This window comes from Urocitellus parryii, chromosome 2 (genome assembly GCF_045843805.1).
Source record: "Urocitellus parryii isolate mUroPar1 chromosome 2, mUroPar1.hap1, whole genome shotgun sequence".
NCBI classification, from domain to species: domain Eukaryota; kingdom Metazoa; phylum Chordata; class Mammalia; order Rodentia; family Sciuridae; genus Urocitellus; species Urocitellus parryii.
The window spans coordinates 225183668-225327382 of NC_135532.1; the positions used below are offsets into that span (position 1 = coordinate 225183668).

Here is a 143715-nt window from a genome sequence, read left to right on the forward strand (position 1 = left end):
CTCGAGCATATGTGTCTCTGGAACATTTTGACCTGTTCGAGCTTTCTGATAGGGGACGGTGGCGTAACCCAAGGACGCAATTACTACTCTTCCCTCCTTGCTTTTGAGTAATTTCCCTCAGTAATTTTCCTGGATGAAGAACCTTGGTGTCCTGTGTATTTCTTAACCTCGCCGCCCCTCGCTGGACTCGGCCCCGTTAGCCGGACGCGGCATCTGGAGGTCCCCACCGGGATCCGGAAATCAGGGGTAAGCGGACAAGGCTCACCTTCTAAGGTAGAAGGGGGAGGATTGGTTCAAAGATAATTCAAAAGAGACAGGGTACGTACCATGGGTAACTCAACAGCGAAACTTAGTCTGGCCAGCGAGGTTAAAGAGCTGTTAAACAAACAAGGGACAAGAATAAAAACCAAGACAGCAACCGAATTTGTTGAAACTATAGCCCGGGCTTGTCCTTGGTTTCTGACAGGAGGCTTTCTCAATAACAGTGATTGGGATTTGGTGAAGGAGGACCTCCAAAAGTTGTTGAGAGACCAAGGTCCGGATAGAGTCCCGATTGCTACTTTCTCTCTATGGAGATTGGTTAAGGATGCTCTTTTAACTGACAAAGTAAAAATTAAGGAACAGCTTGCCGAGTGCGAGCAAGCCCTCAGTGAGGTTCAGGAAGAGCAGATGGCTGCGTCTCTGAAGGATGAAGGTCCCTTGCAAGACTTAAATGGTAAAGCAAAGAGGTGCCTTCAGGTCCCCGCTTCAGAAAAGGGTGATGAGGATCTTAGTTCTCTCTCCGAGGAGGAAGAGGAACTGGAAAGGGAGATAGAGGAACTAGAGAGTCGATTGAGGAAGTCAAGATTTAAAACACCTACGGCTCCAATCGCTGTCGCGCTCCCTCCCTATAATCCCAGTTGGGACGAGGGCAACCCCAGAAGGCGCGGGGGTGTTCAGTGGCAGCCTAAGACGGCCCAAATTTTTCCGGTGATTGAAAACTTGGATGCCAATGGACAACCGGCCAGAGCGCATGTTCCTTTAGCCTTTAAGGATATTAAACAACTAAAGGAGGCAGTTACTAATTATGGACCCCATGCCCCCTGCACATTGACTCTCTTCGAGTCTTTCTCTGCCAATCAGCTGACACCTAGTGACTGACAGCTTTGCAGGGCTGTGTTGTCCGGAGGGGATTTTTTGCTGTGGAAAAGTGAAAATCAAGAGAGGTGTCGCGAGCTAGCCCAAGTCAATCAGGACGCCGGCTTCCCACAGCGTAACATAGAAATGTTAACAGGCTTGGGACAATATGCTATCATAAATCAGCAAATTAATTATGATCCTGGGGTCTATGCTCAGATAGCCACAGCAGCCGTTCAGGCCTGGAAGACTCTACCTGTTTCAAATGCTGAAACAAAATTTTCAAAAATTGCTCAAGGACCCTCTGAGCCTTACTCTGATTTCATAGCCCTATTGATGCAGATAGCAGGAAAAATATTCCCTAATTTGGAACAAGCCATTCCGGTCATTAAGCAATTGGCTTTTGAAAATGCAAACTCCTATTGCCAAAATGCCATCAAATCTTCCAGAGCAAAGAGCGCAGACGACATGATTCGAGCTTGTAAGGATATTGATGGAGCTCATATTACCGGACAGGTCTTGGCCGCTGCCCTCAAAACGGGATTGTCAGGGTTTAATGGTAAAGGGGCCTGACCCAAAGGCTGCTTCCGATGCGGGAAAGAGGGACATATTAAGCGAAATTGTCCCGAAGGGGATAGACAGGGTCGGGAAGGCACGCCTGGCCCCTGTCCCCGATGTGGCAAGGGGAATCATTGGAGCAGCGAGTGTCGTTCCAAGTTTGATGCTCAGGGACGCCCACTGCAGCCAGGAAACGGGAACAGGGGCCTGCCCTGGGCCCCAGAAGCCAAGGTGTACGGAGCAATCCAGGGATGGAATGGTGCCCCGGGGAGTGGGCAACTTCGTCACCTCCCACGGACCAATCCCTTTCTATCTGTAGACTCCCCAGGGGAACGCCAGGAAGTGCAGGATTGGACCTCAGTTCCACCTCCCGAGCAGTACTGACTCCGCCGATGGGTCCCCAGACCCTGCCGACTGGAGCCTTTGGCCCTTTGCCGGAGGGAACTGTGGGACTGATACTGGGAAGGGGCAGCATTCTACATAAAGGGCTCAGAATTCTTACAGGTGTGGTTGATGGTGATTACCTCGGGGAGTTAAAAATTGTTGCCAAGGCTACCCAAGGGATTGTTATTATTCCTCCAGGAAAACGCATAGCACAATTATTGCTGCTGTCGGCGGCATCCCTACCCAGCCGCGCTCTACAGGCAGCCCGGGGTAATGGCAGTTTTGGTTCCACCGGCACCCCTCAAACCTTTTGGGTAGCACACTTGGACTCCCGACCACAGTTAACCATTAAAATACAGGATAAAATATTCAAGGGGATATTAGATACAGGGGCTTATATCTCTGTTATCTCTAAGAGACAATGGCCATCTGCTTGGCCTCTCCAAGATCCCTCAGCTGTATTACAGGGGATAGGGCAGACGAGACCAGAAAAAAAGCGCCTCCTTTCTAATATGGAGAGATGAGGAAGGACATAGTGGTTATTTTCAGCCTTATGTAGTGGCTGGACTCCCCACAAACCTTTGGGGAAGGGACCTACTTCAACAAATGGGAGCTCTCATCACCACTCAGACCTTAAAAGGGAATAATAAATTTGTTAATGACATGATGTTAGATATGGGATGGCTTCCCAGAAAAGGACTGGGGAAAAGACATGAGGGAAGGGCAATGCCTGTGGACCCTACAGAAGAAATTACCAGAAGTGGAGGAGATCGTAGGGGGCTAGGAAATTTATCCTAGGGGCCACTGAAATGCGGCCACATCGTCTATCTATTACTTGGTTATCAGATGACCCTGTGTGGATAGAACAGTGGCCCCTAACTAAGGACAAATTGCCGGCCGCGACCCTTCTGGTTCAGGAACAGCTTAGGGTGGGGCATGTAGTGCCTTCCACTTCCCCCTGGAACACTCCTATTTTTGTCATAAGAAAAGGGTCTGGAAAATGGAGGCTCCTCCAGGACCTGCGGGCTATTAATAGTACCATGCAGACCATGGGACCTTTACAGCCAGGACTACCCTTCCCCACGGCTATCCCTAAAGATCGGCATCTTATTATTTTGGACCTAAAAGATTGCTTCTTTTCTATTCCCCTGGCCCCCCAGGATCGCAAACGTTTTGCTTTCTCTTTACCTTCAATAAATTTTAGGGAACCCTATCAGCAGTTTGAATGGACTGTCTTACCTCAGGGAATGGCTAATAGCCCTACTATGTGTCAGTACTTTATAGCAAAAATTCTGCAACCCTTTAGGCAACAATTCCCAAACTTTTACCTCATCCATTATATGGATGATATATTGTTGGCAGGCCCTGATAGGAAAGCACTTTTCCGGTCTTATGAAGTCCTCCAGTCCCTGTTAAAGGGGGCCGGACTGATTATAGCCCCAGAAAAGGTGCAGATTCAGTATCCTTATAACTACCTAGGATATACTATTAACAAGGTAGGGATCACTCCCCAGAGGCCTCAATTTCAGGTGAACCAGCTCAAAACCCTGTACCAATGGCAGACATTTCTGGGGGAAATCCAATGGCTACGGCCTTCCCTCCATGTCCCTACTGGTGAACTTAAACCCCTGTATGACCTTTTGAGAGGAGACCCCTCACCCACCTCCCCGCGAAAACCTACCCCAAAAGCCTTGAAGGCACTTAGATTGATAGAGACAGCCTTACAAGAGATGCAGGTAATGCAGGTGGACTACTCCCAGTCCTTGTTATTCATTGTTCTGCCGTCAAAACTCACCCGACTGGAGTCTTTTGGCAGACTGGTCCTGTTTATTGGGTTCACTTACCTGCATCCCCCTCCCGGGTCTTGATACCTTTCCATGATCTGGTAATACAATTAGTTTGGAAAGCAAAATATCTAGGAGATGCCTTGTTTGGGAAAACCTTTGATGTTCTCATATTACCCTATAATCAAGACATTCTTTCTAAATTAAGACAAGAACATGATCTCTGGTGTCTCTTCTTCTGTAGTTCCATGGGACAGGTTGATAATCACTACCCTAAAAGCAGGCTCCTTGAAAGTCTAAAAACATGTCCAATAATTTTCCCAAAGATCCTAAAAAAGGATCCTCTCCTGGGGGCACAAACCATCTTGACTGACGGGACCAAAAATGGGTTTGCTGTTGTTTCACATGGGACCCAAGTCATCCGCAAGAGAGTGGCCGATTGTTCAGCCCAAAAAGCGGAGGTTGCAGCCTTAATATTGGCCTTAGACCTATAGCTCGGTGCCCCTTAATGTTTTCACAGACAGTCTCTATATCGCCAGGCTCGCCTCCGCAATTGAGACGGCATCTTATATTGGAAAACAATCCACTATCATGGACCAACTACAGACAGTACAGCTTCTTATATGGGCTAGGGCAGACCCCCTCTTTATAGGTCACATTAGAAGTCATTCCGGACTTCCAGGTCCTCTGGCAGCGGACAACGCCATGGCAGATGGTGCCACACATGCCACTAACCTTGTATATACAATAACTGAGTATGATAAGGCCCTACAGCTTCATAATAAATTTCACCTAAACGCACAAACTTTGCGCTTCCACTCAGGATGTTCCCGGGATCAAGCTTTAAAAATTGTCTCCCTATGCCCTACTTGTGCACCTTTTATCCATTCCCCTTCTCTGGGAGTCAACCCAAGGGGCCTTCAGCCAAATGACATCTGGCAAACTGATGTAACTCATATTCCTAGTTTTGGAAAACTGTCTTTTGTGCATGTCACTATAGACACATTTTCTGAGTTTATCTCTGCTACTTTACATTCAGGAGAAAAGGCTAAGGATGTGATACAGCACTATGTAAAAACCTTTTCCTTTATGGGAACCCCTCGATGTATAAAAACAGATAATGGCCCAGCTTATACTAGTCAAACCTTCCAAAAATTTTGCTCACAGTGGGATATTATACACAAAACAAGAATCCCATATAACCCCCAAGGACAGGCCATTGTTGAATGGGCCCATGAACATCTTAAAACCTATTTGCAAAAAACTAAAGAGGGGGAGATATATCAGAGTTGTCAGGGACCACATGTACTATTAAATATAACTCTATTCACTTTAAATTTTTTGCTCATTGACACCGAAGGCCGTACAGCGGCGCAGCATCACTTTTCCCCTCCCACCATACAAAAAGCACAGATAAGATGGAAGGATCTGGCTACAGGAAAGTGGCAACCCCCTGCTCCACTCTTGGCTAGAGTGAGAGGAGCTGTGTCTTCCCTCCAGGGAAGGGTCCCGGAACGCTGCATGAGACCAGTGGACGCAGACTCGGGAAGGAGCGACGACCCTGGGACTTCAGATTCGGCCATTTTCGCTTCTCCAAAGGAGTGACAGAATGAGTTTTGCGTGTTGGATCTTCCTTATAACAGTCCTGGTATGCAGGCCTGTGGATGCAGGAATGGGTCCCCCAACAGGTAATATCTACCAGCATCTTTTTGGAACCCCCTGTGAGTGCAGGGGAGGGAATTGGAATCAGGTCCCCAGTAGCTGGATCCAGACTGCCGATTGTGTAACAAGGGTAGCCGCATCAACAAATTGGGGGATTTCACCACCCTAAGTGGGTATGCATCAACAAACCAAAGATTAACTCCCCTGGTCCCGAAAAAACCCTCAGTAACTGCTCCACAACTTGCACTTATACCTCAGCAGTTCATGTCTCTTGCTATGAGACGGCCTCAATTTGTGTACACAAGGGACGACAGTATTTTGAGGCCAGATTGACCAAGACCCGGTCGGGGGAGGGGGTGGGAGTAACTTTTCACTTCACTCCGTTTCTTTTTGGCCAAGGGGGAGTTGAATCTAAACTTCGGTTGGCTGGGTGCCAGGGTGAGGTTGGTAAGTCCTCCTGTTGGCCCACTGCAGCCCCTACAGGGATCTCTGACAGGGGGCGGGGGGAACCTACTGATTCTGTTAAACATCTTCAAATCATCAGGCTTTTGAAACCGCAGACTCCTGAGCTCATATACCACCCCTTGGTGCTGCCTAAGTCACAGCTCCAGGATCTGGATGCTAACACGTTAGATATCTTAAGGACCACCTTTTCCTTGCTTAACGACTCCAATCCCACACTTGCTAATGATTGCTGGCTCTGCATGACAACAGGGGTGGCTATACCCATAGCGGTCCCTATTAATGTCACCATGCATAGTGATGATACTTGCCAGCCCCGACTGTCTTTCAAGGTCCAGCCCATGGGTGTCTTTACAATATGCCTTCTGGGTATGATGCAAAACAATACCTACGATGTGGATGTTGGAGTGACCTCCTTTGGGAACTGCTCAACGGTGAAGAATTATTCCTCACCCACTCCAGCCCTCTGTCCCCCTAATGGAACTGTTTTTATGTGTGGGGGAAATTCTGCCTTCCCTCGACTCCCTGCAAATTGGACAGGTGTCTGCGTTCTCACCCTGCTCCTCCCTGACATAACCATTGTCCCTGGGGATGAGCCCCTGCCCATCCCCAGCCTAAAGACTCTAGTGAGAAGACACAGGCGAGCTATACAGGCTCTACCACTACTCGCCACACTGGGGATAATGGCTGCTGTGGGCACAGGCACAGCTGGACTGGGTGCAGCATACATTCTTATCGCTGTCTATCTCAGCAGCTTATAGATGATGTGCAGACCCTATCTGGCACTATTAGGGACCTACAAGACCAGATTGATTCTTTGGCAGAAGTGGTCCTCCAAAATAGGCGAGGCCTAGACTTACTGACTACCAATCAGGGGGAAATCTGTTTAGCCTTAGAAGAAAGGTGCTGCTTCTATGCCAATAAATCGGGCATAGTTCGCACTAAAATCAAGGAGCTTCAAGAAGACCTAGAGAAAAGGAGAAAAGAATTATTCCAGAACCCTCTTTGGACTGGGATGAATGGGTTCCTGCCCTACCTTCTTCCTCTCCTGGGGCCCTTACTGGGTCTTCTTTTGATTGCAACCTTGGGACCTTGTGTTGCAAATAGGATAACTCAATTCATTAAGGACCAGATTAACATTTTAACCTCCAAGCCAATACAGGTTCACTACCAACGCCTGGAGATGGACAACTCCGCCCACGAGGTGTACTTACCACCCATCCAGAGATGAGATGTAACTGGACAGGAGCTAATACCCGAGCCCTCCTATGTGTGCCTGCTTTTGCCCAGGTCCCTAATCACCCTGCCGACTTGGTGCTATCATCCCAGACCCTTACATTCAGAAAGCTCCCTGGTCATAGCTATCCCACTGGCAAAGATGATGACTGGGATCCACAGTTGTGTCCTGCTGGCCATGACATCCTAACTGAAAAGTGTCCATTTACATAGGACAAGAGCTGATCTTGCAGTACCCAGTGATGGGCAACTTCCACGCTTGCACTGCAACCTAAGCCAGGGGAATGGGGCCTCCCCAGAGACGGGTAAGCAGTGCAGGGGTGGTAGACAGGGGCTACTTGATTCCCTTTGACATGCAAAAAACAAAAAAGGGGGACTTGCTGGTAGCAGGCCTGCCCTGGCCCCTGGGGATTCAACCCCCAGTCTTTTGTTATGCATGTCAATGTGGCCAGCTCACAAGGCCGTGACTCGGGCTTGCAGTTTCCTGTTTATCTGCCTCAAGCATATGTTTATCTGCCTCGAGCATATGAACATTTTGACCTGTTTGAGCTTTCTGATAGGGGACGGGTGTCGTAACCCAAGGACGCAATTACTACTCTTCCCTCCTTGCTTTTGAGTAATTCCCCGCAGCTGTTAAAAAAGATATATAAGGGGAACAAATTTGGTAATAAAGGCGCGCACGCTTCCTCCTGGATGAAGAATCTTGGTGTCCTGTGTATTTCTTAACCTCGCCGCCCCTTGCCGGACTTGGCCCCCTTAGCCGTGGCAGAAATCTTCAGCAGAGGAGGAGCATGTCTAAAAAGGGGATGCAGGAGTGACTCTTAGAGTGGTTTTGATTTGCATTTCTCTGATTGCTAGAGATGTTGAACAATTTTCCATATATTTGTTGATCGATTGTATTTCTTCTTCTGTGGAGTGTCTGTTCAGTTCCTTAGCCCATTCATTGATTAGGTTATTTGGTTTTTTTGGTGTTAAGTTTTTTGAATTCTTTATATATTCTAGAGATTAATGCTTTATCAGAGGTTCATGTGGTAAAGATTTTCTCCCAATCTGTAGGCTCTCTCCTCAAGTTACTAATTGTTTCCTTTGTTGAGAAGAAGCTTTTTAATTTGAATCCATCCCATTTACATCTCACTCCTGTCAAAATGGCAATCCTCAAGAATATAGGCAACAGTAAGTGTTCGTGAGGATGTGGGGAAAAGGCACACCCATACACTACCGGTGGGACTGCAAATTGGGGCAACCACTATGGAAAGCAGTATGGAGAGTCCTCAGAACACTGGAATGGAACCACCATTTGACCCAGCCATCCCACTCTTAGGTTTATGCCCAAAGGACTTAAAATCAGCACACTGCAGTGATGCAGCCACATCAATGTTTACAGCAGCTCAATTCACAATAGCTAGACTGTGGAACCAACCCAGGTGTCCCTCAACAGATGAATGGATGAAGAAAGTGTATAGATTGTGGGAGGCTGGCACATCATGTGACCAGCATTTTCCCCTCCTGATGGTTGAGGCACTGTCCGTCATCCTCCTGATGATCTGGCTTCTCTTAAGTTGCTGAAGATGGTAGCCCTGATCTTGAGGGTAGTAAAAATGCAGGTAGGTGCACCTTCCTGCATCCCCAAGGGTCGAGCTACGCTCACTGTTCCTTTGTGATATTACCCCTTGCCCTGTTTGAGATAGAACGTTCCATAGAAACTCCCTTTGTGTGTCCCCTTCTCTTGCTCTGCCCTTGAGTGTGGCCTTCCTAGATGTCAGTCCAATCTGCTGACAGTGGACATCATGAAGCTAGACTTAGCCCCCTGAATCCTGACCCCTGGCCTCATTTGAACGGCTTCTCCTCAATAACAGGGGTCAGCACACGCTTGCTCTCTTTCTACAGACCCTTAAGGTCAGAGGAGCCATCACAGCACCCCCAAAGAAAAAGGCATTTCTGTCTTTTGTGTGGTTATTTCATGCAGCCCAGTTCCCCTGGGGTGACCCTGAGTGTTTTAGTCATGAGCAATGCAACAATATATACTCAGTGAAATATTACTCAGCTTTAAAGAAGAATGAAATTGAGGCTGGGATTGTGGCTCAGCAGTAGAGCGCTCACCTAGCATGGGCAGGACCCGGGTTCAATCCTCAGCACCACATAAAAATAAAGCATTGTGTTGTGTCCATCTACAACTAAAAAATAAATTTTAAATTTTTTTTTAAAAAAAGAAAGAAGAGTGAAATCATGGCATTTGCCAGTAAATGGTTGGAGTTGGAGAATATCATGCTAAGCAAAATAAGTCAATCCCACTCTAAGTTCCTTACTTAGCACCTGGATGGCCATTTTAAGTGACAGTTGCCATTTTAAGAAAAATTTTGCTTTCCCACCCAAAGGCCTTTCTGAGAAAGGCTCACCACTCCCTCATACCAACCCAACCCTTCACCCCCAGCACTAGGACCTGTCCGTCTCTAATCCTTGAGCCTGCCCCATAATAGTTCTGAACCTCGAGCCTGTTCTGCCTCTCTCGTCTATGGAGAGATGGCCTTGATTTGTCAGCTCTGACAAATAAACTCCAGTGTGCGTTTCTCCTGGTCTCTGACCTTCATTTCTTGCTGACCCTTATCCTTGCTTTCCTTTCACCCACAAAACCAAAGGTCGAGTGTTTTTTCTAACACTAGAGAATAGTGTTACCTTAGATTAGGTAGAGGGAAGTGATGGGAGGGGAGGGGAGGGGAGGGGATGTGGGGATAGGAAAGACGTAGAACAAAACAGACATGATTACTGTGTGTATGTGACTGCAGGACCAGTATGATTCTGCAACATGCACACTCAGAAAAATGAGAAATTATATCCCATCTATGTATGATTTATCAAAGTGCATAAATGCATTCTACTGTCATGGATAACTAATTTTTAAAAATTAAAAATAAAAAAAAAGTGCCGCAGTCTGGCTGGGAACAAAATAACTGAGCCGCCACAAGGTACTTGTAGGTTCAAACAGGAACTCTTTTATTGCCCGAACTCCCTCGCACACCACCCATGCACGTGGCCCTTCCAGGAACACCCCCAACCAGAAATCCCTCCTCGGGAACTTCACCCACCAACACGAACTCCCCAAGAATCCCCCTAGGAATCCCTGCAAGAACTCCAAAGTAGCGGGCACCCCAGGCGGACATCAGGGGTCTATATACAACTGAATACTCAGCTTAACTTAACCATTATTATCTCAATGGCTCTGGAGTCACCTCTCAACCACTCCCTTCTGGCAAAAATGCCATGCATCATCCCAACTTGGCTGTGGCCTCAACAAAAAAGGAATACAGCCTGGCAATGTGGCATGCCTAAGGGAGGGGAGGCTGAGGCAGGGGATTGTAACAGGGGTTCACGTGATGCTTTGACTTTATCCCTTGTCACTTTGTAAGGGGGGGGTCCGGCGGAACGTCGGAGGGAGAGACCACACAAGAGACTTACTCCATGCAATTGGCAAAAGGGGATTTATTGGGGATCCATTCCAGCGCGCTGGGACTCTGTGCCCACTCAAGAAGGGAGCGCAGCTCAGAGCCCCGAGCAGAGGTTCAAACAGAGCTTAAGTACACTTTTTGGGGAGGGCGGGAGGCTTTGCATACATCAGAACAAATCATCATGAGGCGCAGGGAAATTGAACAACAACTCTGAAACGTGATTGGCACATTCATTGGCGGGCGAGGGTGATTGGTCATTCGTAAGCGGGTTACACATTCAAACTGATTGGTCCAGGCCCTGTGACGAACTGCACAGGGCCCTAGGCTAAATGGCCAGTAGGGCGTTGTCTTAACTATCTCAGCCCCACCAATGGAGTCAGCTGAGTGGTGCTCAAACCCCGTAGTTGATAAATGGGATCCTGAGACAGGACCTCAAAGATTAGCATGCCCTGTACTTGAACAGGTAGGAGGGCAGCGAATTCACCGTGCTTTAGATTTTAAAACAGTGAAGCAGTTAAAGGAGGCTGTAACAACCTATGGTCCCCAAGCTCCCTTCACGGTAAGCATGGTCGAGTCCATTACCAACTTGGACATGACACCAGCAGATTGGGCTAGCATGTGTAAATCTGTGCTAAATGGAGGACAATATTTGTTATGGAAGGTTGCCAATGAGGAATTTTGCACGGAGACAGCTAGGCGAAATGCAGCAGCCGATTACCCTCAAAGAAATCTAGATATGTTGTTAGGAAAAGGACCTTATGAGGGTCAACGCAACAAATTGAATATGATCCTGCTACATATGCACAAATTGCTGCAGACGCCTTTAGGGCATGGAAGACTTTACAAGGACATGGAGATTTACAAGGTCAGCTATCTAAGGTAATACAGAAAGCTAATGAACCATACGCTGACTTTGTAGATAGGCTTATTCAAACAGCTGCCAAAATTTTTGAGGATACAGAACAAGCAATGCCATTAATAAAACAACTGGCTTATGACCAAGTGAATCATTGGTGCAGAGATATCATTAGACCATGGAAACATGAAGATTTAAACACATATATTAAATTATGTAGAGACATTAATGAAGAAGGGAAAGTCTTGGCAGGTGCAGTACAACAGACTTTAGATGCCAGGCCAAAAACATGTTATAATTGTGAACATACAGGACAATTTAAAAGGAGTTGCCCCATAGGAGGAGGGTTTAACAAAGCTAGGTATCAAAGGAATAGAATACCGGGTATTTGCCCATGATGCCGTAGAGGGAGACATTGGGCTAATGAATGCCTTTCTCAAACCACCATAGAAGGGACTCCCTTATCAAAAAAAGGACAAGGATCAGGTATTTACCCATGATATCGTGGAGAAATGCATCAGGCTTCATTGCCAAAAAACGGACTGGGGGGCCCAATGCTCAGGGGCCCACAACCACAAATATACGGGGCAGTGGAGGAACCCAGCAACACCATCAGGGTGGTGCCCAGGACACATTGTCCATTAAATCCCTCATCAGACAAACCAGAGGGAGCGCAGGGTTGGACATCTGCACCTCCGCCACAGCAGTACTAACTCCAGAGATGGGAGTTCAAATCATTCCTACAGGAGTTAAAGGACCTCTTCCCCAAGGAACAGTAGGCTTATTATTGGGATGTAGTTCATCTACATTAAAAGGACTTATGATAAGTCCTGGGGTAATTGATCCCAATTATGTAGGTGAAATAAAAATTATAGCTAGTTCTCCAAGAGCTATATCAGTAATTTCACCTGGAGATAGAACAGCACAGTTGTTAATAATACCCAGCCTACATAATAAATTCTCTAGTCATAGTGTAGAAAGAGGTTCCAAGGGATTAGGCTCCACAGGTGTAGATTGGGCTATGCTGTCTTTAAATTTAGATTCTCACCCAATGCTAAAACTAAATATTCAAGGACATGAATTTAATGGGCTACTGGACACAGGTGCTGACCTTAGCATCATATTTCTTCAAGAATGGCCAAAACATTGGCCATTACAACAAGCCACTCAAACACTTCGAGGTCTAGGAGTGGCGACTAATCCCCATAGAAGTGCAAAGATATTAGATTGGAAGGATCTTGAAGGATGTGAAGGAACTATACAGCCATATGTATTGGATCATCTTCCGATTAATTTATGGGGACGAGATGTCCTAGATCAACTAGGTTTGACATTAACAAATAACATCAATCCTAATGCGCCCACTAATAGGGCTAGACAAGGTTTTAGGAAAGAAAAAAAGATTAGGAGAACAAGAACAAGGTATAGCAGCACCAATTCAAATAGATCAAGGAACAGACAGACATGGGTTGGATTTTCAGAAAGGGCCACTGAGACAATAAAAATTACTTGGAAATCAGAAAGACCAGTGTGGGTTCCTCAGTGGCCCCTGACTAAAGAAAAGATACAAGCAGCCCATGATCTGGTAAAACAACAATTAGTGGAAGCACATATACAACCTTCCATATCTCCCCATAATACTCCCATTTTTGTCATCAAAAAGAAATCTGGTAAATGGAGATTATTGCAAGATTTAAGAGCCATTAATAATGAGATGGTTATTATGGGACCTGCTCAATCTGGGATTCCTCAATTGTCTGCTTTACCAAAAACCTGGCATGTTTTAGCTATAGATATTAAAGATTGTTTTTTTTTCTATTCCAATTCATCCAGAGTATAGTCCACGTTTTGCATTTACTATCCCTGCATTAAATCATGAAGGTCCTGATCAGAGATATAAATAGAAAGTACTCCCTCAAGGGATGGCTAATAGTCCAACTATGTGTCAAATCTATGTTAACGAAGCAATCCAGCCACTTAGAAATCAAAATCCTGAACTAAAAATATTTCACTATATGGATGATGTATTATTAGCACCTAAAGATAAAAACACATTTCTTGAATGTTATGCCACACTTACAAACTTGTAAAAAAATTATAATCTAGAGATAGGAATAGATAAAGTACAATTAAATTTTCCAATTAATTATTTAGGAGTTCTATTATCCTCAACCATGGTCCATCCACGAAAAATTCAAATACGAGTAGATCAACTCAAATCACTTAACGACTTTCAAAAGTTGTTAGGAGACATAAATTGGATAAGACCTTATCTAGGCATACCAACAGGAGAGTTGGGACCTTTATTTGATATTCTAAAAGGTCCATCAGATCCAAATTCACCCGAATGTTAACGCCTAAAGCTAGAAAGGCATTAAAAATTATTGAAACATATATGGAAAATATGCATCTGGATAGAATTGATATAAGTTTGCCTTTATTATTTATTGTACTACCAACAAAAATATTCCTACAGGAGTATTTTGGCAAGAAGGTCCATTATTATGGATACATTTATCTTATTCTCCTAACATTATTCTTACTAGGTATCCTGAGGCCGTAGGACAATTAATACTCAAAGGAATAAGAGCAGCAAAGAGAGTGTTTGGAATTTCTCCCAATAAAATTATTACTCCATATACTATGGATCAAATTGATGAGTTAGCTAATGAGTTAAATACTTGGGCAATAATCATGTGTAAATCTAATGTTTCATTTGATAATCATTTACCATCTAATCCTTTGTTGTCTTTTTGGTCTAAACATCCTGTAGTTTTTCCTAAAATGACAAGAAAAACACATATCATGAATGCTCCAAATATATTCACTGATGGGTCAAATAATGGTACAGCAGCAATAGTTACACCTGATCAAACTTTTACATTTTTAGTACCCAAACAATCAGCTCAAAAGGTAGAGCTTAATGCAGTTTTACAAGATTTTGTGATGTTTAAAGATTCGATATTTAATTTATTTTCTGATAGTCAACATATAGTTAATGCTATTATATCCCTTGAAGATGCTGGTAGGATTTCCCCTTCCTCTACTGTTTTCTCTTTGTTTTCCACTATACAAAGTCTAATCTGGGACAGAAAAGATCCATTCTTTATAGGACATATCAGAGCACATACAGGATTGCCTGGAGCCCTTAGTTTGGGCAATGATTTAGCAGATAAAACTACACATGACATACATATTTTCTCTACACTAGAAGAAGCTACAAATTTTCATAAAAGGTTTCATGTTAATGCTAATACTTTAGAAAAGCATTTTAAAATAACTAAGGAACAAGCCAGACATATAATAAAACAATGTCAAAATTGTGTGACCTTTTTACCACAAGTCAATCTTGGAGTCAATCCTAGAGGACTGATACCTAACCATATTTGGCAGATGGACGTCACACACTTACCAGAATTTGGAAAATTAAAATATTTACATATTACAGTTGATACTTCTTCTGGATTTTTGATGCGCTCCCTTCATGCCAGAGAAAAAACTAAAGATGTTATACCTCATTGCTTACAAAATTTTGCCACTGTGGGCGTTCCTAAACAGTTAAAAACAGATAATGGTCCTGGTTATACCTCTACCTCTTTTAAACAATTTTGCTCATCATTTGGCATTACTCATATAACAGGAATCGCATACAATCCACAGGGACAAGGCATAGTTGAAAGAGCTCATCAAACTATTAAAATGTACTTATTAAAGCAAAAAGAGGGAATTGGAAAGGGGTATATATCCCCCAAAGATAAACTTAAAATAACCCTTTTTACTCTAAACTTTCTAAATTTGGATTCATCAGGACTTAGTGCTGCAGAAAGACATATGTATCCAAAAAATGTACATAAGCCTAAGGTACTTTTGAAAGATATTCCAACAGGACAATAGAAAGGTCCTGACCCAGTGATTGTCTGGAGTCGGGGCTCCGTTTTTGTTTTTTAACAGGGAGAACAGCAGCCGATTTGGATTCCAAAGAGATTAACTAAAGCAATTTCTACAGAAAAAGAAGATGATTTGGCTCAAATCCATAACAGCTGATATCCAGAGCTCCAGCTTGGCTATTCTTACATCTCCGACAGTGATTAACCAGGGTGATTTTTTCAATATCTATTTTATTATTGCATTTTCCCCACACCATAAAGTTCTATTTTATTTTTGAGCTCATGCAAACCTAGGTTAATGTTTTTCTGATCAGTTTTATTTTTTGACTGTGGAGTTTTTAAGCATTGCAATGGAGATTTCACCTAGGTAAAGCTACAAGGCCTTTATTATTGTCTTATGAGTTGTACGTTTGTATGCACATTTGTGTTTTGTGTTGTATGTCTGTGTGTGCGTATGTCCATTGATCATATATGAGGAGCGCTCATGAAAAAAATGGATCCGAATTATTATTTTTTTTATTCACGTTATTTAAATGGTTTAATTTAAATTAGTTAAACAGCTGTTAATGATTGTTTTAAAGGTGGTTAACAGATCTGTTTGTTTACTAATTTAAATTAGGTAAACAGCTGCTAAGGATTGTTTTTAAAGATGGTTAACAGATCTGTTTGTTTACTTTCACCTTTCCTTTTCATTATATTTAATAATTCTGTTCAGGATAATGTCTCTTTAGCATCATTGCCAGAATTTCCATCTCCATCCCAGTGCTGGTGAAGACTAAGATAAAACCAAAATACAGCTTCTATGATAGCTATCACAGTAAACTGTATAAACTGATGCATCAATCAATATAACTCAACAAGTAATGCTCAATCAAGGACTCGATTTACTTTGGGATGAAATGGACATATTGATAGACTCCTCCGATTTGAACTGCTTGCAGAACTTACCTGGACTATATATCAGTTGTATGCATTGTGAACTATCTTCTGGTGCAGCGAATTGTGGTAGTGCTGGCATATCTTTGCTGATGTGTCACCAGTGATGCAATTTTTCCAAAGGAGCTGTCATTTGGCTTGGTGCTGTGGCATTTCTGTATCCTCCTCCCTTCTACTAGTGATGGTCTAAAATTTGGGGGCCAACAGAGGTGAGGCAAGAACCTCACCCCCCCACTGTTGCATAGGCCTATCCACAAGTATGGCTGTATGCTGGACCGGTAGTCAGTGACGGGTATGATCCAATGCAGTGGTACCAACCTAATACAGGAGGCTGATGCCTAGAGGTCACTTTTTCCCATGACGGGTAAGAACCATATGTTGAATTGGACAACCTACCAGGCATGGTCCTTAAGCCACATTGCTTGTTGTTTAATTAATCAGAAGGGAGGAGATGCTGAGGGCCATTGCCAAGTAGGAATGACACATCGAAATTTCCTTGCCAGTGTACCCCATGTTGCTTAGAGGAAGGACTCGTGGAAATGGACTTGCCTTGGACATTTGCTGTGACATTGCATGTGTGTTTGAGAAAGGTGACCCTGCTCAAAGACCAGGGTGGATCCAGGTTTAGGGTGTATCCTGCAGGTTTTAGGAAGTATCCCGCTCCTTGGGTTTAGGACAATTTGGGTTCAGGGCGTTCCCAGTTTAAGATAATCTGGGTTTAGGGCAGCTCAAGGTTTAAGGTTATTCCTGCCGGGAATAGGGCGTATCCTGCTGCCTGAGTTCCCGTTGAGTTCTCATGGGATTGAGAAGGTATTTGGGATTCTAAGCCTGGTGGAGTACATGAATTTGCGGCAGAACTTGGATTTCCCCAGAATGTGTGTAGAGGCAGGTGTGAGTTCGGGAATAAATAATTGCTGTTTGAATCTACAAAGCTGTGAGTGGCTCGCTATCTTGTGCCCAGCCAGACTGCGGCAGTCTAACACTGTAAAATAATAATTAAAAAAAAAACATAACTGAGACTGAAACCCCAGAAGTGGGAGAAGCAGGAGAGAGAAAGCAAGGCCTGGGCCTTGTCCGGCTCACAGCGAGAACCTAGAGCCACCAACAGCTGCCAACAGAATGACGAGTTTGAACACACAGAAAAATGTTCAGATTAGGTGTGCAAGTTTCTGTGTATATGTTTAACTTCAATTAAAAAGTGGTTTTCAGGGGCTGGGGATGTGGCTCAAGTGGTAGCGCGCTCGCCTGGCATGCGTGCGGCCCAGGTTTGATCCTCAGCACCACATACAAACAAAGATGTTGTGTCCGCCGAAAATTTAAAAAATCAAAAAATTTAAAAAATTCTCTCTCTTTCTCACACTCTCTCTTTTAAAAAAAAAGTGGGGGGCTGGGGATGTGGCTCAAGCGGTAGCGCGCTCGCCTGGCATGCGTGCAGCCCGGGTTCGATCCTCAGCACCACATACAAACAAAGATGTTGTGTCTGCTGAGAACTAAAAAGTAAATAAATAAATAAAATCTTAAAAAAAAAAGTGGTTTTCAAAGAACAATATTTAGGATTATCCCCCCCCCAAAATTAGCTTTCAATCTACTGGGAGGAAAACAATGCAAAGACAAAACTTGACCAATCCAGCAAATTCCTGGAGTGAGGCAAGGAAACCCAGCAATAAGGACAGCAGGGGTTTCTTTGGCAGTGTGAAGGGCCCTGGCAGTCCGCAGGCTCCTGGGTGCAGGCTGGGCCTTCAGAAGGTGATGGGGGTGGGGGCTGTGGCCTCAGCAATGGAGTCACTTCGACATGAAATGAGCTCTGCTTCCCAGCTGTGCCCCACCGCGCACGGCACCCCCGCAGCCTGTCCCACCAGGCCCAGAAACAACAGAGCAGGCCACCGTGGGCTGACACCTCTGGAAATGACCGCCCTGCTCTGACATTCTCGTGATCTGTCACAGTGGAGGAGCTGACCGCACTCTCCTGTGCCCATGTGCTGGTGGCGTGCAGTAGGTGCCTACAGCTGCGAAGCCAAGGAAAACACGTGCCAAGAGTGCGGGCAGCTGGGGAGGGCACTTCCCATCCTGAAACAGGAAAGACGGGACAGTCTGCAAGGTCAGGGAGCCAAACGGCAGGGCAGTGGGTGGCTGGAACCCAGGCAGGGTGTGAGCGCGGCTTCCCTCCACGGAGCCCAGGGAGTGGGCCTGCCCGGAGACTGGCTGTGCCCTGGGGGACCCAGGGGCAGGGACCCGGCTGTGCTACGAAGTACAGGGGCTGGGAGGGCGGTGCCAGGGAGGGTGGAGCCGGGGAGGGGCGGTGCCTGGAGGGCGGTGCTTAGAGGGCAGAGCCGGGGAGGGCGGGGCTGCGGAGGGGCGGTTCCGGGAAGGGCGGGGCCGGGGAGGGCGGGGGGTGGGAGGGCGGTGCCTGGGAGGGCGGTGCTTGGAGGGCGGAGCCGGGGAGGGTGGAGCCGGGGAGGGCCGGTGCCTGGAGGGTGGTGCTTAGAGGGCAGAGCCGGGGAGGGCGGGGGCAGGAGGGCGGTGCCTGGGAGGGTGGAGTCGGGGAGGGAGGGGCCGGGGAGGGCAGGGCAGGGAGGGCGGTGCTTAGAGGGCAGTGCCTGGGAGGGCGGGGCCGGAGTGCGGGTGCCGGACAACTGTGGGGCGTGCAGGGACCCCACCCCATCTAGAACAAAGCCTCAGGGGGCAAGGGAGAGGCAGAACCCCTGGCTGTCCCCCAGGGCACTTATGAGGACCCTTGGGACTGGGGAAGAGACCAGGAAAAGGCCACCACTCAGGGGGTCAGAGTCCTCTGGCACAGCCCTTCAGAGGTCTCCTCTCTCTGCAGAAGGACCCGGGGACGTCAGGCCTGCCTAAACCTGAGACTGGACCACGGCCCGGAGAACTCCGCTGGTTCCCAGACAGCAGGCTGGCGAGCATCAAAGAGCAAGTGAGGGCAGCTCACCACCACGAGGCCTGAGAGCACCCAGGGGAACCCTGGCAGGGGCAGGAACATGGGGAGACCTGAACTCCAAGGTGGGGGGGAACATGGAGGAAAAAACCCTCCAGCAACCCCGTCTCCTACCTGCTGCACCCTGACGCTCGGGTATTCAGGGCGGGGCAGTAGCCACATGGGCCAAACCCAAGCCCAGCTCAGCCCCTGCCTGCCTGACTCGGTGGGCGCCTGCCAGAAGACACCTGTGCCCGATCCCTGTCACCATGTCTCTCTCAGGAAGTAAACTCCCACACACGGTCAGGAGGCTGGGCCTGCAGAGCCAGACCCAGGGACGGCTCCGAGGGAAGGGCCACCTCCTAGAACTCACCTGGAAGGTCCACGTGCCCAGGTAAAGGGGTGAAGGAAAGGGCGAAGGGTCCCAGCACAGAAACAGAACTACAGAAGACCCTCTAAGGAAACCGCTAGAAATAAAACCAGGTTACAGGGATGAGGCTCCTTGACAGGCTCGCAGAGGTCCCCAGAAAGGGTCAGGCCTTGGGCTAAGTGCAGGGTCCCTCAACCAACACCAAGAGGGAAACTGGAAAAGGAACAAACAACAACTAATAACAAGGTAGAGCAAGCAAAAGCCTGAGGGTAATTTCAAATAACTGGAGTAACAAGGAGAAAAGAGAAGAGGGAAGAGAAAATACCTGAAGCCAGTCCCAGTGGTGCACGCCTGTACTCCCCAGTGGCTTGGGAGGCTGAGGCAGGAGGATCACAATTTCAAAGCCAGCCTCAGCAGCAGTGAGGCCCTAAGCAACTCAGTGAGACCCTGTCTCTAAATAAAATTCCAAATAGGGCTGGGGATGGGGCTCAGTGTCCAGTGCCCCTGAGTTCAATCCCCAGTACCAAAAAATAAAAAAGAGAAAGAATATTTGAGGGGCTGGGGATGTGGCTCAAGCGGTAGCACGCTCGCCTGGCATGCGTGCGGCCAGGGTTCGATCCTCAGCACCACATACCAACAAAGATGTTGTGTCTGCTGAGAACTAAAAAATAAATATTAAAAAAAATTCTCTCTCTCTCTCTCTCTCTCTCTCTCTCTCTCTCTCTCTCCTCTCTCACTCTCTCTTTAAAAAAAAAAGAAAAAAGAAAGAATATTTGAGAAAATAATGGCTAAAAATTTTCTTTTCTTTTTTTTTTTTAAGAGAAAGAGAGAGAGAGAGAGAATTTTTAAATATTTATTTCTTAGTTTTCGGCAGACACAACATCATTGTTTGTATGTGGTGCTGAGGATTGAACCCAGGCCACATGCATACCAGGCAAGCATGCTACTGCTTGAGCCATATCCCCAGCCCCATAAAAATTTTCTAAAAATAATAATACATTTAATGTTACAGATCCAAGTTCAGAAAGTCCTAACCGGTAATAAAAATTATTTTTTTTTAAAAAGTCATTGTCAGAACAGTTGGGGCAGGCAATGGCCAAAGGAGGCATATTTAAAAGGACCACTGAACAGGCTTTATTGAGATATACCGCTGAACAGGCTTTATTGAGATATCACTCCCGGGTGGAACTGGATCAGACACACAGAGGGGACAGGGGAAGGGTCTGAGGAGAAACCGCATGGAAGCTCGACCGGACTGGACTTTTATGGGGCTCACAGCAGGAAGGGAATGGCTTGGGACAGGAAAAGGTGTTCCTAGGATCCCTTGCCCCCTTGGAGTTGGTCAAGGGAGTTGGCTGAACTCCAGGATTGGCCAGGGGGTCCTGTTGATTGACAGGCATTAGTCAGAAGATCTGGCTGATTGACAGGCATTTCCGACAGCATCTGATTTGCTGTTCTTTTCCTGGCGCAGGCTGCTTTGTTCTAAGTTGCCACTAAGTTGCCACCGACCTAACATTCCAGCCTTTTTGGTGATATAGGGCAGTGAATTTCATCTGGCTACTTCCTGCTTGTTTAGGGACGCCGTAGGGGGGAAGTGGCTCGGATGTAAGTTCGGTGGGAAGGCGACTGTAGGGGTGTAGGACCATCTGGTTGTAGGTCACTCTGGCAATTTCACTCCGCGCTTTCGAGCAAACCTGAGGAGGCAGGGAGCAATCATTAGTAGAAGCCCTATTACCAAAATAGGAGTGAGAATGGGAGTCAGCCACACAATGAGGGTTGAGTTTAGCCAGCCTGGCCAGGGGTCATTTGATGGTTGCTGTTTAAGCCTTTCACCCAAACAACGGAGGGTGTCAACATTCTCCTCGACCAATCCAGGTTCATTGATATAATAGCAGCATTCTTCTTTCAGGAACAGACAGGTTCCTCCTTTATTTGCTGTGAGGAGATCTAGAGCTCGACGGTTCTGCAATGAGACTTGGGCAAGAGATGTTATTTGCCTTTGTAGGGAAGCGAGAGAGGCAGCTGATGCCTCTACTGCTTCCCAGAGTTGTTGTTCAAACTTCTCAGTAGCTGTTACTGCAAAACCAAGTCCTCCTGCCCTGAGTCCAGCGCGGGAGGAGGCCAGGGAGAGTCCAACTACTTACTACTGGTAGGAAAACAGCCCTTCTTGTCCTGGAAAGGGAGGTAGTAACAAGCCATGTTAATTCAGCCTCACTGTACAGAGTTAATTGGGGGACCAAGGTGGAAGGAACACAAAAAGCAAACGGCATGTTGAGGCTTAGATTTTTTTGTTGGGGTACCATTGCACCAGAAAAAGAATCCAGGCGGAGCAAAGGTTAAGGAAGAAATTCGAACAATCTGGTCACAGGGTGCAGAACCTGAGGAAGTGTAGCAGCAAGAGAAATTCCCTGATGAGTTACGAAAAGAGGTACTTCCTCAAAGGCTGGAGGTTGGTCCTTGGGGTCTAGATGAGGTATTGAGTGGAAAATCAATGGGAATCGCAGTATGGAGTACAACACAAACCATAGGTGTCAGGCCAGCGCTTACAAGATTCCTCAGTTTGGTCTGATAGGAAGTGTAGCATTGCTAAACATAAGTGGGATGAGGTGGCCCGGTTGAATCCAGTAACATTAAGGATGACAGCCTGATTACAGCCAGTGAAAGGGCAATGGCCTTGGCCCATAAACTGAGAGCAGGTGGTGCCATCCTGCTGCCATGTCACTTGGATGTAGAAGCGCCATCTGTGGGTTGGGATAGAAGCTTGAGAGAGATTAATGATTAGTAAAAGAAGGAGAGGGTTGGTGAGAAACCTTAAGTTTGGTGGGCCCCAGCATGGAAGTATGATTATATGGGGTCAGTGAGGGATGGGGAGCCTCCAAGTGATGTTGAGGCCTTTGGAGACTAGTTGAACCTGAGAAGTGAAGGCCGGACCGTTGTCGGACTGGATAGAGGCGGGAAGTCCAAACCTGGAAATGATCTGCTCAATGAGGATGGAGGTGACGGTGTCAGCAGTTTCCCTGGAGGTAGGGAAGGCTTCTGTCCAACTGTAAGAGAGTGCTATTCCCAAATCACAAACAGTTAAATCCTGTGCCAAGGCCTGACCAAACAGGTAGGGACTGTCCCTGAAGCCTTGGGGTAGTCCTGTCCATGTCAGCTATTGAAACCTAAAGAATGTAGGTTCTTCTCATGTGAAGGCAAAGAGGTAATAAGAGTCAGGATGCAGAGGCACTGTAAAGAAATCAGCTTTAAGATCCAGGATAGTAAAGTGAGTAGTCAAAGAAGGATATGAGTAAGAAAAGTGTGAAGGTTGGGAACCACCGGGTGGATGGGAATAATGGCCTCGTTAATTAGGCGAAGGTCCTGGACTAAGTGATAGGCTTCTGAGGGTTTGCGTACCAGAAATATGGGAGTGTTGCAGGGGGAGTCTTAGGGACTCAAGGAAGTTTAGTTTGGGGTTTCAGCTGGATTCGGACTGGCTTGTGGTGGGAGGCTATGACTGGCGTGGAGATGTCCCATATCTGGGGACAATTAGGTCAGGTCATTAGAGAGGGTAAGAATTAAAGGCAGAAGGAGATGGGTGGTAGTATTCTTGGGGTGTAGTTGGAGGGTGGCTCCTAGTAATTGGGAACATCTCTGCCTAGGAGAGGAACTGGACAGGATGGAATGACCAAAAAAGAGTGAGTGAAAGGGTGTCCCTCCAGGGCACAGGCCAGCCTTACAGTTCTGTTTGGGAGAAGGGTTTGTCATCAATCCCCATAACTTAGATCTGAGAAGGAAATAGAGGCCTAGAATGGGCAGGCAAGACAGAATAGGTAGGCCCCGTACGGACTTACCCGCTGCCTGGAATGTTACCCTGGGCTCAGCGAGGGTGATGGGGATCTTCTAGTCTGGAATTCTTCAGTCTTCTGTGAACCCCAATAGTTCAGGAGAAGGGACTGCCTGACTGGTCATACCTGCTGCGTAGAGGCGCCAAGGAAGAGCCAGCCATGGGGCAGTCAATCTTCCAATGTCCTGTCTGGTTACAGGTGGGGCATGGCCTGGAAGGAGGCCATGGGTTTGGGCATTGGCGAGCCCAGTGACCTTCGCATCCACATTTGAAGCAAGCCCCTGATGGAGAGGGATGCTGAATCCTCCAAAAGCCCTCATTTGAGCCATAGGCCTCAGGGCCGCTGCCAAGGTTTGGGTGTGGAGTGTTACCTTTTTCTGTAATTGAGCCTACCTAACACAGCTGACTCCTCTCTGGCATTATAAACTTTAAAGGCCATTTTCACCAGGTCTTGGATGGGGGTCTGAGGGCCCTCCTCAGCTCGTTTGAGCTTTTTTCTAATATCATAGGCCAATTGAGTAATGAAATGGGTTGCTAACACTGTAGCCCTGGTGGGAGTCTCAGGACCCAGCTTAGTATATTTGATGAGAGCCTCTGTAAGGAGGTTGAGAAATAAGGATGGATTTTCATCAGGATTCTGGGTAATTTCCCTCAGTTTATCGAAGTTAACTACCTTATTAGGAACTGCTTGCATGCCTGCTATAAGACATTGGACCATGCGAGCACAGTGACGGCGACCTTGTTGGCCATCTTGATTGTTGAGAGCCACATCTGAAGGGGCCCCAGCAAACTTTCAGACTGCCAGCTGATGATTGGCTCACAGCAACCCCAGCAACATCTAGCTGATTGGCTCCTCTGCGGTGACGCTCATTGGGCTGTTTCCCTGCCCTTTCAGACCACGGAGCTGCTCATTGGGGGACTTTTTTTGCTCTGCCCACGTGACCCAGCCAATCAGCCTCAAGAGCAGGAGGATTGTGGGAGGTGGAGAGGCTGGTGGTTGAGGGAGAGGCTTGTGGGAAGCCGGTGGTGGCAGTTGGGCTCTGAGGGTTTCTCCGGAGGAGCTGTTTTGTTTGGCGTTTGTGGTTCTAAAAATAAAGTTTGTTTCTTTTGACAAGTGGCTCCTGAATTGTGCCCAGCCAGACTGCGGCATTTGGTGGGCCGCACGGGGAACGACTGAGGGTAAGTGATAAGGTAAACTGCTCGCCCCTGAGGGCAGGGCAAGAGGATGGGGAGCCATTTTAAGATTCCTCTTTTGTTTTGCTTCACTTCTGTTTTAAGTTGCCTGTCCCTGGAGATGAGTGAGATGGAAGAAAAACCGCTCACATCTGAGGAAAAACTATTTGCATCTGAGGAACAGATAGGGAGAAAGGACGGATGCACATGTCAGGAGGATAGAAAGGCTGATATAATGACTTTCTGTTACTCCAATTTTGTTTCATTCTGTTTCAGTTTTGTTTGGCATTATCTTCTTGGGTTGTATTATACTTATAGTAGAAATATTGAAGCAAAAGAGAAGGTCTCTCGAGCTAGTCAGACAGAGAAAAAAATTCAAGTAAAAAAAAAGGTCTCTCGAGCTAGTCAGACACAGGAAAAAGTTCAAGTAAAAGAGAAGGCCTCTCGAGCTAGTCAGACAGAGAAAGAAAGTGTAAAGCAGAAAAAGCCATCAGGGGGAAAGTTACAACAGGAGACTGCTACTAACACCTTTCTATCAATAGAGGGTGTAAGTGTCCAACTAACAAGGCCACCTCCATATGCTGGGAGGCCCCAAAACCCCGCAGTTGATAGTTGGGATCCTGAGACAAGATCTCAAATATTAACATGCCCTGTATTTGAGGCAGGAGGGCAGAAAGTTCACCAGGCTTTAAATTTCAAAATAGTGAAGCAGCTAAAAGAGGCTGTAACAACCTATGGTCCTCAAGCACCCTTCACTGTAAGCTTGGTCGAATCCATTAACAACTTGAACATGACGCCAGCAGATTGGGCTAATATGTGTAAAGCTGTGCTAAATGGAGGACAATACCTGTTATGGAAAGTTACCAATGAGGAATTTCGCAAGGAGACAGCTAGGCAAAATGCAGCAGCTGGTTATCCTCAGAGAAATCTAGATATGTTGTTAGGAAAGGGACCTTATGAGGATCAGCAACAACAAATTGCATATGATCCTGGCGTATACACACAAATTGCTGTAGAGGCGGTTAGGGCATGGAAGACTTTACAAGGACATGGAGTTTACAAGGTTAATTATCAGAGATAATACAAGGAGCTAATAAATCTTACGCTGAATTTGTAGATAGGCTTATTCAAACAGCTACCAGAGTTTTGGGGAATACAGAACAAGCAATGACATTAATAAAACAACTGGCTTATGACCAAGTGAATCATTGGTGCAGAGATATCATTAGACCATGGAAACATGAAGATTTAAACACATATATTAAATTATGTAGAGACATTAATGAACAAGAGCAAGTCGTGGCAGCTACAGTAAAACAGGCTTTAGATGCCAGGCCAAGAACATGCTACAATTGTGAACAAACAGAACATTTTAAAAGGAATTGCCTCATAGGAGGAGGGTTGAACAAAACTAGGTATCAAAGGAGTAGAATACCAGGTATTTGCCCACGATGCCGTAGAGGGAGACATTGGGCTAATGAATGCCATTCTCAAACCACCATAGAGGGTACTCCATTATCAAAAAATGAACAAGGACCAGGTGTTTATCCATGATATCGTGGAGAAAGGCATCGAGCTCCATTGCCAAAAAATGGACAGAGGGCCCCAATGCTCCGGGGCCCCAAACCACAAATATACGGAGCACTGGAGGAACCCAGCAACCCCATCAGGGTAGTGCCCAGGACACATTGTTCATCAGATCCCTCATCAGACAAACCAGAGGGAGCACAGGGTTGGACATCTTCACCTCCGCCAGATAAGTACTAACTCCAGAGATGGGAGTTCAAATCATTCCCACAGGAGTAAAAGGACCTCTTCCCAAAGGAACAGTCGGATTATTATTGGGACACAGCTCTTCTACTCTAAAAGGACTTATGATAACTCCTGGGGTAATTGATTCTGATTATGAAGGTGAAATAAAAATTATAGCCAGTTCTCCAAAGGGTATATCAGTAATTTCACCAGGAGATAGAATAGCACAGTTACTAATAATACCCAGCCTACATGATAAATTTTCCAGTCATACTGTAGAAAGAGGTTCCAAGGGATTAGGCTCCACAGGTGTAGACTGGGCTATGCTTTCTTTAAATTTAGATTCTCGCCCCATGCTAAAACTAAATATTCAAGGACATGAATTTAATGGGCTACGGATACAGGTGCAGACCTTAGCATCATCTCTCGTCAAGAATGGCCAAAACATTGGCCGTTACAACAAGCCACTCAAACACTTTGAGGCCTAGGAGTGGTGACTAATCCCCATAGAAGTGCAATGGTATTAGATTGGAAGGATCCTGAAGGATGTGAGGGAACTATACAGCCATATGTATTGGATCATCTTCCTATAAATTTATGGGGATGAGATGTCCTAGATCAATTAGGTTTGACATTAACAAATAACATCAATCAAAATGCACCCACTATTATAGCTAGACAAGGTTTTAGGAAAGGAAAAATAGTAGAAAAACAAGAACAAGGTATAGCAGCACCAATACAAATAGATCAAGGAACAGACAGACATGGGTTGGATTTTCAGAAAGGGCTACTGAGACAATAAAAATTACTTGGAAATCAGAAAGACCAGTATGGGTTCCTCAGTGGCCCCTGACTAAAGAAAAGATACAAGCAGCCCATGACCTGGTCAAACAACAATTAGCAAAAGGACATATATAACCTTCTGTATCTCCCCATAATACTCCCATTTTTGTCATTAAAAAGAAATCTGGTAAATGGAGATTACTGCAAGATTTAAGAGCCATTAATAATGAAATGGTTATTATGGGACCTGCTCAATCGGGGATTCCTCAATTGTCTGCTTTGCCACAAACCTGGTATGTTTTAATTATAGATATTAAAGATTGTTTTTTTTCAATTCCAATTCATCCTAAGGATACTCCAAGTTTTGCATTTACTATCCCTGCACTGAATCATGAAGGTCCTGATCAGAGACATAAATGGAAAGTACTCCCTCAAGGGATGGCTAACAGCCCAACTATGTGTCAAATTTATGTTAACAAAGCAATCCAGGGCTCGGGATGTGGCTCAAGCGGTAGCACGCTCGCCTGGCATGCGTGCAGCCCAGGTTCGATCCTCAGCACCACATACAAAGATGTTGTGTCCGCCGAAAATTGAAAAATAAATATTAAAAATTCTCTCTCTCTCTCTCTTTCTCTCTCACTCTCTCTCTCAAAAAAAAAAAAACCAAAGCAATCCAGCCACTTAGAAATCAAAATCCTGAACTACAAATATTTCACTATATGGACGATGTATTATTAGCACACAAAGATAAAAACACATTGCTAGAATGTTATGCCACACTTAAAAACTTATTAGAAAATTATAATCTAGAGATAGCAATAGATAAAGTACAATTAAATCTTCTAATTAATTATTTAGGAGTTCTATTATCCTCAACCATGGTCCGTCCACCAAAAATTCAAATACGAGTAGATCAACTCAAATCACTTAATGACTTTCAAAAGTTATTAGGAGACATAAATTGGATAAGACCTTATCTAGGTATACCAACAGGAGAGTTGGGACCTTTATTTGATATCCTAAAAGGTTCATCAGATCCAAATTCACCCCATATGTTAACGCCTGAAGCAAGAAAGGCATTAAAAATTATTGAAACATATATGGAAAATATGCATCTGGATAGAATTGATATAAGTTTGCCTTTATTATTTATTGTACTACCAACAAAAAATATTCCTACAGGAGTATTTTGGCAAGAAGGTCCATTATTATGGATACATTTATCTTATTCTCCTAACACTATTCTTACTAGGTATCCTGAGGCCGTAGGACAATTAATACTCAAAGGAATAAAAGCAGCAAGGGGAATGTTTGGAATTTCTCCCAATAAAATTATTACTCCATATACTATGGATCAAATTGATGAGTTAGCTAATGAGTTAAATACTTGGGCAATAATCATGTGCAAATCTAATGTTTCATTTGATAACCACTTACCATCTAATCCTTTATTGTCTTTTTGGTCTAAACATCCTGTAGTTTTTCCAAAAATGACAAGAAAAACACCTATCATAAATGCTCCAAATATATTCACTGATGGGTCAAATAATGGTACAGCAGCAATAGTTACACCTGATCAAACTTTTACATTTTTAGTACCCAAACAATCAGCTCACAAGGTAGAGCTTAATGCAGTTTTACAAGCTTTTGTGATGTTTAAAGATTCTGTATTTAATTTACTTTCTGATAGTCAGTATATAGTTAATGCTATAGTATCCCTTGAAGATGCTGGTAGGATTTCCCCTTCCTCTACTGTTTTCTCTTTGTTTTCCACTATACAAAGTCTAATCTGGGACAGAGAAGATCCATTCTTTATAGGACATATCAGAGCACATACAGGATTGCCTGGAGCCCTTAGTTTGGGCAATGATTTAGCAGATAAAACTACACATGACATACATATTTTCTCTACACTAGAAGAAGCTACAAATTTTCATAAAAAGTTCCATGTCAATGCTAATACTTTACAAAAGCATTTTAAAATAACTAAGGAACAAGCTAGACAAATAATAAAACAATGTCAAAATTGTGTGACCTTTTTACCACAAGTTAATCCTGGAGTCAATCCTAGAGGACTGATACCTAACCATATTTGGCAGATGGACGTCACACACTTGCAAGAATTTGGAAAACTAAAATATTTGCATGTTACAGTTGATACTTCTTCTGGATTTTTGATGGGCTCTCTTCATGCGAGAGAAAAAAACTAAAAGTGTTATAGCTCATTGCTTACAAAATTTTGCCACTGTGGGCATTCCAAAACAGTTAAAAACATATAATGACCCTGGTTATACTTCTACCTCTTTTAAACAATTTTGCTCAACATTTGGCATTACTCATATAACAGGAATCGCATACAATCCACAGGGACAAGGCATAGTTGAAAGAGCTCATCAAACTATTAAAATGTACTTATTAAAGCAAAAAGAAGGAATTGGGAAGGGGTATATATTCCCCAAAGATAAACTTAAAATAACCTTTTTACTCTAAACTTTTTAAATTTGGATTCATCAGGACGTAGTGCTGCAGAAAGGCATATGTGTCCAAAAAATGTGCATAAGCCCAAGGTACTTTGGAAGGATATTCTAACAGGACAATGGAAAGGTCCTGACCCAGTAATTGTCTGGAGTCAGGGGCCTGTTTGTGTGTTTCCACAGGGAGAACAGCAGCTGATTTGGATTCCAGAGAGATTAACTAAAGCAATTTCTACAGACCAAAAAGAAGATGATTTGGCTCAAATCCATAACAGCTGATATCCAGAACTCCAGTTTGGCTATTCCTACATCTGCAACAGAACCAGGATGCTTTTTTCAATATCTATTTTATTATTGCCCTTTCCCATATCATGAAGTTCTATTTTGTTTTTTGAGCTCATATAGACCTAGGTTAATGTTTTGGTGATCAGTTCTATTTTTTTGACTATAGAGTTTTTAAACATTGTAATGGAGATTTCACCTGTAAAATGTTATAAGGCCTTTACTATTATGTTATGTGTTTTATGTATTATATTATGTGTGCACACTTGTGTTTTGTGTTAAATGTTTGAATGTACGTATGTCCATATATCATATATGATGAGCACTCATGAAAAAATGAATCCAAATATTTTTTTTCACGTGATTTAAATGGTTTAATTTAAATTGGGTAAACAACTGTTGAGGATTGTTTTAATATGTGAACAAAAAAGGAGGTTAACAGATCTGTTTGTTTACTTTCACCTTTCCTTTTCATTATATTTAATAATTCTCTTCAAGATAATGTAAATTGTTAAGAAAATTGTTTTCTTTTAGTGCCTTCTGGAATGTTACATAATTTTTTCTTTAGCCATTATTGCCAAAATTCCTATCTTCATCCCAGTGCCAGTGAAGACAAAAATAAAACCAATCTACAGCTTCTGCAATAGCCATCACTGAACTGCTTGCAGAACTTGCCTGGACTATGTATCACTGTATGCATTGTGAACTCACCTATATGCATTGTGAACTATCTGTTGGTGCAGCGACTTGTGGTAGTGTTGGGGTATTTTTGCTGATGATGTCATCGGTGGTACAATTTTCCAAAAGGAGCTGTCAATTGGCTTGGTGAATCTTCCTCCCTTCTTCTTGTCATAATCGTTCAGCTAAAATTTGGGGGCCAACAGAGGTGAGGCAAAGAACCTCAGCACCCCGCTGGTACAAAGACCTCTCCACAGGTGTGGCTGTATACTGAACCGGTAGTCAGTGACTGGTAAGATCCAATTGCAATGGTACCAACCTAAGACAGGAGGCTGACGCCTTGAGGTCAGCTCATCCGATAACAGGTAAGAACCATATGTACTATTGGACAACCTAAGGCAGGCATGGTCCCTGAGCCACATGCTTGTTGTTTAAACAGAGAGGGGGAGATGTTGAGAGCCACAGCCGAAGGTGCTCCAGCAAACTTTCAGACTGCCAGCTGATGATTGGCTCACAGCGGCCCCAGCAACATCTAGCTGATTGGCACCTCTGGGGTGATGCTCATTGGGCTGTTTCCCTGCCCTTTCAGACCACGGAGCTGCTCATTGGGGGACTTTTTTTGCTCTGTCCATGCGACCCAGCCAATCAGTCTCAAGAGCAGGAGGATTGTGGGAGGTGGTGAGGCTGGTGGTTGAGGGAGAGGCTTGTGGGAATCTGGTGGTGGCAGTTGGGCTCTGAAGGTTTTTCCTGAGGAGCTGTTTTGTTTGGCGTGTGTGGTTCTAAAAATAAAGTTCGTTTCTTTTGACAAGTGGCTCCTGAATTGTGCCCAGCCAGACTGCGGCACTTGATAGTCCCAGTTAGGTTTGGTTAGGGGAACAGCTGCTTCATGTGTAGGGAGAGTCATATCTGTTAAAAGAATTTGGTCAGCATGATCTCCAGCAGCCTGCTGAATGCGGGCTCACTCATCTGGGGTCAGAGTGGAGGACAGAACAAAATAGACGTCATGCCAGGTAAGATCATAAGTCTGGGAGAGATATCGGAATTCCTTAATATAAGCAGAAGAGTCAGCAGAGAAGGACCCAAGAGGTTTTTTAGTCTGGGAAAGATCTTGAAGTGAAAATGGGACGTGTACTCGGACTATCCCTTCAGCACCAGCTACTTCCCTGTGAGGACAAAGAAAGTGTGGGTTATCTGATAAGAGGGATCAGGAGAAGGGAGGGGTGAGTGAGTGGAGGTGGTCATGGCTGTAGGAGAGGAGGAAGAGGAGGGGGAGGGGGAAGGGTGGTATCAGTGGAAGAGTTGAGCGGAGAAATCAAGGTAGCAGGAGAGGAAGAAGAGAGTGGGGGAAGAGGAAGGGTCTTATCAGTAGAAGAGGTGAGCAGAGTGGGGGAGCAGGCCCAGAGGGATCCAGAGATCCCACCCCCTGCAGCCAGGTGGGACCCATTCTGCCTGCCAGGGCAGCAGAGAGAGCCAGCAAGGGAGGGAGGAAGGGCGCACGTGTCTGGTGGCCAGGCAGACTGGAAGCGCGCAGACTGGGCTGCGAGCAGCGAGCAGCAGCTGCAGAAGCAGCAGCAGGGAGGAGGAGGGGAAATGGTACTGCTAGGATTCCGCAGTCTGGCTGGGCACAAAATCACGAGCCACTCACAGCCGTGTAGATTCGAACAGCAATTCTTTATTCCCGAACTCTCACCTGCACTCTACATGCACGTTCTGGGGAAAATCCACACCTCCACTGGGCTCTGCATCCCAAATACCCTCTGAATCCCATGAGAACTCAAGGAGGGGGCGCCTGAGGCAGCAGGATATGCACTATTCCCAGCAGGATCCACCCTAAACCTGGACCCTCCCTAAACCTGGATCTACCCTAAACCCAGATCTGCCCTAATCCCTGGGCAAGGTCACCTTTCAAAACAAAACTCTCAAACATTCACGCAATGTCACTGCAAATGACCTGGGTCCAAGGCAAGCCCATTTTCACAATGGAGAGTCCTCCCTCTAAGCAACATTGGGTAGGCTGACAAGGAAATTGCCATGCGTCATACCTACTTGGCTATGGCTCTCAGCACTAGGAGGGAGAGCAGACATGAAGAGCAGAGGGAAGGAGGCAGAGGGCAGGTCGGGAGCAGAGAGCAGAGGGCAGGACGGGAGCCAATTTCAAAAAGCCTGAAAGTGGTTTCCCACTTCCCTGTCTGGCGACAGACATTGTCCAATTCAGTGAGGGTTTAAAATCAACAGTTCCTTCTGGGAGCCATTATGACCAATTGTCTCAGTGCAGTAAAATACCAGGCAGTTCTTAAATGAGCCCTAACTTGGCAAAATTTGAATATAGACACCCAAGGACTTTGGGATCTAAGGAGAGGACTCTGCGTTTCCCAAGACCTTCCGGCACCCTCGGGGGTGAGTGGGAGCAGAAAAAAGGCGTCCCAAATTCTGTCTGCACTCACCTACGGACAGATATGGGCCAGGGCGGAGGTTGAGACGTCCCTTCAGCCTCCATGGGCCCCAGCAGTTGGCCAACCTGGTTGGCGGGGGGGCTTTCAGGAGGACTGGGATGTCTCCACAGTCCCCAGAGCCCTGAACAGAATGGGCAAGGCCTATGGCATTTATGGATAGACCCCGTGGACAGACAGAAACGATCTGGAAGGTCAGGGGAAAGGAGGAACTTACCCCACTCCTGTCAGCTGGATGAAGGGAGAGGGAAAGAGTTGCTTAGAAATTTTCCAGTTCGTTTCAAGGGGGAAGGGATGGGCTTCAATACCCTGAGGGAGAGGCCCAAAGATCCCTTCCCGGGTGTTGGCACCAAGATGTCAGATCAGACGGGGCAGGCAATGGCCAAAGGAGGCAGATTTAAAAGGGCCGCTGAACAGGCTTTATTGAGATATCACTCCCGGGCGGAACTCAATCACACGGGGACAGGGGAAGGGTCTGAGGAGAACCGTGTGGAAGCTCAACTGGACTGGACTTTTATGGGGCTCACAGCAGGAAGGGAAGGGCTTGGGTGTGGGAAGCCATCCTGACACGTGATTGGGTGGCTCCCGTTAAGGGTCTGAGGCGTTCTGGCTGTGTTGGAACTCTCCCGGCCCTTTCCTGATGAGAGAACCCATCCATGTGGGGGTGTGCCTGACCACTGACCCCGGGGGCCCAATCACTGAACCTGACCTTGGAGTTCGGTCCCCCCTCAACCTTCATTGGATGGAATTCTCTCCTGAATCTCTTGTTCCCCAATAAAAAGCTACTCCCAGGCGTGTTCAAACTCTCTCTCTCCTGCAGGCCCTGACTAATCCTTGCTGCCCTGCTGGGCGGTTAGAGGAGGGAACCAGAGAAGGGAGCCGTCTCGGACCTGGCAATAGAAATAAGGTAACTGAGTCTGTGTGTTTTATTTCGATCTCTTCTAACTAATTTTTATGCCAAGAACCTCATTAATGAAACCATTGCGCTGGCCGCATGGTGGACTTGGGAAAGGAAAAGGTGTTCCTAGGGTCCCTTGCCCCCTTGGAGTTGGTCAGGGGAGTTGGCTGAACTCCAGGATTAGCCAGGGGGTCCTGTTGATTGACAGGTGTTAGTCAGGAGATCTGGCTGATTGACAGGCATTTCAGCCAGCATCTGATTGCTGTTCTTTTCCCGGCATGGGCTGCTTTGTTCTAAGTTGCCACTAATCACCACCAAGTCGCCACCACCGACCTAACAGTCATACCATATTCAACTCTGAAACCAAGGATAAAGAAAACATCTTGCCTGTAGATAGAGATGAATGGAATAAGAAGAATCACACACCCACTGCTAGATATTCAAACCAGAAGATAAGGAAGTGACAGGAAATAGTAAACTTCTATACCCAGCAACATGTCTTCCAAAAGTGAAGGCACCCCAGTGGCAGACCAGATGGAGAGAGCTCTCTGCAGCCCACCAAACTTACTGAGAACCACTAAAAACTCCAGAAAACCTGAAAAATAATGACCATGATAGCAAATGAGACCCAGAGTAAGGAAAGACCTGATGGGGTGGCTTTCCTGTCTGCTCCTGCCTCCCAGCATGACACATGGCCCTGTGGGCTCTACACATGGACACACAGCAAAAGCTCCAGGGACAAAGAGACCCTGCAAGCCAAGCAGGTGGTGATTCCCAGGCTTGGCTGCCAGTTTGGTCTGGACTCTCTCGGCTCCTTCTCAAGGAGGACCCAATCATAAGAGGTGTGCGAGGGTGGACTGGAAGTCGCACACCCATGCTGCTCTTGAAGGCAAAAGCATCTCTCTGGCCACAGTCATCAGGAAAGGGCAGCTTGCGGTCCAGACAGGGCGGGGACCCTTGGCCTGCGAGGTAGTATGAGTGGCACAAGTTCCTAGGTAAGCTCCCCTTCACAGCCAGAGTTCTGGGAAGGGGCCCCTGGAAACTGCAGAACGTGACAGATGATTCAGGAAGAAGACAGACAGAGGAGGGACCTTGTGTTTCAGTGTGAATCACCTTAGCTCCAGGCTGACCTCCGTGCTGCCCCTTCACACAGAAGGGGACGTGGCAGCACAGGAGGGTTTTAAGACCCAACCTGAGAGCACTCTTGGCCCCAGACAGCGGGTAGAGAGGCAGGCTAAAGCCAAGAGCCTGGACACCTGTGCAAGCCCCAAGAAGAACACTGACATGTCCCAAGAAATGTAGCAGGACCCAGAGGACGCGACAGAACTTCAAAATGTTCAGCGTAGAATTCACAAACTTGGTAGACAAATAACAAAGAAAATATGATGATTTCTTAACTGAAATGACAACAGATACCAACAAAAAGACTCAGATTTTGAATTACCAGACCAAGAGTACAAGGACCCTGCTTAGCATCTGGATGGCCATCTTAAGTGACAGCTGCCATTTTAAGGAAAAGGTTTCGCTTTCCCTCTCAAGGGCTTTTCTGAGAAAGGCTCACCACTCCCTCACACCAACCCAACCCCTGACCACCCGCATTAGGACCCCCCCTCTGACTCCTGAGCCTCCCCCTAAAGTCCCAGAACTCAAGCTGCCATGCCCCTGTCTCCCACAGAGAGGTGGCCTTTGTCTGTCAGCTCTGACAAGTAAACTTTGTGACTGTCTCTGCCTGGTCTCCACCTTCACTTCTCACTTTCCCTTCTCTTTGGTACTGAAACCCAAGATCAGGTTCCCCGGTGTGCCCACTCTCCTCTTTGAGGGTCACTGAGCATCCCTGGGCCCTGATCCGGATTCCATCATGGGACCAGGCCCTCCATTCTGCAGAACACCCTCTCTTCACCCACCACCAGATATTACAAGGAAGACCCCTGTCTCTGGTCCACCTAAATGACCTATGGGTCCTGGGAAGTGACCACTGATCGTCCTGCACTCCTAGGGTTACTGTGTGGGTGGTGGCACCCCCAACCACAATTCTCACAGCTACGGCTGATCCCTACTGTTGATCAGGTCTATAGGTGATTTTTCATTTGGATCCTGGATCTTGAGAAAAAAACACCAAGGACAATTGGGAATTGTTCCTGATGAGACAACCTCTCAGCTTTGGGTTCATCTCTACGGGCTTCTGCCCCTAATACACAGTCCCAGCCAGGTGCCCAAGTGCCCCTATGGGCTACTTCACCAATGCTTACTCAGCAGTGGTGACGAACCCCTGAGCTTAACCATCCTCTCAACTGGGTAATATTAGAGACTGGGGGATGCCCCACCTCTAAACTCACCTCCTCTGTCTCACCATGGGCAGCTCCTCGTCCATTCCCTCCCATAGCCCCCTGGGCTGCCTCCTGGCTAACCTAGGGTCTCTCTCTCACCCAAGACCTAAACCCCCAGAAACTCATCCACTTGTGCAATCAGATCTGACTTCAATATCCCTTGGGTGACGATTCTAAATGGCCGCTTAACGGCACTCTATATCCCAATATCATCAGGGATCTTTTCAACTATCGTGAGTGTTTGGGAAAATGGAAAGAGATTTCATACATTCAGGCCTTCTCCTCCCTATGTTCTATGTCCTCTCTGCAATCCCTGCTCTCCTCCACAAGTCCTCTTAGCTCTCACCTCCCCTGCGCCTGCTTCCAAAGGGATAGAAGACCCTACCCAGGACTCCTTCTCCTTTGACCAGCAGATGAGCTCCCGCCACACCACAATTCTGTTTCTAATGAAGCCTCTGCAGCAACTGTCCCCACGCCCCTCTGCCCTTCTCTCCTCCTGCCACACACTCACGGATTACCACTGCTCAACCAGCATCTCTGTGTCCTCTATTCGAGGTGGCTGGGTGGATGGTGTAATTGGGTTCACGTGCCTTTCTCTTTGTCAGATCTTTCACAGATGGAAAAGAAGCTTGGAACCTATACTTCAAGTCCCACCACGTAGACCAAAGAGTTTCAATACCTGACTCAATCATATAAGTCAGGTATTTGATATTGATAAGTCAGGTATTTGACCTTCCATGATGTCCATACAATCTTATCTAACACCCTCCTGCCTGAGGACCGCAGGCGAGTTTGGGAGCAAGCTAGAAAATATGCTGATGAGGTACATCAGACCTCCCCTGCCATCCGATGGGCACTAAGGCAGTCCCTGATCAGGACCCCAGTTGGGATTGTAATTTGCCTAGAGGAGTGACTCATAGAAACCAATTCATACTTGCCTCATGGCAGGACTTAGAAAGGCAGCCCACAAGGCCAGGAATTATGAAAGACTCCAGGAAATCTTCCAAGATAAGAATGAAACCTTCAGCAATCTTAGACCCCTGACCAGGGCTTATTACAATATACTAACCTGGACCTGAGGCTCCAGATGGGAGACCTACTTTTCCTCCCAGAGTTTCCCCAATATTAAGGCCAAACTAAGGCACCTCGATGGGGGCCCCTAACTCCCCAAGCTGAGGTTCTGCAAGGGGCCTTTAAGGTGTAGAACAGGGGAGATGAGAAGGCACAGAAGGAGAAATATCAGATGGTCACTCAAGCTGTCTGTCCAGACTTAGCATCTGTCCCTGGTTGCACTGGCCCATGAGAGGGTCTCTGCAGGTTTTTTAAAATGGAGTTGCATAGGCTCAAGCCTAAGGCCATCCTAACAGTCACTGAACATCCCCGATCCCCAATCTGGATTCCATCCTGGGACCAGGGCCTCCATTCTGCCGAATGTCTTCTCTGCACCCACCAGACCCTGTTTTATATGTGGTCAGATGGGTCACTGGGCTCGTACATGTCCTATGCCTTACAAGCCTCCAGGCCCTTGTCCTAAATGCCATCAGAAGGGACACTGGGCTGTTGACTGTCCCCGAGCGCATAGCAGGCCCCAGTCATCCAGCCCTTCTGGTTCCCCTTTCCAATTCTTAGGACTGGCTGCAGAGGACAGACGAGGCCCAGCTCCACATCACCTGACCACTACTATCTCTCTGCAGGAGCCCAGGATAACTGCGTATTTCAGGTGGGCCTGTGTCCTTCCTCCTAGACACCTGGCTACACATTCAGTCCTCAAGGGGTTGTGAAGGCCTACCACTCCTTCTGTGACCTCGACTGCCAGGGTAGAGGGTAAACCTGGCCAACCCTACAGACACCCGGCCTTGTTTGTGTCTTGGGCTCTCTAGTTTTTACCCACTCCTTTTTGGTCATTTCACAGTGTCCTGTTCCCCTTATGGGAAGGGACATCCTCACAAAGTTAGGGGCTATGCTTTCCTTCTCCCCTCATATATGCTTCCATCCAAACTCACGGCCGCTCCCCTGATCCTCACCCTGACCTTAGGACCTTCCCCTGCTTCATCTGCCAGGGCCTCCCATTACCCACTTCTGAGGTGGACCCTACTGTCCAGGATGTTTCAAGTCCTTCTATCACCTCACGGCACAAGCCCATTCACATCTGTCTCAAAGGCCCCCTCCATGTTCTGGCCCAATCACAACACCCGCTCCCCTGACAAAAACTCCTGGGCTTACACCTATCATTCAAGACCTCGTGCAAAAGGGCTTCCTCAGACCTCCTCATTCCCCTTATGACACCCCCATCTTGGCAGTGAAAGGCCTAATGGTTCCTACCGCTTGGTCCAAGAGCTCCTTTCCGTGAACTCTGCGGTGGTCCCAATCCATCCCATGGTAACGGATCCTTGTACCCTTCTCTCCTCCACTCCTTCCAGGACCTCTTAGTGCTCAGTGCTCGACCTGACAGATGCCTTCTTCTCTATCCCCTCCATTCTCACTCTCAGGACACTTTCGCCTTCCCATGGACAGACCCTGAGTCAGCTGATGGGGACAGTTTCCCCCAAGGCTTCTGGGACAGCCCTCATACCTTCAGACAGGCCTTGGCTAAGGACCTAGCGTCCACACATCTCACTCAGCCTGTGATGCCACAGCATGTTGATGACCTCCTTTGCAGTCCCCCCCTTGAGGTCAGCCATCAGGACACCTGTGAACTTCTCCACTTCCTTTCTGCCCATGGATATAGGGTTTCTCCATCCCAGGTACAGCTCTCCTTGGCCATGGTGACAGACCTAGGCCTCCTCCTGACACTACACACAGCCATGTCGGTTGACAGAAAGGGCCTCATCACTAACATACCAATCCCTCTACTGAGGAAGACATTCTCTTCTTTCTGGGTGTGGTGGGATTCCTCAGAGCCTGGGTTCCTAACTACTCCATATTGGCTAACCTCTATATGATGGCCTAGGACCCCCTCTCTGAACCCCTATTGCCTCCGTTACAGAGCCCCTCATCAGGCTCCAGCAGGCTTCCTCCAGGCCCTCTCTCCATCTCCCTGAGCTCACACGCCCACCTCACCTTCAGGTGCCTGAAAAGCAGGGATTTGCTCTAGGGGTGCTCGGACACATGCTGGGACCAACCTTTGCCCCTGAGGCCTATCTATCCAAGGGTCTTGACCCTACTGATGAGGGATGGACCCTTTGCCTACAGATGTTGGCCGCAGCCTCTCTACTCATAAAGAAACCCACCTTGGGGCCCCACTCACCATCCTGGCTCCCCGTCACCTAAAGGATCTCCTCACCTACCAGGGCTTACACTCCTTACCCCCGTCACCTTTGATCTCTACAGGTTTCCCTGGTGGGAGATCCAGTTTCACTGTCCACATCTGCTCACCTTTAAACCCTGCTACCCTCCTCCCCATCCTCAGGACACTCCCCCTCTCCTTCCCTCACCCTGAGACTCTGGGGCAGCTCCTTGCACGCCCCTCCCACACACAGGAGGCCCCTGCTCCAGGCCACAAGCACATGGTCCACAGATGGCCTCTCCTTCCTTCAGGAGGAGTCGTCAGGCAGGGTGAGCTACAGTCTCTCTAACCTCAGCTGTGGAAGCCGCTCCCCTGCCCAGTAACACATCCACTCAGCAGGCTGACCTGGTGCCCTCATCAGAGCCTTCACTGTGGCAAAGGGAGCCTCCCCCAACATCTACGCTGACTCTACTTTCCACCTACTTCTCTCCCACTCTGCTACTTGGAAGGAGCGTGGATTCCTTACCACCAAGGGGACTTCAGTTACTAATGCTCCTTTACCTCCGATCTCCTTCAGGGCTCAAAGCTTCCCTCTGCCACTAGAAAATCACATTTCTTTTTTTTTTATTTTTTTTTATTTTTTTTAAAGAGAAAGAGAGAGAGAGAGAGAGAGAGAGAGAGAGAGAGAGAGAAAGAGAGAGAGAGTTTTTTAAAATTATTATTTATTTTTTAGTTTTCGGCGGACACAACATCTTGGTATGTGGTGCTAAGGATCGAACCCTGGCCGCAAGCATGCCAGGCGAGCGCGCTACCGCTTGAGCCACATCCCCAGCCCCTGGAAAATCACATTTCAAGTCCCACCAGACAGACACCTCCTGTGTGACACTCAGCAACAACAAGGCAGACTCCAAGGCGAGGGCCGTGGTCCTGCGACAGCCTAGTCCACCTGCGGTCCTCAGCCTTGCTAGTCCCTGACAGACTCTCCCCCAGCTGACGCTCAACAGAGGTTCACCTTCCTTCACCCCCTCACCCCAACACCACACCTTTAAAACAACTTCTCACATCCCACCTCAAACTCTCTCCAGAGGACCTACAATTCCTCTCTACCCTCTGCCTCCTGTGAAATCTGCCAGAAACCCAATCCCACCTCCAATCTCCACCTCCTGCCTTCCTTTACACCAGGCAAGAGGACATCTCCCTGGCTCTGATTGGCAGCTGGACTTCACCCATGTGCCCTCGGTCAAGAGGCACAACTTTCTCTTGGTACTTTCAACACTTTCCGGGATGGGTCAAGGCTTTTCCTACCACCAATAAGTGTGCCCCTATGGTGGCCACATCCCGGTTGAACACATTCTTCCCGATTCGGCCTCCTCTCCTCGCTCCAGTCTCAATGGTCCTGAATTTACTCCCCATGTTTCATGTCAGTAGCTAAGGCACTCAACATCTCCTGGCATTTTCATGTCCCCTGGCATCCCCAGTCCTCTGGTAAGGTGGAACGTACCAACCGGACGTTGAAGAACATTCTCACTAAACTATCCCTTGATTACATTTAGATTGGACTAAACCCTTCCCTCAGCTCTTCTTAGGTCTCAAGCCTTCCCAAGGAAGCCAATCCACGTCTCCCCTTTGACTCCTATATGGACGCCCACCTCCCTGCTCAGCTCAGCCCCTCTGATTCTCTGCTGCCCCTTGCTCCTCATCTTTTCTGGCCCCTTCTTGCACACATTAGGAACCTTCTTTGGCAACACAGTGATGCTGTTCTGGCCAAGCCGAATTCTGCCTCTTCCTTTCCCACTCTGTATCTGGCGCCCTGGTACCTTTAATCCCCAGCAGGCACCTCCCCTCAACTCTCTGCAAAGTGGACTGGACCTTATCGGTCATTCTTACCACTCCCTTGGCGGCCCGACTTGAGGGCCTCCCATACTGAGTTCATAACTCCCACTTAAAACGGTTTCTCTGCCCTTTTATACAGAGACACCCACAGGCCCTCTCAAGCTGCCTTTCTCCAAGGCTGGAACCCCCGTCTTCCTTCTGTCTCTGAGTGCTGAGAGCCATAGCTGAGTAGGAATGACACATGGCATTTTTGGTTGAAAGGTGACACCAGCTAGCCATGAGATGATAATGGTTATGTTAAGCTGTGTATTCAATTGGATATTAGACCCCTGCTGTCCGCCTCGGCCTGCTACTTTGGAGCTCTTGCAGGGTTCCCCGGAGAGTTCCCATTGGTTGGGGAAGTGTGGTAGGAGGGATTTCCGGAGGAGGGATTTCTGGTTGGTGTGGTGTGTCCCGGGAGAAGGCCGCGTGCGTGGCATTCGCGGGAGTTTTGGAAATAAAGTTTTTTCTTGCTTGAGTGGCTTGTGATTTTGTGCCCAGCCAGATTGCAGCATTTGGTGGGCCATGCGGGGAACGCCTGAATCTTGGGGGTAAGTGAAACTGCTCGCCCCTGAGGGAGAGTGAGAAAATGGGTGACCATTTCAAAAAACAATATGATCTTGTTTTGATTTATTTTGTTTTTGTTTTAAGCTGCCTATCCCTAGAACTTTCTCAGGCAAACTGGGAAAAATGGTTGGCTCAAGGTTTGAAGTTGTTCAGCCCTGAGGAAGAGAAAATTGATACAAAGATTTTTGTTCCGTTTTTGTTTCATTTTGCTTCGGTTTTGTTTTGAGTTATCTGTTTGAGTTGCATTATCCTTGTAGCAGAAATATGGGGTCAGAAATTAGCAAAAAACAAACCAAAAGAATGTTAAGTAAATTGTTAGAGGAAGGAGGCACCCCAGTAAAACCAAAAAGTCAGGGCATACATTGATACAATACAAAAATGTAGCCCATGGCTTTTTAAGGAGGAGTTGTTGAATATATCACAATGGGACCATCATGGTGAAGATTTAAGGGACAGGGAAAAGAAAAACCCAGGAACTCTGCCAGTTGGCACATTGCCATTGTGGATGATGATACGATTTTGTATGCCTAGTGCAAACCTTTCAGTTCAGATTATGGTAGAAGACATATTAGATCAGGAAAAAAGAGGAGGCCTCTCGAGATAGTCAGAAAGGGGAAGAAAGTTTAGAGCAGAAAAAGCGATCAGGGGAAAAGTTACAACACGAGGCTGCTACTAACACCTTTCTATCACCAGAGGGAGTAAGTGTCCAACCAACAGCGCTGCCTATGGGATCCTCAACCCCCGTAGTTGATAGATGAGATCCTGAGACAGGACCTCAAAGAGTAGCATGCCCTGTATTTGAGGCGGCAGGAGGGCAGCGAATTCACCATGTTTTAGATTTCAAAACAGTGAAGCAGCTAAAAGAGGCTTTAACAACCTATGGTCCTCAAGCACCCTTCACTGTAAGCTTGGTCGAATCCATTAACAACTTGAACATGACGCCAGCAGATTGGACTAGTGTGTGTAAAGCTGTGCTAAATGGAGGACAATACCTGTTATGGAAAGCTGCCAATGAGGAATTTTGCACGGAGACGGCTAGGAGAAATGCAGCAGCTGGTTATCTTCAGAGAAATCTAGATATGTTGTTAGGAAAAGGATCTTATGAGGGTCAGCTGCAACAAACTGCATATGATCCGGCTATATATTCACAATTGCTGCAGATGCAGTTAGGGCATGGAAGACTTTACAAGGACATGGAGTTTACAAGGTCACTTATCTAAGGTAATACAAGGAGCTAATGAATCTTACGCTGAATTTGTAGATAGGCTTATTCAAACAGCTACAAGAGTTTTGGGGGATACAGAGCAAGCAATGCCATTAATTAAACAGCTAGCCTTTGAGCAAGCAAACAGATGGTGTAAGGAGGCCATTAGACCATGGAAACATGGAGATTTAAACACATATATTAAATTATGTAGAGATATTAATGAACAAGGACAAGTCCTGGCAGCTACAGTACAACAGGCTTTAGATGCCAGGCCAAAAACATGCTACAAATGTGAACAAACAGGACATTTTAAAAGGAGTTGCCCCATAGGAGGAGGGTTTAACAAAGCTAGGTATCAAAAGAGTAGAATGCTGGGTCTTTGCCCAGAATTCCGTAGAGGAGACATTGGGCTAATGAATGCCATTCTCAAACCACCATAGAGGGTACTCCATTATCAAAAAACAGACAAGGATCAGGTGTTTACCCACAATATTGTGGAGAAAAGCATCGGGCTCCATTGCCAAAAAACGGACTGGGGGGCCCAATGGTCTGGGGCCCACAACCACAAATATACGGGGCCATGGAGGAACCCATCAACCCCATCAGGGTAGTGCCAAGGACACATTGTCCATTAAATCCCTCATCAGACAAACCAGAGGGAGCGCAGGGTTGGACATCTGCACCTCCGCCAGATCAGTACTAACTCCAGAGATGGGAGGTCAAGTCATTCCCACAGGAGTAAAAGGACCTCTTCCCCAAGGTACAGTAGGCTTATTATTAGGATGCAGTTCTTCTACACTAAAAGGACTTATGGTAAGTCCTGGGGTAATTGATCCTGATTATGAAGGTGAAATAAAACTTATAGCCAATTCTCCAAGAGGTATATCAGTAATTTCACCTGGAGATAGAATAGCACAGTTATTAATAATACACAGCCTGCATGATAAATTTTCCAGTCGTACTGTAGAAAGAGGTTCCAGGGGATTAGGCTCCACAGGTGTAGATTGGACTATGCTGTCTTTAAATTTTTATTCTTGCCCAATGGTAAAACTAAATATTCAAGGACATGAATTTAATGGGCTACTGGATACATGTGCAGACCTTAGCATCATATCTCGTCAAAACATTGGCCATTATAACAAGCCACTCAAACGTTTCACAGCCTAGGAGTGGCGACTAATCCCCATAAAAGTGCAATGGTATTAGATTGGAAGGAACCTGAAGGATTCGAAGGAACTATACAGCCATATGTATTGGATCATCTTCCTATACATTTATGGAAATGAGATGTCCTAGATCAATTAGGTTTGAGATTAACAAATAACATCAATCCTAATGTGCCCACTACTAGGGCTAGAAAAGGTTTTAGGAAAGAAAAAAGATTAGGAGAACAAAAACAAGGTATAGCAGCACCAATTCAAATAGATCAAGGAATAAATAGACATGGATTGGATTTTCAGAAGGGGTCACTGAGACAATCAAAATTACTTGGAAATCAGAAAGACCAGTATGGGTTCCTCAGTGGCCCCTGACTAAAGAAAAGATAAAAGTAGCCCATGACCTGGTCAAACAACAATTAGCAGAGGGACATATACAACCTTCCATATCTCCCCCATAATACTCCCATTTTTGTCATCAAAAAGAAATCTGGTAAATGAGATTATTGCAAGATTTAAGAGCCATTAATAATGAGATGGTTATTATGGGACCTGCTCAATCTGGGATTCCCGAATTGTCTGCTTTGCCAAAAACCTGATATGTTTTAGCTATAGATATTAAAGATTGTTTTTTTTTCAATTCCAATTCATCCTGAGAATAGTCCAAGTTTTGCATTTACTATCCCTGCACTGAATCATGAAGGTCCTGTAAGAGATATGAATGAAAAGTACTCCCTCAAGGGATGGCTAACAGCCCAACTATGTGTCAAATTTATGTTAACAAAGTAATCCAGCCACTTAGAAATCAAAATCCTGAACTACAGATATTTCACTATATGGATGATGTATTATTAGCACATAAAGATAAAAACACATTGCTAGAATGTTATGCCACACTTACAAATTTATTAAAAAATTATAATCTAGAGATAGCAATAGATAAAGTACAATTAAATTTTCCAATTAATTATTTAGGAGTTCTATTATCCTCAACCATGGTCCATCCACCAAAAATTCAAATACGAGTAGATCATCTCAAATCACTTAAGACTTTCAAAAGTTATTAGGAGACATAAATTGGATAAGGCCTTATCTAGGCATACCAACAGGAGAGTTGGGACCTTTATTTGATATCCTAAAAGGTCCATCAGATCCAAATTCACGCCGTATGTTAACGCCTGAAGCAAGAAAGGCATTAAAAATTATTGAAACATATATGGAAAATATGCATCTGGATAGAATTGATATAAGTTGGCCTTTATTATTTATTGTACTACCAACAAAAAATATTCCTACAGGAGTATTTTGGCAAGAAGGTCCATTATTGTGGATACATTTATCTTATTCTCCTAACACTATTCTTACTAGGTATCCTGAGGCTGTATGACAATTAATACTCAAAGGAATAAAAGCAGCAAAGGGAGTGTTTGGAATTTCTCCCAATAAAATTATTACTCCATATACTATGGATCAAATTGATGAGTTAGCTAATGAGTTAAATACTTGGGCAATAATCATGTGTAAATCTAATGTTTCATTTGATAATCACTTACCATCTAATCCTTTGTTGTCTTTTTGGTCTTCGCATCCTGTAGTTTTTCCAAAAATGACAAAAAAAAACCCACCTATCATAAATGCTTCAAATATATTCACTGATGGGTCAAATAATGGTATAGCCGCAGTAGTTATCCCTGATCAAACTTTTACATTTTTAGAACCCAAACAATCAGCTCAAAAGTTAGAGCTTAATGCAGTATTACAAGATTTTGTGATGTTTAAAGATTCTGTATTTAATTTATTTTCTGATAGTCAATAAATAGTTAATGCTATAGTATCCCTTGAAGATGCTGGTAGGATTCCCCTTTTTTCTACTGTTTTCTCTTTGTTTTCCACTATACAAAGTCTAATCTGGGACAGAGAAGATCCATTCTTTATAGGTCATATCAGACCACTTACAGGATTGCCTGGAGCCCTTAGTTTGGGCAATGATTTAGCAGATAAAACTACACATGACATACATATTTTCTCTACACTAGAAGAAGCTATAAATTTTCATAAAAGGTTCCATGTCAATGCTAATACTTTATAAAGGCATTTTAAAATAACTAAGGAACAAGCCAGACATATAATAAAACAATGTCAAAATTGTGTGACCTTTTTACCACAAATTAATCCTGGAGTCAATCCTAGAGGACTGATACCTAACCATATTTGGCAGATGGACGTCACACACTTGCCAGAATTTGGAAAACTAAAATATTTGCATGTTACAGTTGATACTTCTTCTGAATTTTTGATGGGCTCCCTTCATGCCGGAGAAAAAAACTAAATATATTATAGCTCATTGCTTACAAAATTTTGCCACTGTGGGCATTCCAAAACAGTTAAAAAACAGAAAATGGTCCTGGTTATACCTCTACCTCTTTTAAACAATTTTGCTCATCATTTGGCATTACTCATATAACAGGAATCACATACAATCCACAGGGACAAGGCATAGTTGAAAGAGCTCATCAAACTATTAAAACATACTTATTAAAGCAAAAAGAGGGAATTGGGAAGGGGTATATATCCCCCAAAGATAAACTTAAAATAACCTTTTTACTCTAAACTTTTTAAATTTGGATTCATCGGGGCTTAGTGCTGCAGAAAGGCATATGTGTCCAAAAAATGTACATAAGCCTAAGGTAATTTGGAAGGATATTCTAACAGGACAATGGAAAGGTCCTGACCCAGTGATTGTCTGGAGTCGGGGTTCTGTTTGTGTGTTTCCACAGGGAGAACAGCAGCTGATTTGGATTCCAGAGAGACTAACTAAAGCGATTTCTACAGACCAAAAAGAAGATGATTTGGCTCAAATCCATAACAGCTGATATCCAGAGCTCCAGGTTGGCTATTCTTGATCTGCAACAGTGGTTCTCCCACACCTGGAGGCTAATGAATAATGAACACCATTAAAGCCTATTTCAAATGTAAAAAACCTTGGGGCTTGCTTGTGGGAATACCTTCAGACCCATTATGCAAGTTACAGGAAAAAGGATGGGATATCCAAAAAGGAGTCAAACCCAGGTGGTACCCAGGATGTCTTTTTCAATATCTATTTTATTATTGCCTTTCCCCACATCATAAGGTTCTATTTTATTTTTTTAGCTCATTCAGACCTAGGTTAGTGTTTTTCTGATCAGTTTTATTTTTTGACTGTGGAGTTTTTAAACATTGCAATGGAGATTTCACCTGTGAAAAGCTACAAGGCCTTTACTTTGGCTTATGTGTTGTTTGTTATGTGTGCACACTTGTGTTTTGTGTTGTATGTCTGTATTGCGTATGTCCATAGATCATATATGAGGAGCACTCATGAAAAAATGGATCCAAATATTTTTATTATTCACGTGATTTAAATGGTTTAATTTAAATTGGGTAAACAGCTGTTGACGATTGTTTTAATATGTGAACAAATAAGGAGGTTAACAGATCTGTTTGTTTAGTTTCACCTTTCCTTTTCATTATATTTAATAATTCTGTTCAGGATAATGTAAATTGTTTAGAAAATTGTTTTCTTAGTACCTGTTGGAATGTTACATATATATATATTTTAGCCATCATTGCCAGAATTCCTATCTTCAGCCCAGTGCCGGTGAAGACAAAGATAAAACTAAACTACAGCTTCTGTGACAGCTATCATAGTAAAGTGTATAAACTGATGCATCAATGAATAATAACTGAACAAGTAATGCTCAATCAAGGAGTCAATTTACTTTGGGAGGAAATGGACATATTGATGGATTCCTCTGCTTTGAACTGCTTGCAGAACTTGCCTGGACTATGTATCACTTGTATGCATTGTGAACTATCTGTTGGTGCAGCAAATTGTGGTAGTGCTGGGGTATCTTTGCTGATGGTGTCACCAGTGATACAATTTCTCAAAGGAGCTGTCAATTGGCTTTGTGTCGTGGCATTTCTCTATCCTCCTCCCTTCTGCTAGTGATGGTCTAAAATTTGGGGGCCAACAGAGGTGAGGCAATAAACCTCACCCCCCCCCCACTGGTGCATAAGCCTATCCACAAGTATGGCTGTATGCTGGACTGGTAGTCAGTGACGGGTATGATCCAATGCAGTGGTACCAACCTAAGACAGGAGGCTGACGCCTTGAGGTCAGCTCATCCAATGACGGGTAAGAGCCATATGTAGTATTGGACAGCCTAACAGGCACGGTCCCTAAGCCACATGCTTGGTGCTTAATTAAACAGAAGTGGGGAGATGCTGAGAGCCATAGCTGAGTAGGAATGATGACACATGGCATTTTTGGTTGAAAGGTGAGGCCAGCTAGCCATGAGATGATAATGGTTATGTTAAGATGTGTATTCAATTGGAGATTAGACCCCTGCTGTCCGCCTCGGCCTGCTACTTTGGAGCTCTTGCAGGGTTCCCCGGAGAGTTCCCATTGGTTGGGGAAGTGTGGAAGGAGGGATTTCCAGAGGAGGGATTTCTGGTTGGTGTGGTGTGTCCCGGGAGAAGGCCGCGTGCGTGGCGTTCGCGGGAGTTTTGGAAATAAAGTTTTTTCCTGCTTGAGAGGCTTGTGATTTTGTGCCCAACCAGACTGCGGCATCTGAGGACCACGGGACACTGCAGAACCATGAGGACCACACTTCCCTTTTCATTTTTGTCCTCCTCCCTCCCTCTGCACGCACCAGGAGTTACCAGTCCAATTTCTAGGGACTCACAGCAACTTGCTCAAACCATACTAACCACCCAGTCCCAGCTCGATTCTTCAGCCACTGTAGTTCTGCAGAATCCAAGGGGCCTTGATCTTTTCATGGCCAAAAAAGGCGGACTTTGTCCCTACAGGAGGAATGCTGTTTGGTGTCAATCAATCTGGTAGAGCAAAGGACAGATAAACAACTCCAACAGGACCTTGAAGGTCGGAAACAACAGCTCTCCTCTGCTGAAGGTGGCCGCCAATCACCCCTTCTCCAGTAGGCACTTCCTCTCCTGACCCCTCTCCTTGTCACAGGCCTTCTGTTAATGCTTGTCCCCTGCATCATTAGATTGGCTCAAGACCAGTCCAAATCATCTCCAACCAAACTGTAAACCAGCTTTTGTTACAGGAATACCAATCCCTCACCCAGAACTGGGGAACCGGGGACAGTATTCCACCACCACTCGACCTCCATCATGATTCCAGTGACATCCTGCAAGCCTAATGAGGGATTCAAACACCCCTTCCCAGCAGGAAGCAGTTATAGAAGATTGACCTCTGTCCCTGTTCCCTAAGGGGCCCAATAAAAACAAAAAAAAGGGGGAATATAAGGTCCTTGCTTAGCATCTGGATGGCCATCTTGACAGCCTTTGCTTTCCCACCCAAGGGCCTTTCTGAGAAAGGCTCAACACTCCCTCACAGCAACCCAACCCCTATCCACCCACATTAGGACCCACCCAGCTCCCACTCCTGAGCCTCCCCATAAAAGTCCCAGAACTAGACTCTCCCTCAGAGATGGCCTTTGTCAACTCTGACAATACCCTCTCCTGTGCATCTCTGCCTGGTCTCATCTTTCATTTCTTGCTTACCCATGTCTTGTTCCTTGCTTTCCCTTCATCCCTGTCTCTAAATAAAATACAAAATAGGGCTGGGGTGTGGCTCAGTGGTTGTGTGTCCCTGAGTTCAATCCCTGGTATCCCCCACATACATATACATGTATACATTTATATGTGCAGTTACTAGTTTGTTCTTGGACAGTGTAAAAACATATGATTTTGTCACATCAGCACCTTAAATGGGTTGAGAATGGAGGTATGAGACACATTTTTGGCATGCGTTACTGAGGTTAAGATGACACAAACGCAAATTGGAACATTAAAGTCTTAGAATGTTAAAGTAATTGTTGCCCAAAGTTCGGTCCTTGTCCCGGATGCCAATCCAGTAATGAGGATGTGACAGGGTCCACTTGATGCTTTGACTGTATCCCTGTGGCTTTGGAACTCACTTTTTTTTTCTTTTCCCCAAGCTTTTTCTCCTCTCTGATCTAGTTTTCCCTAAACTTCTCCTCTCTAATCCTCATTTTCCTAAACTCTTCCCTGATGTTATCTTTTTCCCTCAACTTCTCCCTGTTCTTCTTTCCCCTGATCTATCCTTCCTAAAAGCAATAAACTAAATTTTTCCTTTTTCTCAAAAGCATGTCCTTGTTATTGGATTGGCTTCAGGGACAAGGACCAAGCTTTTAGCAACAAGGATATGATTTTGAGAAAAAAGGCTACTTGCTTTGATAGCAAAGGGGAAACACAGAGGACTGCTACCCCAGAGGCTGTGATTCTGCCCCTCTGCAGGAACAGGTGGTTCAAAGGCTACATCCCAGGGTTCTCTGTTGAATTGTGATTTATTTGTTAATTTGGGAGTCAGTCATTTCTGAGATCTTCTGGTGCCATCCCCAAAGTCTTTTTTACTTCGTTCCCAGGGTGGGTGCATGCTCAGGGACAGATAACTCTGCCTAGGATGGGAAAGAAAGGTGACCCTGTTCCCCCTAAGATTAAGGAGGATCAGGGAGAGAGGAAGAGAAAGAAACAGGTCCATTTTAAAAAAATATATATTTATTTTTAGGTGTAGATGGACACAACACAATGCCTCTATTTTTTTTTTTTTTAATGTGGTGCTGAGGATCGAACCTGGGTCCCGCCCGTGCCAGGCGAGTGCTCTACCGCTGAGCCACAATCCCAGCCCCAGAAACAGGTCCATTTTTAAAATAAGCTGCAGCAGAAGATCAGCAAGGGCTACATTCAAAGCATAAAGTGGACCACTGTTGCATTTCAGTCTCCATGGTAACATAAGGAAAAGAGCTCTAGAATATATGAAAAAGAAATGATGAATGAATTTAGTATTTTTTCAACCAAAAAATTAGCTAAACTCAAAGGAAGATGGTAATGTAGAAAGAAGTGGTACCCTCAAGAGATTAGGGAAACTCTCATAAGGTCGTCACACAAAGAAATATTGTACAATTCCCTTTCTATACAAGATACTTGGAGCAGCCAAGTCTGTAGAGGCTCAGCAGGGCAGTAGTTGAAAGAGCTGCAGGGAGGACTGGGGAGTTGTTTTATGGGATCAGAGTTTCGGTTTTGCAAGATAAAAAAGTTCTGGCGACGGATGGTCGTGTTGGTTGTACAACATGAACGTACTTGTTCCTGAAAAGTCTACCTAAAAATGGTCAATAATCCCAGTGGCTTAGGAGGATCACAAGTTCAAAGCCAGCCTCAGCAACTTAGCAAGGCCCTAAGCAATTCAGGTAGACCTTGTCTCTAATAAAGGCCTATCAACAGCTAGAAAAATATTTTTTAAAAAAGGGCTGAGGATGTGGCTCAGTGGTTAAGTGCCCCTGGGTTCAAATCCTAGTACAAAAAAAAAAAAAAAAGCAAGATGGTAAATTTATGAGTATTTTAACACAATAAAAATATTGTTAAATTTTTAGAAATTGAGTCATCTGATTCATAAATAATGTGCATATTTATCTAGCTCTTAAGTTCTCTCAGTAATGTAGTTTTTAGTGTACCTGTCTTACATATACTTTATTAAATTCATTACTACGAATTTTATGTTCTCAATGCTATTGTAAATACTATTTTCATTTTCCATTATTTTGGCTACTATATAAAAATACCATTGATTTTAGTATACTGGGGGGGAGGGTAATGTATCGAGTGTTTATTGCTGAATCATGAATTACCCAAAACTTGGCGGCTTAGAACAGCTACCATTTTCTTTGGACACATGTTTTCTGGATCAACAGCTTGTCCTCCTCTGCCAGGCACCCTGTGGCTCTGGTCAGCAAGTGACTCCACCCCAGCAAGTGTCTGCATGTGGTGCTGGTCATCACTAGGCCACGGCACCAGCAGGACAGCTGGGGCTCCTTCACACCAAGCAAATAAATGAGAGGAAAGCAGAAGATGCCAGGTCCCCTGAGGCCCAGGTTGAGTCCCAGTAGGTCAGCGTGGGAGGGCCAAGAGTACCTTGCTGCCCAGACCCCTCAGGTAATGAAAAGGAAAGTGGGGATTCAACCAGCAGATTCATTCCTTGCTCCTGTGAAGAGGGACAATTTACCTGGGATCAGGAAGACCATACAGAGAAACAACACAACCACTGATGAGAGATTCTGCACTAGGCAAATATTTGTATGCATTGAAAGACTAAATTAAATGGACTTTCGAGAAAAACATTAACTAAATGGTAGACTTAAAACCTAGACAACAAACGGTCAAGAATTGTGAAAGAAACCAAAGCAGTACTGAAATACCAACTCCCCCGAACAAGACACTACATCCTGGTCTTTTATCAAACTGTTCATGATACAGAAAACCACAGAGTTAATTACGATTCTAGCTTAACCCTAAACCCAAACCCACAAGCATAGCAAAAACCCATACTAAACTTGTGAGTAAAGATGAAAACGACTTTTTAATCCTTTTTTTTAATATTTATTTTCTTTTGGTGTAGATGGACACAACACAATGCCTTTATTTTTATGTGGCGCTGAGGATAGAACCTGGGTCCCGCCTGTGCTAGGGGAGCACTCTACTGCTGAGCCACAATCCCAGCCCTGACTTTTTAATCTTTTTTTGGGCAGAAAAAAAAGATAAAAAGATTTTGGGGCAGTACTAGGGATTGAACCCAGGGGTACTCTACCACTGAGCTACATTCCATGCCCCCCCCTTTTTATTTTTTTGGAGACAGGGTCTTACTAAGTTGCCCAGGCTGGCCTTGAACTTGATGATCCTTCTGTCTCAGCATCCTAAGCAGCTGAGATGACAGGTGTGTGCCACCATACCCAGCATAACATGCAAAACCCTTAAATATTTTAACAAACCTGTCACTAGGGCGTCTTACACAATCATGCATAAGGCCAGGCCCCAGCTCAAGCAACCTGCAGAGGGAAGGCAAATTCTCTCTTCTCTGCCTGGGTTCACTTGGTCCTCCAATGCTAACCTCATGGGGACACTGCAGAGACACCCACAAACAATGCCTCATCAGGTACAAGGACATCTCTGAACCCACTAAGGTGACACATGAACTTAGTCATGAGGGAAGTCTACCTCCTGCTGCAACTTGGCTAATCACATTCCTAGACCCAGATGGCCCTAAGTGATGACTTCCAGGGGTTCCTGGGAAGCAGAACCCGGGACAATGTCTTGGAGGTCTTTCTTTGGGGAAGGTGGGTACCCCAAGGTTGGAGGGTGGGAGTCAAGAGCATGGGCCAGGATGAAATGCAGAGAAAGGCTGAGCAGTGAGCTCAGTGCTGAGGTTGGCGGGCAGGCACCTGGGGTCAGTGCCTCTGAGACCTGCAAGGGCCCCGGTTGAGGGCCAGGCCAAGGCAGTTCCTGTGATAGACTATGCCCTGAGACTTTAAAGGAAGACCTGGGCAGAGAGCTCAGGGCCCTGGGAGCTCAGCACACTGCTCCTAAGTCCTAGTTTATGAAAGTTCTTCTTCCTGGCTGAACATCTCCTGGAACCCAGGTGCCTCCAGTGAAAGAATCCCATCAAGTCACAGCTCAGAGCCTCCCAACTGGCTGTGTGCGGGACACCTTTCCCCTGCTGGAACCTGTGCCCATCTTGAGCCCCGGGAGGGAGCAAGAGAACAGCTGGGATGAGCGCCAGACTCAGGCCCCACCTGAGCTCTCAGTGGGAGCCCCTCCTGCTCTTCCTTGCGCTAATGCTCCTTGGGATAGAACCCAGACCAGCATTCTGTGCAGCTGACTCTTCACTGCAAAATGGGGTTTGTCTTTTCAGTGCCACCCTGCAGCACAGGGTGTGACAGTGAGGCTCAGCGGTGACCACGGTGATCTGGTGGAGTGTGGGGTGAGGGCTGTGAGGGGCCTCTGCTCCGCAAGCAGATGTGTGAGGTTTGCGGAGGCTGCAGGTCACCTCTGCTCCACATTTCCACATAATCACCAAGTCTGAGGGCCCAGGTCAACTGTGAACGGATCTGTCCCACCTTCCCGGAACATGCCCAGGACTCATCGTCTCAAGGCCACCAAGGCCCTGTGCTGCAGCAGCAGCAGCAGCAGCCAGGCCCAGGAGCTCACCCCACCTCCCTGGAAGGCTGATACCCACCCACCAGCCCCTCTTTGGTAAAGCTTTTGGTGAATGTTGCCAACATTATTTACCCAGAGCAGTCTGCTTGTGTCACAGAAACCGGGGGCCCTGTGGCACCAGGAGTGACCAGGTATGAGGGCCCTGGACCAGGATGCAAAGGACATTTAGGGATCACCATCCCTCAGTGCCCTGCCTGCAAAGGCGGGGACACGGGCACTTCTGCTTCCCAAGGCCTCCCACACAAACAGCCCCGGTGGCACTCTGCCCAGCAAGCTCCTTTCTTCCCCAAGGTCATGTAGCTACCTCCCTGGATTCCTGTTCTGAGCCCCTTCCCTGGCTGTCCTGCACTGCAGCTGGGCGCTGGGCAGCCAGCTCTTAGTGGCCAGGGAACCCACAACTTTCTGGTTGTGCACACTGGGGCTCAGAGACTCCTGGTGGTCTGGGGGTTGAACCAGGGCCTTGCACTTCACCAAGTTTGCTGAGCTTCATCCCCAGCCCTCAGCAGCTGTCTCTGCAGGGGCAGATTTGCTGTCACCTGGATATCTTCCATCTCTGCCGCACCCCAAAGTGCCCTACAGAGGCAGTCTCTGGGCACTGTCCAGAATCAGGTGCCTGTCACCAGTGGCATTTCAAAGACTGCAAAGGAAGACGGCTTCCTCTGTGCTCTGTGCCCCGCAGGTGGGGCAATTCCAGGACATAGCCTGGTCCAGCCCTGGGGGTCATGGTGTCATTGGATCGGCTCACTGCATCATAGGATAGCCCAGAAGCTCAGCCTCACCTGAAAGATCTACCTGCCCCCAGCCACAGAGGAGTTGCCACCCAGAGAGGGACACTGTGTTTAGTAAACAAAAGCAGGCACAGAACCATTTTATTGGAAACTGGTTAAAAGTAAGGCACTCTGAACACGGCAGTCTCCTCAAGCTCACAGTTGTGCGGCTCCCTTAGCCTCAGTTCAGAGAAAAGCTCAACCAAGACCAGCCTAAGGTCACCTGATGTGAGAATCAAATACACTGTATTTAAAAACAGGTTGCTCTACTTTAATGCAGCAACCTCAATGAAAGAAACTGTGATTTTACATACATACTATCAGGTTAATACAAAGTTCATTAAAGCCTATTATGACAGCTGCCATCACATACTTAGGAATGTTTCATAATACTTTAAAAATTACTATCCAATGCCCAAGAAGTCAGAAAAATAAGACTGAAGCAATTGTCAAGGGCCACATCCTTAGTGTAAGAATTGGCAGAGCCACTGCTGGGCGACCTGCCCGTCACGAGGGCCACAGCCACGGATGCCGCCCACAGCATCATCAGGAGCATGAGGACGGAACACGCTGCTTGCCACTGGTGCTGGCTACCTACATTCCCGGGGAGAATTTTTTTTAAAATTCAAAGCAACCTGGCAACTGGAAGTATTGTCTAGTATCTTTTAGGAAAAGCATCTAGCTGTCCGTGCCACCAAGAACATTCTGTTCACTACTCATGTGTCTTGATTTTAAGAAATGCACAGCCTGGGGCACCTGGAGCTTCTCTGAGAACTTACAGTCGCCGCCTCAGACAGAAACCCTCCCACAGCCCAAGCTGAAGTGCAGCTGGAGTAGGTGGCCTGCTGCGGGCAGCCTACCTGTGGCAGTGTGTGGAGGACCTTCAGCAGGCCTCAACACACCGGTGTCCTGCATACTGGGCATTGAAGAGGGGCTGGCCTACGGATGACCTTCTCCCTTCTTGGGGTAAATGTGCCAGGCCCACCTCTCAGATAGCCTGACAGGCAGGCAGAAGTCCAAGGCTTAAGAGAATATTCCCAAGGACGTATGAATGCCCAGGTGCTGGTGGAGCTGGAGGGAAGGTGAGGTGGGCACCAGAGCACCCACTCCAGCCCGAGGGCAATTCGTGTTTCCATGGGGAAAGGCTCTCGGGTCTTTAACAGATGTAAATTTAAAAATACCATCTCATAAGGGTCTGATCTTTTACATGAATATCTGGGGGTGGGAATATTTTGGTGATGGCATCCAAGAATTATTATTATTTTTAATTAAGGTGATTTTAACTATTCTTTAGTGCTATTTGACATAGTTGCAGTGAGGAAAAAGATACTTATCAAACTGTGTATGGGACACTATTTTCTACAAAAAGCTACCTGCATTAAGACACACCAAGGTTCAAAGAGATGGGCACACAGAAGTGCCACCCATGGATTTTTTTGGGGAAATGAGAATGTCTTGCTCAGTTCGCCCATGACACAGTGAAGGTGACTGTCCCCATCACTGTGTGAAGCTTGCTGGTGGAGAGAGGCCCTCGGGACCTCTGCTGCTGCAGCAGAACTGCTGGCACATCGGACTGTGGGCTGCTCACCTGGTCATCAGCTTGTAGACCAAGACAGGCAGACAACAGTGAAAGGAAAACAGCAAGGGCCCCGCAAGATTAATGTCTCGAGCAGCTAAATACAGAACAGAGGCAGGAGGGACAGAAGGCCACAGCCGACAGGGCAAGAGCAGGATTGTCCTCTCAGGGCAGCTTCCAGGACTCTGCTGGAGGCTAGCCCAGGGTGCAGCGGGCTCCTGACCTGTGCTGGGCAGCATGAGCCTGCAGGAGGGCCCAGGACCGCCTAATCTTTCGGACACACACGCAGTCGTCCTAAAACTTCTCATATGGGTTTTGTTCTTTAAACAAACCTGAAAGAAAACAGACTTGAATTAGAAATGCACTCACTCAACTGGAAACAGAACGCCTGAAAGCAATGTTGGCTGGCTGAGTTTCACATGAACATGTACTGAGGCCGAGGAACGGGTTCTCCGCAGGCCGAAGCTGCCAGACCCTTCCTGAAGTCAAACCACAGTGGACTCTGAAACTGAAAACTTACCAGAAACAATAATGGTGACAGATCCTAACAAGTGAAGACTGACTTGCTGAAGAGAAAGCACAAAGAGAAAGCAAATGCTTCCTTTGGTACTGGCTCCTAGAATTATACACAAAACCAAACCAACCTCCTCACTCTGAATTTCCTATAATTGCTATTAAACTTTAGAATCAAAGTTACAAAAGGAAGCCGACCACCAAGTTGACTTGAGCATTACAACATAACTGGGATAAAAAGAGAATGTATGCACAAAAGTCAGTCCGTGGTACTGACCCCAAACCAGACGTTTACTCTTCACCTTGCAGAAACACACACACACTCTGTGTGACAAAATGACCAGGAGCCAGCGCAACAAACCTACTTACTACAGGTCTGCTGGGGGCGGGGAAGCAGGGGCAGGGAACACGCGGGCAGGGCAGCAGGAGGGTGCGCCCGGTCAGGACTGTTTGTGCAGACCTCAGGGGAGGAGGCTGCAGTCAGTTCTGGCCCACAGCCCAGTCACTGAATGCACACAGGAGCAGCCATGCCAAGGCCTTAGTGAGAGAAGAGCTCCTGGCTCTCATGCCGGTTTGGAGGGAAAACAAGTTGGAGGGAAAAGAAGAGGCAAGCCATTTTGTGATAACAAGTTAAATGCCTTCCAAAACCACAAGAGGCCCGAGGACCCTGTTAGCTGACCAAGTCAACCCAAGTGTCTTCTCCCACCAGGACCTCCGGGGACTTACTCCACGCAGCCAAGGTTGTTCAAAGTGCAGGCCACTCAATGGGCTCTATTATAAGCGAGCAAAAAAAGCAGAGGCCCAAGGAGAGGGCAAGTCCAGCATCACCATGGCAGGAACAGGCAAGCAGCACGACCCACCCAGAGCCACACACTGGCCTCTGCTCACATAGAAGTCAGGCCAAGCCAAAGTCCAAGGGTGCGTGGCAGTGACCAACACTGTGCTCTGTGTGCACGCGTGAGCATGCATGTTCACCTAGTCTTCTATTCATATTTACACTCATCAGTGTCAAAGAGCTCCTCAAAGTAAGCTGCGTCCAGCCAAGGGGTGGTATGGATGCTTGATGTCCTGCTCTACATGGGAGTCGCACCAGGAAGTCCAGTCGCCACCCACAATTGGAGCCAGGGGGTGCAGAGGGCCAGGTGAGGGCTAGAAACAGGCTGGCCCTGGGGCAGGGGCAGTGGGGATGGCAGGCTGGCCAGGAGAGAGCCGGGGCCAGTGCAGCAGCCTGGAGCAGGCAAGGGCAGGGGCTCCAGGAGCTCCACCAGCTGCTGCGCATGCCCCTGGAAGGAGAGGAGACCCGGGCCTCGGGAAAGCAGGGCCGTCTCTAGCCTGAGGCCACACACCAAGCCAGCAGGGTCAGTCCTGTGGCCTTTGCAACCCAGTCTTGGCTTCTTGTGCACACTGTGACTGGGAAGCGGTCTGACCAGTTAGGACAGAGACCTCCTGGCCAGTTGACAGAGCTAATCACTGTGCACAGCACCAACACCAGCAGCAATGGGGCCCCTGTGGCCCCACCACAGGGAACTAAACCCACACACATTTAATATTTTAACAGCTCACACCTGGAAGCACCACACTGTCTACTAGTGCTACTGGGTTCTGTTCTCCTCCAACCACAGAAACCAAGGAGTGATAATAACGATCCCAACGGCTAAGATCTCAAAATATCACATTTACTTAGAGGACTCAAACTGCATTCATTGGGAAAAGATTCTGAAATTCTCTTCAGGTGACAGGTACGGTGGTGCATGCCTATAATCCCAGCAGCTCAGGAGGCTGAGACAGGAGGATCCTGAGTTCAAAGCCTCAGCAAAAGCAAGGTGCTAAGCAACTCATTGAGACCCTGTCTCTAAATAAAATACAAAATAGGGCTGCAGATGTGGTTCAGTGGGCGAGTGCCCTGAATTCAATCCCCAGCACCAAAAAAAAAGAAAAAAGAAATTCTCCTCATAGGATTTCACCCTTAACACAGTTCTTCAGGACAGCACAGGGCCTCAGTGAAGGAAAGGACAGGGACCCAGAGGCCTAGGTTCCTGGACAGCAAGGGAGGCAGTTGCTCATATGCCCACCACCATGCAACCACCAAACCCAGCACAGAAAATTCTGGAACTTGGTGGCTTCCACATCAGCTCAGAAGCACAGAAGACAGCAGGGTCCAATGCTCCCAGCAACATGTGACTGGAGGACAAGTTAATGTGCTGGGTTTCCAGACCCTTCCACCAGGACGAAAGGTTTACATGAGACACACACACCTCACTCTGACCCCTTCAAAGCCACCCCAAAACAAGGCAGGCAAGACCAAGCGTCCAGGGGGAATAGTAGAGGCACTGATAGACCAGCTGCAGCTCAGGCCAGTGTCTGAGAAAGGAGGGCTGTCCGCTGCACTCAGCCCACAGGAGAAGGCAGGCCAGGGTGAAGGGCTTGTGAGCTGGACAGGGAACCAGCCTAACTGTGGTACAGGTGCGCCCACTTGAAGGCAAAGAGGAGGATACACCAGCTACTGATGGCCTTTCTGGAAGTTACCATACTTCAGGAACAAACAAGTACCCAAGAAAAAGAAGTCTGGCCAAGATAAACGCCTGCGGGAGTCTCTCCTCTGAAGACACTCGTGCCATCACGCGTTAAGCACTGAGCCTAGAGTAACACCAGCTGCTGTCCTCATGTAGGAGAGCCACAGAGAGTAGCTGCGGCACAAGACATGGTTCCCATTCCGGGACAGCCCAAAGGAGGTGCAATGGAGCCTTACCATATTTTTTTCTGATTTCGTCGTGTCTTGACTTCATCTCAGCTCTCCTAAAAAGCATAAAAAACATCAGGTAGTATCAAACCACAATGCACAACATTGTCTCAAAAAATACACGCTTCCCAGGAGACCCAGCTGGGTGAGCTGAGCCATCAGACGGGCCCACTAGGGCAGCACAGGGTGGCAGAGCAGTCCCCAAGGCTGCTCAGCATCCAGTCTCCTCATCAGTACACCTCCTCAAATGCCCAACACTGTGATCTTTTACAATCTCCTTTTGTACAATGAAAATGCACCAACCCTGCCAGGTTCTGAGGGTGGTTAGGAAAACGCAATTGCAGACATGCATCAAGTGGCCCAGAGGGTGGAAACCTCAGGAGGACATCAGCTGCCAGTCTGAGGGGACAACAGTCCCTCCAGCTACCAGGGCTTGAGGCCCCTGCACAGGCCAGCAGAGTGCTGTGCTGCACAGTGTAAGGGTGACCCCATCCGTGCCGGAGCCTCCGCTTGCTCAGCTGAGTTGATGGGGCAGGGACTAGAGGGCTCAGAAGCCCAGACACCTCTGCAGGCTCAAGGGCAGTCATTACATCACAGGAGCACACGTCAAGCCAGGCTGCACCACCATCTGCCTGCCACCAAGAGAAAACCCACAGGCGAAGGCCTGGGCCACGGCTAGAGCCATTCCGCGAGATGCCTGCCAGTTTCTCACTCTTTACATAGCCTGGGACTACCCTGTGGACACTGAGCACATTCTCCTTTTTAAAAAACAAAATTCATGACTCATAAATGTTTCCAGATCTGAGTTCCCTAAAGTAAACTCCCCCGATGAGACCTCACCTCTCCTCCTGCCGGACCCTCCTTTCTTCCTGCTCTCTCATGGCCCGCTCTTCGCCCTTATCTGGTTTCTGACTCCTCTTCCGCCGGCAGCAGCAGTAGCAGCAAACAGTGATGCCCAGGAGGATGATGCCCCCCAACACTGACATGGTGATGATCAAGGCCTGGAAGTTCACTGGAAATCCAACAGCTGGAGTTAGGACTGCTTCAGGTATGGGACCTGCCACTGAACCTCCCTCCCCTCAGCTGCCGGGGGGGTGGGCAGTCCTGGTCTGTGGCTCCTGGCACCGTGTTCCTCAGACATCTATGTGTGATTTACAATTTCTAGGTTAACCACAATGAATCAAAGGGACACAACAGCTTCTTTTACTTGAGATTGGAAAGATGTTCACAAACTAAGGAAGATTAACAAAAACCAGCAAGAAGAAAAAGAATCGGGCTGGGGTTGTGGCTCAGTGGTAGAATGCTCGATCCTCAGCACCACATAAAAATAAATAAAATAAAGGTATTGTGTCCAACTACAACTGAAAAAAATATTTAAAAAGAAAAGAAAAAACCCACCAAGCTGTCTATTGGTCCTGTCCCAGGATACCCTGAACTGTAAAAACAGGTTAGGCACCCTGAGAAAGCTTTGTTTATCATTTAAATCAACATCAAGAAGATTACAACCACTCCCCAGAAAAACAAACTTCCTTCAGGGGACAGTGACCACCAGACCCAAAAGGAAGGAGCTTGGAGAAGCAGCCCAAGCCACAGGCCATGTGGGGTGGTCTTCAAATCTGAGTACTATCGATTCCCCAGGGTTCGTTCGATGTGGCTGCCTAATGAGTTTCAGTGGTGTGACTTGCTAGTTCAAGCCAATCCAAAACAAGTTTACCATTTTCTTCAATTTTCCTTAAAGGTCTTTTTAAACTGAAAGTAGTCAATTCTACTCAATTCAAACCAGAGCCAATTAAAGAACATGTTGTACAGCTTTTACAAACATATTTTGATCACCCAGTTAGAAGAGTTTACTGAAGACAGCTTTAAGAACAGATTCTCTGGGCAGTGGTGCACCGTGGCCTCAGTTTGTTCAAGGAAATCAAGAACTACCAGAGAGCTGTCTCCCTAGGCTGTCGCCCTGGCAGGTCTGGAAGGTGGCAGTTTTGCCAAGAGTTATTTTTAAGGATAAGCACCCACCCCCAGGTAGGCCTTGACCCCTCTTGGCACCAGGAGATGCTGAGAGGCCCTCCAAGCTCCCACCACTACGCTCCTATGATGTGGACCCCCAGCTCACAACCCCCTTCTCACACATGGGACAGGCAAAGTATGGGCTTGTCCCCAGCAGCAGGTTGCAGGTCTCTTTCAGCCCTCAAAAGTCACCAGATAAGCCAACCCGAGCTCATCTGGGAATCAGGGAACCCTCCCTCTTGCCACTACAAGGCCATCTCCCTCAAAACCCGTGTGACTACAGATCCTGAGGTCAACTATACTGAAGGATTCCTTAAAACTCCCAGGACCTGGCCGCCTGACCTGACACCAGATGACCACTGGCTCCCTGACTTCTTTCTCTCTAGGAGTGTCACAGAGTTACGGCAGCATGTTACACTACCTGAGATGTGTTAGAATTTTCAAAACAGCACCGATTTTGCAAGAAATAAATGAAAACAACTCACCCCAGCAAACGCCCCAGCGTGCAGAGCTCAGCTTACAGAGAGAGGCAGGGGGCAGTATTTTTCTGACGGGGTATTCCAAGCAGGCGTTATTAGCGTTGCACCACAGACACTGGAAAAGACCAAACAAGAACACAATGTGAAACCCAGAGCCAGCCTGCCCAGGACCTGGCGCTTCTCACCACCTCCACCACCATGGGCAGCAGTACCTCTCCCCAGATGACCACAATGGCCTTGGCCCCAAACTCACATTTCTCATCCTTGCTGCCCTTCAGTCAATGCCCCACACAATGGCTAGGGGTCCTGTCAACAACCCTTGTACCTCAGAAAGCCTGCACAGCTTAACTGGACTTGGCTACATAGGCTGGCTGTTGTCCAGGGAGCACATTCCCCACCCCACTGTCCGCCCTTTGGTGCCGCTAGCCTGCCCTGCTCACATGCCTGCTGCCACGCTGCACCAGCACAGGCATCTGTGCAAACAGGCCTGGGATGCAGCCTGGCCCCCAGTGGGCATTCCTGAGGTACCTGGTGAAGGAACTGGGGACCACAACAATCACTGAGAGGTCCCTCCTTACAGTGGCACTGCATCACTACAGCTTGGAAGACAACGTGGCCAGGGCTCAGAGGCAACTGCCTGAGCTGAAGACCTATGGGAACCTCACGGTCGACTCTGAGCCCCACAGGGTCATGGTGAGGTGCAGCTGTGTGAGATGGCACCCTCACACCTGTAGTGGTGTCAAGAGCAGGGCAGGACAAGGCCCACCAGACACCACAGGGGTGCACAACAGTCTGGGCATGCTCCCAGAGCAGGATGCCAGGGCAGCTAACACACCAGGGCTGAAAAGCCGCAACCCCAGCAGCACTGAGCTTGCCAGCCTATGCTGGGGCACACCTGCACTGCAAACCCTGATGCTAACAGCATTACAGAACTCTTCTCCTGGTTTTTTTAATAATATTTATTTTTTAGTTTTAGGTGAACACAATAGCTTTATTTTGTTTCTATGTGGTGCTGAGAATTGAACCCAGTGCCTCACACATGGTAGGCGATCGCGCTACCACTTGAGCCACATCCCTAGCCCCATTCTTCTATTTTTGAAAAATATTTTTTTAGTTGTCAACAGACCTTTATTTTATTCACATGTGGTGTTGAGGATGGAACCCAGGGCCTCACACATGCTAGGCAAGCGCTCTACCACTGAGCCACATCCCAGCCCGGGAATTTTTAACAGGACTAAAAACAATCACAATATTTTGATCTTAAGTTAGGGTGAACATCTATTACAAAAATACTGAAGTGTACCCTGGGCTCCCTTCCCCAGGACAAGAGCACAGCAATGCCTTAATGTCTTGTTTCCACACAATTCAGAGCACAACGTGGTAACAACAGTCAGACCCTGTGCACCTGCCATCTGGAACATCTTCCACTCCAGAGGTCAACCACTTTTGGCTAGTCTTCCATTTTCAAATCCTACTTGGTCCTCTTGTGGCTTCCAGAAGCCTGAGTGCACTCCAGCAGAGGCCCAGAGGGTCTGGGGCTAGCCCTCTGTACCTGGCCTTTCTGGTTTGCCCTGTGGCTAGTGTGGGGTCAGGACTCAGCTCTCCAGGACTGGACCCACCCATGTGACCTGGCTGGGTCTCTGTGAACTCTGTTGTCACCACACCTACCCAGGGCAGTACAGCACAAACCAGCTCTAGACTACAAGGCCAGGTATGGTGACAAGCTATTTTTATGGCTGAAATGACTTCCAATAGGAAAGCCAGAGTCAGAAAACAAACAGCCACAAAACAGTGGTGTCGAGACAGGCTGCCCAGGGCTGGGCTGGGCTGAGTGGTGGAGCGCTTGCCCAGCATGTATGAGGCACTGGGTTTGATTCTCAGCAACATGTAAATAAATAAATTAAAGGTCCATTGGTGACTAAAAAATAATTAAAAAAAAAGAAAGAAAGAAAGATAGGCTATGTGTGACAAGACACATCACAAATTGCACCACTGTCATGTGGGTGAGAGTTGTTCTTTAAAAACATACCACGCAGTGGAAATCATCTGCCACTCGGTTCCTGCTGCTTCCCATGGCTGGGGAAGAAACAGGCTCTCTAGTCCTGAAAACCCGTGACAACCTCCGGAGATGGGGGGAGGAGGACTCCCTGGACCTCAGAAAGAGGCCACAGAAGGCTGCTAGCCTTCTCTCAAGCCACTACAGGGCTCTGGACTACACAGGGTCAACTGAGAGCCCCTTGGCCGGCCAGAGCTGCTGAGAGGTGGCTGAGGGCAGGCCACGGTGGCAGAAAGGCCAAAGGCCCTGAACCAAGCAGACGTTCGTGCATCTTCTCAGGATCTATGTTGGGGTACCCCCACAGCTGGCTCCTACTTCTCCCAGATGGAGTACCCATTTCCACCAAGCCTGGAATGACCCATCTACAGGGAGACAACTGGGTCTCTGACCCACCTCATAAAGCAGAGGATTGGGCAATCTTGCTCCAGAATGACCACCCTCTTACTCAAGGGCACACAGGGATTTAAAAGGTTGGGGACAAAATCCAAACATGCTGGCTGTCTTTTCAGTGGACAGGCTGGCCCCAAGTCTTTCAATGACCTGGCAGGTGCCTCTCCCTAAGCACCCTCTCCCTCCTGAGGCACCCCACAGGCCCTGACTGTGGAGGGAAGGCATGGTACAGTCGCAGACAGTGGCCCGAGGTCCTCCTGATGGGGCCCTATGAGGGGGGTGGTTGCCACAGCCCTGAGCACAAGTGGGCAACAGGGCCTGGGCCTGCTGTGGAGGCCCAGCCCCTCAGTGAGATGAAGTCACCATCCCCAACAGACTCTCAGGGCTGACGGCCCTAGAGGGAAGGCCTGGCCAGGAAGTGGCTGTACAAGCAGATGCTCAGCCCAGGGACTCTGTCAGCACTGGCCACCAAGCACCAGCATGCCTGAGCTTGCCAATGAGCTCCAGGAGACCCTGCCTGCACACTTCCTCCTCGCTAACACCTGCTGCAAGAGTACAGTCGCCCTCGCTGCCTGTGTGGTGAAAGGTAAGGAGGTGCAGTGTGCCCGGGAGAGCCTGACAGCGTCTGTAATGGCCGTCATCCCAAACACCCTACAATCTCTCTACACCCACGTGTCTCCTGGGATAGAGGAAGCCGGTCCGTTTCTGGTCAGCGACCTCATCTGCGCTACTTACAGAGACATTCTTCAGGCACTCCTCACAGGATCTGTTTGTGTACTGAGAACAACCTGTGGGGAAAGACAGGCATCGTGAGGGTCGTGATGAAAGACAGCTCACAGGCTGGGCAGACCTCCCAGCACCAGCCTGCTTTAGGTACGCAGGAAAAACATCAACATCAACTCCTGCTGCCAGCAGGGGACCTGGAAGAGCAGAGGCAAGGATCTTCAGGGAAGAAAGGTTCCAAACACAAAAGCTGCGCTCTGCCGCTGGCCTCTGGAGAAGGTGAGCCGTGGGGCTGCACACCACCATCAATGTGACCTGAGCAGCAGGTCTCAGCACCCCTCCAGGGAACCAGAGAGGCACAGCAATGCCAGCAACACTGCCCACAGCAGCCAAGTTTGCAGACTTACTGTTAGGGTTTGGATCCCCGGCACCCAGAGGCTCGTGTGTTGAAGGCTTGGTCCTGGACACAGCAACGTCCAGAGGTGGGACATTTAGGAAATGATGAGATCATGAGCTCGACCACATCAGAGGATTAATTCATGTGAGAACTAATCATGGGAATTGGCCACTGGAGGTGGGGGCCTAGTTGAAAGGAGTGGGCCCTTGGGGACTACACTGTCCCTGGCTGCCATGAGCTGACAGCCCTCCTCCTCCCACCCTTGTGCCAGGACATTCTGCTCTACCTCAGGCCCAACACATGGAGCCAGCCCCCTGCTCTCGTCAGGATGGCCAGGTGCAGCCCAGGTCCCTGGTGTCCCACACAAGTAACAGGCAGAGTACAGAACATTTACTGCCAGGAGAGGTGGAAGTGGCGCTCCCTAAGAAGAGCAGAGTGGGCAGAGCAGGGGTCAAGGCCCAAGGTCTGGAATCAGGCCTTCAGGCTGAGCTGTGCGGCTTCTCTTCCCTGAGCAGACCTGACTGAGGACCTCACCCCGTTTGCCCCACTGATTACTTTAAGATACCTAAGTGGAATATGGCCCAATTTCCCCCTTGGTGACTTTGGAAAACCTAATTAGAATACTGCCCAGTTTACCTGCATTGGTCATTTAAAAACACTGACCGGTGGCAGATGTCAGGGTGGGAGTTGTTATGGTAACGGAACTTATCTAAAACAGGGACATGATGACTCGTCTCCCTGTCTTTCCCTCCAGCAGCATCTTTCTTGTGCCTGCCTCTGCCATCTCGGTGTCCCTGAACTCCCACCTAAAACCTCTGAAACTGTGAGCCTAACTGAATCTTTCCTCATGCCCTTCATCTCAGATATGTGTCACAGCAACAAACAGCGATCACTCTTACCTAAAAATCTCATAAGCCTGTGGCCAGCCTCCCCTGGACAGGGTTGTTCTCCCCAATCCCAAGGGAGAAGCAATGGCCTATCAGCCTGTTCCAGTCACGAGGAACACCTGGGACTCTGCCCACTAGCTGCAGGAAAAGATCAAACTCCAAGTGGCTACCAGCTTTGGAACACGAGTTAGTCAGAAGTGAAGACTAGGGTACACACCAAGAATTCCCCACAAGCTATTGGTCAACTGCCAACTGCTTCTCCCCACCACGCCTTGCAACACACAGTGCAAAGAGCTCATGCTCAACGTTGCTGGTCGCCAGGGAAATGAGAATTAAGGCCCCGAGGACAAGCACCTGCATACCCACAGAACGGCTAGAGACTGCCCTGCAAGTGGTGACAAAGACAACAGCCACCGAGCCTGGCTGATGCCGCCGTTTTCAAAACTGGCCTGGAGGTGCTCAAAAAGCAAACAGGCACCCTTTATGACTTGCCAATCCCACTCAGGTACTTCGCCCAGAGAAACGGACACACGTCACGGGAGACCCCAGCAGGGACGCTCACTGCCACAGTACAAGTTAACAATGCCACACTGGAAAGAGCCCAGAGGTCCATTCTAGGAGGATGGTCAGGCAGGCCAGAACATCCACAGTGGAACACTTATCTAGTCACAAAAGACAGAAAAACACTCATGGACTGAGAGAAGGCGCACGTCAAACCCACGCCCCACAGCTCCACAGCTCCACACATGGGACTCCTTGGCCCTCAGCAAGGGAAAGGCTGCGAGCGCAGCCCTGGGTGGGAGAGGCAGAGCACTCTGGACTGATGGTTGCTTCTGGCAGGGGTCAGGGTTATGTGGGGGACTCATCCAAAGGCACGTTCAACTTTCCTGCACTTCACCAAAGGAGAAATTCATCTTGAAAAACAAGACAACCTCGGATAATGACAGGTGTGACAGTACAGGAGGTGTCTACCAGTGACTCCAGGTGCACTATGGGAGGCTGCAGCTGGACCTGGACAGGTGGACTGGCAAAATGTGCAGACCAAACCTAAGTCGAAGGACGAGAACAGGAACTGCCCTCCCTCTCTAGGGCAGACCTGAACAGGCCCACTGGAGTCCTTCTAGTTAACAGTCCAATTTCTCTACGTTTTACTTCTCTAAATGAAATCTACTTCATCTGAAATAAAAGCACATTTTGACACCTACCATTCCACAGTGACTGTCACTGAATGGTGCTATTCTCAGTCTCCTGCTATGTACTGTTGATCTATGTTGGTATTTTCTGTAAATCACTTTAAATACTAGGAACAGAAGATTTTACTCAGTCCCAGGAGGTAAAGAAAACTGACCACCCATTTTTAAAAGTCGCCAGTGTCTTGCTCCAGGAGATGGGAAAACACAGCTATGGAGCAAAGAGACGGCTGAGCTCCCCGACACTGGGCAGTGAGGGCCTCGGTGAACCTACTGACAATTCTGACTGGCTTCCAAAACAGACAGCTGGAGGGCTGTTCCAGATCAGTGACTGACTCAAAACCAGGCAGTGTGACATACTGGTTTCAGGAGTGGGGAGCAGACATATCAGGGTAACTGGTAAAATCTATGTATGGACTGCATGTTAAATCAAGTATTGCAAATATTATAATATCAATGTTCCAAATATGCAAGTATCAGTACCAAATGTCTAGACTGTGCTAATTATATCCACTTGTGCAGAAGAGTGTTCTTGTTCTCAGGAGAAATTACACCCAGGGGTAAAGGGCCACCTCAGCAGCTTATTCTCTGGGTTGGCTAAATAATAATAAGTAATTTGTCAATCTGCAATAAACATTCTTAAAGAAATAAAATAGAAGTATTTTAACGTTAAGACACTAATAAGGAGACAGAGACAGATGACCAAGCAACCCAGCATTGGGATTCTTGGGCTTTCCTGAGCTCAGGAGCTTTCTCACGGCCCCAGAGGGAGCACGGGGCCTGCCTACCATGCCCACTCTCCACTTCTGTTCACAGGTCTACAAGCAAGAACATCTTCCTCCTCATCAGTCAAGTGGCCCCGGGGACAGTGATGATGATACAGGGACCTCCTTTCACAGGATCTTCATTCTGATAAATGTCTTATGTAAACTGAAAGAACCAAGCTCCAAGATACACTCTGGGTTACAGGCCAGTCTGAGTCAAGGAGTAGATGCAGAGGAAGAGGAAGAACTGCCCAGTGGCTCTTCCCACCCTCCTCCTCTGCACACCAAGAACAGGGAGGTCTTCACCGTCAGGCAGTCCTTGTTAAGATGAATTCCAAGATGGGAAAGGTTACTCCATTCTCCTGATGACATCACACCTCACCATCTTGAATAGTAAGGAAGGAAATACAATAAGCACTGTTATTGCTCATGAGAAAGGCAGTGTGCATTTTTCAGAAGCCACAGACCATCCTAACTCATCATGGGATACAGAAAAACAAGTGCTGGAAATAAGAAAACATGCCTGTGGATTTCCTAAGTGTAATACCGAATGTGAATGTCTGACTCCTGTGACTCTGAAGCTTCACTTAGACTCTACTGATTAATTTTTCAAGAATTTTCAGACTCATTCAATTTGGAAATTAAATAAAGTCCAAAAAAAAGTTCTGTCAGAATATACTAAATCATTACAACTCATTTTTAGCTCTTTTCTAAAGTTTCAGGTAGGTCAATTAATTTATTATGTACAAAAGGACATGCTAGCACATGAGATATACTTTTTAAAACCAAGGAAACAGTAGGCACCACACATCTGTAATCCAGTGGCTCACGAGGCTGAGACCAAAGAATCTCAAGTTCAAAGCCAGCCTCAGCAATGGCGAGGCACTAGGCAGATCAGTGAGACCCTGTCTTTAAATAAAATACAAAAGTAGGACTGGGGATGTGGCTCAGTGGTCAAGTGTCCCTGAGTTCAACCCTAGGTACAAAAAAACAAACAAACAACAACAACAACAACAACAACAAAAGGAAACAAGAGAAAATATTCTTTATCATGCAGCGTCTGTCACACCCACCCCACCACAGCTTTGTGCCCACTCTGCACAGTGACAGGTGCAGAGGACACCTTCATTATCAATTTCAGGTGAAGAAAGAGGGCAGCCACCACTTCAGTAGGCAACGAGGTGAGATGTGATAGTGTCATCAAAACCACTTGAGCATGCCACCACAGCATCTTGTGCCTTAACCCATGTTTCTCAGGGTGGGCAAGATGCACCTCCACGCCTGGTACCACTAAAAGGACACACCACTCTTGACAACAGCCACTGTTCCTTAGAATGCCTGTTGAAGGTTGAAGCTGAAGTCCTAATAGGGACTGTCTTCCCTAGATGAAGTTCTTGGATTCTATAAACAATTAATATGGGATTCAAAACCCTATCAAGGTCTCTTTTAATTTCATGAATATTGCTCTAAAGATCTTCAATATAGTTACTAATGTCTACCCTCCACCAAATCACACAGAGAAGTATTTAAAAGGCATTAAAAAGTGGGGGTGTTGGATGGCATGACACCGTGAAGTACCCTTGTAAAGACAATGTTTTAAACACTACTAGTCATATTGCCACTGAACAATAAACAGTAACAATCTCATAGCAAGCCCATGTTCTGTAGAAAAGTAGTGCTCCTCTCCAGGGACAAGGTGAACGCAGACCCGGAGGGCACCTAGGTGAAGAACAGCTACACAGGCATGAAACTAATGTCCCTTTCAAGATATCCCCAATAAGAAAACAGTCTTCCCACCAAGGAGGGCAGCCACCACCTGGAGAAGGAAGTTTCTTGGTTGACACACTGGAGCTGCACTATGGGGTGAATTCCTAAGTTGCCCTTGAGAAGTTCAGGGCAGGAAAAACAGAGTAGCCACACCCAGCTCCTCAGGTTGCCTTCCTCACTCCCACTCCGGCAACAAAGCACACACAGCCCTGTCTTATGCCTCCATGACTCTCCCAGATGCCCACTGTCTGGTGAAGAGCATTCATTGTACACTTGTGCTCACAACTCAACTGAGACCCCAACCCTGTACAGTGTTAGTTGGTGTCTTCAGCAACACACTCAAAAGACACCTAACTGAAGTCACTAACGCATTAGAAATGCATTAGAAACAAACACTACGCAAACAACAACAGCCCCTCGAACGGGGCCAGGTCAACCCTATTTGCAAAAGTCAGGAATCAGGCGAGGGTGACACGGAGGCTTCCTTACTCATACACAAGTGAGTACCATTTCTATAACAGGTCCCACGAGACCCTCCAGCTTAGAGCCTGGAGGGAGCCTGCCAGGCCCTGAGGCCCAGCTCTGCTCGGCCCTGCCCTCCAGGAAGCCACCCTCTAGAAATGCGGCTGGGTTCTGCAAGCGAGTGCGCACTTTCCGCCTCCACAACCCCTGCGTCTCGCGCCCGCCTGTTTCTTGGCCAGTGTCTGGAGGAACTCTGTGGGTCACCACTGGGGCCCCGCAGCTGGCGCGGGTGGGACCCACGAACGCCGAGTGCCCACCGCACGAAGACCCCGCAGCGCCAACTTCCAGGCAGAGGCCACGGGCCCGGAGCCGACCCACCCTCTCCTCCGCGCCTTTGGGGAGGAAGGGCCCGCCAGCGTCCGCCGCTGTCCGCGACCCCCGGGGGCGAGGTGGACCCGAGCGCCGCAGCCGCAGCCGCCCGGCCGAGAGCCGCCGGGGCCTGGCCACGCAGAGCGGCGCCCCGCCCGCGACCCCCCGCCCGACCCCGGGCCTCACCGACTCTGAGCGGCTCCTGCGCGGCGGCCGCCGGGATGAGCAGCAGAACCAGCGCGGCGCCGGCGAAGGGCAGTGCCCAGCGCGGCGTCGGCCCGCGAGTCCCGCTGGGCGCCATGGTCGGTCGGCCGGTCAGCAGTTCGGACGCGAGCCTACTCCGACACCAGCCCTGCGGCCTCTGCCCGGAAGGCCGCGGCGCCGGAAGTGGGCAGGAGGGGCGGGGCCGGGAGTGCGCCGCCCTGGGCTCCGGCCAGCCTCCCGGCCGCCTGCGGCTCAGTGCGCCTGCGCGGCGGGGACCGGCGCCGGACTGAGGCGCCTGAGGCTCAGTGCGCCTGCGCCTTGGGGATCGGTAGGTCGTGCGGGTAGGGCGGACTGTGGCTGCGAGTCCCGGGTTGGAAGGCGCGAGGTCTGGCCTTGAAGGGCTGCAGATGGTGGCCTCAAGCCTGCCACGTCCTTGAGGGGCCCGCGGCAGCCCTGAGGGTAGGAACGTCACGTTACTGTGCGTTACTTGCTACTTGCGTTGTTACATTATTCCGTTAAGGCCCCTTCACGGCCCTTGAAGAACGGTAGAAACCACCTCAAGGTGCTCTTAACTAGGGTCCCCGGGCTGTCGTCTTACCCTGTAGGCTTAGCTCCCAGCGCTGCAGGGGCGCGGGGGGCGCGGAACCCTGTGCTGCTGGGCCGCCCTCGCTCACGCTCTGGGTCACGTCCTGAGCCGCCCGCACCTTCCCCAGGAGAGGGAGGCATCTTGTGGAAGGTGAGGCCAGGGCCAAGGATTGGTTATCAAAGGAAAGGAAATGAGCTGCTGTCAGCTCACCTCTGAGTGGCACTTCCCCGCCCACCCACCCCACCGGCTGTTTGCACCTGGGAGAGGGGGGTGCACTTCCCCGCCCACCAGCTGTTTGCACCTGGGAGAGGGGGATGCACTTTCCCACCCACCTGGCTGTTAGCAGGGGGTGTGCACTTCCCGTGTGCACCGCCTGTTAGCCTTGGGGAGTGGGCTTCACTTCCCCAGGGCTGTTAGCACTGGAGAGAGGGTGCACCCCAGGGCTGTTAGCACTGGAGAGAGGGTGCACTGCTCTTTTCTGCCGGTAGGCCCTAGGCCAGGTAAGAATTGCATCAAGAAGGAAAGGTGGGGGCTGGGTTGTGGCTTAGTGGTGGAGGACTTGCCTTGCACTTGAGAGCCACTGGGGTTCCATCCTCAGCACGACATTTTAAAAAAAAAGTGTGTCCATCTACAATTTAAAAATAATAATAATAATAGGGGACAGTTAACTTAAAGAAAAAGAGGAAGGAAAGATGGACAGGGCTGGCTCCTGGCAGGGCCTACTGGGATCATAGTAAAAGTAGGAGTTTTGGCCACAGGTTCCTTGGTGTATTTCAGAAGGGCATTTCATGACTGTTCAGGTGCACTGAGGTAGATTTTGTCAGGTCAGTGACCCCAGCACCCCCACTGACATAGGTTTTGATACAGGGCTTGTAGATGAAGCCCCCTGAACTGTTCCAGAGAGGACCCCTGCCTGAAGTGAAGAAGGAGTTGAACAAATGGTGAAGACTGCAGAAGGTGGCCCCCAGTTTATCAAACATCAAGTAACGCATTTGGAAGCAGCTTAGAGATGGCCTGTGTTTTCTCTGCTTGAGCCTTACTTTAACTCAAATACTCTTGCTTGACTTTTCTTTTCTTTAATATTTTTTAGTTGTCAATGGACCTTTATTTCATTTATTTATGTGGTGCTGAGAATCGAACCCAGTGCCTCACACATACCAGGCAAGTGCTCTGCCACTGAGCCACAGCCCCAGCCCCCTCTTACTTGACTTTTTGTGTCTGACTTTAAATTCTTTCCTTGGGACAGAAGAACTGAGGCGTGGAGCTTCAGCTCCTCACTGTCTGCCGCAGTCTGGCTGGGCACAATTCAGGAGCCACTTGTTAAGCAGAAACAAACTTTATTTTTAGAACACACAGGCAGCACCACAGGAACTCTTCAGGAATTCCCTTGGAGCCCAACTGCCACCACCAGCTTCCCACAAGCCTCTCAACCCCCCCTCCACACTCCTCCTGCTCTTGAGGCAGATTGGCTGGGTCGTGTGGGCGGAGCCAAAAGAGTCCCCCAATGAGCAGCTCCATGGTCTGAAAGGGTGGGGAAACAGCCCAATGAGCATCACCGCAGAGGAGTTAATCAGCTGGCAGCTGGAAGTTTGCTGGGGCCACTGTGAGCCAATCATCAGCTGGCAGCTGGAAGTTTGCAGGGGTCGCTGTGAGCCAATCATCACATCCTTCAGGATCCTTCCATTTTAATACCATCACACTTCTATGGGGGATTAGTCGCCACCCCTAGGCCTCGAAGCATTTGAGTGGCTTGTTGTAAAGGCCAATCTTTTGGCTATTCTTTTTTTTTTTTTTAAAGAAAGAGTGAGAGAGGAGAGAGAGAGAGAATTTTTAATATTTATTTTTTAGTTCTCGGCGGACACAACATCTTTGTTGGTATGTGGTGCTGAGGATCGAACCCGGGTCACATGCATGCCAGGCGAGCGCGCTACCGCTTGAGCCACATCCCCAGCCCTTTTCCTTGAATAGCTAAGTTTAACATAGGGCGAGAATCTAAATTTAAAGAAAGCATAGCCCAATCTATACCTGTGGAGCCAAATCCTTTGGAACCTCTTTCTGAATTATGACTAGCAAATTTGTCATGTGAGCTAGGGAGTATTAATAACTGTGCAATCCTATCTCCTGGTGAAATTACTGAGATACCCCTTGGAGAACTGGCTATAATTTTTATCTCACCTTCATAATTGGGATCAATTACCCCAGGACTTATCATAAGTCCTTTTAGAGTAGAAGAACTGCGTCCTAATAATAAGCCTACTGTTCCTTGGGAAAGAGATCCTTTTACTCCTGTGGGAATGATTTGAATTCCCATCTCTGGAGTTAGTACTGCTCTGGCGGAGGCGCAGATGTCCAATCCTGTGCTCCCTCTGGTTTGTCTGATAATGGAGTTAACAGATAATGTGTCCTGGGCACTACCCTGATGGTGTTGCTGGGTTCCTTCAATGCCCCGTATATTTGTGGTTGTGGGCCCTGGGGCATCGGGCCCCCTCGTCCATTTTTTGGCAACGGAGTACCCTCTACAGTAGTCTGAGAACGGCATTCATAAGCCCAATGTTTTCCTCTACGACGTTGTGGACAAACACCTGGTATTTTTCTTTTTTGATCATACCCAGTTTTGTAACTTGTTTTAAACCCTCCTCCTATGGGGCAATTCCTTCTAAAATGTCCTGCTTGACCACAATTATAACATGTTTTTGGCCTGGCACCTAAAGCCTGCTCTACTCCCCAGGTTACTGCAGCTGCCAAGACTTGCCCCTGCATCACTCGTTCACCAATATCTCTACACAGTTTAATGTATGCATTTAAATCTTTATATTTACAAGGTCTAATAGCCTCCCTACACCATCTATTGGCTTGTTCGAGGGCTAGTTGCTTTATTAATGGCATCGCTTGTTCTACATTCCCAAAGACTCTGCATGCTGTTTGTATAAGCCTATCCACAATCTCAGCATAAGGTTCATTAGCTCTTTGTATTACCTTAGATAATTGACCTTGTAAATCTCCTTGTCCTTGTAAAGTCTTCCATGCCTTAATTGCAGCTGAAGCGATTTCTGAGTATATGGCAGGATCATATCTAGTTTGTTGCTGCTGATCCTCATAAGGTCCTTCTCCTAGCAACATATCTAGATTTCTCTGTGGATACCCAGCTGCTGCATTTCGCTTGGCAGGCTCCATACACAATTCCTGATTAGCAACTTTCCATAATAGATATTGTCCTCCATTGAACACAGCCTTGCATATGCTAGCCCAATCTGCTGGTGTCAAGTTATAATTTGCAATGGATTCAACCATGCTTACAGTAAAAGGGGCTTGAGGACCATAGACTGCTACAGCTTCTTTTAACTGTTTTATAGTTTTAAAATCCAAAGCCTGGTGATATCGCTGCCCTCTCTCATCTTCAAATACAGGGCATGATAATCTTTGAGGTCCTGTCTCAGGATCCCGTCTATCAACTATGGGGGTTGGGGGCCACCCAGTATATGTTGTCTCCATAGGTGGAGCTGTTGGTTGGACACTTATGCCCTCTGGTGATAGAAAGGTGTTAGTAGCAGCCTCCTATTGTAACTTCTCCCCTGATAGCCCTTCCTCCTCTAAACTTTCTTCCCCTGTCTGACTAGCTCGAGAGACTTCCTCTTTTACTTGATCTAAGATGTCTTCTCCTTCCTCTACCATAGTCTGAACTGAAGGCTTTGGACTAAGCAAACAAGATCGTATCAACGTCTATAATGTTAATGTGCCAACTGGCAGAGTTCCTGGGTTTTTCTTTTCTATCTTTTTTAAATCTCCACCATGATGGTCCCATTGTGATATTAACAACTCCTCCTTAAAGAACCATGGGCTACATTTTTGTATCATATCAACGTATGCCCTAATTATTCTTGGTTTTACTGAGGTGCCTCCTTCCTCTAGCAATTTACTTAACACCGTTTCTGTTTGATTGTTACTAACTTCTGATCCCATTTTTCCATAACAAAGATAATGCAGTCCACTAAGATAACACAAAACAAAACCGAAACAAAACGGAACAAAAACACACTGTATCAATTTTTCTATTTTCTTGAAATGTGCATCCGTTCTCTTGCCCTATCTGTTCCTCAGGGGCAATCAGCTTTTCTCCCATCCTATTTATTCTAGGGACAGGCAGCTTAAAAATGAAATGAAACAAAATGAAACAAGAACACACTGTTTCTTGAAATGGTCACCCATCCTCTCGCCCTATCCTCAGGGGCAAGCAGCCTTACCTTGTCACTTACTCCCAGGAGTCCTGGAGCTCCCTGTACGGGCCACCATATGCCGAAGTCCAGCTGGGCAAAATAACCAGGAGGTGACAAGCAACTTGAAGGTTGAAGCAGGAACTGCTTTATTGTGGGGAAACTCAGCGAGAACTCAAGGTAGCGGTCACCCAAGGTAGCAGGAGCCACTTTATTGCGGGACAGCAGAGGTATATATACCTAACTGATTACACACAGCTTGACTCAATTAGCATCATCTAGATACAGCAATCAGCCAAATAGTAATCCCCACCATCAAAATGGCTTGGTGGCATTGCTTCACAAACCACTCCTCCTGGCAAACTGCCAGGCGCCATCTTGACTTGATTTGCTGTCCCCAACACTGTGGGAATTCTCCTACACCATCAGCCTGCTCCTACACCATGGGCTGCACCTATACCACGGGCATTCTCCTACACCAAGGGCTACTCCCACACCATGTGTGCTCGTACACCATGGGCATTTTCCTACACCAAGGGCTGCTCCCACACTATGGGCAGGACCCTACACCACAGGCGTACCCTTACACATGGGCATGCTCCTACACCATGGGCTGATCCTACACCATGGGCCTGTTCCTACACCATGGGCCAGCTCCTACCCCATGGGCCTGCTCATACCCCATGGGCATGCTCCTACATGATGGGTGTGATCCTACACCATGGGCATGCTCCTACGCATTGGGCCTGCTCCCACACCATGGCCGTGTTTCTATACCACAATGTGCTCCTACACCATGGGTGTGCCCCTACATGATGGGCGTGCACCTACAACATGGTAGTGCTCCTACAGCATGGGCATGATCCTACAAGTTGGATGTGCTCCCACATCATGAGCGTGATCCCAAACCATGGGCGTGCTCCCACACCAAGGGCATGTTCCTACCTCATGGGCATGCCCCTACACCACGGGCGTGCCCCTAAATTTGGGTGTGTTCCCACACCATGGGCATGCTCCCACACTACGGTCCATGACCCTACACCATGGGCTGCTTCTACACCATGGGATGCTCTTACACCATGGGCTGCTCCCACACCATGGCCTGCTCCCACATCATGGCCTGCTGCTACACCATGGGCTGCTCCTACACCATGGGTCTGCTCCCACACCATGGGTCTGCTCCCACACCATGGGCTGCTCCCACACCATGGGGTACTCCTACACCATGGGCTGCTCCTACACCATGTCCTGCTCCTACACCATGGGCTGCTCCTATACCATGGGCTGCTCCTACACCATGGGTCTGCTCCCACACCATGGGCTGCTCCCACACCATGGGGTGCTCCCACACCATGGGCCTGCTCCTACACCATGTGCTGCTCCCACACCATGGGCTGCTCCTACACCATGGGCTACTCCTACACCATGGGTCTGCTCCTACACCATGGGCTGCTGCCACACCATGTCCTGCTCCTATACCATGGACCTGCTCCCACACCATGTCCTGCTCCTACACCATGGCCTGCTCCTACACCATGGACCTGCTCCCACACCATGTCCTGCTCCTACACCATGTCCTGCTCCCACACCATGTCCTGCTCCTACACCATGGGCTGCTCCCACACCATGTCCTGCTCCTACACCATGGGCTGCTCCCACACCAAGGGCTGCTCCCACACCATGTCCTGCTCCTACACCATGGGCAGCTCCCACACCATGTCCTGCTCCCACACCATGTCCTGCTCCCACACCATGGCCTGCTCCTACACCATGGCCTGCTCCTACACCATGGGCTACTCCCACACCATGGGCCTGCTCCTACACCATGGCCTGCTCCCACACCATGGGCTGCTCCCACACCATGGGCCTGCTCCTATACCATGTCCTGCTCCCACACCATGTCCTGCTCCCACACCATGTCCTGCTCCTACACCATGGGCTGCTCCCACACCATGTCCTGCTCCTACACCATGGGCTGCTCCCACACCATGGGCTGCTCCCACACCATGTCCTGCTCCTACACCATGGGCAGCTCCCACAAGATGTCCTGCTCCCACACCATGGCCTGCTCCTACACCATGGCCTGCTCCTACACCATGGGCTACTCCCACACCATGGGCCTGCTCCTACACCATGGCCTGCTCCCACACCATGGGCTGCTCCCACACCATGGGCCTGCTCCCACACCATGTCCTGCTCCTACACCATGGGCTGCTCCCACACCATGTCCTGCTCCTATACCATGGACCTGCTCCCACACCATGTCCTGCTCCTACACCATGGCCTGCTCCTACACCATGGGCCTGCTCCTACACCGTGTCCTGCTCCTACACCATGTCCTGCTCCCACACCATGTCCTGCTCCTACACCATGTCCTGCTCCTACACCATGTCCTGCTCCTACACCATGGGCTGCTGCCACACCATGTCCTGATCCTATACCATGGACCTGCTCCCACACCATGTCCTGCTCCTACACCATGGCCTGCTCCCACACCATGGACCTGCTCCCACACCATGTCCTGCTCCTACACCATGTCCTGCTCCCACACCATGTCCTGCTCCTACACCATGGGCTGCTCCCACACCATGTCCTGCTCCTACACCATGGGCTGCTCCCACACCATGGGCTGCTCCCACACCATGTCCTGCTCCTACACCATGGGCTGCTCCCACACCATGTCCTGCTCCTACACCATGTCCTGCTCCCACACCATGGCCTGCTCCTACACCATGGCCTGCTCCTACACCATGGGCTGCTCCCACACCATGGGCCTGCTCCTATACCATGTCCTGCTCCCACACCATGGGCTACTCCCACACCATGTCCTGCTCCTACACCATGGGCTGCTCCCACACCATGTCCTGCTCCTACACCATGTCCTGCTCCCACACCATGGCCTGCTCCTACACCATGGCCTGCTCCTACACCATGGGCTGCTCCCACACCATGGGCCTGCTCCTATACCATGTCCTGCTCCCACACCATGGGCTGCTCCCACACAATGTCCTGCTCCTACACCATGGGCTGCTCCCACACCATGTCCTGCTCCTACACCATGGGTCTGCTCCTACACCATGGGCCTGCTCCTACACCATGGGCTGCTCCCACACCATGGCCTGCTCCTACACCATGGCCTGCTCCTACACCATGGGCTGCTCCCACACCATGGGCCTGCTCCTATACCATGTCCTGCTCCCACACCATGGGCTGCTCCCACACCATGTCCTGCTCCTACACCATGGGCTGCTCCCACACCATGTCCTGCTCCTACACCATGGGTCTGCTCCTACACCATGGGCTGCTCCCACACCATGGGCCTGCTCCTATACCATGTCCTGCTCCCACACCATGGGCTGCTCCCACACCATGTCCTGCTCTTACACCATGGCCTGCTCCCACACCATGGGCTGCTCCCACACCATGGGCTGCTCCCACACCATGGGCTACTCCCACACCATGGCCTGCTCCTACACCATTTCCTGCTCCTACACCATGTCCTGCTCCTACACCATGTCCTACTCCTACATCATGTCCTGGTCCTACACCATAGCCTGCTCCAATACCATGTCCTGCTCCCACACCATGGCCTGCTCCTACACCATGTCCTGCTCCTACACCATGGGCTGCTCCCACACCATGGGCTGCTCCCACACCATGTCCTGCTCCTACACCATGGGCTGCTCCCACACCATGTCCTGCTCCTACACCATGTCCTGCTCCCACACCATGGCCTGCTCCTACACCATGGCCTGCTCCTACACCATGGGCTGCTCCCACACCATGGGCCTGCTCCTACACCATGGGCTGCTCCTACACCATGGGCTGGTCCCACACCATGTCCTGCTCTTACACCATGGCCTGCTCCCACACCATGCGCTGCTCCCACACCATGGGCTGCTCCCACACCATGGGCTGCTCCCACACCATGGCCTGCTCCTACACCATGGCCTGCTCCTATACCATGTCCTGCTCCCACACCATGGCCTGCTCCTACACCATGTCCTGCTCCTACACCATGGGCTGCTCCCACACCATGGGTCTGCTCCCACACCATGGGCTGCTCCCACAACATGGGCGGCTCCCACACCATGGGTCTGCTCCCACACCATGGGCTGCTCCCACACCATGGGCTACTCCTACACCATGGGCTGCTCCTACACCATGTCCTGCTCCTACACCATGGGCTGCTCCTATACCATGGGCTGCTCCTACACCATGGGTCTGCTCCCACACCATGGGCTGCTCCCACACCATGGGCTGCTCCCACACCATGGGCCTTCTCCTACACCATGTCCTCCTCCCACACCATGGGCTGCTCCTACACCATGGGTCTGCTCCCACACCATGGGCTACTCCTACACCATGGGCTGCTCCTACACCGTGGGCTGCTCCTACACCATGGGCTGCTCCTACACCATGTCCTGCTCCCACACCGTGGGCTGCTCCCACACCATGTCCTGCTCCTACACCATGGGCTGCTCCTACAACATTTCCTGCTCCTACACCATGTCCTGCTCCTACACCATGTCCTGCTCCTACACCATGGGCTGCTCCCAAACCATGGCCGTGTTTCTATACCACAATGTGCTCCTACACCATGAGTGTGCCCCTACATGATGGGCGTGCACCTACAACATGGTAGTGCTCCTACAGCATGGGCATGATCCTACAAGTTGGATGTGCTCCCACATCATGAGCGTGATCCCAAACCATGGGCGAGCTCCCACACCAAGGGCATGTTCCTACCTCATGGGCATGCCCCTACACCACGGGCGTGCCCCTAAATTTGGGTGTGTTCCCACACCATGGGCATGCTCCCACACTACGGTCCATGACCCTACACCATGGGCTGCTTCTACACCATGGGATGCTCTTACACCATGGGCTGCTCCCACACCATGGCCTGCTCCCACACCATGGGCTGCTCCTACACCATGGCCTGCTCCTACACCATGGGCTGCTCCTACACCATGGGTCTGCTCCCACACCATGGGCTGCTCCCACACCATGGGCTGCTCCCACACCATGGGTCTGCTCCCACACCATGGGCTGCTCCCACACCATGGGCTGCTCCTACACCATGGGCTGCTCCTACACCATGTCCTGCTCCTACACCATGGGCTGCTCCTATACCTTGGGCTGCTCCTACACCATGGGTGTGCTCCCACACCTTGGGCTTCTCCCACACCATTGGCTGCTCCCACACCATGGGCCTGCTCCTACACCATGTCCTGCTCCCACAACATGGGCTGCTCCTACACCATGGGTCTGCTCCCACACCATGGGCTACTCCTACACCATGGGCTGCTCCTACACCGTGGGCTGCTCCTACACCGTGGGATGCTCCTACACCATGTCCTGCTCCCACACCGTGGGCTGCTCCCACACCATGGCCTGCTCCTACACCATGGGCTGCTCCTACACCGTTTCCTGCTCCTACACCATATCCTGCTCCTACATCATGTCCTGCTCCTACACCATGGCCTGCTCCTACACCATGTCCTGCTCCTACACCATGGCCTGCTCCTACACCATGGCCTGCTCCTACACCATGGGCCTGCGCCTACACCATAGGCCTGCTCCCACACCATGTCCTGCTCCCACACCATGGCCTGCTCCTACACCATGTCCTGCTCCTACACCATGGGCTGCTCCTAAACCATGTCCTGCTCCTACACCATGTCCTGCTCCTACACCATGTCCTGCTCCTACACCTTGGGCTGCTCCTACACCATGGGCTGCTCCTACACCATGGGCTGCTCCTACACCATGTCCTGCTCCCACACCATGTCCTGCTCCTACAAAATGGTCTGCTCCCACACCATGTCCTGCTGCTATACCATGGACCTGCTCCCACACCATGTCCTGCTCCTACACCATGGCCTGCTCCTACACCATGGACGTGCTCCCACACCATGTCCTGCTCCTACACCACGTCCTGCTCCTACACCATGGGCTGCTCCCACACCATGTCCTGCTCCTACACCATGGGCTGCTCCTACACCATGTGCTGCTCCCACACCATGTCCTGCTCCTACACCATGGCCTGCTCCCACACCATGGCCTGCTCCTACACCATGGCCTGCTCCTACACCATGGGCTGCTCCCACACCATGGGCCTGCTCCTACACCATGCCCTGCTCCTACACCATGGGCTGCTCCCACACCATGGGCCTGCTCCCACACCATGTCCTGCTCCTACACCATGGGCTGCTCCCACACCATGTCCTGCTCCTATACCATGGACCTGCTCCCACACCATATCCTGCTCCTACACCATGTCCTGCTCCTACACCATGGGCCTGCTCCTACACCATGTCCTGCTCCTACACCATGTCCTGCTCCTACACCATGTCCTGCTCCTACACCATGGGCCTGCTCCTACACCATGTCCTGCTCCTACACCATGGGCTGCTCCCACACCATGTCCTGCTCCTATACCATGGACCTGCTCCCACAACATGTCCTGCTCCTACACCATGGCCTGCTCCTACACCATGGACCTGCTCCCACACCATGTCCTGCTCCTACACCATGTCCTGCTCCCACACAATGTCCTGCTCCTACACCATGGGCTGCTCCCACACCATGTCCTGCTCCTACACCATGGGCTGCTCCCACACCATGGGCTGCTCCCACACCATGTCCTGCTCCTACACCATGGGCTGCTCCCACACCATGTCCTGCTCCTACACCATGTCCTGCTCCCACACCATGGCCTGCTCCAACACCGTGGCCTGCTCCTACACCGTGGGCTGCTCCCACACCATGGGCCTGCTCCTATACCATGTCCTGCTCCCACACCATGGCCTGCTCCTACACAATGTCCTGCTCCCACACCATGGGCTGCACCCACACCATGGGCCTGCTCCCACACCATGGGCTGCTCCTACACCATGGGTCTTCTCCCACACCATGGCCTGCTCCCACACCATGGGCTGCTCCCACACCATGGGCTGCTCCCACACCATGGGCTGCTCCTACACCATTTCCTGCTCCTACACCATGTCCTGCTCCTACACCATGTCCTGCTCCTACATCATGTCCTGCTCCTACACCATGGGCTGCTCCTACACCATGTCCTGCTCCTACACCATGGGCTGCTGCCACACCATGCGCTGCTCCCACACCATGGCCTGCTCCTACACCATGTCCTGCTCCTACACCATGGGCTGCTCCCACACCATGGGCTGCTCCCACACCATTGCCTGCTCCTACACCGTTTCCTGCTCCTACACCATGTCCTGCTCCTACACCATGTCCTGCTCCTACATCATGTCCTGCTCCTACACCATGGGTCTGCTCCTACACCATGTCCTGCTCCTACATCATGTCCTGCTCCTACACCATTGCCTGCTCCTATACCATGTCCTGCTCCCACACCATGGCCTGCTCCTACACCATGTCCTGCTCCTACACCATGGGCTGCTCCCACACCATGGGTCTGCTCCCACACCATGGGCTGCTCCCACACCATGGGCTGCTCCCACACCATGGGCGGCTCCCACACCATGGGTCTGCTCCCACAACATGGGCTGCTCCCACACCATGGGCTACTCCTACACCATGGGCTGCTCCTACACCATGTCCTGCTCCTACACCATGGGCTGCTCCTATACCATGGGCTGCTCCTACACCATGGGTCTGCTCCCACACCATGGGCTGCTCCCACACCATGGGCTGCTCCCACACCATGGGCCTGCTCCTAAACCATGTCCTGCTCCCACACCATGGGCTGCTCCTACACCATGGGTCTGCTCCCACACCATGGGCTACTCCTACACCATGGGCTGCTCCTACACCGTGGGCTGCTCCTACACCATGTCCTGCTCCCACACCGTGGGCTACTCCCACACCGTGGCCTGCTCCTACACCATGGGCTGCTCCTACACCATTTCCTGCTCCTACACCATGTCCTGCTCCTACACCATGTCCTGCTCCCACACCATGGGCTGCTCCCACACCATGGGCTGCTCGCACACCATGGGCCTGCTCCTACACCATGGGCTGCTCCTACACCATGTCCTGCTCCTACACCATGTCGTGCTCCTACACCATGGGCTGCTCCCACACCATATCCTGCTCCCACACCATGGCCTGCTCCTACACCATGGGCTGCTCCTACACCATGTCCTGCTCCTACACCATGTCCTGCTCCTACACCATGGGCTGCTCCTACACCATGGGCTGCTCCTACACCATGTCCTGCTCCTACACCATGTCCTGCTCCCACACCATGGGCTGCTCCCACACCATGTCCTGCTCCTACACCATGGGCTGCTCCTACACCATGGGATGCTCCCACACCATGTCCTGCTCCTACACCATGGCCTGCTCCCACACCATGGCCTGCTCCTATACCATGGGCTGCTCCCACACCATGGGCTGCTCCCACACCATGGGCCTGCTCCTACACCATGGCCTGCTCCTACACCATGGGGTGCTCCCACACCATGGGCCTGCTCCTACACCATGTCCTGCTCCTACACCATGGGCCTGCTCCTACACCATGTCCTGCTCCCACACCATGTCCTGCTCCCACACCATGTCCTGCTCCCACACCATGTCCTGCTCCTACACCATGTCTTGCTCCTCCACCATGGGCTGCTCCCACACCATGTCCTGCTCCTACACCATGGGCTGTTCCCACACCATGGGCTGCTCCCACACCATGTCCTGCTCCTACACCATGGGCTGCTCCCACACCATGTCCTGCTCCTACACCATGTCCTGCTCCCACACCATGGCCTGCTCCTACACCATGGCCTGCTTCTACACCATGGGCTGCTCCCACACCATGGGCCTTCTCCTACACCATGGCCTGCTCCTACACCATGGGCTGCTCCCACACCATGGGCCTGCTCCCACACCATGTCCTGCTCCTACACCATGGGCTGCTCCTACACCATGGCCTGCTCCTACACCATGTCCTGCTCCTATACCATGTCCTGCTCCCACACCATGTCCTGCTCCTACACCATGGGCTGCTCCCACACCATGTCCTGCTCCTATACCATGGACCTGCTCCCACACCATATCCTGCTCCTACACCATGTCCTGCTCCTACACCATGGGCCTGCTCCTACACCGTGTCCTGCTCCTACACCATGGGCTGCTCCCACACCATGTCCTGCTCCTATACCATCGACCTGCTCCCACAACATGTCCTGCTCCTACACCATGGCCTGCTCCTAAACCATGGAACTGCTCCCACACCATGTCCTGCTCCTACACCATATCCTGCTCCCACACCATGTCCTGCTCCTACACCATGGGCTGCTCCTACACCATGGGCTGCTCCCACACCATGGGCCTGCTCCTACACCATGGGCTGCTCCCACACCATATCCTGCTCCCACACCATGGCCTGCTCCTACACCATGGGCTGAGCCTACACCATGTCCTCCTCCTACACCATGTCCTGCTCCTACACCATGGGCTGCTCCTACACCATGGGCTGCTCCTACACCATGTCCTGCTCCTACACCATGTCCTGCTCCCACACCATGGGCTGCTCCCACACCATGTCCTGCTCCTACACCATGGGCTGCTCCTACACCATGGGATGCTCCCACTCCATGTCCTGCTCCTACACCATGGCCTGCTCCCACACCATGGCCTGCTCCTATACCATGGCCTGCTCCCACACCATGGGCTGCTCCCACACCATGGGCCTGCTCCTACACCATGGCCTGCTCCTACACCATGGGGTGCTCCCACACCATGGGCCTGCTCCCACACCATGTCCTGCTCCTACACCATGTCCTGCTCCTACACCATGGGCCTGCTCCTACACCATGTCCTGCTCCTACACCATGGGCTGCTGCCACACCATGTCCTGCTCCTATACCATGGACCTGCTCCCACACCATGTCCTGCTCCTACACCATGGCCTGCTCTACACCATGGACCTGCTCCCACACCATGTCCTGCTCCTACACCATGTCCTGCTCCCACACCATGTCGTGCTCCTACACCATGGGCTGCTCCCACACCATGTCCTGCTCCTACACCATGGGCTGTTCCCACACCATGGGCTGCTCCCACACCATGTCCTGCTCCTACACCATGGGCTGCTCCCACACCATGTCCTGCTCCTACACCATGTCCTGCTCCCACACCATGGCCTGCTCCTACACCATGGCCTGGTCCTACACCATGGGCTGCTCCCACACCATGGGCCTGCTCCTATACCATGTCCTGCTCCCACACCATGGCCTGCTCCTACACAATATCCTGCTCCCACACCATGGGCTGCACCCACACCATGGGCCTGCTCCTACACCATGGGCTGCTCCTACACTATGGGCTGCTCCCACACCATGTCCTGCTCTTACACCATGGCCTGCTCCCACACCATGGGCTGCTCCCACACCAAGGGCTGCTCCCACACCATGGGCTGCTCCTACACCATGGCGTGCTCCTACACCATGTCCTGCTCCTACACCATGTCCTGCTCCTACACCATGTCCTGCTCCTACGTCATGTCCTGCTCTTACACCATGGCCTGCTCCCATACCATGTCCTGCTCCCACACCATGGCCTGCTCCTACACCATGTCCTGCTCCTACACCATGGACTGCTCCCACACCATGGGTCTGCTCCCACACCATGGGCTGCTCCCACACCATGGGCGGCTCCCACACCATGGGTCTGCTCCCACACCATGGGCTGCTCCCACACCATGGGCTACTCCTACACCATGGGCTGCTCCTACACCATGTCCTGCTCCTACACCATGGGCTGCTCCTATACCATGGGCTGCTCCTACACCATGGGTCTGCTCCCACACCATGGGCTGCTCCCACACCATGGGCTGCTCCCACACCATGGGCCTGCTCCTACACCATGTCCTGCTCCCACACCATGGGCTGCTCCCACACCATGGGCTACTCCTACACCATGGGCTGCTCCTACACCGTGGGCTGCTCCTACACCGTGTCCTGCTCCTACACCGTGGGCTGCTCCCACACCGTGGCCTGCTCCAACACCATGGGCTGCTCCTACACCATTTCCTGCTCCTACACCATGTCCTGCTCCTACACCATGTCCTGCTCCTACACCATGGGCTGCTCCCACACCATGGGCTGCTCCCACACCCTGGGCCTGCTCCTACACCATGGGCTGCTCCTACACCATGTCTTGCTCCTACACCATGTCGTGCTCCTACACCTTGGGCTGCTCCTACACCATATCCTGCTCCCACACCATGGCCTGCTCCTACACCATGGGCTGCTCCTACACTATGTCCTGCTCCTACACCATGTCCTGCTCCTGCACCATGGCCTGCTCCTACACCATGGCCTGCTCCTACACCATGGGCTGCTCCCACACCATGGGCCTGCTCCTATACCATGTCCTGCTCCCACACCATGGGCTGCTCCCACACCATGTCCTGCTCTTACACCATGGCCTGCTCCCACACCATGGGCTGCTCCCACACCATGGGCTGCTCCCACACCATGGGCTACTCCCACACCATGGCCTGCTCCTACACCATGTCCTGCTCCTACACCATGTCCTGTTCCTACACAATGTCCTGCTCCTAATCATGTCCTGCTCCTACACCATGGCCTGCTCCTATACCATGTCCTGCTCCCACACCATGGCCAGCTCCTACACCATGGGCTGCTCCCACACCATGGGTTGCTCCCACACCATGTCCTGCTCCTACACCATGGGCTGCTCCCACACCATATCCTGCTCCTACACCATGTCCTGCTCCCACACCATGGCCTGCTCCTACACCATGGCCTGCTCCTACACCATGGGCTGCTCCCACACCATGGGCCTGCTCCTACACCATGGGCTGCTCCTACACCATGGGCTGCTCCTACACCATGTCCTGCTCTTACACCATGGCCTGCTCCCACACCATGGGCTGCTCCCACACCATGGGCTGCTCCCACACCATGGGCTACTCCCACACCATGGCCTGCTCCTACACCATTTCCTGCTCCTACACCATGTCCTGCTCCTACACCATGTCCTGCTCCTACATCATGTCCTGCTCCTACACCATGGCCTGCTCCTATACCATGTCCTGCTCCCACACCATGGCCTGCTCCTACACCATGTCCTGCTCCTACACCATGGGCTGCTCCCACACCATGGGTCTGCTCCCACACCATGGGCTGCTCCCACACCATGGGCGGCTCCCACACCATAGGTCTGCTCCCACACCATGGGCTGCTCCCACACCATGGGCTACTCCTACACCATGGGCTGCTCCTACACCGTGGGCTGCTCCTACACCGTGTCCTGCTCCTACACCATGGGCTGCTCCCACACCATGTCCTGCTCCTACACCATGGGCTGCTCCTATACCATGGGCTGCTCCTACACCATGGGTCTGCTCCCACACCATGGGCTGCTCCCACACCATGGGCTGCTCTCACACCATGGGCCTGCTCCTACACCATGTCCTGCTCCCACACCATGGGCTGCTCCTACACCATGGGTCTGCTCCCACACCATGGGCTACTCCTACACCATGGGCTGCTCCTACACCGTGGGCTGCTCCTACACCGTGTCCTGCTCCCACACCGTGTCCTGCTCCCACACCGTGGGCTACTCCCACACCGTGGCCTGCTCCTACACCATGGGCTGCTCCTACACCATTTCCTGCTCCTACACCATGTCCTGCTCCTACACCATGTCCTGCTCCCACACCATGGGCTGCTCCCACACCATGGGCTGCTCGCACACCATGGGCCTGCTCCTACACCATGGGCTACTCCTACACCATGTCCTGCTCCTACACCATATCCTGCTCCCACACCATGGCCTGCTCCCACACCATGGGCTGCTCCCACACCATGTCCTGCTCCTACACCATGGGCTGCTCCTATACCATGGGCTGCTCCTACACCATGGGTCTGCTCCCACACCATGGGCTGCTCCCACACCATGGGCTGCTCTCACACCATGGGCCTGCTCCTACACCATGTCCTGCTCCCACACCATGGGCTGCTCCTACACCATGGGTCTGCTCCCACACCATGGGCTACTCCTACACCATGGGCTGCTCCTACACCGTGGGCTGCTCCTACACCGTGTCCTGCTCCCACACCGTGTCCTGCTCCCACACCGTGGGCTACTCCCACACCGTGGCCTGCTCCTACACCATGGGCTGCTCCTACACCATTTCCTGCTCCTACACCATGTCCTGCTCCTACACCATGTCCTGCTCCCACACCATGGGCTGCTCCCACACCATGGGCTGCTCGCACACCATGGGCCTGCTCCTACACCATGGGCTACTCCTACACCATGTCCTGCTCCTACACCATATCCTGCTCCCACACCATGGCCTGCTCCCACACCATGGGCTGCTCCCACACCATGTCCTGCTCCTACACCATGGGCTGCTCCTACACCATGGGATGCTCCCACACCATGTCCTGCTCCTACACCATGTCCTGCTCCCACAGCATGGCCTGCTCCTATACCATGGCCTGCTCCCACACCATGGGCTGCTCCCACACCATGCGCCTGCTCCTACACCATGGCCTGCTCCTACACCATGGGGTGCTCCCACACCATGGGCCTGCTCCCACACCATGTCCTGCTCCTACACCATGGGCTGCTCCTACACCATGTCCTGCTCCTATACCATGGACCTGCTCCCACACCATGTCCTGCTCCTACACCATGTCCTGCTCCTACACCATGGGCCTGCTCCTACACCATGGGCCTGCTCCTATACCATGTCCTGCTCCTACACCATGGCCTGCTCCCACACCATGGCCTGCTCCTACACCATGGGCCTGCTCCTACACCATGTCCTGCTCCTACACCATGTCCTGCTCCTACACCATGGCCTGCTCCCACACCATGGGCTGCTCCCACACCATGGGCTGCTCCCACACCATGGGCTGCTCCCACACCATGTCCTGCTCCTACACCATGTCCTGCTCCTACACCATGGGCTGCTCCTACACCATGGCCTGCTCCTATACCATGGGCTGCTCCCACACCATGTCCTGCTCCCACACCATGTCCTGCTCCTACACCATGGCCTGCTCCTACACCATGTCCTGCTCCTACACCATGGGTCTGCTCCTACACCATGTCCTGCTCCTATACCATGGGCTGCTCCCACACCATGTCCTGCTCCTACACCATGGACCTGCTCCCACACCATGTCCTGCTCCTACACCATGTCCTGCTCCCACACCATGGGCTGCTCCTACACCATGGGCCTGCTCCTACACCATGGGTCTGCTCCTACACCATGGACCTGCTCCCACACCATGTCCTGCTCCTACACCATGTCCTGCTCCCACACCATGGGCTGCTCCTACACCATGGGCCTGCTCCTACACCATGTCCTGCTCCTACACCATGGGTCTGCTCCTACACCATGTCCTGCTCCCACACCATGTCCTGCTCCCACACCATGTCCTTCTCCCACACCATGGGCCTGCTCCTACACCATGGCCTGCTCCTATACCATGGGCTGCTCCCACACCATGTCCTGCTCCTACACCATGGGTCTGCTCCTACACCATGTCCTGCTCCTACACCATGTCCTGCTCCCACACCATGTCCTGCTCCTACACCATATCCTGCTCCCACACCATGTCCTGCTCCTACACCATGGGTCTACTCCCACACCATGGGCTGCTCCCACACCGTGACCTGCTCCCACACCATGTCCTGCTCCTACACCATGGCCTGCTCCTACACCATGTCCTGCTCCTACACCATGGGTCTGCTCCTACACCATGTCCTGCTCCTATACCATGGGCTGCTCCCACACCATGTCCTGCTCCTACACCATGGACCTGCTCCCACACCATGTCCTGCTCCTACACCATGGGCTGCTCCCACACCATGTCCTGCTCCTACACCATGTCCTGCTCCTACACCATGTCCTGCTCCCACACCATGGCCTGCTCCTACACCATGTCCTGCTCCTACACCATGGACCTGCTCCCACACCATGTCCTGCTCCTACACCATGTCCTGCTCCCACACCATGTCCTGCTCCTACACCATGGGCTGCTCCCACACCATGTCCTGCTCCTACACCATGTCCTGCTCCTACACCATGTCCTGCTCCCACACCATGTCCTGCTCCTACACCATGTCCTGCTCCCACACCATGTCCTGCTCCTACACCATGGGCTGCTCCTACACCATGGGCTGCTCCTATACCATGTCCTGCTCCCACACCATGTCCTGCTCCTACACCATGGGCTGCTCCCACACCATGGGCTGCTCCTACACCATGGGTCTGCTCCCACACCATGGGCTTCTCCCACACCATTGGCTGCTCCCACACCATGGGCTTCTCCCACACCATTGGCTGCTCCCACACCATGGGTCTGCTCCCACACCATTGGCTGCTGCCACACCATGTCCTGCTCCCACACCATGTCCTGCTCCTACACCATGTCCTGCTCCTACACCATGTCCTGCTCCTACACCATGTCCTGCTCCTACACCATGTCCTGCTCCTACACCATGGCCTGCTCCTACACCATGGCCTGCTCCTACACCATGTCCTGCTCCCACACCATGGGCCTGCTCCTACACCATGTCCTGCTCCTACACCATGGGCTGCTCCTACACCATATCCTGCTCCCACACCATGGGCTGCTCCTACACCGTGGGCTGCCCTTATACCCTGGGTGTTCTCCTACACCATGGGCTGCTCCTACACCATGGGTGTGTTCCTTCGCGATGGGCCTGCTCCTGAGCCAACGGTGTGTGTCTACACCATGAGGTACTGACAGGAAGGATGTAACAGCTGACACCTCCCCCTTGAGGTGCTCCCAGAAACAGAGAAACACCTTTGGAATCCACCTAAGCCAGTTACCTCAAACGCCTGCTGTCCCCTCTGTGGCCTGAGTCAGCTGCATGCTCCTGTTTGGTGCTGTGCCTTCCTGGTCAGTGCTAGACACTGCAGCTTGGTGTCCCCACAGAGACCCATTCCCTCATACCTTTACCCGATTCTACATAGGACCCTTCCTTCCCCGTTTGTGGCCTTTCTACCTATTATTTCTCCTATTTTTTCTTTCTTTTTGTTTTGCTTCCAGGGATTGTCTTTTCTCCCTCATTGGAACAATTCAGTAATGAAGAAGTGAAGAAAACAACACTGCGCGGGTACAGCCCGAGGTCCTGTTTATCACCCAGAGTCGGTGCATGATGCCCCCACACGTCTGGAGCCCCCCGTGCAGCCTTGGGGTTGAAGAGTCCCAGCTCATAGGCAGCACAAACTGGGGGGCCCTAGAGAGACCCAAGGGTCCTTGAGCAGTCTGGGATTACAGAGGAGCGCTGGCTAAGGGCTAGACTGCTGTAGTCACAGTGACATCGACTTGGGACAGATGGAGAGGGCCACCACTAGCTAAGGCCAAAGCCCTGTGGTCCTGGCTCTCCAGGGAACTACCCGGGCGGTGCCCTTTACCTACCTGCTGGGGATTTTCACCCCCGTTTTGATTTGGTAGTGAAGTGTCTGTGCTGGTTTTTTTCATTATTTTGAGTACCTTCTGCCGCAAACTGCCCGGCCCCGGGCCGGCTGAGTCCCGCTCCTGCTGCCGAGCACTGCCTGCGGCACTCCTGCTGGGCGCTTCCCTGCTGGGCTGTCAGTGCACGCTGGCTTGCAATCTTGCAACCCGGTTGGGCACAAAAACACAAGCCAGTCAAACTGAGACAAAGTTTTATTTAGAGAGAGGCCGTGTGCGTCCCCTAACAGGTGGGTCCGCCACGTGTGTGTCCACCTGAGCCGGGGGGGTTTCCACTTCCCCCGGAACACCCTCCTACCATCCTTTTCCAACCAATGGGAACTCTCCCATTACAAGAGTGACATGAGTAACCTGAGTCCTGAAATGGGCCCAGCTGAACAGCATGAGTCCAAATACCATATGAATGTGAATTGCTGGCTGGCAGTCAATAAAATCCAAAGGTGCCTGTATCAATATTTTTGCTGTGGCTCCTAACATCTGCCCCCTACTGTTTAAATAAACAACAGGCAAATGTGGCTAAGGACCGTGCCTGTTAGGTATGTCCAATTCACATATGGTTCTTACCCGTCATGGGAAAACTGACCTTATTGCGTCAGTCTCCTGGCTTAGGTTGATACCACTGTAACCGAATCATACCCGTCACTGACTACCGGTCCAGTATATAGCCATACCTGTGTAATAGGCCTATGCACCAGTGGGGGGGTGAGGTTCTTGCCTCACCTCTGTTGGCCCCCAAATTTAACCTTGGTGCCAGTGGGGGGGTGAGGTTCTTGCCTCACCTCTGTTGGCCCCCAAATTTAGACCATCACTAGCAGAAGGGAGAAAGACGCAGAATTGCCATGACACCAAGCCAATTGACGGCTCCTATGGAAACACTGGTGACACATCAGCTAAGATATTTAGCACTACCAGTTCGCTGTATCAACAAATAGAACACAATGTATACAGGTGATACATAGTCCAGACAAGTTGTGTAAGCAGTTCAAAGTGGAGGAGTCTATCAATATGTCCATTTCCTCCCAAGGTAAATTAAGTCCTTGATTGAGCAGTTCAAATTGGAGGAGTCTATCAATATGTCCATTTCCTCCCAAAGTAAATTAAGTCCTTGATTGAGCAGTCTTATTGAGTTATTTTGATTGATGTATCAATTTATACAGTTTATAGTGATAGCTATCATAAAAGTTGTAGTTTGGTCTTAGTCTTCACCGGCACTGGGATGGAGATGGGAATTATGGCCATGTTGCTAAAGAGACATTATCCTGAACAGAATTATGAAATATAATGAAAAGGAAAGGTGAAAGTAAACAAACATATCTGTTAACCACCTTTAAAAACAAAATTTAATAACAGCTGTTTACCTAAAGTAAATTAAACCATATAAGTCACGTGACTAAATTTTTTTTTTGAATACTTGTATCTATATATACATGAGCGCTCCTTATAAATGAAATATGGACATACACACATACACACATACAACACAAAACAGCATACATAACATAGAACATATAAGACAATAGTAAATAAAGGCCTTGTAGCTATAGCTAGGTGAAATCTCCATTGCAATGTTTAAAAACTTTACAGTTAAAAAAAAATAAATAAATAAAACACAGTCAAAAAAATAAAACTGATCAGAAAAACATTAACCTAGGTTTGTATGAGCTTAAAAAATAAGGTAAAATAAAATAAAATAAAATAAAATAGAACTTTATGATGTGGGAAAAATGCAAATAATAAAATAGATATTGAAAAAGGCACCGTGGTAAATCACTGTCGCAGATGCAAGAATAGCCAGGCTGGAACTCTGGATATCAGCTGTTATGGATTTGAGTCAAATCATCTTCTTTTTCTGTAGAAATTGTTTTAGTTAATCTCTCTGGAATCCAAATTGGTTGCTGTTCCTCCTGTGGAAAAACACAGACGGAGCCCCGACTCCAGACTATTACTGGGTCCGGACCTTTCCATTGTCCTGTTAGAATATCTTTCCAAAGTACCTTAGGCTTATGTACATTTTTCGGATACATATGTCTTTCCGCAGCACTAAGTCCTGATGAATCCAAATTTAGAAAGTTTAGAGTAAAAAGGGTTATTTTAAGTTTATCTTTGGGGGATATATACCCCTTACTAATTCCCTCTCTTTGCTTTAATAAGTACATTTTTATAGTTTGATGAGCTCTTTCAACTATGCCTTGTCCCTGTGGGTTGTATGGGATTCCTGTTATATGAGTAATGCCAAATGATGAGCAAAATTGTTTAAAAGACTTGGAGATGTAACCAGGACCGTTATCGGTTTTTAACTGTTTAGGAACACCCACAGTGGCAAAATTTTGTAAGCAATGAGCTAGAACATCTTTAGTTTTTTCTCTGGCATGAAGGGAGCCCATCAAAAATCCGGAAGAAGTATCAACTGTAACATGTAAATATTTTAATTTTCCAAATTCTGGCAAGTGTGTGACGTCCATCTGCCAAATATGGTTAGGTATCAGTCCTGTAGGATTGACTCCAAGATTAACTTGTGGCAAAAATGTCACACAATTTTGACATTGTTTTATTATATGTCTGGCTTGTTCTTTAGTTATTTTAAAACGTTTTTGTAAAGTATTAGCATTGACATGGAACCTTTTATGAAAATTTATAGCTTCTTCTATTGTGGAGAAAATATGTATGTCATGTGTAGATTTATCTGCTAGTTCATTACCCAAACTAAGGGCTCCAGGCAATCCTGTATGTGCTCTGATATGTCCTATAAAGAATGGATCCTTTCTATCCCAGATTAGACTTTGTATAGCAGAGAACAAAGAGAAAACAGTAGAGGAAGAAGAAATCCTACCAGCATCTTCAAGAGATACGATAGCATTAACTACATACTGACTATCAGAAAATAAATTAAATGTAGAATCTTTGAACATCATAAAAGCTTGCAATACTGCATTGAGCTCTACCTTTTGAGCTGATTGTTTGGGTACTAAAAATGTAAAAGTTTGATCAGGAGTAACTACTGCTGCTGTACCATTATTTGACCCATCAGTGAATATATTTGGAGCATTTATGATAGGGGTTTTTCTTGTCATTTTTGGAAAAACTACAGGATGCTTAGACCAAAAGGACAACAAAGGATTAGATGGCAAGTGATTATCAAATGCAACACTAGATTTACACATGATTATTGCCCAAGTATTTAACTCATTAGCTAACTCATCAATTTGATCCATAGTATATGGAGTAATAATTTTATTGGGAGAAATCCCAAACACTCCTTTTGCTGCCTTTATTCCTTTGAGTATTAATTGCCCTACAGCCTCAGGATATCTAGTAAGAATAGTATTAGGAGAATAAGATAAATGTATCCATAATAATGGACCTTCTTGCCAAAATACCCCTGTAGGAATATTTTTTGTCGGTAGTACAATAAATAATAAAGGCAAACTTATATCAATTCTATCCAAATGCATATTTTCCATATATGTTTCAATGATTTTTAATGCCTTTCTAGCTTCAGGCGTTAACATGCGGGGTGAATTTGGATCTGATGGACCTTTTAAAATATCAAATAAAGGTCCTAATTCTCCTGTTGGTATGCCTAGATAAGGCCTTATCCAATTTATATCTCCCAATAACTTTTGAAAGTCATTAAGTGATTTGAGTTGATCTACTCGTATTTGAATTTTTGGTGGACGGACCATGGTTGAGGATAATAGAACTCCTAAATAATTAATTGGAAGATTTAATTGTACTTTATCTATTGCTATCTCTAGATTATAATTTTTTAATAAGTTTGTAAGCGTGGCATAACATTCTAGCAATGTGTTTTTATCTTTATGTGCCATTAACACATCATCCATATAGTGAAATATCTGTAGTTCAGGGTTTTGAATTCTAAGTGGCTGGATTGCTTTATCAACATAAATTTGGCACAAAGTTGGGCTGTTAGCCATCCCTTGAGGGAGTACTTTCCATTCATATCTCTGATCAGGACCTTCATGATTCAGTGCAGGGATAGTAAATGCAAAATGTGGACTATCCTCGGGGTGAATTGGAATTGAGAAGAAACAATCTTTAATATCTATAGCTAGAACATGCCACGTTTTTGGTAAAGCAGACAGTTGGGGAATCCCTGATTGAGCAGGTCCCATAATAACCATCTCATTATTAATGGCTCTTAAATCTTGTAATAATCTCCATTTACCAGATTTCTTTTTAATAACAAAAATGGGAGTATTATGGGGAGATACGGAAGGTTGTATATGTCCTTCCGCTAATTGCTGTTTGACCAGATCATGGGCTACTTGTATCTTTTCTTTAGTTAGGGGCCACTGAGGAACCCACACTGGTCTTTCTGATTTCCAAGTAATTTTGATTGTCTCAGTGGCCCTTTTTGAAAACCCAATCCATGTTTATCTATCTCTTGATCTACTTGAATTGGTGCTGTTATATCTTGTTCTTGATCTCTTAATCTCTTTTCTTTTCTAAAGCCTTGTTTTGCCCTAGTAGTGGGCGCGTTAGGATTGACGTTATTTGTTAATGTCAATCCTAATTGATCTAGGACGTCTCGTCCCCATAAATTTATGGGGAGATGGTCCAATACATAGGGCTGTATAGTTCCTTCACATCCTTCAGGATCCCTCCAATCTAATACCATAGCACTTCTATGGGGATTAGTTGCCACTCCTAGGCCTCTAAGCGTTTGGGTCGCTTGCTGTAATGGCCAATGTTTAGGCCATTCCTGGCGAGATATGATGCTGAGGTCAGCGCCTGTGTCCAGCAGTCCATTAAAATCATGCCCTTGAATATTTAATTTTAGCATAGGGCGAGAATCTAAATTTAAAGATAGCATAGCCCAATCTACACCTGTGGAGCCTAATCCCTTGGAACCTCTTTCTACATTACAACTGGAAAATTTATCATGTAGGCTTGGTATTATTAATAACTGTGCTATTCTATCTCCTGATGAAATTACTGATATACCTCTTGGAGAACTAGCTATGATTTTTATTTCACCCTCATAATCGGGATCAATTACCCCAGGACTTATCATAAGTCCTTTAAGTGTAGAAGAACTGCGTCCTAATAATAAGCCTACTGTTCCCTGGGGAAGAGGTCCTTTTACTCCTGTGGGAATGATTTGAACTCCCATCTCTGGAGTTAATACTGCTCTGGCAGAGGCACAGATGTCCAACCCTGCGCTCCCTCTAGTCTGTCTGATGAGGGATCTAATGGATAATGCGTCCTGGGCACCACCTTGATGGTGCTGCTGGGTTCCTCCATTGCCCCGTATATTTGTGGTTTTGGGCCCCGGGGCATTGGGCCCTCCAATTCGTTTTTTGACAACGGGGCCTGATGCCTTTCTCCACGATATCGTGGGTAGACACTTGGTCTTTGTCCATTTTTTGATAACGGAATACCCTCTATGGTGGTTTGAGAATGGCATTCATTAGCCCAATGTCTCCCTCTATGGCATCGTGGGCAAATACCCGGGATTCTACTCTTTTGATACCTAGCTTTGTTAAACCCTCCTCCTATGGGGCAATTTCTTTTAAAATGCCCTTCTTGATTGCAATTATAGCATGTTTTTGGCTTGGTACTTAAAGCCTGTTTTACTTCAGCTGCCATGACTTGTCCTTGTTCATTAATGTCTCTACATAATTTAATATATGTGTTTAAATCTTCCTGTTTCCACGGTCTAATGACCTCTTTGCAGCAACGATTTGCTTGATCGTCGTAAGCCAGCTGTTTTATAAATGGCATTGCCTGTTCTATATTTTCAAATGTCTCAGAGGCTGCTTCAATAAGTCTAGCTACAAAGTCAGCGTAGGGCTCATTAACTCCTTGTATTATCTTAGATAGTTGACCTTGAAAATCCCCTTGTCCCTTTAAAGTTTTCCATGCCTTAATTGCATTTATAGCGACTTGAGCGTATACGCCAGGATCATATCTGAGCTGTTGCATCTGTTCTTGAAACTCCTCTTTTCCCAGTAACATTTTCAGGCCTCGTTCAGGGTAACCTGCTTCTGCATTTTGCCTAGCTGTCTCCTTGCAAAATTCCTCATTGGCAATTTTCCATAATAAATACTGTCCTCTATTTAGCACAGAATTACACACGTTAGCCCAATCAGCTGGTGTTAAGTTCCAGCCGGTAATAGATTCGACCATACTGACTGTGAAGGGAGCGGCCGGGCCGTAGGCTGCTACAGCTTCCTTTAATTGTTTTATTATTTTGAAATCTAAGGCACGGTAAACTCGTTCTTTTTCTTCTCCCTGCTCAATTACAGGGCATGCTAGTTTTTGGGGTCCCGCCTCAGGATTCCGTTCATCATCTATGGAGGCAGGTAAAGCTGTTGGTTGAACTATGCCCTCTGGTGGTGGAACGGAGTTAGTAGCAGCCTCCCTATCTGATGACCGTTTTTTCCCTGAGCTTGCCTTGTTCAAATTTTCTTCTATCTGACTAGCTTGAGAGACCTTTTGTTTTGCTTGACCTAATATGTTTTCTGCCATGGCTTGGACCTCTAACAATTTACTTAACAGTTTTTCGGTTTGTTTTTTACTAGATTCTAATCTACTATAAAGGTAACGTAACCCAATAAGATAGGATAGAAGAAAGCCAAAACAGAATGAAACAGAAACGGAGAGGAGGAAAATGATTATGTCAATTTTCTCTCTCTCAGGGCCGAATAACTTCAAACCTTGAGTCAGCCATTTATCCCAACTCGTCTGGAAAAATTGTAAGGCTAGAGAGCCTGAAATAAGAGCAGAATAAATCAAAACAGAAATACCCATTCTGTCGCCTTTCCTTAGGGGCGAGTGATATTACTCACCTTTAAATTTTGGGCGTTCCCAGTACAGGGCCACCAAAATGCCGCAAACTGCCCGGCCCCGGGCCGGCTGAGTCCCGCTCCTGCTGCCGAGCACTGCCTGCGGCACCCCTGCTGAGCGATTCCCTGCTGAGCTGTCAGTGCACACGGGCTTGCAATCTTGCAACCCGGTTGGGCACAAAAATACAAGCCAGTCAAACTGAGACAAAGTTTTATTTAGAGAGAGGCCGTGTGCGTCCCCTAACAGGTGGGTCCGCCACGTGTGTGTCCACCTGAGCCGGGGGGGTTTCCACTTCCCCCGGAACACCCTCCTACCATCCTTTTCCAACCAATGGGAACTCTCCCATTACAAGAGTGACATGAGTAACCTGAGTCCTGAAATGGGCCCAGCTGAACAGCATGAGTCCAAATACCATATGAATGTGAATTGCTGGCTGGCAGTCAATAAAATCCAAAGGTGCCTGTATCAATATTTTTGCTGTGGCTCCTAACACCTTCCTTGGTTGGTTGGAGAATTACTTCCAGAGAAGTTGCATTTAAAATGCTCACTACCTCCCGAGCCTTAGCACGGCCACCCACTCTCCACTGCAGCCAGGGCTGGCGGCAACATTAAGCTTAGAAGGCAGCGGCCAGAAATCACCCAACACAGACATGATTTTCAAATCAGGGGCGGGACGGCTCTTTGACCTCAAGGGTCAGCTTCCACACCACAAAGGGGGCTTGAGCCCACGGTGGGTTTATTTTATGGTGGGAACATCAGAGGCCAGGATAGGGTTTCAAAGGTGGAGTCTGGCTTCCTGATGTCTTGTGGTCAGCAGATGGATTGACATCTTGGCCAGTCCCACCCATCTCAGGTGCTGTGTGGGATCTCAGCCAGAGCTGGAGGAGGAGGCGCACCTGCACCCTGCGATCACTCCTGACAGGGAGCTCGCACTGCCAGGCCTGTCCCCTCATTTGGCTACTAGTATGGGCAATCGTCTACACACACACACACACCCATGGACGGCTGGTGACAACCCACCAAGGTCATCAGCACTGCCAGGGGGCAAGAGCCTGTGAGGGTCTGAGACCTGGGATTCCTGGAGGGGAGCCGTGGGTGGGGCCTGACGTGCAGCCTGAGGGCAGCAGGGGTGGGCTCTGGGGTGATGGGAGGCCAGGAGGGGGAGGAGCCACGCTCAGCCAGAGCCCAGTTCCCTTGGCTGGACAAGCCAGGATGCAGGGTGTGCCTCCTGGAGGGTGGGTGGCTCCCAGGGGCAGCAGCTCTTGCTGGGAGGAGGCTCACTCGCACCTGCCATCACTCCTGGTGGGTTCTGGAGCTGCTTCATGCCACATGGGGCCTGTCCACCATCCCTTGGGAGCAGCCAGCCTCCCTCAGGGCCCATGGTGACTTTTTAACAAGAGGGAAAGCATCATCTGTACACGGCCGTGGAGCTGCAAGAGAGGCCAGGGCTTGCCCTTTCCAGTGTCAGCCAGAGACAGCTTCTGGTGTCAGTCCTGGGTCAAGCAGGTCACAAGGGCGATCGGACAGGTCCTGGAGGGGCCATTCACACCACCGTGATGGCTGGTGCCAGGGATGGAACCAGGGCTGCTGCCGTCCTGGCCTGGAGCAGGTCCTGGGCAAACGGGAAGCGGATGGACACACGGCAGCATGTGCGGGGCTGGATGAGGACGGGGAAGACCAGACCCACCTGGCGTCAGCCCCTGAGAGGAGTGGGGGGCCAGCTGTCCCCAAGCGGGTTCAGATGCACAATACAAGACCTGACTCGCTTCTGCCTCAGAGCCGGTGCTTAGAGCAGAAGGCAGGGGCTGGCTGGGGGGCTGGGGGGCACCTGGAGTGCCGCAGGCCACAAGCTGAACTGGGCAGTGCTGCTGCCAGGGCTGGGGGTGAGGCTGGACCGGCACGGAGGGCAGCCGCCGTGTGCTCTAGGAGAGGTGTGCGCCCCCCTCAGGATACCAGGCAGGCCTGGGGCTGGGGGGCACCTGCCAAAGGGCCGCGGCCAGAGGGGAGCTTGGGGTGGTAGGATGCGCCACCTCTGCCTGTGGGTGGAGGCCTCGGCAAGGGCTGGCACCTCCAGTGGAGGGAATGGGGCCTGAGGGGTGCAGACACCTGAGATGGCTCCCCCAGCGGGCCAGCCTGGGGACAGTGGAGCTGCAGACCTTTAGAGGCCAGAGGACAAGCGTGCCTAGAGGCAGCTTCATCAGAAAACAGCTCAACTTCATTCTATTGTTTTTAAATATTTTGTAAAATGAAGCCAATTCCTGAAAGTGGTGCCACTAATATGGTTAAGTTTATTGTTTGGTGATTGTGTCAAATGTGCCTTTACAAATAAGGGCCTTGGTCTGTTCCTATAGCAGTGGCAAAATACCTGAGAACTAAGCAGCAGAAATGTACTGCTGAGTGCTGGAGGCTAGAGAGAGGGGCTGGGGAGTGCTGGAGGCTAGAGAGAGGGGCTGGGGAGTGCTGGAGGCTAGAGAGAGAGGCTGGGGAGTGCTGGAGGCTAGAGAGAGAGGGCCTGGGGAGTGCTGGAGGCTGAAGAGTGCTGGAGGCTAGAGAAAGAGGCTGGGGAGTGCTGGAGGCTAGAGAGAGAGGCTGGGGAGTGCTGGAGGCTAGAGAGAGGGCCTGGGGAGTGCTGGAGGCTGGGGAGTGCTGGAGGCTAGAGAGAGGGGCTGGGGAGTGCTGGAGGCTGAGAGAGAGGCTGGAGGCAGAACCTGGCAGCTGGGAGGGGGAGCCAGCCGCTCAGGCTGGGCTCAACAGCAGGCCACCTTCTGCAGGGCGTGGCCAGCAGGGGAGAAAGAATAGAAGAGGGGCAGCCCAGGGGTGGGCGGGCCTGTCCCTCCTGTGGAAGCAGGAAGCACAGAGCCCAGGACTTGCAGGCCAGGAGGGACACCACAGCCGGCCTCCGCGGGGTTTGCTCTTTCCACACACAGGACTGTGACACCTGAACGGGAAGGTCAGGAGTCTGCCCACCCCCACAGGGAGCCACACCAGCCCCCTGAGAGGCCTCACTCTGGGGTTGCACTGGGAAGACAGCAGGTGGGGGGAGGCTGCCCCTGAAGAGGAGTCCGCCAGCCCCTGGCCACCTCTGTCACTTGAAGGCAGAGGGAAACAGAGTGGACTTCTGGTCCACAGGGGAAGCCAAGTCAGGCCGCAGGGTGGAGACGTGGTCTGGGGTCCCCTCTGCTCTGTCCTTCAGCCTCCTCTTCACCAAGGGCTCCTAGCTCTCCGCAAACTTGGGGTTCATGACCGTCGTGGTAGCACTCTTGAAGAGGGGGTTGTCCTGTGAGGAACGTGGACGTGGATTCTTAGAGCAGACGCCCCGGGCACCAGGTCAACACTGGGGGGTGAGCAGGGCAGAGCCCGGGCTCACGCAATCACTGGGGGATGGGCTGCTGGGGCAGGGTGCGTGCAGACCTGCCCGGACAGCCTGCAGCAAGCACGGGGTCACAGAGCTCAGGTCCGTGGGGACCACCAAGGACAGCAACTTACGTTGTTCCATTGGGACTTGAGCTTCTCCTTCTCAAAGCGTCTGAACTCCCGGAGGTCACTCAGGTGGGTCAGGGCCTTCCAGATGACCAGCAGGAGGACGCCGATCAACACCACCCCTGCCACCGTGCCCCCTACGATGGCTGCAATGTTGGGACCCTTCACGCACTCTGAGGAAGCACACATCCTGAGCATGAGTCCTCTCAGCCCGGTCAGCGCCTCGTCCCATGGAGGTCCCCGCGTGGGGCTCACCCTCCATCACGTGGTTACAGGTTGATGAGACAGCCCGGCCCTGGCCCCCGCCAGGACACTCACAGGCCACTTGGCATGGCCCCTTGTTCACAAAGAAGGCGAGGCCAGGTCACTAGCCGACCTAGCCAAGCCTGGACAGGATGCCAGCCTGTGGACAGGGCCACCACCTGCTGAACTCTGGGACCTGCGGAGTCTGCACTGGCACCCAGGTGGGAGGGTCCCTGAGGCCCAGCCGCCTGGCAGCCCGCTGGGGGCTCCTGAGCTCTGCTGGCTCACCAGGGAAGGTGTCCTTGGTGACCAGAGCAGGACCAGCACCTGCACTCGGCAGGCAAGGCAGCTGTGGCTCCTGCTGGGGGCCATGGAACCCAGGCAGGAACCTCTCGGGCAAGCCCCGATTTGCTGGGTCCCCAACAATGACTTCTGTGGCTCCATCTGGGCCTTTACAGAGAGCTCTGCGGTCTTCTCAGAGTTTAAGGAATTTGGCTGGAAGCTGCCCCGAACCATGAGCCCATATCTGTCCATCAGAGTAACCCGGAGATGGCCATTACGTGGGCGGCTGGATCTGAAGCCCAGGCCCGAGGATGGCTGTGAGCTGCAGGCAGGGCACAGGGAGGTCTGAGCCCACCGACTCCACACATTCCCCTCTGTGGAGGGGCTTCCAGGTCTCAGATCAGTAAGAGTCCCGTGTGCTGCTGACCGGGGCTTCCTGTGGCCATCTGAGTGGCCGCCCAGCCCTGTCCCTTCAGCAGGAATGGGTGGGGTGCTGCATACCTAAAACCCAGCATCCCCAACATCTTTGGTCATTGTCACACAACATACCTCCTGACCGACTGTCCTGCTCCCACCCTTGTGCCCACTCCGTCTCCTGGGCTCCAGGACCCTCTACCTACCGTTCTTCCTAACGTCCTCCACCATGTGCCGTCCAGAGAAGGCTCTGTCCACAGCCCAGACTCTCCCTGTCCACTGCGCCCATCTCCACTCTCCATGTCCTTGGCCCAGCGCAGCCCTGACACCCTGTACCCACCCAGCCCCTGACAGGACAGCACCCAGGCCTGGCAGTGTGGAGTGGTGGTCCGGATCACGGTCCTTCTGATTCTCTCATGGCTGTGTCTGGGCTGAGAACTGTCTGTGCAAAGGTGCGGGTCAGATGCCCAGCTGCCATGGGGATACGGGCCCCGGAGGCTACGTGCCAAGGCACACAGTGAAGTGGCACCCCCTTTCTCCACAGAAAAGCCCTCTCCACCATGGCTGACTTTAGGACTGTCAGCAAAAGAGTCCCTGAGAAAGATTCCAATGTGGATAAACTTCCTGTTTTCATGTCGCCCTATTTACCTGGCCACTGGCCGGGAAGATACCTGCACTCCAGGTGCTGGACACCCCTTACTAGTTTTCACAAACGTATCCAGTATAGTAGTTTATAGAACTGTGCAAACAAGACTCTGGCCTTGAGCTGGGCTTCACAGAGATGTCTACATTTCTAAGATAAGTTACAACTGGGCTCCATGGTAACAGCTGGCAGGGGAGGAAAGAGAGGGGAGAAGAAGCTCCCCCCTTCTCAGGTGTGGTCCTTGAAGGGTTAACTTGCCCAGAACAGTGAGAGAAAAAGCTGCTTTTATGTGAACTTCTGCAGACTGAACTTCTGAGCCACTCCCCTTACATGCCGGGTATAAAACTCTGAAAATCCCTGAACTCGGGGTTCAGGGGGTTAATTGATTACAGCAAAAGCTGTGCCCTCTGGACCTGGCTGCAGCCAAATAAAACTGTCTCCTGCCGTCTTGGTGCCCTGCCTGTCTGTCCCTACAACAACAGCGGCTCCTTGCAGTCAGGACCTTGGTTCAGCACCTTCTCCCAGGGATGGAAGTTCCTGAGCAAAACAAGATGACCCAGTGTCTCCCAGTCCTGCGTACTTCACACGGCCTGCTGTCCTGGGGCTTCCTACAGATGACCTCGACGATGAATGCTGTGGGACACGCATGCTGAGCGGGCTTGGGGCGGCCAGACTCCGTCAGAGCTGGGCTGCCTGCCATCTGGCCCCCAGAAGAGAGACCCTCCCACTGCAGGGCCTTTGCCCTGGGCCCGGGCGCAGGTGGCCTCACCCCGGCTCTCATCCACGTGCATGTCGTAGCGGTTCCTGCCGTCCCGCTGCAGCAGTGTGTAGGTCATCCAGCAGCCCTCCGAGTCCCTCTCCTTGCAGGCCTTGCCCTGCCCAGGGCGGCTGGGCAGCAGACTGCTCGGGCACGCTGCGCTGCAGTTCTTCTCGAAGGGGCCCTTCTCAAACTTCAGGCACTCGGCACAGGAGCTGCAGGGGAGCGCGCGTGAGCCGGGTGCAGGAGGCACAGGGCTTGAGGGGACACAGAGGGGGTGTGTGGGTGTGTGCGGCTACGGGTGTGCAGGGTGCATAGATTCATGGGGTGCAAGCCTGTGTTGGGGCACGTGGGGCCTGCTGGGACCCTACAGGACGGCTGTGAAGGCGTGTTCTCCAGGGGTCCTGGCAGGGAGGCGGGCTGTGGCGGGGGACTCACATGAACATGCTGCAGGGAGAGGGGCAGCCTGGGCAGTCCTGGCACAGGGGTGGCTGGTAGCCAGGGTCACACTCGCACGTGTTGCAGCGGCACCGGCCGCGGCCACTGCACTCCACCCGCGCGGCGTTCAGGCAGCCTGCGGTGGACTTCCCACACTGGCACGCTGAGCCCTCGAAGTCCTCTGTGCAGTGGCACTGGCCACAGGAGCAGCTCCCCCTCTCTGGAAGACAGTAGGGGCCACTGCAGCCTCCATCCTGCCCGGTGGCCGCCCCCCCCCCCCCCCCCCCGCTCTCTGGCTCCAGCTCCAGCTCCCTTGCCCTGGTTCCCTGTCCCCGGCTCCCTGGCCCTGGCTCCCTGGCCCCAGCTCCCTGACTCCAGCTCCCTCACCCCGGCTCCCTCGTGCAGGCCTGAGGAGACTGGGCCGTGTGGGGGGACAGTGCAGGCCTGAGGGGACCGGGCCGTGTGGGGGACACAGTGCAGGCCTGAGGGGACAGAGCCGTGTGGGGGGCAGTGCAGCCTTAGCCCGGCTCCCCCTCCCCGGCTCCCCCACCCCAGCTCAGCCTCAGCTGGGAGTCTGCATGCAGGCCTCCTCCACTGCCCTGCCTCCCCTCCCCTCCACTCCTGCAGCCCCCGGGGCCCTGGGGATACAGTAACCACATGCCTGAGTAATAGTCCCTGGGCAAGCCCTCCTGGCCCCCACCAGCAGCATGGCCACTTGCCATTCTAGGCCTCCCATCCCACTGTGAATGGGACTCGTGGTCAGACCACGACCATCACCCATGGACCCTCCTGCGAGTTCACCTCCCCCCATGGACACAGAAACAGGCCTGGCAGACAGGAGGACTGCTGCTGGTCCTGCCCCAGTGTCCCTGCTCAGGCTCCCGGGGCCAGTGGCCGAGAACCCCACCGGTGGTCCTTGTCGGTGACCCGGCCCACTTACTTGGGCCACCGCAGACTTGGCCGTCGTAGCGCTCACAGTTGACATTGTCGCACTCGCAGTACTGCCCGAAGATCTCCTTGTTGGGGACGTCACTGGTGTGGCAGATGCACTGCCCGCAGATGCAGTCGCCCAGCCCCGAGCACACGATGGAGCTGTTGTCCTTCCGGCAGCTTCCCTCCAGCTCCTGGCTGCTGCGGCCCTGGGTCTGGCACTCGCAGTTCTTCCCGATGTAGCCAGCATCACACCTGCAGAGGGCACAGGTCAGGCCCCAGGGTGGGCACCTGCTCCCACCATGAGCTGGGCAAGGGCTCCAGGAGAGGACCGTGCCTGACCTGGCCCGTGAGTACAGGCCTCGGGCAGGCTCCCCACAGAGCCAGCCCGTTCCAGGGGTGATGTCCGCCCATAGGTGACCGGAGCCTCAGGGGCCTCAGCAGGACGTGGCCCTGCTACCTGGCCAGGACACTGCTCCGCTGGGAAGACTTGAGGACAGGGCTTAGCGGGACACACGGCAGAGCCGGGCCACCGTGCCCAGGGGCTCAGCACACACTGGGCGTCCTCAGACAGCACCCAGAGGAGGAGGGGGCCTGCGGACCGCCCAGGCGCCAACCCTCAGCCTCAGCGCCATGGCTGCATGCTTAGGGCAAGGGTGGTGCCAGCGACCAGGGCATGGGGACAGAGAGCACCTCAGGGGACAGAGTTGTGGAGGTGGGGACAGTGCAGGCCTGAGGGGACACAGCTGTGTGGGGGGACAGTGCAGGCCTGAGGGGACACAGCTGTGTGGGGGGACAGCGCAGGCCTGAGGGGACAGAGCTAGAGAGGAGGTGGGGACAGTGCAGGCCTGAGGAGACAAGGCCGTGTGGGGGGACAGCGCAGGCCTGAGGGGACAGGGCCATGTGGGGGGACAGTGCAGGTCTGAGGGGACAGAGCTAGAGAGGAGGTGGGGACAGTGCAGGTCTGAGGGGACAGGACTGTGGGGGAGGTGGGGACAGTGCAGGCCTGAGGGGACAGGGCTGTGGGGGAGGTGGGGACAGTGCAGGCCTGAGGGGACACAGCTGTGTGGGGGGACAGTGCAGGCCTGAGGGGACAGGACTGTGGGGGAGGTGGGGACAGTGCAGGCCTGAGGGGACAGGGCTGTGGGGGAGGTGGGGACAGTGCAGGCCTGAGGGGACAGGGCTGTGGGGGAGGTGGGGACAGTGCAGGCCTGAGGGGACAGAGCTAGAGAGGAGGTGGGGACAGTGCAGGCCTGAGGGGACAGGACTGTGGGGGAGGTGGGGACAGTGCAGGCCTGAGGGGACAGGGCTGTGGGGGAGGTGGAGACAGTGCAGGCCTGAGGGGACAGGGCTGTGGGGGAGGTGGGGACAGCGTAGGCCTGAGGGGACAGAGCTAGAGAGGAGGTGGGGACAGTGTAGGCCTGAGGGGACACAGCTGTGTGGGGGGACAGCGCAGGCCTGAGGGGACAGAGCTAGAGAGGAGGTGGGGACAGTGCAGGCCTGAGGAGACAAGGCCGTGTGGGGGGACAGCGCAGGCCTGAGGGGACAGGGCCATGTGGGGGGACAGTGCAGGCCTGTGGGGGACACAGCACCACAGGAGGTGAAAACCAGGAAAGCAGTCAGGAAGGAGAAGGTGGTGGTGACAAATAGGCAGGTCCCCTGGGCTCGGCCTGGCAGTTCTGGCCAGGTGGCCGCAGTTCTGACAGCTGTCTAGCCCCAGGGTGGGCGGCCTGGGCAGTGTGCGGGGGATGGACATTACCAACAGGGGCCAGAGGGTGAGCTGGCCCCTCTGAGCAGGGGCAGCTGCTGGGGCCGACGGTCACCTCCTGGCTCCATGGCCTGCCCCAGCCCTCTGCCACTCTGCCTGGCCTGGTCCCCACTCACGGTGGGGAGCAGAACGGCCGGGGCAGCCCAGGGCTGTGGGTTCTGCTTGGAGGCTCCCTGGGGCTGAGGTGGGGTGAGTGGGGTGGGTGGACAGCTGGCCCAGGTGCCTAGGGCAGTCTGTGTCTCTGGTGAGAGCACCACCCCTCTGCCAGCCGCTTTCCGGCCTTAGACGCTCGGGGCTGAGGGTGGTGCCCAGGTGGCATTGCTGAGGGTCGCCCTGGCTCCGGGGCTGAGGGTGGCGCCCAGGTGGCATTGCTGAGGGTCGCCCTGGCTCCGGGGCTGAGAGTGGAGCCCAGGTGGCATTGCTGAGGGTCGCCCTGGCTCCGGGGCTGAGAGTGGAGCCCAGGTGGCATTGCTGAGTCGCCCTGGCTCCGGGGCTGAGAGTGGCGCCCAGGTGGCATTGCTGAGGGTCGCCCTGGCTCCGGAGCAAGAGCAAGGCCTCCTCCTGCCCTGGGGAGGGTGGGTGGGGTCCCGCAGCCACCTGCGCCCGCCTCACCTGCAGACGCCGCACTCCAGAGAGCCCTTGCCTCCGCAGAGGCCACGGTTCTGGCTCTGGTCCCGGCACCGGCACTCACACCGGGGCAGGACCTGCACGGTCACTGTGTCTGTGAAGCCCAGCGCTCGGATGACAAAGGACTGCTCCTGGATGCACTCGGTGGCGGTGACCCGAACCTGGAAGGTGATCTGCAGAGAGGAGTGGCAGTGCTCAGGTGGGACCGGAGGTGACCAGGGTCACAGCCTGCCTCTGTCCCCTCACCCAGCCCTAGGGGTCATGGGGCTTGTGTGGATGGAGGGTGCTGGCCTCTCAGATTAACTTGGGGAGGAGGCGATGTGGACTGTCCCCAGCTGAGAAGAAAAAGGAAGCACTGGTGCTCGGGGGTCAGTGCCGTGGGCTCTGCCATCACCAAGTGCGCCAAGGCCCAGACCAGGGTGAAGGGCCAAGTTGTGGGGACAACATGTCCACGTATCCTGTCCATAAGTCCAGTGTGCTAGGCCGACAGAGTCCCAGGGAGTCCTGGGCCTGGGGTGGAGCTACATTCTGAGCCCGGGAAGGGGGAAAGCCCCAGTCCAGGGGCCGTCAACCAGGGGCACGAAGGTGCGCAGTCAGCCCCAGGCCCAGCAGAAGGCCCTGTACATGCTGTCCCAGGAGGGCAGACGCCACCACTGGCCACAGCGTGGGTTAAATTCAGCCATGAATGGGTCCGAATGATTTCTGCACTGTACTTTAACGTAGAGCAGGAATGTCGTAAAAACGCATAACAAACAAACAAAGCAAGTCAGAACTACTCCCCGCAGGGCATCCTGGGACATTCTGGTAGAACTTCATCAACATCTAGGAAGTAGCATCTGAAGTAAGTCCAGGCTCATATTTAAAAATGCAATAAAAGCAGACATTTTGATAAATATTAGTTCACAGAAAAAAGAAAAAATGAATAACTTGATGACGATTTAAATCTGAACCATTAGGGAACTCGGTGACTTTCTGGTGGCTCTGCGTGGCAACTGGCTGCCCCCAGGGGGCGCTGTCGTTGTGAGCGCTTCCCCTACGCTGGGGGGCACCAGGGAGTTGGGGTTCTTAGGAGTGTTGAGAAACCTGCTGGTGCCTCCCGGTCCTCTCCCCTGCACTGGGCACATCCTCACGGGGCCTGTCTGGCCTCGTCAGAGGATGTGAAAGGTGGGAACACCCGGCTGGCCGGGGACACCGCTTCCCCTACTCCTTGGCCCCATGGGAGCCTCTGCTGGTGTCACGAGATCCCTAGCTGACCTCCCAGGGTGAGGGACTCACCGGGACGTTGATCTGCACGCCGTCACAGTCCCCTCGGGGCTGGCCCTTGTGTGACTCTCCTTTACTGCAGAAGGAGTCGTAGGAGACCCTCAGGGTGTCGGGGATGGTGCCGTGTTCCAGGAACACCCTGGAGGAGAGTTTCTGCAGCAGAGAGGCCTGCTCAGGGCGCTGCCCGCTGCCCAGTCCTCTGGCCGTGGACCTGCCTCTCTCCTCCCGGCCCCACATGGGTAAATGACACACAGGTCCACTAGGAGCTCAGCAGGATGTGCCAGGGACCGGAGGGCAGCACTGCCAGTGCCACAGGCCTGCCTTCAAGACAGGCCACCTGCCAGGACCCACATGGACCGGGCCCTGAGCCCCATGAGGATGTCCTCTCAGCACCGAATCCCAGCGTCAGCACAGGGGGCAGGAGAGATTGATGAGGGGGACGGACGTGGACAGAGACAGAGAGATGGAGAGGGCCACCCCAGGAGGAGAGCTTCGGCAGAGCTCACCCAGTCCTCACGTGAAGACAGAGACGCGGGCAGTGGCCAGGGCACAGGAGGCCTGCGGGGTCCGGAGCTCACCAGAGGTGAGAGGCCGATGGGCCTCCTGCAGGCCTCTGTTCAATCTGGGGCAGCAGCGCTCAGGGGAGCCTGCCTGCTGTGGCCTGGCCTGCCTGTGTCAGGCACCACTCGGTGCATGCCCTGGTCCACCAGGGGTCCCCCAGGGAGCCATCCTGGGCTGCAGGTGGATGACCCACACTAAGGGGGAGGACCAGGGACGAGGACCCCTGAGGGGCTTGCCCAGGGCGGGGTAGGGCTGACAGGCAGAGAGTCCACCTCGAGGGCTGGACCCGGGTCCACCAGGGTGATTTCCAGGGCTTCCATCCCTCCTGGGATGCCACATCTGGCCCCCAGCCGTCCACCTCCTACTGCTTCATGGCCACCAGCTGGCAGAGCCCGGGTGACAAGGGCCTGGGGCCTGTGTTTCAGGAGGGTCCCTGGGGGTCTGGGGTGGCACCAGCCACACCATTATTGAGAGGACACAGAGCTGGCTGTGTCCAAGAGGCTGAGTGGGTCCTGCAGGGGCTGCAGGGGGCCACGGCTGGGCCCTGTGATGCAGCCCTCCCCCACTTCTGCTGACCAGCAGCTGGGAGGGCAGGATTGGCCACCCGAGGGGTCCAGGCCCCGGCCCACCCTGCGGGGCAGTGGAGGGGACTCACGTTGTAGGCATCCTTGATGAGCTGCACCACGTTGCTGGAGTCCTCAGACAGCTCCCCCACGGCCGACTTGGGGATGATCTCTGTGAGTTTCTGTGGGTGAAAAGGCCGGGTAGGGGGCAGCTGGCACCTGGTGGTGCACGAGCACCTGGCATGTGTGGCACCCGCTGACCAACCGGCCCTCGGGGAGAGACAGCCCTCGGCAGAGGCTCTGCTCGTTCTGTGATTTAAATGCTCCTACCCTGGTGGACTTGCAGCTGGTGACATGGCTGAACTGGGGACACACGCCCTGTTCAGCTGGGTGGCATCCCCAGCACACCAGCCCAGCAGACAGAAGCACACCCGGCCCAGACAGCAGCACCACGAGCAGGGATCAGGGAGGGGGGCTCTGAGCGTGTGGTGGGTGTGGTTTGATTCTGACAGGGACTGTGTGCATAACCCTGTGACAGCTCTGATAGACCCGTCCTGCTGTCCAGAGTGTCCATGGTGGGGGCCACACGGAGCCTGGACGACAGATGGACCAGTCTCTCCCACACCCACCTTGGCGTTGTTCAAGTGCTGTGCCGATTTCTCAAAAATACAGTCGCCGCCCCCCCCCCAGGAGCACACAGCTGATGGTCGGCCACTTTCCTGCCCAGCACCCTCCATGAGGCCACAGTGGAGTCCAGTCCCCTGCTCCCACAGAAACGCACGCTGAGGAGGGCTGGTGGGCTCTGCCCTACACCCTCCCTGTGGCCTTAACCACCGCAAGAACCGAGGCTCAGGAGGCCCGTGACCCCAAGGCACAGAGGTGGTGGGCTGGGGACTCGGGTCTCCTGTCTGCACCCTGCTGCTCCCTGGGACGATGCCTACAGAGCCCTGGGACCAGCTGCAACCCCACAAGAGGGGACCTCACAGGTGGAGACATGGGCCTGTGTGCTCTCCTGCCCAGACTCTATGTCCACCCTCAGCCCTGACCTGCAGGGGGCAGCACAGAGCACAGGCGGGAGGGCAGAGGTACACAGCTGGATTTCACGTTTGTCCCCTGGAGGAGGGTGGTGGAGGGGACCGGGATGCAGTCCCAGCTAAGGAAAGGTCTCTGCCACCCAAGGATGACTCTTCCCACCAGGCAGCTGCTCTGAGCTCACTGCGGGGGAGCTCAGGACTGTGAGGGTCCTCCCAGGGGTGTCATCGCCCCTCAGGGAGGAAGCTGAGGATTCAAGCTAACAAACTGGCCCAGGTGGCCCAGTGGTAACGGAGCTGGGACCTGAGGCCGGCCGTCCGGGCCTGTCCACTCTGAAGAACTGGTCATTAGGCGGTATAAATATGATGGCCACCTTCCTCTGCTCAGGCCTCCTGCACCGTCTCCTTCTGGCCTCAGGACCAGGTGCTGGGCAGCTGCTGGGAGCAGAGGGCTCCTCTAGGGAGTGAGGTGCAGCACTTCCCCTTGTACCCAATCCCCGCTGCAGGGTAAAGGGCTGTCCACGCCCTGCACACTGTGGAGAGGACTGGCCCCTGGAGGTGACCTCAGAACGTCCTGCCTGGGCTGGGGCCACTCCAGGCAGCCCAACAGTGTGATTTAGGAGCACCTTGGGCCAGGTTGGATCGGCTTGGTTTCCCAAGGGGCTGGAGGTCAGTCATCAGCCATGTTTACGCAATCGACCTGAATAAAAACCCTGGGGACCGAGGCACAGGTGGGGGGTGCTTCCTTCCCCAGCGCTGGGCGGCTGCTTCAAAGCCGAGGGCCGGCTGTGTTGGTCCTGACTCCTGCTCGCGGGCATTTACAGAAGGTGTGCCCAGCCCACGAGGGGAGAGAGGTGCTCTCGGCCAGCACAGCGGGAGCTCCCAGGGGAGGCGCACAGCATGGCAGGCTCGGGTTCCTGCTCACCGGGGTGCCATCTGCCTGTGCTTATCTTTCTTGGTGAAAGTGTCCATGTTCGAAGGTGTGTGGGTAGAAAACAAGAAAATTTCCCCAAAACAAAAAGTTGGATCCACAGATACAAGAGACTTGCTGCATCCAGCAGACAAGGAGACACCTCCGTCAGCATCGGGCCATGAGGCTGGGCAGGGTCCTTTGTCCCCATGGAAGGGTCCCATCCCCTAAAGGGAACTTCAGCCTTAGGTTGTTCCGGTCACATCCACTCGTGGTCACAGACGCCCACACAGCAGTGCACAGAAGCAGGACCCAGGGACGCTGTGGCAGTGCTGGGCTGCCATCCTCCTGCTGACCAGACCCGGCCCCCCCCCACTGGCCCAGGACCCAGCCCCACTGACCTTGTAGGTCGGCACCATCCTCTGAGTCACCGCGAAGATGGGCTGGATGTTTTTTTCAGCCAGAGCGTGTGCCAGCTGGCCCACCGAGGGGTAGTCCTGGGGAGGGGGTGTCCAGTCAGACAGTGGCCCGCGAGGCTGGGGACAAGCCTCCCACGCCACACAGAGGAGGCAAGTGGCCAAGGCCCCCGGGCACCAGCACCAGCTCAGGCCCTGCCCGTCCCCGTGTTGTGCCCAGAGGGGGCAAAGCAGAGAGGAGACACAGCTGGAGAACCCGGAGAATGGCTGTGCCAGGGCACGTGGCCGCTCCCGCTTCCCAGCACTGACCAGTGTGTGAGCAGCCTGTGGGGCGTCTGTGCCGCCGTGCGGGCTGGGGAACACCCGGGGCCCTACCAGGGCAGAGTCTGGGACACGTTGCTCACCACAGTGGCGCCCAGAGACCATGGTCAAGGTCAGGACACGTGGATCAGAGTCTGTGGGCTCCAGGTGGGGGACCCCTGAGCCGACCATCTCTAAAGCCTTTTGCACCACATTTGGGAGGGCAGGGGAGGGGCCGCCCAGGGGTGGGGACACTGTTAGGTGGATGAAGGTGACTTGGGAACAGAGCGCACCACACAGCCCGTGTGAGCGAAATGAACCCGAGTCAGGCACCCACAGAACCGCCTGTCCATCAGCAGGGTCTCCTGGCCAATCCCGGATCTCAGCCAGTTCCCCGACCAACTCCAGGGGGACAAGGGGCTCTGAAAACCCCTTTTCCTGCCCCCCAGCCCTTCCTTCCTGCCCCCAGCCCTCCCTTCCTGCCCTAAGCCAGTGGAGCCCCCACGCACTTCTTCTCAGACCCTCTTCTTACTCTCCTGGTCTGAGAGTTCTGCCCGGGAGTGGAGTCTCAATAAAGCCTCGTTCAGTGGCCTGTGAAATCTGCCTCCTTTGGGTGGCCACTGCCTGACCTTATGGACACCGAGCCCTGGTGAGCCTTTCCTGAGGACAGGGAGGGGGCCCTGGCTGAAGCCTGGGGCTAAAGGGTCAGTTCCTGCACCTGACCTTACCAGCCAGGGGGACAGTGTGCCTGGAGCCTGTCTGCAGGGCCCAGGCCCTGGGGGAGAGGGTCAGGGCTGCCTGCCACCCTCCGCCCCGCCTGGCCGGAGGCAGGGTCTGAGGGACCTCACGGCGGCCACTCGGAGCTTTGGGAAGCTCCTTAGACTTGTTATCCAGGTGAAGGAGGTGATGTCCAGGGCCTGGGGCCCTGCAAGGCCTCCTCCCTCAGCAGAGCCCTGCCCCACGCCGCCCGCAGAGGCTCACAAACTCATTGCTGCGCTTGTACAGGTTGTCCTCCAGGTGGCAGCGGCCATCGTTGGGTGTCAGGATGGCGCCCAGCTTCCCGTCGCCCGCAAAGTGGAAACCATCATCAGTGGCGAACACCAGCAGCCTGGTGACGTTGCGCCAGCCGATTTCCTCCTGGGGAGAAGGCAGTAGGGGTCGCGCCCGCTTCCAGGCTGGGTCCACCCCAGGGTCTCACAGCAGAGACGGGACCCAGCCAGCCCCTGCAGGTGCCTGCGATGCCCCCCCACGAGGGAAGCCAGGGAGAGCCAGACTCTGAGAGCCGGACAGGGCCGCTGGACCCAGACCTGCCTGGTCTCGCGCCTCACCTTCGAGGCCAAAGACCCCGGAGCCACAGACCTCGCTCTCCTGCAGGCAGGCCGGCTGCCCTCCCAGGCCCTGGCCACCACTGGTGGCCAGCGGAGGTCCCTGAGATGAGCTGCCAGCCAGGGCAGGCGACCCGGTGGCGCCTGCTGGGGTTCCCGGGTCTGGAGACGGCGGGGGCCCAGCAGGGGCAGGGCCTCACCTGGCAGGCAGCGACTTGCATCATGGCGTCCAGCCCGCCCTCGGGAGCGTCCAGGTTCCCAGAGATGAGCTGCTTCCCGACCTCAGCCTGGAACTGGTGGGAGTTGCTGGTCAGCTTCAGCACGTGCCGGAAGGCGAACGGGGGCTGGCACTGCTTCTCCTTGTTGGGGCACGGGTTCCTCAGCTTCTCGGGGTGCGTGTTGACGAAGGGCAGCACTGTCTTGTCCACGAAGGACCCGAAGCCTGAGGGCATGGGGCATGAGGTGGGCAGGTGAGGGCAACAGGTGGCAGGCTGGGTCCAGACAGCCTTGGTTTCCCTATCATGTGGCAGGGCCACGGGGAAACACGGCGGCACCTGTGGTCATGTGTGAGTGTGTGACGTGTGCACGTGTGTGTCTCATAGGTGTAGCAGCTGTGTGCACGCACACATATGACAAGCACATGTGTGAGCCTGTGTCAGTGTGTTCATGTGTGCACGTGGGCTTTCTGCACGTCAGGACTGAGGCAATGTCAGCCCAGCAGCGTGGGAGGCTGAGATAGGAGGATGGAGATCAGTAACAGTGAGGCCCTAAGCAACTCCGTGAGACCCTGTCTCTAAACAAGACAGAACAGGGCTGGGGCCGTGGCTCAGTGGTCGAGTGCCCTCACAGACTCAGAAAGGCTCAGGCAGGGCTGTTCAGGATGACACTGTGGGGACCGCAGCTGTCCTCGCCCCTCCCTCTGGCCTGCCGGGCCTGCCTTTTGTGGACGTGGGGGAAGTCTGAGACCCCTCAGCCTGCAGACTTGATGCTGTGATGGCTGCAGGGTTTGCATAGTCGTAGTAATCAGCTCTGTGAGACTTCTGTCTTTTAAACATATCACAAAATGAACAAAGGGCTGGGGCGGGGCTCGGTGGCGCAGCTCTGCCTGACGCACCCGGGGCCCTGAGTTTGAGGAGGGGAAGTGGAGCGCTGGGTGATGACCCTGAGTCTCAGGGGACCGGTGACTGGACACGGCGCCTGGTGGGGACACAGACCCGACTCTGGCCCCGCGGTGTGCTGGGGATGCCATGTCTGGAGCCCCTGGTCCCTGCACCTGGGGTCCTGCGTGTGTGCAGGGGTGTGGGCGGCAGAGCTGCCCAGGCCTCGGGGAAGGGCTGAGCGCGGCCTGCGGTGGCCCAGGGCCTCACCGATGCGGCCGGACTCGGTAATCTCGTTGAGGGCCTGGAGCAGGTCACCGCCCAGCTTCTTGACGTTGATGAGGTCGTCCAGCATGGAGTACGAGAGGTCCATCAGGTAGTACAGGTCGATGGGGTAGCCCTTGGCCCGCCGGAAGGTCACGTTGAACACAGCCGCCTGACCTGCCACCAGGGACAGGCAGCAAGAGGCTCCTGTCACCTCGTCCAGGGCATCTCAGGGGTCAGGAGCTGGCTGGGCCTGGTTGGCCCAGTCCCCACCCCCAGGCCCTCCAGACCGCCCTCCGAATGGCCTCCCGAGGCTGTGGGTAGGACCCAGGACAGCCAGGCCGCAGCCAAACACCGAGCCCTCCCCTACGTGGGCCGTGGGGGGCACCAGGTCCCCAGGTGGCTCCCCATCAAAGGGGCACCGCAGCCACTGGCCCATCCAAGGGGGCTGCCAGCTCCAGGCCTGGGCTCATTCCTCCACACCTGCTCCTCGGACAGCAGGGCAGGGTGTGCTCTGAAGCCAGTGTGTGGCCCATCTTGGGTGGCACTAGTTCCCCAGCCCCTCAGTCTCTTGACTGCAGGACTTCTCAGAGCCCTAACTCTGCCCCAAGCTCCAGGCTTGTTGAGAGGGACAGAGAACATTGTTTTCCAAATGTTCCTTCTAAAAACAGACAGAACACAGGGCTGGGAGGGAGACCAGACACCCAGAGCAGACATGGGGTGGGGTGGGAACCTGCCTGGGGACAGAGGGGGGACCCGGAGGCGCTCAGACTTTGGCCAGCCCCCAGCAGCCCCAGCCTCCCCAGGCCCACTCACACCTGGTCCACCCTAACACCTGGAGTGGGCCCACGCTCCTGGACACACAGGGTGCCCGCTCAAGCACAGCCTAGGCCCAGCCTACCTGGTCGCAGGTGCAGTGTCACTTTTTGTGGGGACAGCTGCTTCCAGGCCCCCTCCAGGTCCTGCTGGGGCTCGGCGAGGCTCCTGGGGTCCATGATGTCATCAGCCGCACAGCCCTTCTTCAGCAGCTGCTCCCGGGTGTCACAGCGAACCGAGTCGGGCTCCCCTTGCCCTGTGAAGTTCTGGGAGGGGGCAGTCAGGGGTCGGGAGGGGCCGCACAGCAGGGGCTGCCGGGGGCTGCGGGACCCTTGGAACTGAAGACCCAGCCCTGTCCCCCCTGCACTTGGAATTTGGGACGGAGTCCTCGGAGGAGTTGACCGCCTCCCAGCAGCCTCTCTCTGGGCTCCAGCACACACTCGGACCCTGGGGAGCTGACCACTCCCCACCCTCAGCCTCCCCAGCAAAACGCCTGGGGTCCAGTCTCCTGCCCGAAGGCTGAAGGAGAGAGTCGGCAGCTGGCCCCAGGGCAGGGAGCAGGCCTTGAGGGCCTCCCAGCAGCTCCTCTTCCCGGGGAGCGGCTTTCCCTGGGAGCTCTCAGCCAGCGGGCAGCCCAGGCCCCCCAGGCCACAGACCAGAGCCCCCGCAAACATCCTGGCAGTTCAATGGGAAATGCAGACAGAGGGGAGCAGGGTCCTGGGCCTAGGGGACTGATGACTCTGTCCCCACAGAGGTCCCTTGGATTCCGACACGGGCGTGTTTGGTCCTGGCCCGCTGCATCAAAACTGTTAAATCACAGAGCGTGGAGAGGCGGCTGGATGAGCTGCCGCTCTCACAGTGCACTCAGAACAGCCCAGAAGCCTGGGGTGGGCTAGTGCCGGCAGGTGGGGGGTGGGGGGAGGGAGGCTGACCCTTCCCGGGCAGCGTGTCCCGGTTCGTTTGACCTGTGACACTGTGTTAATGCCTTACGTACTCGAGAACTAAAAGCCATCGACAAGAGAAAAGAAACCTAAGATGCAGCCCAGACAGAACAAGTGAGCCTCCCTGTCTTTATTTCAAATGACCAGAATGTGCACACCCAGGCTTGGACCACACTCCTCAGGCCAGAGAACACAGATGATCCCAGCAGCACTGGGTTCTAGGTGGGTGTCACGTGTCTCTCTGTACTCGTGTCAGGACCGGGAGAGACAGGAGAGGTGCCCAGGAGGCTGGAGGCCCCGCTCAGGAGAAGGAGCCAGGGACCCTGGGGCCAGGCCAGGGAAGTGCAGGTCAGACCTGGGGCAGCTGTCAGTCCAGAAAGCAAGACAGTGCTCGGAAATAAAGAGGTACAGAGCCCACGGGAAGGGTTGTGCCACCTGGGGCCACAGGGCGGTCACAGTGTGAACAGCACCCACAGAGCTACTGGCCGGTGCTGGTTGGGGGCAGACCATATCTGCCAGCCTCAGAGGGCCTCCCCACAAGCCAGCCCCGCTGCCGGCTGCCAGGGCAGACAGTGGAACGGTGTGTCGAAGCCTGGCAGATGCCACCTTACCACAGGGACCAAAGTGTACCTCAACCAGAAGCCTGGGGCTCAGGGACTGGAGGTTCCCGCCAGGCAGGGCCACGGCAGGCCATGGTCATTCCCTTCTGAGGTCATCACTTTGAAACGCAGACTGTGACTTGAGAGGAGAGGGGGCGAGGTCCCACCAGTCTGGCTTTTCACCACGTTCTGAGGCTGGACTGTCCCCCCACACCTGGGTGCTGCGTCTGCCTACTTCGGGAAGCTTATCTCCCATGGCCTTGGATCAGGGCTCCCCCATAGTGGTGCTGCCTGAGTTACAGAGGCCTCTGGGCAGCCTCCTGCCTTCAGCACAGGCTGGGGCTAGGGCTGGGGCTGGGGCTGGGGCTGGGGCTGGGGCTGGGGCTGGGGGCAGGGGCCGGGGCCTGGGGCTGGGGCTAGGGCTGGGGCTGGGGCTGGGGCTGGGGCTGGGGCTGGGGCTGGGGCTGGGGCTGGGGGGGGGCCTGGGGGCAGGGGCAGGGGGCAGGGGCTGGGGCCGGGGCCTGGAGGCTGGGGGCAGGGGCGGGGGGGTGCAGGGGCCAGGGCGGGGGGGGGGTGCAGGGGCTGGGGCCCGGGCTGGGGCCAGGGCGGAGGCTGGGGCCAGGCCGGGGGCGGGGCGAGGGGTGGGGCTGGGGCTGGGACTGGGGCGGCCCAGGGCAGTCCTGTCAGTCTAACAATCCTGTGGCCTCTGAGCTGCTTCTGTTCCCCACCTTCCAGGACTTGGAGATGGTGACCCTTGGTGTCCCTAGCTTCAGCAGCAGGGATGGGGCCCAGGCCAGGAGGGCAGGAAGGGCGAGGGCAGCAGAGGCGTCCATGTGGCTCTTACCAGCTTCTGGCACCAGGCGCAGCCAGGCCCCGACTGGACGCAGTCCCGGCAGGTGCTGACCTTGTACTTGGTACATTCCTGAGAGAGGGCTGGGGATACGGACAGGCAGGTGAGTGGCCCCGTGTCCACCCTGGCCCACCGTGTGGGGCCCTGGGAGAGGATGGGGCCAGGCAGCGTCTGCGGCTCTACAGGGGCCCAGGAGGGGCTTCGAGTCGCCCAGTGTCGGGGTGCAGAGCAGATACCCAGGAGGGCTCTGTGGGGCAGAAGCCAGTGTGAGGTCCTTCCTCGGCCTCCCAGGGAGCTTGCGACTCCGCAGCCCACTCCTCCCCATCTGGAAACACCACGTGTGTAGTTGCACCCCAGTTGCACCCCAAACTCACCAGACCCAAGGGAGAGCAGCCCCACCAGGGCGAGCAGCAGGGGGCCCCGGCCCAGCATGTCCTGTGGAGGGAGGGTCTTGGTGACTGAGGGGTCCTGTCCGTGGTGCCTTGGGGTGAGAACTGGGCTTGGCCAGCATGTGGCTAAGTGGGCTCCTTTACCTTGGGGACAGTGCTCATCGGTGCTGTGGCCCGTGGGACTCTGATGCACCTGTCCTCACCCTTGCTCCCCCAAACCCTGCGTCTACCCCTGGCACTCTGGGTGGGCTCCCCCAGACCAGTGGCCCTGCCAAGCCCCACATCCCTGTCTTTTGGGAGATGGCCCTGTTCCCTCCCCAGAAAGACTGCCATCAGGGCTCAGAGATGTCCTCCCGGCGGGCTCAGAAGCACAAATGCCACCTGGTCTGGCTTCCTGAGGCAGCAGCAGGAGGCCCACCTCAGCTCCGGCCTCCCACACCGGCTCTGAAAGGCCCGGCGTCTCCCCACCTGGGACTCGGGGGTCAAGCCGAGGCAGCTGTGTCTGGTCCCACCTTTGCACCCACACCTCAAAGCTCCTTGCTGCCCTGTCTGGGGACCACAACTGTGCCCCTACCTCAACTGACCGGGGCCTTGCCAGGAGCCCTCTACTCAGATGGTCCCCTCTTGTGAGGCCACAGCTGCTCCGAGCAGAGTGGAGCAGTCCTCCCGGGACGCCCCAAACCCATGCAGTGGGTGAGCCTGTCGTGGTTCTGGGGAGGGACCCATTTAAACTCCATGCTCTCTCCTGGGCTACCACAGAAGGGCCCCCTCCCCATAAAACACTCATGACCACCAGCAGGCGAACTCCTTGGAGCCCTAGGCAGCAGGATGTGAGCAGGTGCCCCAGCGCCTCCATGCACCCCGAGAGCGGGAGCACAACTTGGTTACAGCAAGACCAACCCACAGACCACAGAGTCCTGACCTTGACCACAGGAAGCAGATGGGAAGGGCCACCACCTCCTTGTCACTCTGTCACCATGCAAGGCCCCAAGGTAACTGGGAGCTGGAGGCTGCTAAGAATAGTCAGCCCCCCCAGCCCCACACACCCCACAGTGGAGCCAGACGAAGGGTGCATCTGGGAGCGCAGTGGGTAGATGGATGAAGGCCAAGCTCCCGGAGGAGAGGCAGAGCCCAGAGGTGGGGCTGAGCCCTGGCTGGGCAGCAGGCTTGCCTCCATGTGGGAGGCAGTAGCAGCGCCGACCCCCAGCCCCTGCGGCCCCTGGGAGGCTTGGCAGAGCCTTCCTGGGTACAAGGGCGTGTCCCTTGCCAAGATTAAGGTTCAAAGCCCTACAGGAGGCTACTTGAGAAGCCCAGGAGCCACTGACCTGCCAGACCTTTGCATCAGAGCTGCCCTTGACCTCCACCCACCCGCTGGGGAGGGTGCTATCAAAACCCAGCAACCTCAGGAAGTGGTGAGTGTCACCAAGCCCCAGTGCTGCCGCGGGCGGGTACCACCCACCCCAAAGGAACACCGAAAACCAGAACCCTAGTTCACCAAGAAGCAAGCTGGGAGCTGAGTGGCCCCTGGGGAAACAGGACTGACCCTTCCCCACCTCGCACAGGGCCAGGGAGCTCCAGGCTGAGAGAGGAGGACCTGCCGGCACAGCGGCTGCACCCGAGTGCCAGGACCCAGAGGTGGAGGCAGCAGGATGGCAGGTTCAAGGCCAGCCTGGGCCACTGGGTGAGGCCCATGGCAATGAGAATAAAAAGAGCTGGGAGGTGGCCCAGGGGCAGAGCACCCCTGGGCTCAGTCCCCAGTACAAAAAAAAAAAGAAAAAGAAAGAAAGAGGAGGTAAAGAAACTTGAGCAAGACCACAGAGGGCCAGAGGGTGGAAAGCAGGTGTTAGGGTAGGAGCCTGGTGGGAGGGCTGGACACGGGTGTTAGGGTAGGAGCCTGGTGGGAGGGCAGGACACGGGTGTTAGGGTAGGAGCCTGGTGGGAGGGCAGGACACGGGTGTTAGGGTAGGAGCCTGGTGGGAGGGCAGGACACGGGTGTTAGGGTAGGAGCCTGGTGAGCAGGCTCCTGCTACAGACACAGGCTGGCAACCCGCAGAACCCTAAGCCGAGCTGCCTGAGAAAACCCAGCTCCGCTGGCCCAGAGAACTTAGCATCGGAGCCTGGCCGGAGGGTCCTGCTCGGAGAAGGAAGCCACCTGTGCTGCCGGGTCAGTGCCCCCCAGATAAGCACGTCAGGTGGGACCCAGGTGCCCGGAGGGGTGGAGAGGGGAGGAGGCCGGGTCCTGATGGCCACGTCCCGCTCCCTCATTTGTGATGACAGGTCTCCCCCACCTTTTTTTTTTTTTTTAGTTGTGGCTGGACACAGTACCTTTATTGTATTTATTTTTATGAGGCTCAAACCCAGGTCCTCACGCGTGCCTGTCCACCTGCTTGTCCTGAGCCCGGGGACAGCCGGTCAAGTGCTCTGCCCCTGAGCCCCAACCCCAACCCCCAGGTCTCTCCCCAAACTGGGGGGTCACGATGGCATCTTTTCTGCCTCACACACCAAAGGAGTGGTCAGCGGCTGGCTCCAGGGGCTGGAACACCGATGGGTGGCCACAGGGGCTCTGGGCAGATCTGGGGGGCAAGAGGGCCAACAGGAACACAGGCAGCAGAGATGGTCCCCCAGCCCCCCAGGGCGGCCCCCAGGTGCCTGTGAGGCGCGAGCACGACGTGAAGTCACGCGGCTGCCGTTTTAGGTGCCACAGTTTGTGACCAAATGGGGAAAAATGAACCTCCAATCCATATTAATCACCATTTAGAACCCTCCGGTGAAGACCCCTCAAGACAAGGAGAGGCGTCATCTTTAAGGGACAGCCGCCCTCCACGAGCTACAGCGAACCCCAGGGAGGCAGCAGCCCCCAGCTTTTGCTGTGGACATAAAGGATGGGCAATGAACACCTGCAAATTAGTTTTAAGAAATAAAACAATCAGGAAATGGAAGATGTGTGTCTCAGACGAGGGAAAACTCAAGAAGATGGTGGACCCTGAATATGACAGATTTTGTGCATCATAAATTGCATAACAGGGGGCTGGGCTGGGGCTCAGCGGTAGAGCGCTCACCTAGCATGTGCGAGGCCCTGGGTCCGATCCCCAGCACCACATAAAAATAAATGAACAAAACAAAGGTTCTGTGTCCAACTAAAAAATAAACATTTTTTTAAAACTGCATACAGGAAGCTACTTACTATCTAGTGTAAAAGGTGAAGGGTGATCTTCATCTCTGAAGAGACCTTAGACACTCATAGCTTTTGAACGGGTCAACATATCCTAGGAAAGACCACAGGCGGTGGCCGGGAGAGGCACAAAAGCAGAACCACTCTGGGAATGACAGAAGTCACCCTCGCCCACGCCGGCCTGCCCACGGAGCACCTGGATCTCGGGCAGCTGTCAAATTGGAGATGTTTAGCCTTTATCACCAACGCCCTGCAGAATCGGGCCCAGCCACAAGACGCATGACCAACGGCTGAGGCCACTCAGGCTCCTGGGGGAAAGTGAGCGGGTGGACGGCAGAGGCAGGGGTCACCTCCAGCTCCGAGGGAGGCAGCGGAGTGCTCCTGATGTCCCCCATGGTCCCGTCTGGCTCTCCAGCTTTCTGCTGTAGGCTTGACAGCCCTGAGCTCCACAGTGCCCAGGGCACTAGGTGGAATCACTTCCCCAGATTCCCAACCTCCCAGGTTTTTTCCCTACTGCCCACGTGTTTGGGGACAGTTACATCATGGGAAGGGCCAAATGGGGCCTCAGGGCCCACTGGCACCTGCTCACTCACCACTCACTGGCTCCTCCAAGAAGCCTCCCACGGATGGGGCAGCCTGGGTGTCCAGGCTCTTAGAGGCCCACAGTCCCCGCTCCACCGAGTTTCCATCACACTCCAAGTGCTCCAACCTCACACTGAAAGGCCCACACCCGGCCCCTCAGTGCTTGAAACTCCAGTGGGCGGGACTGCTGCTGTGGGGCTGAGTCCCCGCACACCCCAGCCCTGGAGACCAGAGAAGCCGAGACCCTCTCCCCGAGCAGCGGGAGCATGCCCCTGGGAATGGAGGTCTCAGACTGGCCAGACCAGGGCATCCCAGAGGCCAGCCCTGCCCTACGTCTTTCGCCAGCAGGAAGTGAGGTCATGGCCAGTCATGGCTGGGGGAGGGGCAAAGGCTGTGAAAGGCCGAGGCCATGGCACTGAGGTCAGGGTCAACTCCAGGCAGGGGGCAGTGGTTGTACAGAAATAGGACTGGGCATTACCTGCAGGTCCATCCTGCTGGCTTTAGCCCGAGTTCCCCATGTCCTCCTGGGTGGTGCTCGGTGCCTGCTCCCTATTCTACTGGGGGGACAGGGGACAGCTCTGAGAGTCTCATGAAGAAGCCCGGCCAGGTCTCTTGCTCCCTGACTCTGATCCCCGCTGCCTTGACCCTGGGGAGGGAGCAGTGTGGACACACGCCTTTGGAAGGCCTCGGGGCGGGGAGGAGGCCCCACATCACCTCTTCAGGACAGGCTGCTCACGCACAGGGTGGGGTTCTGGACACCAGCCCTGTCCAGGGACTTGGGCCACGCCACAGGTCCTGCCCCAAGAGAGGGTCCCTTAGAAAGGCCACGAGAGGGGACTTTCCTGCCCAGGAGCAGAGTCATCGCCCCTCGCCCTGGCGAGGACTGGGCTCTAGCCACGGCCAGGGTGGAGGCAGACTCCTGCCAGGCTGACCGCACAGGCCGGCTGGAGGTCAAGGCTGGCCCCGGCAAGCTAAGGCCCTGTCAGCACCGCCCACTGCAGCCCAGGAGGCTGGGACAAGGGGCTCACAGTCACCGGCTGCCCGCCCTCAGCCTGCTGCTGCCTCTGCTGTGGAAGGCTCATGGCCCTGCACACTGCAGCAGAGTCCAGGAGGAGACCAGTGGTCCCCCTTGAATCCAGTTTGTGCAGAGGAGAATGGACACTGTCACAGTTAGGGCTCCGCCTCCTGCCTGGAGGTTATCTCGGGGGTCACCAGAGACTGCCGGCCACCCAGGTGCGGGCTCCCTGAGTGGGGCTTCTCCGCAGCCTGGCCCGTACCTGAGGGCGAACCTGGCATTGCCACACCTGCACTGGCAAGCCACTGGGGACGTGGCTACAGGAAGGACCACGGTCACTGCAGAAAGGGGGGCCAGAGCAGAGGCCCAGGCTGCACAGGGTGCCTTCAGGCCTCTCAGCCACCTGTCACCTGCAGGACAACACCTGGCCTGAGTGGACAGAGCCGTCCTGGGGAGCCCGAGGTGTCCCTGGGTCTCTTCCCCAGGGCAGTGAGACAGCTGGAGTTTGACAACTGGACCACCCCCACTTCACAGTTGGGGGTTAGGGGTCTGCTCACTCACGCCCCTTCCAGAGGGTGAGCACAGAGTCCCCTCCCCTGCCCGGATGGAAGGAGGCTCCTCTGCAGAACTTCCCGTGAGGGGCCCTGTGAGGGGCCCTGCTGCCTCGGGCTCTCTCCCCAGGTGGCCCTCTCCCCAGGTGGCCCGGGATGACTGTGACTTCAGCCTGCCTGCGGGCCCCTCTCTGTGTGAATGCCACCTGGGGTCAGGCAGCCACTGAGCTGAGCCAGCTGGGCTCAGCAGGGGAGTCAGGGTAGGAAGCGGGCTTTTCTGCCTCTCTGCTGCCCTCAGAAACTGCCCGTGTGCTCTTGCTGAGCAGCGGCCCTGGTGGCTAGGTGCTCCACCTGTCCTGGTGCCTGAGAGCAGAGACCCAGCCTCAGAGGACCCTGGTCTGTCAGATGCCACAGCCCCATGAAGGTCAGGGGGCCATGGTCTGGGCCCTGTCGGGTGTCCACCCCTTGGTCCTACTTGGGTTGTGACCCCTAGCAGGCACTGGATTCAGGGCCCGAGGCGTGGGCTCAGCCACCACCGCTCAGGGACCTTGGGACTTCCTCCTTCATCTGAATGCTGCGGGCAGGCTGGGCCCAGGCATCACCCTCCAGAGGCTTAGCCCAGACCTGGGGTCGCCCCGGAAGGAGAGCCCTCCAGCAGCTCCTGGAGCGTGGGCGGGACCTCCCCAGGCCAGGCCGCCCTCCTCCCGTTCCCTGCCCAGTCTGGCCCCCTCCTCCACGCCTGGGCAAGAGTCACTCCTGGGGAGGGGGCAGCAGCGCCTCCCTGCCCACAGCTCCCCCACCCGCCTGGCTCCCCACAGAGGCTCCCTCATTACAGGTGCCCTGGCCCTCCTGTAGCTCTGCCCGGGTGGCAGGCCACCTCCCCTGGCTGGGTCTCAGTTAAAGGGGCTTGGACTGCACATTCCCAGGACCCCTTCCCGCTGGACGCCCTGGACTGGGCGTCTGCACAGGTCCCCAGGGTCCACCCCAGGCCCAGAGTCGCAGGGAGTCGTTCCCCAGGAAGCAGCTACTCGAGAAAAGCCGGGCACTGAGGTGTCCCCCTTAGGACCACCCTGGCCCCGCGCCATACTCACCCACTCTGTCTCCTGGCGGCCTGGGCGCTGTGTAGGGCTGGACTGGCTGGGGCTTGCCCAGCTGCCCACCAGGCTGGCTCGCGGTCTCGTCTAGCGGACACAGTGAAGGCCCGGTGGGTCGTGAGGCGCGATGCTTCCTGTTCTCAGTCAGCTCCTCAGAGGAAGCAGAGTGACATGTGGCTGGTTGCCCCACTGGGGGCCCCTCACCCCAGTTTCTCTGCTCACCTTCTGCAGCAGGCGGGACTAGAGACAGCCCCAAGCCAGGGCGGGACCTGCTGCTCTCCTGTTGGGAAGTGGAACCCTGTGAAATGGAGAACCGCTGGGGACCGCAGTCTCTGGTGCTGGTGACGGTGGGAGACCGTCTGCAGACCAGCCAGACAGAGGGAGCGCTCCTCAGCGCTCAGAGAGCACGGAGCAGGAGGAAGGAGGCCGCCCGGGCAGGGCGGAGGCCGAGCACCAGCCCAGGATGGTGAGCAGGGACCAGGCCAGAAGCCAGGCCAGAGGGCACCTCCAGCACAGACTCCAGGAGGGACACACAGACGGGGAGGGGGGGGGACCCTCGGATGACAGAAGACTCCAGCCCAGAGGCCCCACCGAGGAGGCCACGGGGTGGCCCAGGGCTCGGTGAATCAGTCCTGCACCTGGAACACTGTGCCGAGGTCTGATAAAGAGAGTCTGCATGTCTGAGGGGAGGGGAGGGGAGGGGGAGGGACACAGGAGGAGGAGAGGAGACCAGCGCACCCCTACACCCACCCCAAACCGTCAGATGGCCAAGACTCAGATCACCACCCTCAACCCTCGGTGAAAGATGTACCCTAGACGCAGACAGGCGGATGAGAGTACAGTGGATGGTGAAAAACTGAACCCAAAATAAGTAAAAATCATGAAGTCTATAACCTGCTGATTTAAAAAATAATGGTGAAAATATCAGCCATCTGGAGGAGCAGAAGGACAGGCGGACGGGCCACAGTGCTGCCCATGTGATCCGGGAGGGCAACAGTACTCAATGGTGGGCATTTTGATAAAAAAAACCCTCAGGATATGCGTACCCCGTGGTTCAGTCTCCTTCAGAGTATCAAGAGTCTGCAAACATGGAAGAAAGGAAAGTACAGGAGCCCGGCTGCCGCTCAGTGTGGAGCGCTGGCCTGGCAGTGTGAGGCGCTGGGTTCGATCCGGAGCACCACATACAAAAGTTTAGCCAATAAAATAAAATAAAGGCATGTGTCCATCTCCAGCTGTCTGCTGAACCCGATCAGACCAAGCCTTCATGTCCAGTCTCCAGTCTGTGGAAACAGCCAGCACCGAGGAGCGAGCGTGGGGGGCCCTGTGAGGGGCCCTGCTGCCTCGGGCTCTCTCCCCAGGTGGCCCTCTCCCCAGGTGGCCCGGGATGACTGTGACTTCAGCACTGCAGGTCACTGAGCTCAGTCCAGGCTGGAGAGGGCCCCGCGAGACAGCCACTGAGGGTCACGGAGAGCCAAGGAGGGGAGCCGGAGGTTTTGCAGGGGGAGCCTGGGCTAAGAGACCTAGGGACACATCAAGCAATCACAAACATTGTCATCATTAAGAAGTTGTGGGGCTGGGGCTGGGGCTGAGCCATAGAGCCCTCACCCAGCATGTGCGAGGCCCTGGGTTCCACCCTCAGCACCACGTAAAAATAAATAAACAAAATGAAGATGTTGTGTCCAATACAACTAAAAAATAAATATTAAAAAAAGAAGTTGTGGCTTTTTGCAGGTGAGATACTGTTTGTGGTGTGTGAAAGGGCCCCCATCTTTCAGAGTTATGTGGTAAAGATGTGCTTCCAAATGACCAGGGTGAGCTGGGGTCGGGGAGGGCGTGGGGGCACCAAGGAGGTGTGCTGGGGACCTGTGTGTCCATCACCCCTTTCCCCCACTTTCATAGGCACATGACATTTTCTCTAGGAATAGAGAAATAGCTGGGTGCAGTGGCCACGCCTTTAGTCCCAGTGGCTCAGGAGACGGATGCAGGAGGATCGTGAGTTCAAAGCCAGCCATCTTAGCGAGGCCCCAAGCAACTTAGTGAAACCCTGTCTCTAAATAAAATATAAAAGGGCTGGGGATGGGGCTGGGTGGGTAAGCACCCCTGGGTTCATTCCCCAGTACCAAAAAAAAAAAAGACCCATTAAGCAAACCCTGACAACTGTGCTGGTTTGACACAGCCACAAGCATATCAGAGTGGGCCTGGGGGACAGGGTTCCCTCTCTCCAACTTGCAGAACCTAATGTTAAAACATGTGGGACAATAGTAACCAGGTCGCTCCCAGGCTGCCAAGGAGAGCTCACAGACCTCCTGAGAGGGAGGACTCAGACACACTGCAGCAAAATGAGCCCTGACCAGGAGAGTGCTGAAGAAAACGCAGCACCCTGAAAAGCTGAAGGCGAATGTGGCCTAGAATAAGCAAATGCACTGTGGCCCGTTCAGGCTGGATTAATGAGCACATTGACCACATGACCTGGAGGGAGAGGATCAGGTCATTCATCTCAAAACCACAACATTCAGATTCCTCTCAGATCAGGTCCCACAGCAAAAAAGGGGAAATAATCCAATTTAATAGTGTGCAAATGATCTGGCCGAACATTTCTTAAAAGAAGACACACAAACGTTTCACAAATATTTGAAAAAGTCCTCAATGTGCCAAATCAAAATCGCAGGGAGCTGTCACCTCACCCCAGTTAGAATGGCTGTCACCATAAAGACGAAAACAAGTGCCAGTTAGAGTGTGGAGGAAGAGGAACCTGATGCCCGGCTGGTGGGAAACCACGGGTACTGCCACCTCGGAGGAGAGCAGGGCGCTGCTCCAGGCCTGCGGATACAAGGAGCAGTGACCAGCATGGCCTGGGCAGAACCCCGGAGGGTCTCGGGGCCTCCCAGGGTCACGGCAGCGCTGCTCGCAGGGCACGCGGATACGGAGGGCGCAGCACCGGTGCGTGGTGGCAGGTGAAGGACGCCTCGCTCAGTGGGACACGTCAGCACAGGGCGACGGACACCAACGTTCTTACTCTTTCTGGAGCTAAAAGTTGCTCCCAGGAAACGGAAAGCAGAGGGCAATGGGCAGAGCTGGGGGAGGCCGGAGACAGTCGGGTCAGGGGCGGCTGGACAGGAGGAATGAGTTCCCAGGCTGCGGAGCGCGGGAGGGTAACCAGGCGGACAATAATTAACTGCATATTTCAAAACAGCTCGAAGGATTTTCAATGTTCTCAACACAAAGAAATGATAAATATTCAAGGGAAATGCCAGTTGCCGTGATCCGATTGTCACGGCTGTGCCTGTGTCAAAATACACTCTGAACCCCACAAGTGTGCCCCTGAAGAATGAAAAAACGCAGAGTTTTAAAAAGCCACACTTTTTACCTTTAAAGAGGACCTGGGGGGACTGAGAGCACCCGGCAGGGGGACCTGCTGGGCTGAGGGAACATTCCGTGGATCGTGGCCATGATGGCACAGCTCTGCAAACCATAAAAATCACCCAAGTGTCCTGAAGACAGTGCGGGGGCATGTGGATTCTGCCTTCAGAACCTTCCTCCTCGCGGTTTAAAATGACACGAAGCTACAGGTACTTCTGGTGCCAGCTGAACCGGAGCCAGTGTGGGCTACTGGCCCTCCAAGGCCAATCACAGTGGACCGCGCCTCACAGAATAAGATAAGGACAGACCAGGCGATAATCAGAGCTTGGGAAAGGGCTGATACGGTGTCGAGAGCACTGTTCCCCACCCCCCACCCCCCCACCCCCGCCGTAGTGCCCGGCTTAGATTTACAGCAGCCAAGAGAGGCCCTCCTTCCTGACCAGGGCGGCCAGGGGGTCCCTGAGGCTGGAGTGCACGGGGGGCAGGGGGAGTTTCCCCAAGGCAGAATCCTGACCCACAGCTGCTCTTCCAAGGTGGCAGCAGCAACAGCTACAGCAGCAGAAGTGACAGCAAGAGTCACTTTGTCCCAGAGGTGAACCAGTTACAGGAAGAAGGGCAAGGAGGCTCACCCCTGCGTTGTGGGCGGAGGACAGGGCAAGGTCCTCAGAGCCCCAGGAGTGTAGGGAAGGTAGTGAGGAGGAGACCGGGAGAGGGAACCAGAAGGCTGAGTTCAAGTTCCAGGCTCCCTGAGCTGGCAGGTGTGGACGCCACCCAAGAGCTTTGAGAACTGCTGTGGGGTGGGCCTCCGCCAGGGTCGCAGACTGCACCGAGGGATTCAAGTGTGAGGTGGACACAGACACCTGGCCAGGCTCTGAACTCACCCTGAATCACCGCCCCCGAGAGGCAGGTCTGGACCTGGGCCCAGCCTAACCAGACTGACGGCAGGAACAGAACCATCAGTGCCGTCCGGAGGGTCCTGATGACCAGTCTCGTTGAATGACGTCCAGAGTGCGCAGACCACAAGCTAGGACGGTTCCAACAACGACAGAGAAAACCCAGGGGCCCTGTGAGAGAAAAGATGGCCCACAGACACCCACATGCGGTGCCTCCCGTGAAAGGCTCCCACTGTCTGAATCGGGGTGAACGGGGCCGTGAAGAGCCAGGCACTCGTGAGATGAACGCGCAGGTGAGAATTCCCAGGAGGATACGGAAGAATGAAGATAGAGCCTGTGGACATCAAAAGTCGACAGCACAACAGCAGAAATAAAGATTGCCGGATGGGTTTAACGGGACCAGGCGAAGGCGGAGGAGAAAGAGTGAGTAGACATGGAGACCCGCCTGAGCCCTTCAGTGTGATGACAGAGAGCCCAGGCCAAACGTGCTCAGGGACGGGAACAGGAGCCGGCAGCACCGTCCCTGGATCCCAGCAGAGAGAGCAAGGGGGGCACAGAAGAGAGGATTGAAGCTCTCAGACTGGTGAAAATACACATTCACAGATGCAAGAAGTCGGTGAACTCCAAAAAGGACGGACTCAAAGAGAACCTGCTCCCTTCATCTCACTCAAGAAGTCTTGAGAGCTACGGTGGGGGAGGGGGTGGAGAGGTGGGGGCTGGGGGAGTGGGGGTGGGGTGGGGGTGGTAAGACACCTTCAGAGGAACCCCCAGGAGCTCGGATTTCTCATCTGAAAACCTGCAGGCCAGCAGATCATGAGCAACAGTTTTTAGAGACACTAAAGAAAAGAACTCTCCACCCAGATTCCCATATCCAGCAAAACTATTCCTCATGAGTGAAAGGAAAATAAGGACATTCTTAGATGAAGGAAAACTAAGGGAATCTGTTCCCAGAAAACAGAGTGGAAGTAAACCGTCGGCAAAAGGGAAATGACCCCAGGGAGAAACCTGGAAACTTAGAAATGAAGACAGAGCAGTGGAAAGGAGAAGTATCAGGGCAAACACCACTGGCCACTTTTTTCTTAAGTTCCTTCAAACGCATCAAACACAACACTTGCAACACAGTCTGGCGGGTTTTCGACACCCGTAGATGTAAACTACAAGACCAGCACAGCGCCAAGGGGTGGGGCCCACAGGAAGGGGCAGAGTTGCCAGCTGCCTCTGCACTTCCCTGGGAGACAGCCAGGGTGGTGGGTGTCAACCCCTAGAGCATCAGCCAAGAGCCAAGGGGTGAACTAAGACGTGACGAATAAATACCTATGCAACTCATAACTGCACAGGAAAACGGGAAACAGGAGGCAAACGGAAAACAAAACTGAACAGCCTGCCTAACTCCAGCCATTTCAAATCACACGGAGTCCCAGACAAATGCAGGCCGGTGGGGCCTTTAAAACCTGACCCGAGTGGGCTGGGGCTGTCGCTCAGTGGTAGAGCGCTTACCTAGCACCTGTGAGGCACTGGGCTCGGTTCTCAGCACTGCATAAGCATAAATAAATAAAATCAAGGTGCTGTATCCATCCTCAACTAATAAATAAATAAATAAGTGACCCAACTCTGCTGCCCATAGGTGCTGAGAGCCATAGCCAAGTAGGAATGACGCCTGGCATTTTGGGTTGAAAGGTGACCCTGCTCAGAGATTAGGGTGGCTCGGGGTTTAGGGCGGATTCTGCTGGGATTAGGGTTATCCTGCTGCCTCAGGTGCCCGCTCCTTTGGAGTTCCCGTTGAGTTCTCAGGGGGTTCTGAGAGATTTGGTGCGCAGAGCCCGGTAGAGGCAGGGTGTTCACGGGAAGTGTGGGTAGAGTGTCGGTGAGAGTTCGGGAATACAGAGTTGCTGTGTGGTGGCTCGGTGATTTTGTGCCCAGCCAGACTGCAGCACCTATTAAACCCACTTTGCAGGTGGTGATGCAGGTAGGATAAAGGGAAGGGTCGGAAAGATGCACCATTCAAATTCCAACCCAGAGAAATCTGGGTGACCTGATGCCTGACTGCAGCTGTGCAGCACGGACAGCTGTGGTGGTGTCCAGATGGCAGTCCACGACAGAGCTCTGTCCAGAGGAAGCCGGGGCAATCCCAGTGTCTGTGCACCAGCAGGAGTTCAGGGAAGGAGGTGATCTGTGAAGCCAGGGCTGGCCCACGGGGGCAGGAAGGTCACTTGGGGGCGAAGCTGGGGAACTGCAGCAGTCGGAGGCGGAACCCAGCTCAGTTTGGGAAGTGTGGGGCTCTCTGGGCTGTGGCCATGGGTGGATGCCACGGCACAGGAGGCCAGAAGGGCCAGGCAAGCATCCAATGACAGCAGGAGCCGTCCAGCCACAGGGGACCCAGCCAGGCTAGGGTGTGCAGGGGACAATGAGGACCCTGGACTTCCTGCAGGACCTCCTCAGGGAGGCCCCCTGAGGGCAGGACAGCCCTTCCCGACCTTGTGTCCCTTTGCAGACCCTGTTCCACTGTCCCCACTTGGTACTTGTCCCTCACCCCACGTATGATGCACGTCTGGAGTCAGAGTCTGCTGGCTTCTCTTGATGTGAGGGTCCGACAAGTACTTGGAGCTTTAATACAAAATCCAGGCCTGGCCAAGTCAGGGGAGACCACGGCTGGAGAAGGCCGTGGCGGGGCGCCGGGCTGGAGGGCCAGTCCCCAGAGCCCTGCTAGCTTAGGGCCGCTGCAGCTTCTTTGGAGGAGGAGTCTGCTGGTCCAGGCTGGGAGTTCCAGTACATTCTGACCTGCACATGCTGAGGAGCAGCTCCAGCGGGCACCAGGGCCACGGTCTCCTGCCTCTCAGCATCGGCAAGCAGCCTTCTGGGCTCCTCTATGCCCTGGGCCAGCTAGAAGGTCCATTCCCACCTTCTGGGCAGCGCCTTCTAGAAATGGCCCAGTGGGGGGCTTTGCTGTGGATGGACGGTGGGGCTCCCTGTGCAGAGGGTGCATGACCTGCCTTCCAGAACGCTGGGTCAGCTCCAGAGAAGGGCAGGCCAGCAGCCGGCAGTGACGTAGGCAGGACAAGAGGGGACCCTGGAGGTCCAGCCTGGGCAGAGCGGGCAGCCAGGGGTGCATAGAAAGGAGAAGGGAGACTGTTCCCGTCCCCTCCCATCCAGAGCACTGTCCTGTGTCCCCGCCTCGCTTTACCCAGCCACCCTCCCCACGCAGCCCAAGAGCAGGGCAGGGGCTTCTTGGTGACAGACGTGCCGGGGTTTGGGTGTGAATGTCCTGCCAAGGCTCAAGCACTGAAGGTTGGCCCCAGTGCAGCCATGTTCCACACTGAAATGCATTGGGGGCCGGGGCTTTGTTATAACAGCACAGCCCCCAGGAGGTCTGCTTCACTACCGTGCTCCCTGCCATAAGGCTTCCTGGCCACCATAAGGTGAGTACCTTCCTCTGTCACATGCTGTGATGTTTCCCTCATCACAGGCTCCAGAACAAGGGAGCCAACACACCAAGGACCGTGCTGGGGATGTAGGTCAGTGGTAGAGCACTGCCCAACCATGGAATGAAACCTATAAAATCGTAAGCCATAATAAATCTTTTCTCTTTTTAAATTGTTGTTCTCAGGCATTTTGTCACAGCAATGGTAAGCTGAGTAACACCGGTAGGATGCTGGAAAGTCCCACCGAGGAAACCCCATTTGCACAGAGGCTGAAGGTTAAGAGGCTCCTGTGGTGGAGAATGTGCGGCAGGGGCTCAGGCCCAGTGCACAGCGGTGCTGGGCTGGCACTGAGGGGAGGCTGGAGGCTGAGCCTGGGGGCCTGGTGAGGGAGGAGAACCTAGAGGCCAGCACCACCCACAGAGGCACCAGTGGTCCAGTCCAGCAGAGGAACAGGGAGAGGAATGAGCCATCATCCCAGAGCCAGGACACACTTGGTCCCTGGAGAACACCACGTGACCAGAGCAGAGCAGAGCTGGTCAGCATTCCGGGCCTCAGCCTCCTCCTCTGGCTTTGCTTTTCTGGCCCCTCCCCACCTCCCCTCCCCAGTGGCTAACGCCTGGCTCTCCCTCCCCCAAGGTCGCCTCTTCTTTTGTTCTGACTCCTTCCCCACCCCCACCCCCACTTCCTCCTGCAGGGTGGAATCAGGCAGAGGCGGGAGGCCGGGCTGGCAGGAGGCAGGGCGTAGGAGGGGTGAGCCCAGAAAACCACGGGGCTCTGTGTGAGCTCTGAGTTCTCCCTTGATCCCCTGAGCCACACCAGACAGGCAGGCGGAGACCCCAGGCCCTGGGGGTGCTGGGCAGAGGGTGAGTGTAGGAAGAGATGGGGGTGGGGCCACTGCAGCCCCAGTCCTGACCGCTGCTCCCACAGCCAGCTCCCCACACAGCCCAGGCCCAGGACAGGCGCTTCCTCCTCACCCTTCCTCTCTGTGGCTTCTCCCTTTGTGGGAGGTAGCATCCTGCTTCCCTCTCTCACCCTAGGAGGCCTCGCTCCACCCCAGGAGGGGCTGGGGCTCAGGCCCAGTGCACAGAGGTGCTGGGCTAGCACTGAGGGACCTGCATGGGACACCCAGCCCTCATCAGACGCAGCCGGAGCTGACACTCTTCACATGTGGAGAATTATTCTGAGAAGTGTTTTTCAGACCTGTGAGGGGTGGGGTGGGGGAGACTTGGGTCTGATTCAAAGGAAATTGAGCAAGGAGAAAAATTAAGCAATTATCAACTCTGGAGGAAAACCAAAAAGTTGTATAAGGAGGATCATGTCATTGCAGTCTGTCCATATGGGCCAGCAATGAGTGCATTCACATGATTAGAATAACAAAATTAGACATGGGTTAAAAATAAAACTGGGACACAGCTCTTTGGTGGTAGAAAGGGAACTAATGCCTTCCTGAAGGTCAGAATGCTTTTCTGCCATTCAAACGTGATTCCTCTCTCTACTATAGAGGCCTGTATAGGGGATGACCTATGTGGGGACTGAAGGTTAGGTGGGGTGCCGAAGCCTAGCCCAGGCCCAGCCTGGCCTGGGGGCTCTGCCTGCACTCAGTGTCACTTCTCTTTCTGGTTCTAACCAAATCACTATTTCCTGTTCAATGTCTGGGTTCCAGGAACCCCCAGACTGCCTTGAAATTCTTCAGGACTGGGTGCCCCTGCATGACGAGCCGTGCATCCACCCCCACGACTCTGTTCCCACTTTCTCAGCTCTTGGCCTGGCTGGGGGCAGGAGGGATGAAGGATGGTGGAGCCTGACCTGGGTCTGACGGCCCACGAGCAATGATGCACCCGGAGACACTCAGGGCCCTTCCTTCTCTGGGTGTGAGGACTGGTGAGGGCACAGGGCAGGGTCCTGCAGAGGGGTCAGTGAACACAAAGTCGAAGTCAGTAAGACAAGTGAGTCTCAGGCCCAGTTCTCTGGAGCCTCTCCTAGAATCACGGCGATGTAATGGGTAGGAATCAAATGCTCCCCCTGGCCTCCCAGAGGTGGGTGGGATGGGACCTGGCCTTCCCCGGGGCTGGCGAGAGGATGGGGAGGACAATTCCTCACTCCCCACCCCACACCGCAGGCGCGTCTGACCACCTGCCTGGACCTCGGCCGCCCACACTTTCCCTCCTCAGGGTCCCACGCCAGGCCTCTCTGTGCCCTGCAACTCTCATGTCCCTAACTGGTCAGGAGCTGCTCTTCTGGGCCTGTTGTGGCACTGTCACAGAGCTGTGTCCCCGAGAGGCCGTCAAGTGGTGGTGAAGGCCTGGGCCACTTCCTCGCTGCAGGGCCTGGCCGGCACACAGGAGGGCTGTGTTGGCACCAGCGTGGAGGACAGCAGAGTGTGGCCAGAGTTGGGAACCCAGCGCTGAGGCCTCCCACTCGTCCCCCTCTCTCCACGACCCTGTCTGGACCTCTCCCACCAGTTTCTCCTCCTCCCCGAAGGGACCCAAGCTCCATCTGGCTCCCCAGCTCCCCCAGGATACCCCGGGTGGTGCTCCATCTCTGCCCCTCTGGGCCCAGGGGTGGCAGCGCGGCCGGGAGGGCGTCTCTCCCTCCCTCGCCCTTCTGGGGGCCCTCGTCCTGCAGGGCTTCCCAGAGGACTGCCACCCATCTTCCCCCGGGAAGCCCTGCAGGCTAGAGACTGCCTCCCTCTGCTTCTCCCCTGAGGTCCTGACAGAAACGAGGGAGCTGCAGCGGGGCCCAGGCAGCCAGCCCAGGATGGCGACTGAGGAGGTCAGGCAGGGCGGAACGAGGAGCGTGGAGAGGGTCTTCCGATGAGGCCCCCTTCCTGCTTGATGGAAGAGCCCGTGGACTCGTGGGGATCCGACGAGCAGACACTTCTGCACTCGCGCTCCCAGCAGGGGACCCAACAGAAAAGCTAAAACAGACACGGGGACCCGGGCACCACCTATAACAGTGAGGAGCCCGTGGACAGGGAGGAGAGAAGGACGGGAGGAGACTCCAGAGACCATAGAAGGAACAGGCCCAGCTCCCCAGCAGACTTCCAGCTCTGGGCCCTTCTCTCCTGAGAAGTCTCCCTCTGTATCTTTTGTCTTTCAACAAACCTGCTTCTGCTGCTGTCTCTGTGTCCTGTTCTTCAATTCTTTGCTGAACAGAGACCATGAACCCACACCCCTAGATGGTAAAAGAGATGCCCCAGGGCTGGGCGGCTCCTCGAACACAGAGCTGAGCAGGTGAGCAGTGACCTCCCGGCTGCAGAAAGCTGGGCTGCAGTGTGGGCAGTTGGCTGCACCTCCCCAGGTCAGCTCTGGATGTCCCCTTTTTGCCTCCGTAAGAGGGGGTGAGGTACCTGCTGGAACAGGTGACTTATTGGAAATTCCCAGAGGACACACGGGGTAGGGTCAGGGCCCAGCAGCCTGGCATGCAAGGTCGGGTGGGGCTGGAAGTCCCTCTAGATGACTGGGCCTGACGCAGAGGCTGTCCCCAGGGGGTGAGGCTGAGGTGAGCCGCCTCCAGCAGGGCATGTTCTCTCTCATGTGGGTGTGACCCCCACAGAGAGAGTGACTCACTGGAGGTCCCACAGGGGAGGGCTGGGCTAATGGCCAGAAGACCTCACCCCTTCACACTTGAGCAACGGTGGAAATCCCAGGTCCATAAAGGCAGCCAGCCGGTTGGGCATGGAGGTGCGAGCCTGTAATCTTAGCAACACAGGAGGCTGAGGCAGGAGGATCAAGTCCAGGCCAGCCTCAGCAACTAGGCAAGGCCCCAAACAACTCAGTGAGACCCTGTGTCTAAATAAAATACAAAAAGGGCTGGGATGTGGCTCAGTGGTAAGTGCCCTGGGGCTCAATCCTCAGTATTAAAAAAAAAAAAAAAAAAGTCTGCCTATGGACAGGGAGAACACAAGGCCCTGGGTGGCCACCATGCCCTGCGCAGCCCTGGACAATGGTGTGGATTTCGACATTTTCAAACAGTTTTCTGTGTTTCCCAACTGCCTACAATGCCCTGTGTTCCCAGTATATACAGAAAAGGATGTTGTTACCAATCAGTTCATCAAATCCTCAGACAGACCCAGAAGCCAGCCCCCCGTCTGGTTCAGAAGACGGTGGCAGGGAGGGAAAGAGGGGACAGCCTGTGCTGGCCCTCCCTCCGCCCAGGCACGGTCCCCCTCTTCCCCTGCCCTCTTCCTCCCACGCCCCACTGCTTCCTCCTGACCGCCCCAGCATCCAACTCGAGTCCTCTGGGTTATTTTTACCCCAGGGGTTTCCAAAGGTGGGAACTTCACAGCCCAGCACCAGGCGGGAGGGGCTCCTTCTGCTGCGGACTGGGTCCCAGGTAGGCAGAAGTGACCCCAGAAGCCAAGTGGTAGGCACTCTGTGGACTAGGATGTGGGGAGACCTAGAAACTCACGTCTTTGCTTGTCTGTCTGTTTTGTATGGAGGGTCAAATTCAGGGCCTCGAACAGGCTGGGGTCCTCTGCCAAGGGGCCATATCCCAGGCCTTCTTATTTTGAGGCAGGCCTTGCTAAGGTGCCCAGGCTGGCCTGAACCTCACCATCCTCCTGCCTCGGTTTCCTGAGAAGCTGGGGTCACGGGTGTGTGCCATGGTGCCTGGTCATGGTTTTTAACCCAGCTGTCTTCTCCCAGCCCAGCATGCCAGGCCCTGCCTGGTCAGTCTGGTCCTGGAGACCAAGTCAGCTGGCCTGGCAGTGCAGAGGCGGCACGGAGGTTGGCCACAGCAGGTGCCAGCACCACCACCTGGCACAGGGGGCACACCCAGGCCTAGTGGCTGCTGGGAAGCAGCTGGGGCGTCTCTGCAGCATCAGCCCTGGTGGAGCTGGGCTGTGGGACTTGTGTCTCTACCTCAGTCTCCCAACCTGCAGCCCAGAGAGGAGCTCATGGCCAGCGGGGCAGGGGCAGGCCTGGGCAGCTGACCCTGGAGGCTGCTGTGAAGCCAGAAGAGGCAGTCAGTGTAGATGGGTAAATCAAGTCAGGTCATCAAGGAGGCTAATTTTGAGTGAGTCCAGCACAACTGGAGAGGTAGCCTGTCCCAGGAGTCGCCCCTCCCCACTGGGAGCCACAGGTTGTTAATAGTGTGTCCTGGGCTGCTCCACCTGCCCTTCCCCCTCAGCCCACCTGGCTCCCACCTTTGGCCATCCCACGGAGCATTCCTGGGCCTAGTCACGTCCACAGGAAGGAGAGAGATAAGGGGGAAATGGCAGGAGAACACAGGAAGCCTAGGACTTACAAAAAGGTGGAACACCTCGCCTCTTGGGACACCAGGACACCAGCTATGGCCCCTTCTCCCTCCCGGGAGGAGTCTATGTGACCCCTTTTTAAATAAGCCCTGCTTCATATGCTTGCCTCGACCTGCTTCTCCAATGTTCAGACTTCAGCGTGTGGGGGAGCAGGACTGGTCACCATAACCTGCGGTATTACATGCCTTCGCTTCCCAGAGCAGCTTCCTCTGGCTTGCCAGTTGGTCCCAAAGAAGGGGCCAGGGAGAAGCTGACCCCTGCCCTGAGCAGGACTTTGCTCCCTGCGGGCTGCATCAGGGGAGGACCTGGGCCTCTGCTAGCAGTGCCCACTTTGAGGGTGCCACTTCCCATCCAAGTCTACTGAGCTCGCTGCTGCTGGAGAGGCTTCCAGGGGCTTACTCGTGGGTCCTCAAAGGCCCTCCTTGAGGGGCTGGGGATGTGGCTCAGCGGTAGCGCGCTCGCCTGGCATGCGTGCGGCCCGGGTTCGATCCTCAGCACCACATACCAACAAAGATGTTGTGTCCGCCGAGAACTAAAAAATAAATATTAAAAATTCTCTCTCTCTCTCTCTCTCTCTCTCTCTCTCTCTCTCTCTCTCTCCCCCCTCACTCTCTCTTTAAAAAAAAAAAAAAAAAAAAAAAAAAAAAAAAAAAAAAAAAAGGCCCTCCTTGAAGCCCCTTGTAGACGGGGAAGCAAGCTCGGGAAGGCCGGGCCTTGGCCAAGTCTCCTGAGGCCGGAGGCCAGCAGGAAACCCACTCTCCAAGCCTGGCTGACCTCTGGGGGTGGATGGGAGCCTTCCTCCTGGGAAAGAGAGACCCTCCCGGGGCCAGGCAGGGGCCGAGGGCCCGGGGCTTGTCTGCAGCCCGCAGCCCACTGGGCGCTACTCTCCGGGAGGGGAGCCTGGAACCAGGCAGGTGGAAGGGGCGCTTGGGCCCTCTGGGCCGCTGGCCTTGAGCAGCAGCTAGGCGGAGCTGCCCGCGGCCCTGGGCGGGAGGAGCAGCAGGGCGAGGAGGGCGGGGAGTCCCGAGCGCGGCGAGCCCGGAGCGCGGGCACGAGCGCCCCCGGCGGCAGGAGCAGCATCCGCAGTTCAGGAGCAGAAACGCGGCGGGGCCGGCGGAGCTCGCCTCCAGGGCTCCTCCTCTAGGGTGGTGTGTGGCCCGGAGGCCGCGCTGGGGGGAAAAGAGGCCGAGCAGGGTTCAGACGGAAATGTGGGCACATTCGCTGACGCATCAACAGAAAAATTAGTTTGCGCCCAAGGAGGGTGTTTATCCCCGGGATATCCAAAGCCGGTTTGTAGCTGGGGAGGCATGGGAAGGCCAGGGCTCCCTGTCCCAGGGCATCTGGTCACCCCCTTCTCCTTCACACCCAGGCTTGCGATTTCTGGCTTTATTGCTGAAAAAGTCGGAGACGAGGAAATTCCCGTAACTCCTGGGATAGGGGCAATTCCTGTGCAGGGCAACGCTGCAGTCCAAGTCCAGGGTCCAGAGAGCCCCTGCCCTCCTGCAAAGCCTTCAGGGCAGAGGCCTGCGGGGACAGCTGTGGAGGCCAGGTAGGCCAGGCCACAAGGAGGAAGCAGGCAGCAGACAGGGCTCAGTAGCAGGGCAGCATCCTCTCTCAAATTGGTGGTCCTGCGGCAGATGCTGGTCCAGAGGTGGCTTGCTGGGAAGCGTTTCTGAATCAAGTTTCTTACTGATCTGGCACCAGCACCCACCACTCCAGGAGCGGGAGTGGGCAGAAGGCATCCCTCTGTGCCATGAGCCCCAAGCCCAACATGGCTCTGTGCGGAGGTGCAGCTCCTGCAGTGTCCCCTACCTTGGGACCCTGGTGGATCTCCTCTCCTAAGCAGACTGCTCCACCGGCATCCATGATTTCCTTGGGCCCCTTTATCACCAGCCGCAGGGGAGGCAGCAGGCTACCACTTGGCCCAGTTCTGGACAGATTCAAAGCCCTGCACACCCACAGGGACCTTGTCTGACTCTCTCTCCCTACTGTTAGCACAAAAGGACCAGGCCAGACACAAACTTCACAGAGCATCTCAGTCTTTTACTCAGGAACAGGATTACACCCATGGGAATGGACCCACTCTCCTGGTGGAAAATGAGTTCCTGGACAAAGGAGGGTATAATATAACTTATAAGTCATACTGAGAGGTGCTTAATTAATGAGCTTGTCAGTTTGGGGCATTAGGAATCTCTTACTGGAGAGATGGGGAGGTGTAGCAATGGGCAAAAGGTGCGACTTTCGCAGTCCAGGGGGAGAAATAAAGAATGTCTATGTACTTCTGCCCTAGTCAATGCTTTATTCACTCAAATCACTCAATACAATTTTACTCTATAGGTACTTTTTAAAAAATATTTATTTTTTAGTCTTTTTAGGTGCACGCAATATATTTTTATGTGGTTCTGAGGATCAAACCCAGCGCCCCGTGCATGCCAGGCGAGCGCACTTCCGCTTGAGCCACATCCCCAGCCCACTCTATAGGTTCTTGATCAAGAAAACGACAATCCTAATGCTAGGCCGTAATAATGGTTGGGTGTGTGGGAGACTTGCCTTTTGGCTTTCTGGTTTCTCCCTGCTGATATTAGATTTCCGTCTCTCAAGAAGAACATGATATAAGCCCTTACCCCTCCACCTCCTCTCTGAAGGGCGCCAAAGTCAAAAGTTTTCTGACCAGGACACAGTGTCTGCTCTGCCGTTCCTGAGTCACCCTGCCGATCAGCACCCTCCACGTCGCCAAGGCAACCCTTCTGAAACTGAGGCTCGCAGGCTCACGCTGCTGCTCCTGTCCTCTTCTGTTCTTCCCCTTCAGACAGCCCCCCAATAAAATCTCCTGGTTAATTTCCATCTTCGGTGAGTCACTTGTCTTTCAATAACCAATTCACAGCAAACAATTCTGGATTAATTCCAAGCACTGCAAACACACTTCATCACGACAGGCTCGTGACAGGCATTCCCTCTGCATGCAAAGCTCAAGTGTCAGATCAGAAGTCTCAAGTCTTAGGCTCTGAGTCTAGCAGATGCACAGTCAGACCACGGTGATCAGGTCAGGAACCAAGGTAGGCTTTTCCTGGGTGGAAGTGACGGCTGGCTGAGGAGAGGGTCATAGGGAGAAGTTGCAGCTCTCACAGGGCCAAATGTGGCTGTAGAGTTTGAGAGCAGTGAGGTGTTAAACCATGATGCAAAGAAAAGACCACCGACTCCAATTAAAATCAAATTAAAGCAAGCTTGTAATTCTGACCGGCCAGGGCTGGGGCTGTCTCTCCCAAAACCAGTGGGAACAGAAGACAACACTACAGCTCTCTAGGAGCACAGTTTTATAGCACAGAAAGTTGCAAAAAGTGGGGGGGATTGTCTTGAGAACTTACAGATAACAGGATTTTGACAAGCATAACACAAAGTCTGGCTAATGCTGGTCCAGCACTTAGGGAGTGAATTCAGATCCCAATATCAGAATTTATGAGGTGCCATTAGAGCTTCAAAGAGGGTCATTATCTGGCTGGGGAAAGCCGGAATTTATAAGGCGCCACTAAAGTTTCAGAGAGGGTGGCTAACTGGTCAGGGAAAGCCAGGCACGGGTGAGTTCAAGGCATGGGCAGGCATTCCAAGCAAGTTTAGAAATTGCAGTAATTTATAGTGAAGCCAAAATTGACTTTTCATGCCTTTGTGGCGAGATGGCTCCCAATCTTAAGAGGGAATTAGTTTGGGTTTATCATGAGGAAGATGCTGAGA

The 143715-nt window shown here is 52.4% G+C and overlaps 2 protein-coding genes across 3 annotated transcripts; both read right to left on the reverse strand.

Moving 5' to 3' along the window:
- Window positions 1-20779: 20779 nt before the first annotated feature.
- Pttg1ip (PTTG1 interacting protein) lies at window positions 20780-71829 on the reverse strand. Of its 2 annotated transcripts, none has more exons than XM_077795428.1 (6): window positions 71637-71829; window positions 65627-65679; window positions 62452-62560; window positions 60800-60971; window positions 59969-60015; window positions 20780-21314 (listed from the first exon to the last, which is right to left on the reverse strand). In XM_077795428.1, exons 1-6 carry the CDS (start codon window positions 71749-71751, stop codon window positions 21292-21294), a joined length of 519 nt encoding a protein of 172 aa, XP_077651554.1. In that variant the 5' UTR covers window positions 71752-71829; the 3' UTR covers window positions 20780-21291. The 2 variants fall into 2 exon arrangements, with proteins under 2 accessions (XP_077651554.1, XP_026238352.1); XM_026382567.2 differs by lacking the exon at window positions 20780-21314 and adding an exon at window positions 51680-57038.
- Window positions 71830-102010: 30181 nt separating this feature from the next.
- Itgb2 (integrin subunit beta 2) lies at window positions 102011-127454 on the reverse strand. Its single transcript, XM_026380221.2, has 16 exons — window positions 127055-127454; window positions 120629-120689; window positions 120249-120337; window positions 117950-118130; window positions 117055-117225; window positions 115888-116129; window positions 115344-115499; window positions 114048-114143; window positions 111798-111887; window positions 110594-110734; window positions 109304-109491; window positions 106934-107178; window positions 105994-106213; window positions 105568-105770; window positions 103223-103389; window positions 102011-103013 (listed from the first exon to the last, which is right to left on the reverse strand). The coding sequence occupies exons 2-16, from the start codon at window positions 120684-120686 to the stop codon at window positions 102951-102953; spliced, it is 2310 nt and encodes a 769-aa protein (XP_026236006.1). The 5' UTR covers window positions 120687-120689; window positions 127055-127454; the 3' UTR covers window positions 102011-102950.
- Window positions 127455-143715: the final 16261 nt, after the last annotated feature.

Coding starts and splice junctions, on each gene's coding strand:
- Itgb2 (XM_026380221.2), bottom strand. CDS start 120,686: ATGCTGGGCCGGGGCCCCCTGCTGCTCGCCCTGGTGGGGCTGCTCTCC. Junction 106,214..106,933: donor CCAAGTCTGCGGTGGCCCAA/GTAAGTGGGCCG, acceptor ACTGTCTTCCAG/AGAGGGGGAGCTGCTCCTGT. Junction 105,771..105,993: donor TCTCCCTGCAGCATGTTCAT/GTGAGTCCCCCG, acceptor GCTCCCCTGCAG/CTCCTGTGCCGAGTGCCTGA.
- Pttg1ip (XM_026382567.2), bottom strand. CDS start 71,751: ATGGCGCCCAGCGGGACTCGCGGGCCGACGCCGCGCTGGGCACTGCCC. Junction 60,972..62,451: donor ACGCTGGGGCGTTTGCTGGG/GTGAGTTGTTTT, acceptor TTGGATTTCCAG/TGAACTTCCAGGCCTTGATC. Junction 60,016..60,799: donor AGGGTCCGGCAGGAGGAGAG/GTGAGGTCTCAT, acceptor TATGCTTTTTAG/GAGAGCTGAGATGAAGTCAA.